A 144,179-nucleotide genomic window follows, 5' to 3' on the forward strand; every position below is an offset into this window, starting at 1 on the left:
CTTTTAATAACAGGTTTATCCAAAGCAAAGCAAACTTTATTTATGCAGCACATTTCATTCCAGGTGGAAGCACAATGTGCTGCAGGACGCGGGAGCAACAACGGAAGCTGCAGCCACAGCTGATGGTGTTCAGATAAAAGTCTAGACATAAGTAATTAAAACAGACACATAAATCATGCACGTGAATCGAAACTTTAAAGAAAGACGAATAGCAATTAAAAGTAATCAAGATCAAGATGTTTTTCCAAGATCAGCAACAACCCAGTTAGAATTTCTACGACAAGTGAATTAAAAGCAAAAGAATAAAATAAAAAAAGGACAGGCATAGGGTAAAACCAGTTTAAAAAGAATAAAATAAAAAAAGGACAGGCATAGGGTAAAACCAGTTTAAAAAGAATAAAATAAAAACTAATGATTAAGATATCTGGGTGCCTGAAAAACAAGCATTTGTTTTTTAATCAATAGTAAAATTTAGTGGAAGCCAGTGTGGTGACCTCAGTGTTATATGGTAATATTTCCTTTGTCTCGTTAAAACTCTTGCAGATGTGTACTGAAATAGATTTATATTTGTTCATGTTTTTTATTTCAACCTTTTACTCTTCTTCTTCTTGCAGTAAAAATGCAGTTCTCCAGATCTGTTAGTCATTTTTTAGGAGGTGTCCTTACCTGTCCACCAGATGGCCTCGTGCTTTTTTCACCACACTTCCTCACTTCCTGCTCACCTGTTCTCACTTTCCTCATCAGTCACTCACTCCAAACACCAGACCAGTTACCATTGAATTCTGGATTTCTAACAACCTGAACCCGACTCTGCTCCTGGATCTGGACCTGGATCTGTATCTGACTGCCGGTAAGCTCATTCCCCTTCTGCCTGCACATCCAATTAAATCCTGACACGTATACCAGCCATTCAAATGCCGTTTTGTGCAACGTGCTTCTGCAAAGACAAAGCTCTTCTGCAGTTAACCATGGCTTCATGAGCTGGGCTTGTGCTACGAATCTCCAGAGGTCTTTCTCTCTCCTTCAGCAACTGACCACTGCCGTGCAAGATGGGGTTAGTAGGGTCACACCTCCCATCTGCTCGCTGGCCACCGGTGGAGGACGGCGTTGGCCCCGGTCAGCTCCTCGGTGTGCCGGTGTGCACCTGTGTGAATGTGAAGCAAGACTGCACAAAAAGAGCACTCAGTAGAAAAAATACATGACTGCTTTTAAGGTGTTTCAACATTTATGGTCAATAAATCAAACATAAAGTAGGTTTTAATCGATAATAATAAACACCAGTTGGAAAATTGACTTTTTCCAGGCACCTTAATAATGGGTTTGTTCCTTCTCGACAGTCCAGTCCTGTACTCATTAATTGTAACCACCTGCAATATAGTGGTCCTCATTAATGAGATGATGTGTACACGGCGTTGGCTCAAGGCCGCTCGTAAAGAGCTGGAACAGATCACACCAAGCCGACGGTTCAGTGGCGTCTGGCGGAAAAGACACAGACACAACGGGTGTCACAAACATTCAACCGTTCAAGTGACGAGCACGTGGAGAGCGAATACTAGCTTTATTCTGTGTGATGATGATTTTATCACAAAGCAGCGAATTGATCTCCGCCGCTCCGTTAACGTCTCTGTGCGTGTTGGCAACATGAATGCGCGGGTTGTTCCTGTCAGTTACGACGTGTCTGGCTCGTTCACTGGCCAAGTATGCCATGTCCCGTCCATGTGACAAACAGCACTGTTGTGATGTGAAACCCCCGGCTTCCTTTGGAGCTTTAATTAACTCCAATTAGCAGTGAATTTACCTTCATGTTTCTTTCAAAAGGCCGTGCAGTCTATAGTGAACGTGGTTCTGCAGTATTAAATCGTTTTTAAAAGGCATCTTTTAGTGTTTTTGGACAAGCAGCTGTCGGAGTCACTGATTGACTCAAAAGACATCAGTTATTCTTCTTCGGAGAACTGTTTGTCACATCTTGGTTAAAATATGAATTATGGGATTCTTGGAAGAAATGATTTCCACATAAATGCCTCTTTTTCTGTGTAATAATCAAAGACTGTGATATCGACGCATCATTCGTTCCCTTCCTATGAATGTTGCTCCGTGGTGGATGAAGCGCAATAAAAGTTTGACTGGGGGTCAAAGGTCAGGTGAACTATTGTTTTGTCCTTTCACCCCGCCTCCCAGCTTTCCCTGCACTTTCTTTTTGTTTTTTTTAATAAACTTTTGAAACTCTTCTGCCTTGGCTTCACTTCTCAGCCCCGGAGGTGGACGCTTAGTAACAACAGCACTCCTGGTTTGAAAATGTCCCTCGACTCTCATTCCCCAAAACATGGATTATTCAAAGGGATAGACAGGCAATGGAAAACACGGTTATTGTGTGTGTGCTGCACGGTGGTGTGGTGGTTAACTAGGGGCCGGGGTTCGAACCCAGGTTCGGTTTGCATGTTCTTCCCTGTGTCTCAGCGTGGGTTCTCTCCGGGTTCTCCGGGTTCTCCCACAGTCCAAAGACTTGCATGTTGGGTTAATTGATGACTCTGATGTGATTGTAAATGGTTGTCCAGGATGGACCCCACCTTCACCCCAATGTCAGCTGGGAATCCAGACCCCCCTCCAGACCCTGAACAGGATTTCTTACAGGCACCAGTAACCAACCAGTAACCAGTTTCCAGTAAACTAAGCAAACCATCTTCTGTCATAACTATTTACTGAATGGATGCATGAGTGGGATCCAACTTGAAATCTACCCGTCAGCCAGAAAGTGCCTGTGTTTATTTCCCAAAATGTCAAGCTATTCTTTAAATGATCAGAATCCAATTTCCCCACAGGGACTGCAAAGGCGCTGCCTGCGTTTCCTCTAAGTCTAATCCAACGTTGATTTAATGAAGCACGGAGGGGAAAAAAGAAAAAAGCGATGATTTCAAAATGTCAAAATGCTCGTCTTACTGTGAAGCCGCCGCATGCGGCAGCTGAACATCCTCCTCCTCTCGCGTTTCTCCCCGTAGTCCTGATGAGCTCCCGTCGTCGTGGAGCGAATTGCCTTATTGCCTTGCCTGAAGTTATTCGACAGGATTAAAGAGTATGGCCTGATTTCATCATTCGGTCTTGAGCGAGAGAATGAAGCCGCTGTTGCTCAGGTAGAGAGGGAAAGGGCAGCTTCATGCATTATGCAGTGGACCGGTTCTGTCTGTGTGGCGTTTAGCTGAAGGTGTTTTCATGGTAAAGGCGATGCTTTGTCGCTGGGTGTCAAGAGTGCATGAAAACAAGGTAACCACGGCGACACCCGTGTGTGTGTGTGTGTGTGTGTTGGATGTGTCACTTCAAGGGTGACGGGATAACAGAATAAGTGTTTTTCACTTGACTCACATCATTCATGTGTACTTATAGAGAGCTGTACGTCTACAGGAGGAGAATACACCGTTTATCTGACTCAGCATCCAATCAGTCACCTTTATAATACAGAGGTCAACGTTTACCCCCTGGCTGATAGTGACACAATGGAGGGACCCCCTATTACATATCATATAAGCTTGTGTTGCTTTATTAAACCGGCCGATAATAATGTGTAGTGAAGCCCATAGTGCCATGTATAAAGGTACTTTGTAATGATGTATGCATACAATGCTAAGCCACTAAATTGACTAATTGACAGATTCATATATTTACAGAAAATTTTAAGTTTATATTGGCATTTCTACAATTTCAACACAAGATTTATATTTGCTTATTACAGGTTGTATTCGTGTTAAGATGTATTTTTGGAAGAACATTTTTTTCGTGGACCTCCTTCTGTAACTCTGCGACCCCCCTAGGGGTCCCGGACCCCCTGTTGAAGATCTCTGTTTTGATTGGCAGACTAATACTGATCAGTTGCAAAGGGACACTGACCTGAGAACATCCTGTCCTGCAGACACGGGGGCAAACATGAAACAGTGCTGCCTGCAAATGACTTGTAAAATGTGGACACAGCTCCGCATCTAAGTCACTTTTTTCGAGGCCCGTCTTTAATTGAATCAATGCGCCGGTATGCCCGAGGCCTCTTATTGAATTAGGGTCAAATGTGAGCAGAAATGCCAGCTGCCGCATTCGCATGTACGCATCATAGGAAGGGACATAACGACTGTCTGATTTATTGTTTTTATAGACATAAGTGTTATTTCTTGTTCCGATGCAGTCAATTTGGGGTCACGAATAAACACTTTGTCTGTGCTGCGCGTTCAACCGAGACACTCTAAAAGAGTCCGTTGATGACAAAACATGAGCGGGGAGAGAAAACATGAAGTAACAAAAAAAAAAAAAAAAAAAAAAAAGGAGACAGTAGCCTTCACTATCTGGTTCCTAGTTAATGGCATCACATGCCTTTTTAGATGTCATATGATTTTTTTTTTGTCAAGATCGGACAAAAACATCTCAAAAAATGAGTCTTTGCTAATGATGATTGCATGCTCTGGTCAAAACCTGGCGTAACGTTTAACACTTACGGGTTGACTGACAGGAGAACAGGGTTCGGGCATGTGATGGTGAACATAATGGGGGGGAAAGGTCGAGCCAGAGTTCAGTTTCTTCAGTGGCATTTGGGGGATTCCCATTGGTGTGTGCAGCCTCATTTACATATCTCCTCTGGCTGTGAATGCCGATGTGGGTTTGCGTTTCTTGTGTAAACCAGAATATTTAGCCCTCCGAATGCACAACATGCACTTTTTTTTAACCGAGCTGGCTTTGTGCTCAGATTTCTCTCAGATTAAACCTGAAAAAGAACTATGATCTCACCCATGGGAAAGGAAAAAACGCGAAATAAAAAAAGAAATCTAATCCTTGTGACTGACGAAAGTCCTCAACAACACCGCGGCTTTGAGGTTGTTTTTCTTCTGCCACGTACAGAAATAACATCCTGCTGAATGTGCCTTCCCACGCAAGCCGTCGTTTTAATGTGCAGCTTCCTCTGATTAGACGGGTCGATCGGATTAAGGGTCACTCCCGGCAGGACAGCCTTGTCAAAACGAACCCTTCATCCTCTACATCCAGTCTTATTTATATGTTTATCGGATTGTGGAGTTATGCAACTCAAGTTAAATTAATTAATGCTTGGTGGAATCAAAAAATTGCCTCTGACAAGCTCTCCCCCGGGACGGGTCTGACCACAGCGGCGGTCCGGCCCGGCTTGTTTTTCACTCTCCCCTGACTGCTGGATGACACAGATCTTGAGGCCGATCTTTAGACAATCATATGATCTCCTTCTGCAGCTCCTTCGGGGGATCCAGTGAAATGAATTCACACTATGTGGTGAATCCAACCCTTTGTAAAGAAACCACACATCTTACTCCAATGTTACGAATACCTCACTTCACGAGAGGCTTGTTTTTTCTTCTTCTGAGAATTAATTTAATCATATCAATTGAATGAATAATATCCATTTTATATGATTTTATATTAATGATAAAATTCTTAAAAATAATTGAAGTAATCCTAACATTATGTTCTGTTACAGATAAGTAAGACCTTAGAAATATTGAAAATATTGACATGTGAGTCTGCTTCATAAGAACCCAGATTTCTGGAGGTTGAGGGTGTTTCTGCTTGCTTCTGTGCTCAGACTTGGCATCAGACGGATGTGATCTTGTTTGTTGTGTTATGCTTTTCAAAAGGGTGAAGGAATGCACAGAGCTCTCACTGTGAGGCGATAATCAATTAACTCAATAATGATTGATGAAAAATCGGTCCGTCTGGGCAATTCTCAGAACGTCTCGACTTTTATGTGAACATATCGGATATTTTTAGACGTCTTTCTGATTACAATACGAGCAACGGGGACATACGTTATTGTGGTCTGGGAAGACATTGCAAAGGAATTTGCCTTTAGTCGCGTCATCTTCATGGTATATGTTCTTTCTTCTGGGAAAACGTTGAGTCAAGCTGAAGAGAAAGCGATGCGTTTTTATTCTGCACAATATGGAAATGAAAAACACGTCTTCTTTGAGTCAACAGTCGTGTAAAGCAGTCAACCTTGCTTGCTGCTATATAACAGCTAAAGGCCTGTCTTGTTATATTTTGCAGGGGGGGTGAGTCTGCAGTCAAATGATCAACAAACCACCGCCGCCTTTTGGGCTGTTATCAGTGACACATCAGATGATTCATTTTCTTTCATTTGTTTTAAGAACCTTATCAGATGTATGAGTCTATGTATTCCCTGATAGGAAAACACTCGTAATGATTCCTAAAGGGGACAGAAATGACTGTACACTAAGTTAACATTTGCACCATCATTATCTATCGTTTATTTGTTATTAATCATCCAGTATCTGGATCCCTGAGGGTCGTGGGGGGTCGCCAGTCAATCACAGGACTGACACATGAAGAGGAGGAGAGGGTTCACGCTCACATCCAGGGGTGTCGATAGAAAAGTGCAGCTAGTGGCACACGTGGCCGACCGTATAACAAGATCAGTTTTTTTTGGGGAAGCCAGACGTCGCAGTCACTCTCCACCAACTGCAAGACCCAAGGCATGATGGGAAACGCCTGACCGTTCCCCGATCAAAGAGCTGATAGACCCTCACTTTTGACAACAAACACAATGTGAAGTAGAAAATGCACATTTTCTGGGTAATTCTAATTTTTAAAGCTGGATTATGGGACAGTAGTCATGTTGTGCGATGATGGTTGAATCTGTAAACAGACATTTTGTGTGGTCGATTTGATGAAAAAGGGATGCAACAAGTTTTGTGATTTCCTTTCTGGAAACTTTCGGACTGGAACCGCAGCAGCAGCAGCCTGCATAAATCATATAAACACTATACATAAATACATAAACGAATGAAGGAATAATTTGTGATTTGCTTTAGTATTTTTGTCATATATGCAGTGATGATTGATGGGTAATATGTATGTTGATTTTGTCCAGTTCGATCGACCAGCATGCACTGGGGCTCCTCGTCTGACGCCACAGTCACATCCACGGACAATGAGTCATCAACTTTACCTCACCTGCACGGCTTTGGACTGCGGTAAGAAACTGAAGCAGCCTGTTTTTGTTTTCTTAAAACATTGAACTGAACTCCGAGAGGTCAAATAATATTTGTGCCCACTCAGCATCCGTCAAACACAAACTCCAGAAAATGTGTTTCCAATTGGCTATATGGCTGTTTCTCGCTAAGGGTTTATGGTTTACGATGTTGCCGATATCTCACATCAGTGATATTGTTAATGTAGTGTTTTAGAATACGTTCATAAACCCCCGTACTTCATGTTGCTCATCCTCCTCTCTCTCGCCCTCTGCCTTTATTTCTTTTGTACATCAAAACGACGAGAGAGTCGATAATTACTACTTGTGTGGTTTTACTACTGAAGTGATTTTCCCATTGACCTTTCATTTGTTCCATTATTTCACAACCGTCACAACCTTGAAAGCTCTCCACTTCTTCTTGAAGAACGCCTCTCTACCTGTTTCCATGCCATAATGCAATTTGTCAGATTTCCTGTCTAATATGGGATACTCTTTTTTTTTGAACGATGCTTCAGTTTCAGCGTCCTGATTGTGGTTGGCGTTCTTCAGCTCCTCATGCTTGATCCCGGTGCAGCGTTTGACCCTGTAGGCCTTTTCCATCGCTGATATTTTGACTCGTCTCAACGGAAAAGCACCAGAGTAATAATAATAACACGAACAAAGGCTCCATTCAAGTGTCTCAGTAAGTCATGACAGTGTGACCGTGAGCACGCACAATACCGGGACCCCGACAACGAATCTGCCGACTGGAATTCAGCCGTCGGTCATTTCAATGATGGCTGGATAAGCTCTGAATGAGTAGAGGGACAGTCTCTATTGTATCACCATGAATATTGTTTCCTTATCAGGCCCTTTAATGTTTGTTTGTTTTAGCCCAAGAAAGTCTTCTTTTAGTCTAAAGTCAGCCACGCTTTCAGTAAGTCATGCTTTGACTTTGCACACAAATTATTCCAGTTTGAAGGCTTTTCTCACTGCAGACACTTCAGCTTGTAGGCTATAGTTCCCTCTTAAAAAGAGAAGTTTACTAAGTGCTTTGACGGACAAAGCAAAAACACATACGAGCACTTAGGCTCGTCACAGCAGGAAAAACACGAGTGTTATTAGCAAAATTAAAAATGAGTGCGTTCCAACACTCAACGAGTCGTAGCTGAAGACATTTGTTTCACCTGTGCTTTTCCTGCTATAATAATTGTTAATTGTTTTATATTGATGTTGTTGTTTCACCCTTGTAAAGTGTCTTTATAAATAAATGTATTATTATTATAAAGGAGTCAAACATAGGTCTATACGCTCCCTTTCAATAATAGCATACATTTGAAATGTTTGCATTAAATGGTCACTTATAGTGCAGGAGTTGTTGTCGCCCTCAGACAACTCGGAGGAGCTTTGAATAGTCTCGACTGGCAAAGTCTCCAAGAAGAAAAGGAAAAGCCAAATCGTTTTCTTTTTTTTTAAAAGCATCCGAAAAGCAATTTGGTTCCAATTTCTTTGGCTTTGTGTTGATTTTCTAACTTGAATCCTGACACGAATCGAGGAGTTCAGTGCGAAGGATGTTCAGATGAGAATGTAAAGAGAGTGAATCAAATTAAATGGAAGGCTGAGTTACATATTTATGGATAATGTGCATTCCTAGAATTATTTCCAGCTGTGACGGTGGAATTGTTTTGACCTCGCTGGTCTGTGTGTTTGAGTCATCAAGTGCAAAATGTGGTCTGATTTAGAAGTAGAACCTCCAGCTTCATACGACTGAGCGAATGAGGGGAAGGCCTTCACGGCTGTTTGCGCTGCGGTAGCTGTTCAAAGGGGGGTAGTTTGGTGCGTTTACTGTACGATAAAACAGTCAGACAAAATCATTTAGACCCCATGAGCATCCAGAAGTGAGATCATAAAGCACACAGGCCACAGGTTTCCAGCGTGCGCTACATCTCGCTTGTATCCGAGAATGGCCGAGGTCATTTGGAAAGTTTTCATGCTTCTCACTAACTTCCCTGTTAAACTGCGAGAGACCGTTTTTCTCTACTTCTTTCCAGATTAGTGGATTCTTTTTCTTTAATTTCCTCCTGTTGACAACGTGGAGCTGCTTCGTCTGTTATTGGGATGGTCGTTGCTGCTCGTGGATCCTTTCATCCTGACTCTGCGATATCGCATCAATACAAGGAGGCCGATTAGGAACAGAACCCAGGGAAGCCTAACTCAGCAGGATTCAATTTTGTTCTTCTCCTCTTCTTTTTAAATAATTGACTGACAACTTTAAAGGAACATCCAAAGCAAACTAATTTGGAACCATTCTTTGTTTACTCGTTTTATTTTTGGTTTATTTGAGTCAAGGGGGATTAATTTGGTTTTCTAAAGATAAGAAAAACCTTGAGATCTTTAGAAATAATAAGTTCTATTATTTGTGTGTACCACCAATCTCATTACCAGCCGAGAGACTTTAGTGAACAAAGAAAACCAAGAGAACCAGTCGCCAAACTGAACTGTAAGATCATCAGACTAAGATGTGTTTGAGAATTAATACTGAACCAGGACCAGCAGCATCCAGTTCCAGTCCAGGGAAACATAATTTGTCTTTGCCTTTCAAAACTGAGCATCCAGAGGTGAAACTATATATCAGGGAAAACAGTTCAGAGAAAAATCAAACACAAGAAATGTGTTAAGAAATCTGATTGAATCATTATTTATTCAAAGCAAATTTTTTATTATTATTATAACCTTTATTTAACCAGTTTGTCCCATTGAGATCCAAGATCTCTTTTGTAAGAGATCCCTGGCAAAGAATGGCAGCACGTAAAGTTTCAACACATCGTCACATTAATCATAGACAAAAACAAAACAAAAAAACTAAACAAATAGAATACAAATAACAATTGAATTTTAAAAATTAGTTAAAAGAATTTACAAGATTATGCTATGGTTGAGATTTAGTTGGGTTTCTGTCCAGAAACAACTTGGTTAGGTTTGAGAAAGCTTCGTTGTCATGGTTACATTAATAGGAAAAGGTTAAAGTTCGGAGATCATGGACAAGATAAAAAAAAAAAAAACTGTCTGTAGCAAATGGGAAAGAAAAAATAGCCTTTTCTGCAAGAACAAAGCCCACATTTACAGCCGGCCACGGCACATTATCCGTAGTGTAAGATGTTTAAATATGCATATGTGTTATTTAACCTTCGCTTGACTCTTTGTGACACCACTCTGTAATGACATCTGTGTCAATACGCCGACTGATGGAGAACTTTGATATACTCTTCCTTAATCACAGCTTCTGAGCGAGCATCTATTCATCATTATGGCTCCCGTCTGGGCTCCTTTTAATGTCCTGGCTGCTGAACAACCGTCGGAGCACCAAGCAGTGACTGATTGTCTCCTCCGTGTGTCTAAAAAAAACTATACCTATCAATGTGTTTGCCAAATTTGCTGGATCCATCACTTGGATTGCAGAGTAGCGCGTGCAACTTTTGGTAACGGATTTTTTTAAATAGCCTTTTCTTGCAACTTCAATCAAAGTACAAAAAGCCCATTTGTCTTCCTGCCACGTCCGTGGTTGTTTCATGTGGAGTGCCCAACCCAGCCTGATTGAACTGCCACATTCTTATTGCTATTCTTTTTTATGTCATTTTGAGTTTTTAATGGCATAATTACTAGATTCTTCAGGCTTCAGGGGAGGGTGCGAATGTGTTTTTTTTCTTCCCTGACAGTCATCAAAGTGTTTTTCACTCGATATCCATGCATTTTATCCAAAGCAGATCTTTTAGTGGTTGTGGAAAGTGCAATCAATCAGTCAGCTTTCCAGAAATAAACAAAAATTAAAAGGGCTTATTTCAAAGAAAGCTGTGAGCTGTATTGATTCCGATTGGCCCCGGTGGGCTCCGTGAATCAGGGCCCCACCGTCTCCGCAGCCAACGCTCTCACCTCGGTGTAGCATCTGGGGGATTCATACTGTGTGTCTGTGGGGTTTTCAGCGCTATCAGTATGCAGCACACATGCCTGCAGGTCTGCAAATAACTCCATGACATGCCCCCACCCTCCACCCAGCCCGCCCCTTTGTTGATCTATACTTTATTGCTATATTTATGAGTAATACACAGGCTCCGACACAGTCGTTCCAATCAACCAGGGGGCTCTGCATTTTATTTCCCCCCACTAGCTATAAAATGCGATGAATAATTTGAATAGGTGCTGATGCAGATGGAGCTGCTGGTCAAGTGAGTTCATCTGATTGGTTTTTAAATACAGCCGTGCCGACCACACGCTAACAGACACTTGAATCTTGTGAACAAGAGGATAACATCTTGTTCATCTGCAACTGCCCAACTGTCAGCTTTGTAAGATACCAACAAAAAAAAAACAAATGTCAAACAAAATGTGATTCAAGATAACATCTCCCCGCCGCCTCCTTCTCTACAGGAGTAGATACTGCATCAGTGCAAATGGTCACAAGCAGATCGACCTGCAGCCAACCTGGAACGTAATCCTCTGTGGACTCCAGTGATTTCACCGTGGAGATACGCTCAAGCGCTAAGCTCATAGAGCAGTGGGAGTCAATAATAGATTTTTTTTTTTCACACCACCGCAGGACGGTTTGTACTTGACAAGTGTCTATCACCGTTCTATTAGACATTTATCCACCTCGAAATGTGACCAAAGACACATTTTAGTCATTGGAGGCATAGCAGATGTAGGAGCGGACGGGAACAAAGGAGCTACTTGTACGACCAATAGAAGAAACAAAAACCAAAAGCACATACTCGCACATAAATGGTAAAGTAAAGAGGGAGAATGTAAGAGAGAGAATATAGAGCTCACAGGTGCTTACGTCATGGAAACTTTGAACATTTACATTTCCATGGCAACTGAACAAACTGAATCTACCGGTGAGGAGGATGGTGTGATGTGGACGACGCCGAGCTCGTGAGACGAGATATGTTTTTCTTGAACGTGAAGATTAATTTCATGCCCCTTACTAAATAAATGAGACGGTTAACCCAATCGTACAGCAAACCCCCTGAGTCATGTTGAACAGAAACGGCACTGTGGTGTTTTCAGAGGCACAGCCAATGCATCCGGTGTGTTCCTAGAGCGCAAACATGATATCATTCTAAAGTCAGTGCCTGTGTTCAATAATTGATATTGTTTGTAATCGAAAGTATGTTTGCCTTCAAACATTAAAGGTTCCTCTTCCTGCTCCTGGCACTGCAGTAAAAGCTCTTTGGCACCGACTCAGCCACTTAATATGCATGTATTTCCACCTACTGGTCAAGTGAAGGCACTGCACGTCCTCCTCCTCGCCCCTCTTTTATTTCCCAGCTTGTGATACAAATCTAAATTACTGCTTCAAAATGGAGATTTGGGCAGATAGTGGACATGCATGTAGAATTTTTAGCATATTTATATAATAGATTGCAGCCAGTGGAGCATATCATGGCAGCCCCTGGGGTTTATAGCTGTTATCAAAACAGGCTGAGACAGGCCTGCGTTGATTTGTAACTCTGTTCTCCGGTGTCTCTGCATGTAATTTGTCCGGTGCGTCCCTTTTTATGAAACCCGCTGCAAATTCCCTTTTGGATGAGACGACGACGCAGCTTTGCGAGGCCATTCTTCTGGTGCATTTCACATTTAGCCTGTCATCCTCCTCTGATGTTCAGCTATTGGGAATAGAGTCGGTGGTGCCTCCCCCTCTTGTGGTTTGATGCAATATTACATTGGTTTAACTGTGCCAGGTCATTAGAGCTTTTGATATCCGTATTGAGGCTGAAGCTGAGCCCGAGCTATGCATCCCAATCTGCAATTCATGAGAAAAATGTAAGTGCATCGATAGCAGCGAGAGTTTTAGCCCAGCGAAATATCATAGACACTCATTTCCGTGAGTATCTGTGGAGTTATTTGACTGTCTGTGATCACAAAGACAATGTTTGAGGGGAGAGAGAAAGAAATCAATGTCAGGATTGAAGTGGTTGCCTTGTTTCCTTTGGAGTGCAGTGTATTGCTGATTGAGCGTTCAGACCCATTCAGAACCAAGATTGCCTCTTCTCTTTGTAGGCAGCTCGGATTGACTCTCAGTCTCATGATGCTGGTAAAAATAGCTTTATTCTCAACAGGCTGGATTTAATTTAGCAGGGCCCGTGTCTTTGCAGTGATACAGCTGATGGGAAAAAGTGTATTCATAACAAAGGATGGAACCAATCACAGTTTTGTATTGTAGCAGCAACTAAAGATATATATATTTTCCATTGTTTGCATTTGTGTGCATGTGGAGAAATTGCCTCTACCTTCGCCCGTCATTGTGCACATGTTTCTGCTTTGACAGCGAAGACGAGTGTTCAGAGTGGCAAATGTCTCTCCATGCGTTTCAAATGTTCCTCTTTCCGAGGGAGGCTCCTGGGCTTGGCTTGCAAAGCATGGGTGACTGTGTGAGTCGTGGCATGCAAAGCTCTTCAGGAAGGCTTCGAACAAAGACAGGATTTCAACCAATAGCGAGTCCTCCCAGTTACTTACCAGATATAGAAAAGGCTACGATATAGGACAGACACCATGCGCAAGGGAACATCGGTCCCTCGGGGTGGCGGTTAAAAAGAAGACAGCCCCGGGAAAGTAAGTCTTCTCTGGCAATGAAACGGTGCAGCAAGGAAGCCTGGATTCATTCTTCTTCACCCTCGGGGCACTTCACCCTAAAGGGCACTGAAATCATGCCTATCTTTCTCTTTCTTCCCTTCCCAGTGTGTGTTTACGTCATTGTGCATGCCACACTCGTGTGTGTTTGTGTGTGTGTGTGTGTGTGTGTGTATAGGGTGAGTGTGCCTGGGCATCATTGGAGCTATGTGGAATGGAATTCATCAAAGTCAGTGGAGCATTGTAATGAAAGCTTTGTGAGGGAATTTCAACCATGACTATAGCCAGTGTCCATGCAAAGTGGTTAGTTTTTGCTCACTTTTTAATGAAAATTCTCTGCAGCTATTTTGGTTCACGGGGTCTCAATATAACTTTAACCTTTGCCGTTTGCACTGTCAGCTGAATTGGCCGGCGCCATCCATCGGGGGCGGATTGAGAGAATTACAATCATCATCCCAAAAAAAAGTTGTTTAGCGTGCTCAGAATTTGACCGGGCATCTATCCGTCCCGGAGACGGATACTCCACATTCAATTTGTGTTTGTTCCATCCAGTTTCCATTTGGAAGCTGATTGGCGCTTCCCCCCCCCCCCCCCATCCACCATGATCACCAAATCATTTTTACCTTGTTATCAAAGAGGCAGATAATGGGAGAGAGAATAAATGCTCATCTAAACTTTGTTAGAGCAGAACATTGCCTATCAAATGCTTGAGTTGTTTGTTAGGAAACAAGAACGGAAAATGAAGGAAAAAAACCTCCATGTAATGCTTCTTCATGTGATTGCTTTTTTTGATTTCCTACCTGTTTTTTCTTTCTTTCTTCGTTGTCCAAATGGCCTCACACACCTAAGGCCAGTCATTTATTTACAATAACCCAGCACATTACTGTAAATGGCATGCCTGAGACGAGCTATGATGTCCCCTGCTCCTTCGCCCAGCCAACACAGCCCATTGCCCATGCATTTACAACCTCCAGGTAAAGCACATGATATACAATTGGCATTAACTCACTACCACTGTAAATGGGCCACGTTAAACACATTCGTGATTGCACCGCTACGGCCTTGCATGGGGGGACATGATGGATGATTCACCATTAGAATTATTTATTGATGGTAGATTTGCTCTAAAAAGAAATTTGATTCTGCAGGTTTGACAGTGTTGGAAGGCAGACATCAGCTAAAAAACACAGTATGCGTCAGTGCAGCACCATTATTTTTATTTATTTTTTATTTTTTGCCATATCTCGTATGTGGAATTACATTTTCAGATGTGAAAAGTTTCAGCAGTCAATAGTTATTTTCAGATTTGTTACTGAAATCCTCACCGTCACAGGTAGAGTGTGATATAACGGTGGTTTCATCAGGTGTGCAGGTGAGCATGTGGAGACAGAATAGCTTTAACTTATGCATGCAGAGGAATCCTTTAATATATTCCTACATTCCTGCCGGGCTCCTGACATGTTTCACAACACACAAGAGTTGGATTACATGTAGTTCCACGTATTTAAAAAGAAGTACTCCACATCATGACTTTTTATCCTCCATCTCAAACAGCACGTTACTGCAGTCCATTATCAGGACTACGAGCACCATGAGCTAACGAGCGCCAACAATGCTGCCGTTGCTTTCTCCCACTCGTACCTCTGGCAATGTTATCTGTGGGCCTACTTGAACTCTGCTGCTCAACATTCCTGACCACTCTGCTATTGACAACTTTGCATTTCAGCGCCGTGTGGGGAGGAAGGTCAGAGGAAGAACATACTGTAAGCCTATCAATGAGCAAACCAGTGTCAAAGATGCTTCTTCAGCGCCTTGTGCTCATCTGGTTTATGATGGATTTATGTTTATGATGGATTTGGTCCAGTTTTTTTTTTCTTTTTTTGCAACGAAAGTTCAAAGTGTAAAATGCAAAAGAAGAAGCTGAAATCCTCACAATATAAATGTTACACGCTTAGACACAGCACATCGCACACCCACCTTTTAGTTGCAATACCATGTTACACTCTTCGAGTATATTTACAGTATGTTTTGAGGCGTATTACAAGCCTGAATGCTTATTCTCACTGTTTACTCAATCATTACTACATGCATTTTTAATCATGCCTTGTTTCCAACACTGGCCAAGTTAATAGCACTGCAACATAATTAATATATGATGAGTTTTGTGGTTACACGCGCAGGATTTTTGCCTTGCACTTTACCTTCAGTCACACTGAAAGCCTTTATTAAATGGTAATCAACAGAAACACACAACTGGAAAACAGAAAAGGCAAAAATCAATTCCAATCACAATGAACCTGACCGAATGCTAACTATGACGTACTGAGTCTCTAACAGTCACTGTGTAAAACGGAGGCTGACAACATTAGAGGGGAAATAATCTCATTCTAATGCAAGCGAGTTAAGCTTTACCTGATGACATTGATTGATAGCAATGACCCTGTATGGCAGTGTATATGATTCAACAAGATCTGATAAACCGGCTTGATCCTAATAATATATCATCTGTCATCTATATATATATATATATATATATATATAGCTGCACCTAAATGTCACCTCACAGCAAAGATAGAGATGGACAGATATGGGGAGAATATGCAAACTCTACACAGAAACGATCAGTTCTCAAATCCAAACCTCCCGTAGCCTTTCCTGCTGTGAGCTACTAGAAGAACCGAGAGGCTGTATGGGAAATCTTGCATGTGTCAAAATAAGTAAGAAGAAATTCCATTTTGTCATAACTGAGGCTCATACGAGAGAGGCAGCGCAAGGAATAGAAGCTATTCTGTTGAACGTTAAGATAAAGTTGAGTCATCAGCATAGCAGTGTAAAAGAAATAATAAGGAGAATGAACTTATTACTCAAAGTAATCAGGTTTATTGTTTAAGTTATCCTTTTTTATGCTTCAAATCTTCCTTCACTGCTTCTTTATTTGAAAAATATTTAAATGTTTTTACCGTTATCAGCTGAGCAAAGCTCGGATAACAACGCACACAGAGGGAGAGCAACCATTTCTGCTCAGGTAGACATTACTCCATATCTTTACGTAACTAATCGTTGTTTTTCATGCTCTGAAGGTTGAATATCGCTCCTTTAAGGCTTTTAAATGTCTCAGTCATGCATTAATATGGATAGGATGGATACCTTCCTTTTACAGTATTGGCCATACAGAGTTGCCCTTTACTTTTAGAGATCAACGATTAAAAATAATTGTAAAGCAAGTGCTGGAAACTTTCCAGGACTTGATGGTAGGTTTGTACATTTTTAATGAGCAATTCATCTTAATGTCTCCACCTTCTGTTTATTATAAATGACCGAGCGGTGGCTGTATTAAAAAAATTAATTAATACGGTACATAAGGTGTTCACAAGATTTTGGTTTTATGTTTTGTTTAAAAGTTTAGAGAGCGTGGAAGGACAAAAATGCAGAAATAATGAAATAACCCTGAAATCTGTCAAGAGTATTAACCGTCCTACTTTTTTTCATTAAGAGATTAGGAAGTGGCTCATCTTTCTGTGCCGAATGGCATCTGCTGACGAGTGAAGGGCACTTATTATGAGAAATGTGTTGACTCAATCTACCAGCTCATAAGACACACACACACACACACACACACACACACACAGCGTTGTCATTGAAGCTGCTCATCTTTTGTAAAACAATAAAGTGAGAAGATGTCAGTGTTCGGACGTGGGCTGCCATAGGATGCGACCCGCTAATGAAATGGTTAATGCACTTTAAATTGAATCCATTTATTCTGCATTAATGTGGACTTTTTTTTAGCCAGAAGGGATCAGAACATCCATGACAGCTAAACACTTACCACATCTTGACTTTATTATATTGTAATGGCTAACCTATTAACAAACAATTGCTACTTGCACATTAAGTAGACTGGTGTAAAAAAAAAAAAGGAGATAAACTGCTGACATTTTGCTCACCATGGCTCCCCAATCGCTACTCTGGATCCCAGTGCTTTCTTTCTCATCATGTCAGTTGCATAAGTGCAGAATCCATTGGGATGCATGGATCGGGTAGCCAGTGTCTTATTAGTAGTCATTTGTGACATCTATATTTACTCTCCTTTTTAAATCTGTTCTGGGCTTCATCAACTCCTCAGTAAGATATCTATATTTTTTAGCAGCTACGTGCTCCGTGTTCTCCACCAGCTTGTTGCTAATCTTTCCTGTGTGTCACGAGAACAGCTCTTACTCAACCTGTGTGGGCCGTAAAACCAAAACAAAGAGCAAAAACAGTCTAAAAGGGGATTTAGAGCTGCATATTAATCCTCTACGGGTTTTTTTTTTGGCACCACGATGAACACTTTTCATATTACGCATATATTTTGATGAATATCAGACAGATTGATGTTTTCGTGTTTACAAAAACAACAAAAGATCTTCATTCCACAACACTTAAAATAGCACGTATGAAAAAGAGCCCCAATTTGCTTTTTTTTTTTTTTTTTTTTTTTTTTACAGCTCAGTGCCTCGGTAACTTTGATATTAATGATTTGCAATTATGTTTTTCAAATGCAACTGGATGCAAGGCAGCATTTGAAGAATTTGTCCTCGCAGTGAGCGTAGATAGCTTTCTAATCAATTCTCCGTTGGCAGAGACGAGCGTTAACGTGGCAGTGGAGGCAGACCTAGACATCTGTTGGGATGCATTTTTCATAAGGAAGCCCTCCTTGTGGGCATACTCTCTCCAATAGTGTATGAAACATTTACCACAATCAGTGAAATGAAGCCGAGCAATCAGCAAGAAATGAGACGGAGGTGCACGACCGTGGTCTTGCATGTGAGAAAAGGGGCCAACCGAAGCTCTTTGCATATACGCACACATGCAATAGGGGAGCCGCCGCTGCAACACCCAGGCCGGCTGCACACTCCTTCCATATTCCTTCACTTTGATCACTTCCTCTCCTTAACTTGGGCCATCCCTCACTTTGCGTTTTCTCTTTTATTCTGCCCCTCCACACCCATTTCTCTCTCTCCCTCTCTAACAATACAGCTCAGTCATTCTCCTCATTGCACTTGTTATTCTCATCTTTTCATGCTTCATGATTCATGGTTTAATTATACTTAAGAGAAGACACATTTTTGGATAAGTTGCATTATATCCGTCACAGACTGCTTGTGTTTTTCCCTCAGCCCCGTCTCCTGTCACCAGATAACCTTGCTATGTTAAATGGAGCAACAATGGTTTTCTCCCCGGATGAAATTGCAATGTGACAGCGTCTTTTATTATCACTTTGTCTCGTCTTTGTCCGTCTTCAAAGACATGTCAGCGCTGCAGCCCGACTGTAGTTTAACCCTGGGATTAGTTTTACGCTGCCATGTAGTTGATGTGCAGCGACACAGCGGATGTCGGCTCCGTCACACTAGATGGAAACTGACAGGGTGTGATCACATTTTTCTGGACATTAATCCTTGTCTTTTCGGGTTTCGGGTTGTTTGTCCGCGTCCACGTGTTTATTAGAGGACTTTTCAATGAAAGGTCATGGAAATGAAATGTCATTTTGCAACACCCCTAATTATGAGACACACGATTACAGTTTATCACTGTTAGGAATTTGACATTTATTGTGTTCAAATGCTCAACCGAGTACAATATTAGAGGTTTGGCATTGCTACAAATTGCTTTTAATTTTCTCAAACATTTTTTTTTTAAATAATAAAATACTGGTTTTCTTTTGCTGTGTTTTGAACAGTTGAAAAGTGTATATATTTGTTTGTTTATATACTGTTTTTATTGGTATTAAATTGCAAGTTGTGAACACAAAACTGACACATGATTAGCGTTTAAGTCATAGTGAACTTGCCAAAATAAAAAACAGTTGCTTTAGTATTTATTTGGAGTCATGTTCCCGGTAAGTAAGTCCAATGTTCACTCTCTTTCAGCCCTGGTTTTGGTCTCAACTCCTGAGGGAAATATCTAGCTTGTGAGCTGCTAAGTGCTCCACCGTGTTCGCCATAGCTGCTACTTGTGTCTGTCTGCGGTTGGATGATGAGCAGGTAGCATACGGTGGATTTTTTTGGAGCTTTTTTCTCTGAAAAGCTCTGCTGCGGCTGAAAATGACGATGTGCGAGCGATGCGAGTGACCCAGCAGCACAGTGATGCTGCGGGCTGAACAGCTAAACAATAATCTGAAACTATAAAGCTCTGTAAGGCCGAGGGGAGCTGCAGATTCAGGTGATATTTCCCTTTAGGTTCATTACAACGAGCGCTCCCTTTCACATTATCACATTGTGATGACTAAAAATATCAATTATAGCCACTTTAAAGTGTCACAGTAAATTACTGCACCTGCGACTCCATATGTGTGCAAAAGGCAGTAGAGCTAAATGAATTAGTCACAAAAAGTGTATCTGCATCTTTCATAATGGATTCAAATAAGATGTATGATCATTATTTAATAATATGAGTAATCATTCATCAATTTTTTTTTGGCAAAGAAAATGTAATCAGTGGTTCCAGCTTCTCACATGTGAATATTTGCCATTTTCTTTGTCTTTTCTGAAAGTAAATCTTTGTTCAAAACCGTAAAAATTATCCCTCATTACTCCAACTGGCTCCTCTCAGACCCCAGAGGTACTTTCTGCCAGATCTCACAGGTGCTTTATTAGATCACACCACTTTTTCATGACTTTGTCAATCAATTTGTTTCTAATTACTTCATATAATTGTTTTCACTTTCCATTTCAATTACTGATTTTCCAAAGTACCCATTATTGGGGGTCCTGTGAGACCCAATTGCAGCCTACGCAGTTATAATAAAAAAAAAAGAATAGACTAGATGGGTGAAATGTTTTCCATGGGTCCTATTTTAAAGTCTAACACACTATAGCAGCACCCTGTCAGTCATTTTGAAGCAGACAGACACAGATTTCTTCATGCTCGCTGTCTATTTTCGTTTTCCATAAAATGCAAATGAACCATAACTCTCCGAAAATAACAATGATCTGTCTTCCCCTTCAGGTGACATTCATTAAATAACTAATAGTGTTTTGAGAAGAAATAAATTAACATTTTGCTCTGATGTTATTTCTTTTATTTTTGGATGTCCAGGGATCCCATGTCCGTCCTAGTCCTTGTATGTTAAATATGTTGGCAGGATGAGGATTAAGACTTCTTAGGCTCTGGGAATTTATGATTGGCTTTTATTTATTTTTTATTTTCCTTAATTTTCCTGCATGGACCAAATGCTTAATAAAAAATATATAGATCAAATTATAATGAAAATGTTAGTTACAGAACTTGTGTGTATAATAGAAGTATCAAAATCCAAATCAGTATATGGTTGGAAAGGCAATTTGGTGTTCAAATTCAGTGAATTTAAAAAATCCATCCATTGATTTTTTTTTGTTTTGTTTTGTTTTTTTGGCTGCAACAAAATTTATCTCCTCTTATGAAATATCACGAAACTTTGATAATAGACGGATTGGGATTCCCCGTTATTGGCAACATTGACGTGTCAAAATAGGAATCCATAAACCTCCCTTGACAGTGCATTAAAGTGGACACATCCCCATGATTGATTAGACATCCAGCTGACAGATCCCCCGCGATTGTTTACTGTGGTGGACCCTGGCAACGACTGGGCGTTTATTGCTGTCTGGTCCAGCAGTATTTCAACATTGCATCTCACTCCACGGAGCCATCAGCCAGCAGCATCCCAGCAGCAAAATAAGCCCTTTACTGGTCTGTTCCCAAACCTGCAGCACAGATCCGCTGCGTGTGCTGTCGCCTTCTTCAAACTGATGTTCCCACTCGCAGGTATATTGCCTTTACAGAGAGAATACGGAATGTCACTCTGGATAATTTATGGGTAATTAAGCATTGCACTTTGACGATCAGCGTCTCCGCTGAACCCCCTTAAGGTTTGTAAGTACTCTTGGAGGGATGCTGTATACCGTGTTGGTATTGGTAGGCACGTAAAACATTCAACGGATAATCATTTCAGCTGTAGCTTGTGTATTTTTTATTTCGTACAAGATTTTTGCATATGAGTGGCTCAGCTTTTCTTGAATCTTGTATTCATTATTCAAAACACAGCTATTCTTTTTGCAAGAAATGCTTCTTGAATTTTAAAGCCTTGAAGGGAGGGAGGGAGGGAGGGGGGGGGTCTTTTCCTGCTAAAAAACTTCACCTCATTATCCATTCAAATCAGAGCGACACGTCAGGTGAGAGTGACTGGCAACAGCTCAAGATGGAAACCACAAATAAAGGATGTGCTGGTGACATCCTCCCCACCAGGAGTCCTTGCATCGGATAGAATCGATGTCAGGCCGACGGAGCATCACTTTCCTCCGCCGCAGCTCTGTGTGATGTGTGAGAATTGTATGCTAGCAATGACCCGTGTTTTGCACTGTATCAAAAACCAGGCTGGGATGAGTACACATGGAGCAACATTACTTCCCCCTCCTTTTCCCGCTCTTTCTTTGCCCGGAGAAAATGTTAAGGTGATTGCATTTGTGATGTTTGAAGGAAAAATGTTATTCCGCAATACAGTGGAGTGAGTTAGTTTATAAGCAGGCCAGTTAACAAACAAACGTCTGTGGGCTTCAGTTCGGCTTGAGCTGGAGAAAAGAGGAACGACTGCGTTTCAACATGACACAATCAGCTGAAGGGAGAGTGGGAGGATGTTCTCGTTGAAATACTACACGTTCATTAAAAAGTGACCCAGCCTCAGAGCGTGGTATTTGGTTTGATACATTTCTTTTTAAGAAAATATGCCATGAATGGAGCTGTGGACGAGCTGGTATTCTCTATAGTCACATCTCTTCATCTCCTGGATCCAAACAGGTCCTGATGATGCCCTGGCTCTCTGCATCGTTAACATTGAGAGGTCATTTCCCCTACTTGGAAGTCGTGTCTATGGTTCAATTTCCAATTTGCCACCAGACTGCCTGGGTCATCCCCACTATTTATCTGGGAAAGACTACGTAACAGTGAACAGCTAACTCCTCTGGAAATTAGCTGACGACTTCTTTTATTGTTTCATGTGGAGCACAGACAGCACAATGTACCATCTGTTTTCAGGACGACTCATATCAGACTATTTTCAGTGGATAGAATACATGCAATACTGACAATGTCAAACATATCATAAGGATTAACTTAAGTAGAAATAATGCTGTAAAATGTAAAATAGTAAGCAACCGAACACTGACACTTCTTCACAGATCTAAAACTTCTATATTTTTTTCTTTAGGCTGCTTTTTAGCGTTCTAATTAGGATCCTAGAGCTGCAGAGATACTTTGGCATAATTTGAAAACTCAAAGAAGTCTTATTTTCTGTCAGCTCGAACCCTTCTATGCATTTTTATTTTTATTCCATTTCCAGTGTTTCACTTAAAATATGTCCTGGGTGAAACCTGTACAGGCAGTTACTTCTAGCTCTGAAAAGTGAAGCCAAAGCAGAAGTGCCTTTAACATGCATTCTTATGGCATTCTGGCATTATTTCAAATAGCCACCAGGGGGCGACTCCTCTAGTTGCAAAAAGTCTGACTGTACAAAAGCCTATGAGAAAATGACACTACTTCTCACTTGATTTATTATTTTAAAACAGCAGTCATATATATACTGCCTGAGTATAGGGGACTCATGTTTTTTTTATATATTTAAATTGATGAATAAAAGCTGAATACATACATTTACATATGCAGACCAAAATGTACTTTACTACCAAAAGTCCCAGATTATACTTTGCTTTTAAAGCCCATGTCTTCGCCTATTTTACAAATGAAGAAACCTTACGATAATGCGTCTGATGTTGTATGTCTTCGGCTCTTCAGTGCAAGTAATATTGTGACCTTGTGCATGTTTCGTGCTTACAGCAACAAAGAGTGCCCTGCACGCTGTATATCTGGTACAGCTGGTTGTAAAGCTTTTGATGGTGTCTGGACCTGTAACTCATTACGGCTTTGAAATGCATTATGTTTCATTTTGTGGCTTCTTCCATTTTATTCACCTTCCTTTGAGCTTGAATCCCATTTGGCAGGCGAGAAATTAGGGCAGTAGCTCCCCGGAGAACTTTGGAATAAAGCAAGGTTTCTGGGAATGGTGCGTGCTCTGTGAGTGACGAGTGTGTTTTCAGTTGGTGGTCTGCTGGTAATTGCGTTTGAGTCAGTAATTGCTGAGCATGTAAAAATTATTATAATGATGTATATTGTCTCCTCACTTGTGAACCATATCTGGAAACATGCCAACGCGAAAGCAACCATAAGGGAGAGCAAATAATACATACATTGTTTATATTGTTTCCTGTTTTCTAGAAAAGTCAACATCACCTCCTCAGGTAGAACTCTTGCTTTGAAGATCACCCTCAGACTCCATAAAAAGCTGGACATAGTCACCTCAAGATCTATGTTTTATCAGTAAAAATGAACAATCTGGGTAATTATTCACAAGCTCGTCCAGAAGCATGTCATTCAGTTACTTCATGCCTCTTCTAAAGCCGAGGAGAGAAACTAGATCACATACTATTCCTTCTTACTTCTACTCCATCCTTCAGCTGCCCTCAGAAAATACATACTGCAGTATGCATTCAGTCGTGACATAGACTTCCACACGACGTTTCACATTGAACTTTGATTGTGGGTCAGGTTAGCCGGTAAAAGTACGCTGGCAAGTAGGCATTTTTGACATACTAATATTGTAGTATGGGTATTGGACCGCGCAGGAACAGAGGTTAACAGTCAGACATACCACAGTCTAAACCTGCAGGTAGAACTCCCACTGCAGACAATGAGTAAGCAGCGGTCAGGATGTCATGTGAACTGTTGTACGAGGAAACGTTGCAGCGGTTGAGTCATAAGAGCTGTGACCTTCTCCAGCGTCCAATCAGGCGGCGAGGCTGCCTTCTGAAACAGTCCCGACGTTGTAACTGTAAATATGTCTGATGTGTCCTCCCATGGGACTGTTTGTTAAATCACTGTGATAATGTATGTTTCTTTTCACCTCTGCAAGAAAGTCACGGCGAGTGACTGCTGCGGGGATAATCATTAGTGTGGCTAGCCTGTTGACTTTCCTTCGCCCACCCCTGGGTATTGCCGCGGAACAGTGACGCCTACATTGCACCACTCTCAATCTCCCAACGCGGAGGTATAGGTCTTTCTCCGGGAAGGGAGAGCCTGCAGATGACATCATGCAGCTCCATGGACAGCTGTCAGGATGAGTCAGGTGAATGCGGGCAGACTGAAAGTCGCTGTGTTCGTTATGTCAGGGAACAAAATTCCTCCTTCGGTGAGGGAGCTTCCCATTCAGTCAACGTCAAAGTAGGAGCAGCTAGTCTGACAGGAGGCTATAATGTACAGTAACTTCCACATCCGCAAAACAATAGATAACACAATTACGAAAGGAGCTTACCTGTGGCAGCAATCATGAGTGTTTCTCTTATCAGCATGGAGCAGTGCCAGGACTGCCATTTGATAAGACATTTTGTTCCCTGAATAGAAATGCAGAACTAATCCATAGTATTACTAGGCAGAAAGCTCAGGGGAATAAAAACACATTTCATTAAATAAAATATTTTGGAACATATATGATGACAAATGCAAAAAGTGTATATATATAGCATAAACATACCATATTTTCTACTTTTTTGATGCACCGTAGTGCCAAATACTACAGAATTGCACGAGCTCAATTATACATTCAGTGTGTGACAAACATGTGCACTTCCATATAATGAGAAGGAATTATTTATAGCATGCTGTTCTATTATCATTTTCTCGGGCCCAACAGGTACAAAAAGATGGAAGTTCAAGGACACACGAACTTGTCCTCCCAGCAAGCTGTTACTTGGGCAAACATTCATCATTCAAGCACACAATCGCACCACATCCAATCCCTCTTCACTACAGAGTATTAATTGGATAAACAAATCTCCGCTACATTATGTAAGTGATAGATCCTCCTAAGCTGACCGAAAATTAATATCGCACACCAGGTAGTTCAGTGATGTAGCTCGCTTTGCAGGAATTTAATATGCCTATTAAATGCATGACCCTTTAGTTTCGGCATGGTCAAAACTCTGGAGACAACAATTACTTGGCAAATTATTATTGCAACAAAAAATATTCAGGAGTGCATGCCTTTCCATAAGATAATCATATTCCGAAGCCTTCATTAAGGGCTTTGAGAGTACATTTGTGAGCTCATTTTTCTCAGGACTGTAATTCATGCTGCACTGGTGGAGCTTCTTAATTAACACCTACTCCAGCCAACAAATAGAAGTGTGTTAGTTGTACTTGCCTGCAGAACAAAACACCATTGTTGTTTGTATCGTCCTTTGTGCCACCTCTTCAACGACTGTCACCTTTTTTTGTATTTTTCTCTACATATATAATTGGAAGGAACTATCTGTTTGCATTGCTGTGCGATATTTTATTATTTTCGTTTGTAAGTAGACTTAAGTTAAGCCAATAATTTTGACTGATCGCACACACCAATGGAAAAAGTGCTAAGAGGATGCGGGCCGAAAAAAATAATTACCAACTTACCATCTGTCTCTGACTCTTTCCACATACATTGTACAATCATGAGGAAAAATCTATTAGGATGCGACTACTGTTTAAAGACACAGTGTCTCCTGTGTGTGTGCGTGTGCGTGTGCGTGTGTGTGTGTGCGTGTAAGGTCTAAAAGTGTGGGCGGGAGGGGCGGCACCTGGACTCTTTAGATAATCTATTTCTGGCTTTCACACTTCATTATGCCCACACCAAAAATACTCAGCCCTTGAATATGTTTATCAAATGTCTCAGTGTTATCAGTCACAGCTGCAACAAACTATAAAAGTGACAACTGCGTACTGATCACGGCTTATAGAGTTTTTGACCTTGAAATTGTGAAATGTGTGGCATCTGCGAGTCATCTCCAGCTTCCTGAAATATATGTCATATCTGAAATGTCAGTGCTGCTGTCGTTGGATGTTTGTTGTATATTAATAAAATATGAGAAACTGAAGCCAGCAGCAGCTCATTGTGTGTGTGTGTGTGTGTGTGTGTGTGTGTGTGTGTGTGTGTGTGTGTGTGTGTGTGTGTGTGTGTGTGTGTGTGTGTGTGTGTGTGTGTGTGTGTGTGTGTCCATGTGCGTGGGTGTGTGTACTTGATGCTGCATCAGCTGACTTTGGAGAACTGTCTTTCTCTGGGGTCCTATGTTGAATTTATTAATGCAACATTTGATCCCAATGACTTAAAAAACAAACACATAATGTTAGATAAGACATGGGATGAATACATTAGCGTATCATTTTGAGAAGCTGCTATAACCAAACTAAAAGGAAAGAAAGAGAGACTTTAAACCGCTAAATAGATTGTTTTGAAATCAACGTGTGACACTTTGACGTTGATAGACAGATGGTTGAAGTAAGTTTTGCTTTTAATCCTGTGATCTCAGACTTTAAAGGGAAAAAAACAGGCAAATAAGGTAACTCCCACGATGATGAATCTACCGTTTACAAATATCTGGAAGAAAAATATAGGGAACTATACAGTCATGTGTAATTTGAAAAGATTTAATATTAGACAAAAGCTGAGATTTCCCCCAAGTGGATAGAAGTGCCTTAATAATGAAATTCTTAACCTACTTATAAAAAAAAATTTAGGTAAACAAATGCTGTGTTATGAGGGATAAAGCACATTACATATGATCCTAGTCCAAGGCTGCAATAATGGGATTTATTTGTATTCATTTGGGTTGTGAGTTTTGACACGGCACAACTACACAATATTAGAAAATTGAAGAGAATAAATTTAAAACTTGAAAATTACTTACAGATATGCTTTTTAATATATGTGTTGCCTTGTTTAGATGACTTGAGATGAGTTCTGGGTCAAAAGCGGAGATCAAAAGTGAAGGCAAAAAAATTAAAACATCTAGCTGCCTCACTATCCCGCAGGATTTCCCCACTCCTTTTTAGTTCCTTCTTCAGACTAAATGTAGGTGAAACTGGGGGCCCGCAGCTCGGCCCGGTCGCACACGGGATTTATGGAAGCCATAATTAATCCATATATGGTCATAGACAGTTAGCGCCACGCCCAGAACACCTCCTCTCTTTGCGGGCTTGCTGTGTCCTGTGGTTGCCCTGCCCCGCTGCCAGGAAGTTCAGGAACTCGGTCACCGCCCCAGCACCCCCCACCGCCCCCTCCCTCCGCTTCATCCATTGTTGGGCAATAATCTGCGACATCGAATACGATCTTGACCGAAACTTTCCAGGTAAAGTCACTGCTGAGTATCGTTCGTGTCGCTTTCGTATTTATTCCCCCCTTTTTTCCCGAGAGGAAGTACCTTGTGGGTTTGGGAGCACAACTACACCGAGTCAGCGAAGGGGAGGGAAAGAGTAAAAACTTTTGAGGCAAGGAACTCCGTAATTCCCATTCCTCCATTTTGAACTTTTAAACTACAGTTTCGTAGCGGATTCTTCTCGGTAAGTTTACAGCGTCGTCTCACGTCTACCTCAATACGTGGAATAGTTCGCCGGAAAGCGAAATAACGCGACCGTTTTAAGTTTTTCGCCGTTTAAAGTTGGCTAATGGAGCTGCCGTTAATGTTTGTTTGTGTCGGCTAGCATTAGCATTAGCAAGGTGCAGTGTTTGGCACACTGTACGTTAGCAGGTAACGTTAACGTGAAGCTAAATTGGCTCAAGCCTCGACAACGAGCCTTTTAATAAACACGCCTGTTTGAATTCGGTTAGTTTGGTCAACATCGACTTTAAAGTCTACATATCCGCAGCAGTTATAGTGTCAAGTAGGTTGACGACACTTTAGTTGGGCGAAACCAACGTTAATGTAGGTAAAGTTAGCTAACATCACAACAGGTGAAACTTAAGCTGCTTAACGTGAGTGTTAGCGCCTAAGCTAAGCGCTCGACCCACCCTGTTTTTCACCCACTAGTAATTAGGCTTCTGTTAAACGTGTTGTTGTTTAGAGCTTTTCTTTTTTTATTATAAAATACACAATCTTGTTGTTGTCTCTTCGTCCAACTGGTTTGACGCTTATTCACTGAGATACTTTACGTTGTTTCATGCAAATCACGTACAAGTAAACCAGATAGCGTTGGTTTCATTCGCCTAGATTTTGAGATAACTGTCTCTGAGACTTCGCCTGCCACACCCATACAGAGAAGGTGAACAGAATTAGACCTGAGCTGCCCTCAGTTACTCAGAATAATTCAAAACAAGATTTAAATGCGGCCATTTCTTCAGTAGAAGCACTTTTCGACATTACCCACACACCTCCAGCAAATAACATAGATACCACCAGGGAACATATGTTTAGGTGATTTGTGTGAAGTAAACTTTTTGAATTTTAGTGGATGAGAACTCTTGTAAAACCTCGATAAGAAATTGTAGATTACAGCCTCTGTTAGTAGTAGGGAAGGACTTTAATATGTTTTGTCCACAGTAATAAAACAAGTTACAAGTCTGCCAGACATTCTGCATCCATCCATATTGGCTGACTTTTGTGGATTAAGAGTTAAAAGGGACCCTAGATAACAAGCATACCCCATCGCAATGCAAACGGTTGTTTGTAGGCAAAATTAAAAGCATACCCACTGGATAAATAGCTGTTCAATACTCATATTATTAACATTAGGGTTTCATCATTCAAATGTTCTCCTGGTGTTTTTAATATTTTAGTTTCTTTGTCGACTGTACCACATTCTTCTCATTATACAGCTGACCAACTTTTTAGTTGACGCCCCTCGGCGCAGAGGGCTTGCTGATTATCCCTGCCCCTCCATGTTAGATAGCTAATCAATGGTGGTGCAGTCGCTGCCTGAAAAGAGAAATCGAAATTGGGCCACAGCGTTACTGTTCTCTGCCTTTGGCAGTCATCCTGTGAGGGATGAAACATTGCTGTCTCAAAGAAGGACCTTCATAGTTCAACCTAACTTTAAACTAGTCTGAAAATCATAAAGGAACCTTCATCTAGTGCGCAAACATCTCCCTTTTTTCTCCTTTCAAAATAAAAGCCGACCCTCTATACCATGCAGCCACTTTCATCTCGGGTAGATGTAGGTATTCAGTGTTTTGGGAGACAAAATATTCACGTTTGGTGCAGTGGAAATATTGTTTCATCATTGCATCTGAAGAATGAAATTGACTCATCTGTTTCAACCTATTTTCTGACTTTTTTTTTTATCGCCAGAATTCCAGACACCATGACAAACATCAACACAGCTAACATCAACACAGCTAACATCAACTTTAAATGGGACCCAAAGAGTCTAGAGATTCGTACTCTGGCAGTGGAGAGGCTGCTGGAGCCCCTGGTCACACAGGTAATGTAAACACTACGTGAATTTTTATTTTGAATAATAGGACAGGCTCAGATAGCTCAGAGGGGGAATGGCTGCAGGGTAATGGTTACAAAAAAATGCTTTAAAAGACGACCACTTAAATGTGATGCATAAAGATTAGTTGATATTAATTGCATAAAACAGAGCTATATTTCTCACGGCTATATTCTTTCGTACAATCGCAGTAAAATGTTATATACTGTTATTTTTCCATCCTTGACACAGGTCACCACTTTGGTAAACTCCAGCAACAAAGGCCCATCTAACAAGAAGAAAGGTCGCTCCAAGAAGGCTCATGTTTTGGCAGCATCTGTGGAGAATGCTACCCAAAACTTCCTGGATAAAGGAGAGAAGATTGCAAAGGAGAGTCAGTTCCTTAAGGATGAGCTTACTGCTGCTGTGGAAGATGTCCGCAAGCAAGGTATATTGAAATGCATATTGCAACAGCGTGTGGTTTCCAGCTTGTACAGAGTGCTTTTTAAGATAGGAGGGTTGATAAATAAATCATAAGCTATGTACATATCATCTGCCCCAGTGGAAGACCTTGAAATAAGAATATGCTTTGAGCCTGATAGATTTCTTTTTGCCATGAGGTACTCTGGGAGCCCATTAATAGAGACTTTTCATTTAAGCATGTCATTACCTTGCCTTCTCCCAGGATCCAATTTAACCATGTTTCCCCCAGGACTGTGTGTTCTTGTAGCCCAGGTTAAGGTTGCTCAGGAGGCATTTGTACTGAAACATCACAAAACTCACTCTTTTCAGTCATGACTATTGTGTGATGTTTTTGTCTTTTGTGTTCTTCTATGGTGAAAAGTGAGATATGGATAATTGAACACTTACGTTTAAACGATTAGAGAGAGAGAAAAAAGCCCCCCTACCACTGCAGTCATTTTCATAAACACACACACACACACACTTGGCAGTGCACCAACTTGTTGCTCTTACTAACAATATGAGCTCTCTGTTTGATGAATGTTAGGTTGAAAACGGTTTGTCAACTGAGCCCCGCCTTCCTCTACCAGGGAGGAGAGGAAGGACTGATGCTCACTGATATTTGTGTTTTTTATTCATTCTAAACGGCACTCACTATTGTTATATTATTTATTATTAATATTTAATAATATATTTGTTTTCTCTATTTTTTTTCAACCACATTGTCCAGTCCTGCCCTTTTATTACTTGGTCCTACAATATAATTCCAGTATAGTCATCCTAGTATTGTATAAACCTGCCTTTTATGTGAGTGGTGTCTCACCTTTGATAGACCATCGTCAGCAGCGGGAGCATGGAAGCTTGATTTACTTGTGTAAGCTCATTCACACTAGTGGTAAAAATGGTTCTTCCCTTGATCTTTGTGTCAGCCTGTGAGACGTATTAGTATAAAGCCTCTGCATCTACAGTTGTTTGTACCGTCACAAACCGGGTTACACGACCATGAGAAAAGAGGGAGATGCACACAACCAAGCCAATTAACAATCAGTCCTTCATCGTGTCCTCTGTCCTTCCTCCCTCCTTCCCCCACTGATGTGTCTCACTGCCTGCAGGTATCGCTGGTAGAGGGACGAGGGGCTGCATTGTCTCAACCAGCGACACATTTTACATGCATTTTAAGATGCATGGTAAAGCTAAACTAAAAATTTGAGTAGAGATGGAAGGATTTTATTTTAGCTTGTTTATAACCTTTCACGTTTAGCTGAGCTAGCACACTGTACTTGTGTAAAACAGCACAGGTGGATCAGAGAATGCCAATAAGTCGAAATATCCCTTTCCTACATGTTTAGGCTTTAACAGTTAATGATTGGCTTTTTTTATCGCTTTATTGCAGTTAGAGCAACCAGCGTAGTTGTTGTAGTTATCTTCACTTTACTTGGTTCCCTTCACTGTCTCCACTACAACTTGGCTGCTGCTGTTTGCTGACTTCACTCCATGTTTGTGTGCGTGCAGCTTTAGGAGCTCAGCCCTGACAGCAGAGGAGATGCACGCTGCAGCCTATTACATTACATCTAAAAGTAAAAAAAACTGATCTTTGGAGCATATTAATACTCTGGTCTTTAATTATTTGCCCATTTACTCCTGGGTTTGAAACCCATCCCTAACCTTTCTTTTTTATATCTAATGTAGATTATTGACGCAGCGTTGTGGGAATTTGTGTGGCATTCTGTGAAGGTTATCTGTCGTGTTGTCAAATGGAGTACCGGTTAGTTGTGTGACAGAATGGAAAAACTTGTACATTTCGAGACCAGTATCTACCATCAAATTCCCAGCCCAATTAAATTACAATTTGGCTTGCGACGGCAGATTCCATCATCTAACAACAACACTTTCAAGTCTCATTCATTCCTCTCGGCTCCAGATATCTGACTGTCTTTTGACACACTAGCAGAGCATGGAGACCAGGGAGCTATGACTTGCGGGTGCTGTTATCACCTTGTGAAGCGACATCTGTGTCACTGTGTCTTTTCTCCCCAGATGCCCAGCGAGTTAGATGTCCCCCTGCTCGAGCTCCGCTCTGAGTAGATGGGAGGTAGATGACATGTCACTCGGTGGCCTGTGCAGTGCTCAGTGCCCAGGAATGTTACTGTAGTTGTGGTAAGCTGTCACTGGGCTGGAATTCACTGACTGTTGTTAGCTGGTGCCTAGGCCTGGCTGTCAGCTATGCCATGCTGCTCAGTGGAGCGTGCCTGGACTGATAATACGGCTATTGAGTAGAGTAACCCCCCCCCCCCGGATTCAGAAAGCATTTTCCACCCAGCTGTGGCTAACCAGCTGTTTTAAATGGGAGGGAAACAAATCTGACATGATTATTAAGACTGACGTGCATACAGTGCATGTTGAAGTGGCTAGTGGATAAAGTTTTTATTTAATTTTTTCTGAAATTATTTAAATTAGGCGGATGTTTATCTGCGATTTATTTTATACTCCACATGCATCACCAAAACCAGTAGACCGTTCTTACCCTCTTTTCAAGACTTTTTCTTTACACTGCCGCTCTGTATGCTCTTGTCCTTGTCCACTGTATCTTGCCCTTCCCTCCCCGTCTGTGTCTTTGTTGTTCTGTTTGGTGGGCTTATTGTGTGATATACATTTTAATCATTTCATCATGCACTTGGTTGGCCGCAGGTGAACGTTAGATGGATGGAAGTTTATTAAAGGAGCACTGATCTCTATCTGCCCCCTGAAAATGGCCTTATTGATTTTGTTCACAGGGGGGAATAACAGCCCGAAGGTGCGGACTGTGTTTGAGGTCCGTGTTGTTGATCATTTGCACAAACTGCTTTAGCTCCCCGTCCGGGTAAAATGATCAGAATCTGTGAGACTCTGTTCTACAGGTTTGATAGTGCAACTTTTATCTCTTCAAATCATTGCTTTGCTGAATTTGGAAATAAATTGTGAAATGCTTGTTTGAAAATACAATTTATTTAGTCGAATAGTGATGGCTGATTAGTTGATTAATTGGCAATTTTTTAGAATCTGTCAGCTGTGTTTTTAAGTTTGTCTGTCTGATGGACTAGACATGCTTCAGTGTGTCTGAATGAAGCTGTCGATGCTGGCTCTGTAACAAAGCGTCTTTTTAAGCTTCAGGTCTATTATCTTTAAACTTGTTCAGGTCACTATCTTGATTTTGTACTTCGCTGTGAACAGTGTCAAAACTCTCCTGAGCATTTTGCGCAGCAGTATTGTGACTCAACAGATCTACTGTGGAAGCTTCTATCTCTGTTTGCTTATTTGTTCTTTTTAGTAGTTCAAGTGTCTTCAAAATACTTGACCAATGATGACCAAAATAGAAATTTGAAGCAAGCGTACCTAATGTACTGTAGAGGAAATTGTTGTACCGTGGCATTAATGGGGAATCAGACTGGCGCTAGAAAAGCAATCAAATGCTTTTAAAACATCAATGAGGACTGCGTTTTACGAGATAGCAATAGAAAAGTCCAAGAGTTGGTTGTTTGAGTAACAATGTGATGTTTACTGAGTTTCTGTCATCTGTAGGTGATTGGATGGGCAACACTGCAACTGCATTTGTTTTTCTCTTCTTGGTAGCAGTGCTTGCCACAGATCTAAACCCTGATTGTTGAGTAAGTGACTATCGAGGTTCAGTAAGTAATTGTTAAAGTGCATATATTGAACTGAAGGTGCTAGTGGGCATGCATGATGCTGGCGTTAGCAACGGTTGGGGGGCTGTGTGTATTAGCACTACAAGCAACATTAATCAGGGTTTCTTACAGGTTGTCAGTTTACCTACACTCAGGAGGGGGGATGCTGATGGCTTGTTATTGATGTTTCAATTACTAAGCCTAGTAGCAGTCCAGTCTAGTCTGTAACACCGCAACATTAGCTAATACATACTGATCAGAGAGGTTGCATTTTTGACATTTTTGTCTCCCTTTTGTAACTACTGTTTCTCATTGACACGAAGGGGCACATATTTAATGTGTCAAACAATAAATCGTTATTAATGAAGGCTTTATTACCCATAACCATCTTTATGTAATGTCATGTCCTGTAATGAGTGGAGGAAAAAAGTTCAAATTACAACTTTATTCTTCACCTGCAATCATTTTTATAGATTGCATTTTTATATTCACTATTTGATACACAAAATAAGTAATGACAGACTACTTAATCTTGTAATATATCAGATATTCTAGCCTGGGGGTGGATGACTAGCTTGGCTTGATCATGATATTCTCATGAAGGCCAAGAGCAAATGCATAAACTTGGTAATTGTCATTATCTAAAGACAGACCAGTTTTCAAACCCCAATTTCCACAGCAAATGGTTACAATCAGTTAGATTTTTACCACGGCATGAATGCATGTCGCATGCTTGAATCTATCCAAGACAGGAGATAGATTCGAACACAGATAAACAGGAGCACATTTGCCTTAGATGCTGCAAATTATGTCTGCTCAAGTCAAAAAATGTTCCTACCCGAGTGAAAATATGTAGTTATTCTGAGTTGCATGACTCAATGAATGTTAAGGAGACGTGGGGGCAGCAAAGAAATGCCTCGAGAAAAATAAGAGAAACTGGAGTTCCCGATACATTTGGAAATCAATCTGTCTGAGCTGTCACACATATAGTTGCATTATGTTCTCACAGCAAATATCAGCTTGGGGGACTCATCCATTGACTGCATGCAGCCAGATCACATGGAAAACAATCCAGAGGTCAAAGCCAAAAAGTCACTTAACATTGCATCTAAATAAAGCTTCCTTGTTATCTTGCTAGAGTACACTGACACTTGAATGAAATGATGATTGACCAAAAAAAAAAACCACGGCACTCTGCTCTCCTCTTCATAGGCAGTTTATAATATTTCGTTGATATTGTGACAATTCGATTGATTGGGAAATAAATGATTGTATTTACATTTAAATGGCTGCTTTGATTAGAAGAATATGTTGGAATTGGTAGTCATAAATATGTATTGTAAGCTGGCATTTGATCAGTGCATTGCAGGTTTTGAACACATAAACCATATCTATTGATTGATCAATGACCCCAGTCTGTATGTTAGCTATGATTGGCTAATATATGCCTGTTAGGCTGTCGATTTTGTTCGACTGTGTTGACTTTTCATTGCACCTCTATTGAGACTGACCCGCTGAATTTAGTTTGAAGTAGTGTTTTTCCAGCTGTACCTATTCATACAAAAGTGGACAAGATAAATACTGGTCTTATTTCACTTTGGATCTCCAATACAGACATGGGTGTTGTAAGTTTGAATTTGGCTGTGCCTCCGCTGAAGTAAACTATTTACGGATTTACTGTCTTGTTCATAATGTGAGCTTACAAAGTCTATTTGTGTGCTCAGTCAACTGTGCAGGCCCAACCAATGTAGGACAAAGCATGGCGCTGGACAAACCAGACAGTGAGCCCTTTGTTGTGGCTTTGACCTCCTTTTTTTTCTTTTTTTCTTTTTTTTAAAGAGTGTGTGCAAGCAGGAATTATTACTAAACATGGAAGAGGTGTGTGTGTCTGTGTGAGTCTTTGTTGCTCTGTGTGACATGTACTCTAAATAGGCAGGGGAAATGCGTCGGACTCATTCTCCTCTCACTTCTCTTCTCTCAAATGAAGACTTTTACGTAATTAACTTGTAGCCTTAAATCACTTGTCACAAGGGCTATGACTTCTCTCAGACTTCTGCTATCAGCTCCTACTAATACTAGAACTACTTAGATGGTTTTATACATGAAGAATGATTTAATGATTAGTAAAGGAAGACGGTTCATTGCATTGGAAAAAAATATTCAATTTAAGATTGAAATATAGCTTTTGTGTGCCATTTTCTCATATCACAACCTGTTGGGTAGGCACATGCTTAAATAATGAAATATTAACAGCTTCATAGTAAGATATTTATTCTTTCATTGCAACAGATGTGAATACTATTTCCTTTTCACTGACATCCAGGGGTGAAATACAAGCACTTTGACAGAGCAGTTTTCAACAGTTGCTGGTTCAAATGTCTTGCTTTTGAACCAGTTTTCGTTTGAAGTTTCATTTTAAACTTTGAAGTTACAGCAGATGTTTTGTTTGTCACTCTTTCTCAGGTGAATCGATGCGACAGGCTTCTGGAGAATTTGCAGAAGACCCTTGCTCATCTGTGAAGAGGGGCAATATGGTTCGAGCTGCCAGAGCCCTCCTGTCGGCAGTCACGCATCTGTTGGTGCTGGCAGACATGTCTGATGTGTACAAACTTCTCCTGCAGCTTAAACTGGTGAGATGATTACATACTTCTTGATATTATACATTACTAACAGGCTCAGTTATAATTTCATAAAATATATATATACCCGAGTCATACTGTATCTGGCCTGCAACAGCATCAATTGATAACTTATTTCAGCAATGAAATTGCAAGGTAATGCGTATACTCCAACCTGATATTATTGAAGACCACATTAAGGCATTTATTTCATTAAATAATTTACGAGTTTGATTAATTCTTTTTTTTTAATCATGATTAAATAACTAAAATTCAGAATTTCTCTTCAGTGAATCTATTTAATTTTGGATGCCATTCCAAATTGATTTTTTACCCTCTTGCAACATAAGATGACTGGCAAATTATAATCACGGCTTGATTGGTTGGCTCTATTTAATTGCCATTTTGAAAATTGCTCTTTGAAATATAGTTGTTTTCAGCCCTAGCTCCCACCTGGACATTATAAAACGGTTCAAACATTTTCCTAACGAGTTATATTTCATGAGTTAGGCCTATAGCTTGATATTTTCCAAATTGATCATGCAATCTGTTTAAAACTTGCAGTGTAACTGTGTTTCCTGTGTATTGTCTAACTATTTCCCCGTGCCCGGTTTAGGTGGAGGAAAATCTTGTGAAAGTGCGTAATGCAGGAACAGAGCAAGACCTTGGGATCCAATATAAGGCCTTGAAACCAGAGGTGGACAAGCTGAACATCATGGCTGCCAAAAGACAGCAGGTAATTTACAGTTATCAAAGAGAAGAGGTGAAATTGTGGGAGAAGAGGAGCCTGATGGATTTAATTGGGTTGGGAGGTTTTAGGTACCTGAATGGGTATTAATGGTCTTGTCAGTCGTAACAAAATGTGCCCTCCAGCCCACCTAGCAAAGGGTAAGTTTAAAAAAAAAAATAGACAGGCAGGGAATAGGCAAGAAGAAGAGTGCCTCATGCTTTAGCCGGACGATTAGATGCAGTAAGCATGAACAATCTTCTTATTACCAATTGCAGTGAAGTGGGCCAGGAGTGCAAGAAAAGAGCACAAAGGCTTGACTCTAAATGTGTCATAAACCCATTTCCTTGTGATGAGAAATGGCACGTCGTCTTTCTTTTCCACTACGGTAGAAATGATGGCCAACAGTAAAGTGCGTTTCATGATGCATTTTCTAGATGAAACAACTCGATATGGTGCAGATCCACGAGTTGTGCACACGCTTGTTAATTACTGGAAATAAACAACACTGCATGGTATTTAAATATACGTATACTTTTCAACATTATTTCTCAGGATTATCAAGAAACTAATGGCAAAGGATGTTATATTTTTTAGTAATATTTTTTAACATATCCTTAATGCTGGCCTGTGGTAATACTACAAGTTTTATGCAATGCTGCCACCAACAAAGGGAACTTCTAATTATATTATACTGGTAATTTTGGCATTTCTCCATGTTAACAATGAAAACATTAAAATAGGAACCTTGATTGGAAGTGAAAACTACTGAATTGCTACAGTTAAGTTGCAAAAAAGTTGAAGCAGCTTCATGCTTCAAGAGCACTTAAACAGTATCTCTAAATGCAAAATCCACCCCAAGAGTAGGCAATTCTTGTTCACCATATCAACCCACTTTTTAAATGGAAATCTTGCCAAAATGATCACTGATTATCTCTTGAGGAAATTGCTTTTACTTGTAATTGCACTCTTTTAATGGATAGCAAAATATGTTTAACCAAAGTGAATGCAGGAAGTAATGGGGCTTAAAGACTTCTTTTTCTCAAGTAATAGTGGAAAAAAACCCTGGGAGTATTCCATTTGGAGGGGGGGGGGCGTTTTTCATTTTGTGTATGCAAGCTGTTTTTTTTATGCCATAAATATATGCCAGTGATCACTATCTCCTCTCCTCTCTTCCATGAAGATGTATTTGCAATGTAATGCTGAGGTCTGACTAGCAACGCATTAATTTGCAGAGGCATATTATAATGGCCTGATTATGACTGTGTTGTGTTACTGCAGGGGACAGAAATAAATCTGGGTCATCCAGAACAAACTCTGTCACACTTAGTGTCTCCATAAGGGCATGACAGGCCCATTTTGAATCTAAAGTACATTACCACCCAGCCCCATGTAAGTATTCCAACCTCTGGTTTAACCCTCTATTTCTTTTCTTTTCTACTTTTCGTCACATTGTGTTAGGAGCTAAAGGACGTCCACCACAAGGACCAAATGGCTGCTGCTCGAGGGGTGCTTCAGAGGAACATCCCCATGCTGTACACAGCGTCTCGTGCCTGCCTCCAGCACCCTGACGTGGCAGCCTACAAGGCTAACCGTGACCTGATCTACAAGCAGCTGCAGCATGCCGTCTCCGGCATCTCCAATGCCGCTCAGGCCACTGCCTCTGAGGACTCAGCACTTAGTCACCCAGCAGGGGGTGGAGAGCTCGCCTACGCCCTCAACAATTTTGATGTAAGTCAAATGAATGTCTTACATTTGCCTTATTTCGGAAGTCTAGCTAGACATTTAGGTATCTGCCAGAATAATGAAAACATGAACTTTAGTTATTTATTTTACCCTGTAACAGTATGCCTCAGTTCCAATGGTATGATGAAACTAATTATTGACAGAGATGGATGAGGGCTTGTTCAGAAGGGTTATAGTCGGGTCACGTTTTCAGTTTATAGGACTAACCCAACTGAATCATAAGATGACCAAAACCCTTAAAGGGCTTGCGGTCGAGGTGGAAATTAGGACGAGATACGTGGACAAATTGGGACATGGCTTTGGGGTACATTGAGTATGTTTTTGAGTCACTGTTACTTCATTCCTTGATCTTAACTCTCAAATGAAGGGTATTTGTATAGCTCTAGATTTTTAAAATGACACATGTACTTATAAATATATCTTTTAAATAACTTGTGCAGATCACTTATCTTCTACTGAGCTTTGCTCTACTTTTGCTAGGTTGTTTGTAGAGAATAAAGCTGAAGCATATTCTAGATTAAGTTATTGGGAAAAGAAACTGAAATAGTACCATAATATCTTAATTTGGGGGAAGAGTGAAAAAATGCAACATATGGTCTTAATTGTGACGTTTAGTACAGAGGAATCCTAATCTACTAAAAACACTTTCCATGTTGCTGTCTAGTCCCTCGTATATTCATCCTTAAAACCTTTATATCTCTGAAACTCACACTCTGAAACAACATCAAAATAGCTCCTGGATAAAATATTGAGCTAATCAGGTTAATGCTGCCTGGTGTGATAAATGCAAAGATGATTAACCTGATTTGTTTTTATATTACCACGTCTGACTTCCATCAGACTTGCCAAGTACCTTTTTATTTAAAGGAGATTTGTTTACATTCAGACAGGTTTCAAAAACATCGAACAGATCCACATGACATATTAAATCTTGTTCAATGACGTCTGTAAGAGTGCAGCATTTCATCGTGCCCTCTCTGTCACCAGACACATCACTCATCTCGTGTTGATCAGCGATTTAGTCATTTAGCAAGTAGCAGTGTGTAACTTGATGCGTTAATCCTGCAGTGACATTGTTTATCCACATGATTGATGCTATTTGCATACTCATGTATTACCAGCCCATGGCCATATGACGCACCATTTAATTAATTACTCATGACCTTTTGCATGCATCTTAAGGGTGTTTATTGCAAACCAAGAGATTTCGTTTGGTGAACCATGGGATGCAAATTGGTATTTGTGTGATGTAGACAAGAGGAGAAAACCTTTGTAGTAAATAGATGCTTATAATAATTACTTAATGATACGATCTCAAGCAATTAACCGGATGCCCAGTTTCACACGTGTAATTTACATTTACATGTGTTATTCCTCTGTGCACATTGACGACATGACTTGTGCTAGGATCTATGTTACTGTCATGTTCCAGACAGTGGTGCAAAGCATACTTTTTTATTCCACAAGGAACACGCTTGAGATACATTATCTGGCCAAAATGGCAGCTCAAGATGGGTATGGCATGGTCGCTTGCTTAAGTTACATGCCCATGTGCTTTACTCTGTTTCTGTCAGTAAAAATCCATAGGCCCACCTTTCATATCCATTTTCTATTTGACTCCGTAGCTCTTAGCAAGACTAATGAAAAATGTACTTCAGCCAAGCTTGTTTTAAGTAGTAAATGTGGTATTAGGCATCCTTTTATCAAGTAAGCATTTCATTCCAAAGTAGTCTCAGCAGTGAGTGTATATAAAAGCATGCCATTTTGGCTTGAATTGTATTTGTAATGGAATAGTACCCAGCTGGTTAGAGGGAAAAAAAGATTGTGCACTTTATTGCAATTAGCTTTACTCGCTAGATACTCCTGTTACATTATTTGAAATAGAAATTTGCAGGATTTTGTATTCAGGATTGGGCTTGTGGCCGTCCATTTGGGCTGAGCGGATGTTGGTCATAGAAATTTATGTTACGCATAAACTATAAAAGCATTTCTCTCTGACAGACGGTATGCCAAACAATTCATCTACATAAAACAAGTGTCAACCTTTCAGTCTCTCAGATCTGTTGCCTCAGTGATTATTTTACAAGTAGCAATGCAGAAAGTCACTGCTGAAAAACTCATATGCAGGCTTTTTTCCAGACTAGCTGCTTTCTGATGCCCAATTCCAAGTGTGAGGCAAAATTAGCAAATGAGTCAACCCCCCACCCCCACCCCACCCACAATTCTCTGTCTCTCGCCCTCTCTTTCTGAATCCTTCTCACTGTCTCTCTCGTGTGCCTGTTACCATGGTGATATGCCACGCAAGCAGAGGAGGTCAGATGAGACTGTGTGGAGGGGGCTGAAGGTAGCTGAGGGTGGGTTGCTGAATAAACCACAATTCTAACAGATGAGTTGTTTAATATTTTGGGGCAATCAAAATTGCGTAGACTGTTTTTGTCACATGGGAATTGGCTTTCTTTCTTTAGCTGCGTCATGGTGACCTTAACCACTGCAGTGCCTTTCCAGCATTTCAACTAGTTGCCTCCCTCAACAGCCTTACCCCTGTTAAATCAGACATGTTAGTGTTTTCTCTCATCCTGCAGATATAAAAGAGAGCACAGTGTTTTACTCCAGCGCTCCTGTTCCACTCAAAAGAAAGGTAGCCAAGGCTATAAAGTCAAAATCCTTTCACAAAAACATACATATTCAAAGGCACATCTGTTGCTTGAAAATTGATCCTGTAGTCTACATTGCAGGCATGGTAGAGCTGCTGTCTTCTTGATTCATTTATCACATCCTCGGAAGTCTGTTGCTGTTTTACCATTCCGGGTTGCAGTTATGAAAGTGATAAATAGCCTTTTGAAGCTGCATTCATCTTCAATATTTCAAAAAAACTCCATCAGCAGCATCAGTCTTAAAGACGATATGGGGGCAAAAGATTCTTCACCAATGCTAACTTTTGCAAGTTTTGTTTGGATAAACCATTGGCTTTTTGTCTGTGTAACGGATAGAAAGATGTCAGTACTCTATCCAATATGCACAAGCCAGTCAAATAGTTTTTTCAGTTCAGTATGTACATTTCATTAAAACAGAGTGAACTTTGAAGGTTAAAGTACTTCTCAGACCTGCATTATTCATGCTCTTTTGACTCGAGAATTTCACTTCAAACATGTTTTGTTCCTTTTCAATTGGTTCATCAGGGTGAGTGGAAGGCCATTTGGATAAATAAGACATATCCTTGGTTAAGTGTATAGAATGCAGTTTTCTTTTCCCTTGACATGTTGCTGTATTTCACTGCTAGCATGTTATAGCTATAATATCCCATGATATTCTATGGGAGTAAGGGAATTTGTGTTTCAGGTAATTTTTTTTCTTAATTTTAAGTTAATTTACCCACACTGGACTGGTTCACTTTCTGATCACAGAAATGTAAAAAAAAAAAACGGTATTTCAGCACTACTGGAATTGTTAGCCCATGCACAGTTTAGATATGCAGTATGTAATATTTGGCTTATTTTAAACTAAAATTCTGCCCATATATATGACATATTGCACTTCCATTCGGTTTTCTAGCCACCCTGTCAGTATGTCAAATCAGCCCTTCCCTTGCCTGCCAGATGTCTCTCTTGAGGCATGTAGATGGAGCGATCAGTGATGACTTTTAGCATTTTTTGTTCCCTGTGTAATTTCCCCTCTGACCCTTTCCTTACAGAAACAAATCATTGTGGATCCCCTGGCGTTTAGCGAGGAGCGCTTCCGTCCCTCCCTGGAGGAGCGTCTTGAGAGCATCATCAGTGGTGCTGCCCTCATGGCCGACTCTTCTTGTACACGTGATGACCGCCGGGAGCGCATCGTGGCCGAATGCAATTCTGTGCGCCAGGCTCTTCAAGACCTTCTGTCTGAGTACATGGGCAATGTAAGTGTCTTACCTTTCCATTTCCTACCTGTAGCCCACACCCTTCTCTTACTTTGTATCTCATTCCTCAACACATTCAAAAATATCTTATAGTTTAAAACTTGCCTTTACTACACAGAACAATTTCTGATCTAAGACATACAAAAGTCTCAAAAATGAATGGTCTTAATTCGAGCCTAAATCAACTTAGAAAACACAATTAAGCATTACCTCTGTTAAAACTAATGCATACATATATTTAAGATGAAGTTGACTTGCTTTACAATCTAATTCTTAACAGATTCTCCTCCCCAGTGTTTACTTGTACAGTTATGCTTCCAACCAGTTACTTACCTCACATTTATTTAATGTGTTGAGTTAATGATATTTGTGAACAAAGCCCCTCTCTTTTATATTGGCACCATCCTGCCTATTTTCAAGTGTTGATTAACCAATGAATATCAACTCTGTCACTGTGCCTCAAAATGAATTCAATACAGAAGGCTGCAATCAACAGTGGCTCCTGGTAATCAGGTCTTGGTAGTTTACATTTAAATTGACTCGATGAAATTGAACTTGGGTCATTGTTAGATTGTACAATGCTCAAAAAGTAAAGAGCAAAAATAAAAATAAAGATGTCACTTGTGTGGTTTAGCAGAATATGGAGAGAGAAAAGTGGTTCCACTTGGGTCCATACTGCAGATGCAGGTTGGGATGTTGCTCGAATAAAAACTTTGTTTTTAAAATCAATATTAGTATTAAGATATTTTGTTAATTAAAAAATTACATTGATTTGTTTAGTACAGTGCAAAGTCAATACAAGCTGATAAAAATAAATGTTAACAGACAAAAATACTATACTTTAGGTTGGAGATAAATGATGTTATAGTTGGGCTTTGGGCTCTGCAAACTCCAGAAAAAGGAGATGCCGTTTGTATATACAGGAATTTAGAAGACGGTTTGCCTGGGAGGCTCACCTAAGGCTGGTTGACTTGTAGGCTATGTGATATGTGTGCTTTGTGATTGTGTTTTTATCTGGAGCAAGAGTTTGGTGGTTTTGATGTGGACTACTGGAGTGTTTGATCTAGTTGGAGTTGAAGCTGCAATGTGGTGCTGCTTGCTGTTGCTCCTGCTGTTGTAATTTTACAAAGTCAGTGAATACTGAGCATTGTCATTTCAAGTGTGTTATTTCTAGATACAATCCATGGATTTAAGGCACTTTCCTGAACAATGAGCCACATACATGCATCTCTGCTGGCCAGATCACAAATCTGATTACAATGTGTTATTGTTTTCCTGGGCTGCATGCAAATCAGGTTTTGGCCCTCCTCCAGTCCAGAGGGAGGGGTGATAAACCTGAAGGTGTTAAGTAACTGTGAAGAAGCCAGAAGGAGAACACCTCCTACAATTTAGCCTTTTCTTTACAATAACTGTTTAGCTAGCTCTGGCTAACAACCATCTAAACTTAACAAAAAACACACAAATCAATTATATTTATGAAATTTTACTGCTAGTGCAAAACAATAAACAGGATACAATATTATAAAGACTTAAAGTTATATGAAATGTACAATGCGATATGAAAAAAATCTATATACAAAAATGCGTTTCAATATGTAAGCTATTAAAGTTTCCATCTTTAAAGTGTACAATTGTGCAGGAAATTAGTAAATGGGTGTTTGGGCAATACTTGTGTTACCTTGTGCAAAAAGTGGAAGTAAATTCCTATTATGCTTTACTTAGTTATTTCTTTTTTTTACACATGGAATATCCTTAAAAATGATATTATCCGATTGTTTTAGAGTAAATCATTGACCACCAATATCCCAAAATTCACAAATGATGATGAGTCTGAATCCATCCTTCATTGTTAAATCCACTTAGATAGCAGTAAACATCTGCTGTTTGGTTGTAATTGTGTTTTTAATTGGGAACTTGTGTTTATGTTGAGGCAGACACTTTTCACCAACCCAGATAACAAGAGAACGCTGGATTTCGTTCTATTGTTTCAGTATTAGGCCTTTTGCTTCCCATCAGCACTTTTGCCTATTTATTCGCTGTAGAAAATGTGATTTTTGAATGAAGCCTGTTTGTAATCCGTTACTAGAGATTCCCCAAGAGATCATTTCGGTAGAACATCTTGCTGTGCTGAGGATTTGTTCAGGAAGAAGTGATGAAAATGAAATTATTGTAAATTGTTCCCTTTTCGGTTATTTTCCCATGTGCCCAATTCTTGGTCAGATTTGTCTTTTCTCTGTGTTTGGAAACTGCTGTTTTTAACCACTCCTGAATATCCTCCCTGTAACAGCAGGGTTTCAATGTGATTCAATTTACATATACCTTGTGATTGACCCTCTCTACCGTAGCTACCACACGAACAATGCAGTCAGCTACTAACATTACTTTAACACTTAGATGTAAAGTCCAACTTGAATTATGGGAGCTAACTTTCTGAACAGGTTCACATGGTAACTGCATAATGGTGTTTCTTAAATATGTATGGTTGCTATAACTATGCAGTTTTGAGGAAAAAAAGCTTTGTTTCGGTATGTTTAGGTAGTATTTTGTACCAGGCTGTTACAAGTTACAAACTCCTGTTTTTGTGTGTTTTTCACTGGACAGACAAAATGACAAGCAGTCAGATGTCATCTAAGTTTACCTATCCCTTTCTCTCAATACTGCCCTGTCCATGGCCAGGCATCACAGCCAGGCTTTGCTCACATTGCTCATCCAGAACACTGCCAGTTTATTTTAAGGTTCAGACAGTTCATGAAGCATCTCTGGGCTGCTTCAAAACAAGTTTTCTCCTTGACTGGACTCCTCCATGCCACTCATGTGGCCCTGTATGACTTACGAACTTGGTTCAACAGAGGAGCACATCTCATCACCGCAGTGATGATAAATAAACATGACAGGGGTTTGGCTACTCATTTGGCCAGATGAAGGGAACCAATTAGAAGTATGATATGTCTTTGTCCACCATGTGCATTTAATGGCCTCTTGGTTATAGTCTCTTACAACACTGGCTGACGTGTAGTTAGCATAGTGAGATAGCTGATGTCTCGACCTGGTCCCTTAAACCGATAGCAGACAGTGTGACGGGTAACCTGACTGTATGTGTGATTATGCTTTGCAGACGAATCAATCCTCAAGTTGTCTTGATGAGAATGTGTGTGCTCTTGTTCGACAGGAGAGCTGTAGAGGTGCGATGAAGTAAGCAATTCATGCAGTAAATGGAATGCCCTCCTTGACCAGAGTATACACTGAAGAGTTGTACTTAACACTGATTTGGCTGAATGTGTTTTGATGGCGATTTTGACCGCATATTATTCTGATAATCGTTGATGAGGCGGTGCAAGCCATTAAACAGTATGTTGCCATTACAGCATATGGCTTTACACTCACAGCTGAGGCTGTTGGATGGACTCCCAACTCGTTCTCTTTCTCTCTCCCATCCCTTCTGCTTCTTCAGGCCCTCCAGCTACAAAGTGTGTTTATCCCCCCTTCTCAAATTTTCTTCCTCTTTGAAAAACATTCTGTTGGACATTCGTACCTCACTATCTTTATAGTAAGGCATTTTAAGGATCGGAACTTGGTGCTCATTACTAAAAAATTGAATAATTTCAAAGTGTTATGCATTTTTTAAACCTAGAAATGATAAATAATTTCCAAGTATTGCATGACACAAAAGAGTAATTGGGGTGGGGGAATGCAAGTTTTATTTATTCATTTATTTTTTCAGAAGAGATCCAATTATATTTGTTGCCATTGCAGAAATAAGGCTATGTCAAGATCAGGATTAGATAAGACCACTGTTTTAAACGGAGAAGAAACTCTCACTGTCTCGCACATTCACACAGCTAGAGCTCGTCTTAAAGAAGACTAGCAGAGGACAAATTGATGAATGTCCATGGTTTACATAGAACAGGGACTAGACTAATAAAGCAATCAGTACAGTGGCCTAAAAAAATTTTTCCTACCCTATAGACTGGAACCCGGTGTTTATCAGTTAGTTAGTTCTTTTTAGCTCTAATTTTGTACTTTCCAAGCTGTGTATCATAAAGCACATTGCTTGGAGAAGTGGTGGTGCCCTTGGGTTAAAATGTTTTCAGGGAAAGGAAGGCTGAATTTGAGATTCGGGACACAACAATGTGACTAATGACCTGGGTTTTCAAAAAAGTGATTTTTCTATTCAAATAGTGTTTTTAATATGATATTTTTCCTGTGGATGCATGAACATTTAAACGTATAAATTCCTAACACTAGACCTGGCCACGTGAGGGACCTCAATTGAATCAAAACGTGCGAGGAGCTGCTTCACTGAAGGCACTGCCAAGCCTAAAGGCAGATGTCCAGTTGCATTTTGGATTAAAAAACTATGAAGACATAGACTGGCTGAACAAAAGCAAAGCCATATGTAAGATGTCTAGGATTGTTCTGTACTGTGTTGCCTGCTGTAGTGTTTAACTGCTTTTTGGTCAATTCTTCAAACAATATGTTTGATAATGCAGTAGATTCGAGGATACGAGAATATTTTTCATATCCAAGCAAAATTTGTATTGTAACTGAAATATACCTAATCAAACTGATATCGAACTGTCAATCGACTTGGGATCTTTTGATTCAGGAATCCAGTAGCGATCCCCAGTCTCAGTGGCAAATATCTAAATATATAGAACATATTATGTTGTTTTATTACTTGAACAAGACTCTGTGTTTTCTTTTTTTTCTCCAGTCGTGGAGTGGAATTTGTGTTCAGTGTTGTGATGATCATTTAACGTGACTAAAGCTTGTCTATTCAGCTAGTGAAGGGGCAAAGTCTGTGGGGGTAATGAAGCCTCAGCCCTGCCACATTGTGTGGCTTCAGTTATTCTATATTGTCATGACACTTTGGCATGGCACGTGTAATGTGTAACCGTTTCTGCCACTCTTTATTAATGATGCATCCCTGGTTCCCTGCATCTGTCAGGGTTTCACAGAAGATAATAATCCTATGTTGCCTTCACATATCGAGCTTATGAAATTTAAAATGTATAACTGGAAGTTATACATCAACATTGGACCTGCATGGAAATCATTTGCCTGACCACTGCAGGGGGACTGTCGCATCCCCCCTTCCTTGGCTTTCCCGTCTGTGTATCTCAATATAGTGCTTCTACTCTGAGCTCTTTTGCATTTCTCCTAGCTAAAGCCTCTTTTCCATTTTGTCAATCTTTTGGCAATATTTCTCTTCCCGTTTGTGTCCCTTTCTCTGTCGACAGCTCACTCTTTCCCCAACTCCCGCTGTCTTTCTGCCTTGGGCATCTTCAGCAAATTTTGCTTTAGCCCTATTTCTCTGTGCCTGCATAGTTGGCGATCATTTTATAAGCATTTTGAGTTAATTGGACCATGTACCATCTACCCTGCCTACCTGGACCTCTTATGAACTATGTTGTATTATCTAACGCTGAAAAGCATTGGGTTCAAGTTTAAAAAAACAACAACTGCACACCAAGTTTCCTCTGGCATTTGGTATGTTGTCAATATCAGAGGGTGAGGATTTAGTGTTCACTAATGTATGACAAAGTAGTGGCATGGTCCAGTGTATTTTTACCCATTCTTTAAAAAAAGAAGTGGAAGAAGGTTCAGATGGGCAAAACCAATGTGGGAGCAGTTCAATTTATCTAGTTGTAATCTCATCTAAATGCATAATTAAAACAAATTACACTTCACACAATGTAACAGGGAAAGATTTAGTGTCCCCAAGGCTTTTCGTATATTTACAGGCTCCATAAAACACTGGATTGTCAGTAACAGCCTGTCACTCAACGTTTCCCTGAGCTGGCCCTTGATCTTTTGCTGGTGAGGTCTAGGCTTAATTGACTTTGTTGGCAGGTAGATAAGATGCCCTTAAAAAAAAAAACAAGATAAAGAATGACATGGCCTTATATGTGGACATTTTGTGAGGTTACAACTGAACCCTTACCCTTTTCCCCTTTCACAGTATGGGTGAATGAACTTTTCCTATGGGAAACATACTTGCTGTTCTCATAAGCTTGTCTGTGGCTTTTGGCAATTGATGATTTTATTTGCAAATATGGCAACCTTTTTCTGTACAGGTTAATACATTTCTTCAAATTAGCATTTTATTGTTGGCCTGGCATGTTTTTTCTCTTTTGTTGAACAATTTCAGGCCCACTTTGTTGCCACCAAGTAAAGCTGCAGTACTGATTTCAAGCATGCAGTTTTCCTTCCATCCTAAAAAGCTCTGTTTTGGCCCTTGGGATTACTTAATTCCTTCAGATATCCCTTTTGTGCACGCAGATGTGATGCTGCAGTCTAATTCATATTGCATTCTTGTTTTGAATTGTTCTATTACGCCTAAAACTGAGGGAAAGTTGTTTTGAAGGTTATAAGGAAACCATTTGATTACTATTAAACTTTTCCAGTTTTACTACTGAATTTCAGCTACATATTGCAACTTTATTTCTTGTAAAGATGATTCTCAACAGTACATAAAGAAAACGAACACCTGACAACACAGAAATAAACGAAAACATATTTTTTGATAGAAAAGGCTTCATAATACATAGTAATATCTTTCTAGTAAATCAAGCCTGGAGATCACAACTCTGTTGTGTTGATCTTCCTATTTCAGATACATGTTTTAATTTCAGCGTCTTCCATATCCATGTAACCCTAACCCTATGTTCAGAGGTAAAATTATAATTCCACATTGCAATTGTTCAAAACCTAAGCTATAAAGGTGAAACTTAGATCTGAGCAGGATGTATTTTGATATATTTCTACCAAATATTTTTCAATGGCACAATAAAACTCAATGGCATGGGCATTAAGAATGATAACACTATATTTAGCATTAATGAGCATCTTTAAGCGTGTAAATGGCTCTATGGCTATAGCAATACAGTGAAGTATTCTTAAATTGATTGACTTTAACTTACAGTTACATTACACATAAAAGACGTAAGATTACTTGGGAAACAATATCATAATTTGATAACGTAATATATATTAGCAAATTTCCCATTTGTCTCACCCAGCGAGTTAACTAATGTGAGACCAGTTTAAAAGCTTATAACATACAGTAAAATGTTAAAGCTACAGTAATCTTCATTATATATCCAGGATGAAAACAGATTCAGCAGTGAAAGCAGGCTAAAAAGATTAAAAAATAGAAGCTAAAGCCTACAGATCAGTGTAAATGTGAAGCACCACATCACTGGGCCTTTGAGACAGAAGACCAACGCTGTTCCAGTAAAGCCACTTAGGTCTTAGTTCAATGTTAGAATTATGAAAAAACAAATATATACCTTAAGTATCCACCGTAGCATTGAAGTGCTCACACTAGTTCATTATATGCTAAAGTACTCTGCTAATATTAGCTCCACAGGTTTTCACGTAGAAATGTAACCTTTTAGAAAATTATATCTCCTTCCAACTTCTCCAGGTATCATCATTACACTTGCCCCAGACGCAATGTTTAACCAATGAAAACGAAGAAAGTCTCAAGCTATTACAAGGCTATAGAGCAAAGCCGTGTCGTAGTAATAATGAACCCAAACTCCCACTTGAATAAGTTGTCGCCTGTATTCTTCATGCTTTATTTCTCAGTTCTGTATATAGATTTATTATTGGAAAATAGAGACTGATGAGGGAACTGGTTTGTTGCAATAGTATTCCTCTGATGTGCGTTGAGCTCAAATTTGAACCCCTATTCAAGTTTGGTCAGTCAGTTCCTTAAGTAGTTTGAAAAGTGTCTCATGAGCGTCATAGGTAGGTAGGAGTCTGGGAATGGTACACAAGCTGCTCTTGATCTTTACTAGATGCCATATCAGTGACCCGTCTCACAAAATATGTATTTGAAGAGTAACTTTGCCTAACCAGATGCTGTTGGTGGTGGTTCTCTTCTCCAAATGCATCTATGTACAAATTAAATGTGGAAACAAAGTCATTTTCAGTGAAGAGACTACTTTGATACCAATATTAATATTGTGTGTGTGGGTAACATAAAATGAATGCTGTTGTTACAAATGCTGGGCTTCTATGACATTCCTGGTGGATATCATGCAGTTTCAGTTTGTTAAACTGGTGAAATACATGGACTTGTTTTGATCAAAATGCATAAGAGCTGCTCAGTTGGAAAGCCAAAGTTGCATTTGGGCGACTAGTGTTACACGGTGTACTGATACAAGATAAGTATCATAAAGTGCTCTTGTGAACGTCCTCAGCTTGTCGACAAAGTAGACTCACCAAGCAAATATGGCACTTAAGTACTGTAGCCAAGGGTTATGAATTGCGCCTATAAAGCTAATATAGTAATAACACAGAGTCTCCACTGTCGGAATCAAGACGGCAAACTCTTTATTGGTCCCACCATGTCAACGGCAGCGAAATACAGCCTCCGTTCTTACCTTTCACAATAAAAACCCTAGACATATACCCTGCTTATGAGAGGAAACTTAAATTCACTGAGGCAACTGAAAAACCCAGCTTACAGTGCTGTACATACTCATCTCTGCAAGGGTAACTTGGTAAAAGCAGCAGTGTGACATGTAAATGTGGACACATGAACGTGTTGCTGATGTAAATTAAGGGCCTCCTTTTCCATACCATCCACTGCCTTGCATTGACATCGTCAGTATATGTACATATATATATGTACATTATGTACAGATTTTCTTTTTAATTAATGAAAAAACTAATTGTTATTCTTCCTGATGTTTTAGGTTTTGTCATGGTATTTTTTCTCCATATTGAGGTACTTTAGATGGATACCATATCAAAGACATTATTTTGGTATTGTGTCAGCAGTGTGTGCTGGTAGTTTCTGCATTGTCTGCCTTCAGTACAAAACCGGCTTTTTAAAAAATCCACCTTGTTCTGAAAACCACACAGATAATGAATAATGTTATCTCTTGCTCTGGGTCATTTTTGTTTTTACTGGGTTGCTGAAATGATTTGCTATTCTGTAGCTGTTACTGTACTAGCCCTGGCAATACTTAAATATTGTTTGATTTGTTAAAACCTTTATTCAGTTGAATGAAGAAAAATATAATTGATCAATGTCAAATAATCAATTTTTATAAGATGCTACAGTTAATAATATTCGTTTACGCTATGACATTTTTCCCTATAGCTTATACAAGTCACCAAGGTTTCGTATCATTATCAATTATTCCCAAATATATATATATAAAAGAAAACTCTGTATTTCCACATTGTAATACACCAGAAAAGGACTAAACTGGAGCGTTAGCACTAGTGAACACCCTGTTGACTAGTGGGCACAAAATCCATAATCTTACATGACATTTTATGTCGAGGGTGATATGTCGGTGGCATCACTCAAATAATTGGCTTTTCATTGTATGACAAACGACCATTAACCACCAAGTTGTGTAGATATTAAATTTCAGTTATTTGATTATTTACCAAACAGAAATTCCTGAAAATGCTGAAATTCTGAAATGTGTGGCTTTAACGCTTTTCCTTTCCTTTCTTTATTTTGTTGCAATTTTTAAGACTTTACCTTGTAGAAATTTGGGTTGGGCATTTGTTGCCATTTGTCAACACCTGACAATAAACCAAGTAATTAAAAAAAAGAGAGAGAAATTAACTGATAAATAATTAAAATAATTAATAGTTGCGGCCCTCCATTGAAAGCCTCTTAGACACCATGCTCTAGAAGACTTAACCGTAAAATGCACAGATGTTTCTGCATTACCCATTATTCTTTTTGAATGCCTATATTCAACTGTAGAAACACTGCATCACTTTGCCTTAAAGCAGGGGTTTTCAAGCTTCTTCACATTGTGGATCCCAGAAACATGAGTTTTGCACAACAACATAATTGTTTTTTCCTTCTAATCGACCTGTAGGGTAGATGATCTAATCATCATGTTGACATGCATTGATGGAACGGTTTTGGAATTGAATTCATCCCTCAACCTTTACTGCTCTAAACTCTGCCTAGCAAAAATAATACTATAAAGTAAAGTTGTGTTTCATTTGACAGGTTTTTTTTTCACAATATGCTGATGCACAGCAACATCTTCAATGGCCAGAATTGATTTAGTTAGCCTAAGGATTCAAAAGACTTTTACATTAAACAAAATTGTAATGAAAGACCAAACCCAGTTGTAAGCATCCATCAGTTGGCAAACACTGTAAATTATAACCATTTTATTTAAAAAATATATGTTTTGAGGGGAAAATGTATTTTTTTTTTCAGTTTGGCACATCTTATCCACTATACAGATATGAAATTGTACATATTACAATACAAAAGGAAAATGGGAAGAGAAAAGCATTCATTTTGCACAAAGAGGTTGGGTAAGAGAGGGAATTGGTTCACGTTTTTTTTTCTTCTTTTTTTTATTTTTAGGCAGGGTGGGGACCAGGGCTAGAGGATGACAAGAGGAAACAAAAACAGTTTACAAAGAGCCAGAGTGCAAAGGGATGCATATTTCTACAAATTATGTGGATTTTCAGTCACTTGGTACAGCCGTAGTCTGAAACAGTGAAACGTCAAATGATTGACAGAACTTTATAGGAATTTCACATACATCCTCATTCCTGGTGTTATCAGGTCTCCCCATCATGTTTGCTAAATGACATTAAGAAATATTCAACTCAGTTGACTTTTGAACATGCAAGACGGTTTAGAAGGGCAGTAGTAAAAGCAGTGTGAAGCTGGAGGAAAACAAAATTGGAAAAAAAGTGGAGGTGCTTGACTTTGGAAATCAGTAGGATCAGTGTATGCAATGTTTCTCATTGAATTCAATTGTGAAATATAACAACTTTTGGTTTACACAAACACTCTCTTCAAAGTTGTTGTAGGCATCCTTTGACGATGTGCACAGAGACATTGACACAAGCATTCATTTAGAAGATAGAAGCCAATTTTTTACAGCCTCAGTAAAGGGACAGAGTCACAAATGGCACCTCTGGGGGCGACCAGCCAATGAAATGCATCCTCTTTGCTCAAAGCCAGATATCTCATTTCCAGGTGCTGTGCTATCAAGCATTTTGCTGTCATTATCACGAAGCATAGTTGCAAGTTGAACTCTCGAAAATGAAAATTGTACTTGATCTTGTTATACTGGTCAAACATTTGATAAGTCGGCAGCTTACTTGCAATGGAATTGTTGCTGCTGTGTGATCAGTGTGCATTTCATGCCCGAGGTGCTGTCAGTCAGTATTTATCATCTCATTCTCTACTACCCTTACTTAGCCAATAATGTTGGTTGGTTGGTTGGTTTTAATAAACCCAGACATTACCCCATTGTTGCCCCTTTCCATCGTCCCATCAATTGCTCTCAATCCCTCTCTCTTTCACCCTGCCCCCACCACCAAACTGAATACAAAGAAGTGCGGAGCTGCGGCAGCAGCTTTAGTCTGATGCTAATGCGCATCCTCTCCCCGCTGCATACCAATGTGTCCTGACCCAGGCTTGCTGTTTGCTTATCAGTGGATCTCCATTTGCTTTCAGGCTATTGACCGCAGTTTAACTTGTCACTTTTGACTGCTAACCAAGGAACTGTTATAATATGTATTATTCACTGTAATCCAATTTTTTATACAGTAAATGACAACCCAATATCCCTAACAATAACACCATCTAAAAGTAAAAGGTACAGTGATGTTTTAACGTGGTACGGAGGATGGTTCTATGAGAACTATTTTTGAGTGCCTGAACAAGCTAAATGTTGCTGGATCACTGGTGTGGGTGACAGAATATTAGATTCTTTTTGCTCTGCCTTAATTGCTTCAATCTTGAGCCTGTCAGTCCTGATTAGTGCGTAAGCAGTAAAGAGCCTGGGCTACTGGGGAAAGGTTTCATTTTCTGAATTAAATGCTCTCCTATCTGGCATTTGCACTGGTCATTACCCTTTCACTTTCTACCCTCACTCCTCACACTGGCTTGTCTGTATATTGATCCTAGTGTAATAGCAAATCAGCAAACTGTACTTACTAGGTTAAGCTGTTAGAAATATTATGGTTACAGTGTGTATGGCATTTGGGTGCTAAAGAAACCATGTACAGTTCATTGTACACTTAAAGGTCTAATCATTTTGCTCTTGATGTCCAAGATGAGGAAGACATCTATGTGTTTTTGCTAAGCAGTGAAGCATATTTGAGATTAACCACAGATGAACAGTGCTGAGTGTGTCCCACAGGTTGAGAATTTATTTGTGATGGTTGGCCCTCGTGGGTGGGAGCTCCAACATCCACCAAGCTGCAGAACAGCATTGCATTTACGAGCGTGAATGCCTGATTAAAGGGGTCATTTTTCCAATATATATAATTGAAACTAAATTCGCCGTTCTGGCAGTCTTTTCAATCAGTGCACAAAAGAAATGTTGGAAGAAATCCAAATTTAAGCAAAAGGATCCATTTTTGGCTAAGAACAGCTGTTTTTTTGAGGGGAAGGAATAGTGTGGGGGGTGTCGGGCAAATAAATTCTGTAAATAGGAAACACTGAAAGGCCTTTGATATCATGAAAGATTATAGACTTGCCTAATTGACTCTGATTGGTCTGATTTGGTAAATGTAATAAAATGCATCTATATTGAATTTCAGGGTTCTTCTCTCCTCAAGAGATGGTTTATTTTTGTATGAGTAACATAACAATAATTACATTTATTTTCCAGTTAAAATTCACAAGATTTTGGTCGTAGTGGACGTTAATGTATAGCAGTTATCTTAAACTAATAAAACTGTAAAAGGAAAATTAATTCTTATATTTGATCCAATTATTTTGCCCCAGTGAGTGAGTGATTGGCTTATAGTGCCTGTGGTGCAGTTAGAAACATGATTTCAAAAACGTACTTTTCAAAAGAAATGAGACATAAATCACTTTTCTCCACATAATGTATTCCGTTAGCAGAGGGCCATTTGGCTGAGTATTTTCTGTGCTGCAGAATATAGACAATGTGGAGACAAATCTCACAGTTTACAATTTTCTTGTTTAAAATGATTGCCCCTGCCTGATATGAACAACCTGCATTCATAGAAAAATAAATTTGTGACTATCTCTACATCATCCCTAACCTGTCATGTCCAACCTCTGTCATTGTAGCATTCAACATTTCTCACATATTCTCAAATCTCACTTGTAGAAATTATGCTTTTTACATAAACTGGAAAAAAAAAATAAAAAAGCAAACCCTGTATCATCTGAAATGGTCAAATGGCAAACCATATGCTCTAGGAATAAATAAGAGTTCATACTTCACACTCTTTGTAAGGCAGTTGCTGACATTTGCACTGCCCATAGCCGTTTATGATCACAAGTGCCCCTTCTTCATGGCTGGGCTCGTACTCATTATAGGGTACCTGTGTAGCAAGATCTGCCATAGGCTGCCGCTGCTGGGTCCTCATCTGTCTGCGGTTCTGAATAGCCGAACAGTGGCGTATCCGGCGCAGGGTGGGAGGGCAGCACTTCCGTGAGATATACACAACGAAAATGATGAAAAAGAATGAAAATAGAAGGGCCATAGTTCCAATGATAACCCTATGAGTCATTACAGTGTTGTCCATTGCAGAGAAGTCCTCAGTTACAGCTGCCTCTTCCAATGTAGCGGTAGTTGCTTGAGCAGTGCGTCTTGTTGTTGTTGTGGTTGTTGTGGTAGTGACTGTGGTAAAGCTCCCAAAATCCTCTGCATAGTCCTGCGTGGTGGTTGGCTGCATAATTCCAAACAAGGAGCTTGTTGTCTCTGCAGCAATAGTAGCGTCTGTGGTTGTACTGATGGTCTGAACGACCGGCGCTGAAAAATTCTGGCAAAGCTGGAATCCATAAACCGCGTCAAGTATCTCCTCACCTTGGGCATATTCAGGACTGTGACAGAGAATGGAATGTTCCCACCTTCCCTTAAAGGTGCTTAGCCAAGTGGCCAAGGAGCAAATCCTTTTGGTACATTCCCAAAAGTTGCTAGACAGCCCAATGGTACCAAGAGACTGCCACATATCCATGACTTGGGGATCCAGACTGCTTAGTTTGTTGTTATCCAGCAGCAAAATCTTTAAATTTGGCAGCGTTTGAAACACATCAGCTGTGAGGACACGGATTTCATTTCCCGTGAGGTCCAGCTTCTCCAAAGTGGTCCAGGTCCACTCCATGCCACATGTTAAGTTGCTGATTTTATTCCACTGCAGATAAAGAAACTGGAGGGCAACAAGGCGAGGGAAATGGGCCAAATTGATCTTGGTCAGCTGATTGTGCTCCAAGTGGAGCTCTTTAAGCTTAATGAGCCCAGCAAATCCATTCCGGGCCAAACTCCGTAGACGGTTGCTGCTTAGGCCAAGATACTCCAGGCTGCGGCAGTCCCAGAATGCCCGAACAGGTGTGGTGCGAAGTAAATTGGAGCGAAGGTGGAGTATCTGGAGTTTCCTCAGGCCGTGAAACAGTTCTGGTTCCAATGCAGTCATCTGATTGAAGGACAGGTCCAGTATCTGGAGATTGATGAGGTGGATGAAGGTTGTGTTGGGCAACTTGGTGATACGATTGGAGCTCAGATTGAGGTCCTTCAGCTTGTAGAGCCCTTGAAAGGCATCCTCTTGTACTGTTGTAATCTGGTTGTGGTCTAGATGTAGCCAGGTGAGCTGGCTGAAGCCATAGAATTGATCAGGGCTGAGCTCAGTGATGCTATTGTGACGTAGTGACAACCCCAGGGCCCCCTTGTCCACACCATCTGGGGGTGCCTCAAGCCCCTGGGTGTCGCAGTAGAACTGCAGGTCCTCACAGCGGCATTTTTGAGGACAGGTTGTGCACGATGCAGGAGGCAGCAGGCACACTAGGAGCATGCTGATCACACACAGACACAGAGCCGCTGGTGCAGGTCCCACCAATGGCCACCTTGAATGGAAACCTGGGTGGGTTCAAAGATAACAAAATGAACTGTGGGGCGGGAAAGCTTATCTCCGCAGAGCACTTATTACTAATTCATGGTGACGATTGTGCTTTTTGTATGTGCTCTCGTTCTTTCCCATACGTACCGTGATTTCTTCTTCTCTTTTTTTTTTTTTTTTTTTTTACAAATTTCACAGTGTGCGTAGACGTGATTTCTTTGAGCTTATGTTTGATGGAGATGTAATTTACTTTGGCATTTAATGATCAATCACATACGTGTGCTGGACTTTTTTCCACACCCTTGCCATTTATGTTTAGCCTATTTTGTTCACATTTTCTACGCTGTAATTTGGCTTAAATACAAATTTTCAGCTGATTACAGTCTTTCATCAGTGATTGTAGGTTTTTTTTGTTTTTTTTTAGCAGTTCCAATAAGCTGTTGTCCCTTCGAGTTTTTTCAAATCTTCATCGGAAGAGATCTGCTATACAATACAACTGGTATTTAAAATGTATATATTCCCAAGTCGTGTGTCAGCGAAGAAGAGAAAATGAAGGACAATTGCAGTAAATAGACTATGCTGAAGAGCTGTTAGTCCTTAGCTTCCCTCGCTCTTACTTGTATTCTCTATTCATGTCCAGACCTGCCATATAAAGGGACTAACTTACCCATTCTTTTGTGCACATCGGAGGCTGCATTCAACTGTCCTTTTCCGCAGACTCTTGGAGCAACCAGATGGAAGAAAAATCCAAAGGGAAAAAATCCTTTTGAGTAAGCACAAAAGGAATCAACCTCTTTGGAAATAAAGCAATTCTGAGTCCACCCAATTGAAACAAAATATGAAATTCCATGTCCCAAGATGATGAGTATTCCGGTTATTTTGTTTAGAGTCCTTTTAAAATCCAAGCTCAAAAAAAGGTTGAATCTTGTCCTTCATCCTCCGAATCCTTGAAATGAATATTTATATGTGAATATATATATATATATTTATATATCTTCTTCTTTTTTTTTTAAGTTAATCAGTTGCATCCAGAGCGACTCCGGTGAACAGACCCCCCCTCCTCTCCTTTTTTTCTTCTTCTTTTTTTTACCCTTTTGTTTCCCTTCCACCGCAATGATGTCAGCTCAGATGGTTAATTGAAGATCAAGCGTTCCTCTTTCATGGCTGTGGTCTTCCAACCCTAACTTGTTGATGGCAGCCAGAGATCCTGCTTCCGACGCCGGCTCAGTCTGAGCATAGCCTCTGCAGAGCTGTGAGCGGAGCCCTCGTCTGCTAGCTGAGACGCAGGGAGTGAGAAAAAAAAAGCAGAGCAGGGAGTCAGGGATGTTATTCTGTGCTTTTTGTTGCAGCCACTCACTGCTACAGAGTGGTGGCAGCCTGGCGTCGATCATCACTACTGTTTCTCTCTCTCTTGCTCTCTCTCTCCCTCCCTCCCTCGCTCTCTCTCTCTCTCTCTCTCTCTCTCTCTCTCTCTCTCTCTCTCTCTCCCCACACTCACAAACACACACTCACTCTCTTGCTCAGTCACTTGCTCTCTGCCTCATACGCACTGCTTGTGCACCTCAGTCTTCCTCCACCTCCCTCTTGCTTCCCCACTTCCCTCCCACTGGCTCGTCACCGTTAGAATATTGATATCTTGAACGTGTTGCGGCAGCTTGCTGTTGAAATTAAACACAGCTGTAAATCTCCGCCATGCCTTTGCATTTGTTCCGCATGCGCTATGTACGAATGTATACCAGAGACATACGCAAAATGTACAAAATACACAAAGCTCAGTTTAGTTCCCAACATGTGGCTCTAGACAACATACACATGTGCATGGGTGAGCAAATGTCTGCTGCATTCCCATATCTTTGTGCAGGAGCATGTATGCTATAGCAATGCTGACATAGGATGTCTGGCTTATATTCATAATTTACATATCCTGAGTGCAGTGCTGGCATGTGATGTATGGCCAGATGCTCTGAAGTTAAATTAAGCTGGCTTTTAAAATGGAATGTACACAAACAAATTCTTGCTTGATGATGTGGAACACAAAGTGATAACAAAGAACCCAAAATAGAGTTTAAATGTGTTGTCTTTTTATGCAAATCGATTTTACGTTTAGAGTGCTAAACAGAATGAGATGTGTGTAGTTCAGTGCATGAAAATGCTTACTTTTCTTAATTTAATGTGAGTGGAGATAAGTGTGATGGTAATTTCAGTTAACTAGCCAAAGACCGGATCAGAAACGATATGAAGCTCAGATACTTATGTCTTTAATGTGGGCACTAACACCTTCCATTTTGTATTATATATGAAGTCTTTTAAACCTGATGTCACGTTGCTGCCTCCCCATCCTTGCTTATTACTTTGATTACCTTAATGTACTTGATGTGGATTTTAACTCTCGTTTCAACTGTTAAAAGCACTAAATGAAAGCAAATAATTACATTTCCTCTGTATGCTTTGGTAGTACATGAGAAGAATAGAATTTGAATTAGTTTGAAGTGTGAATAACTTGAAAAGTTAAGGTACTGCATTTATTCTTTCATTTCATTTCATAATTATCATGTCTTAAGAGAAAACATACATCCGGATGCGACTTTCCAGGTCACTTGACCAGCACTCTTCTGTCATTCTTCACATTTATTATAGTAGACTTCATCTCCTGCTGGGAATTTTTCCGAGAATGTGAGTGAGGAAAACATCTCAGATCTCAGGGGGCATGATGGATACTCCCTCCATTTGATGTGTACTAGCTTCCCATTTGGAAGCCTGGAAATTGAAAAATAGAAAAATATTAATAAATTGACTGTTTGCTGAAATATACTAAAATGACATCATAGAACTCTGTGATTATTTGACACTTGGAGCATATTATATTTTCATTGGATTTTCCATAATCCAGTGGACTAGTGATTTTGTCAAAGGGATGTTCCTAAATCTGTCCTAAAGGAGATGGATGGTGACTCACTTGAGTATCATAAAAGATGCCGCAGAGGAACTGCCTCCATAATAAGCACCTGGAGAAGTGCTTTAGAACCCTCTGGTGTGGAAATGAAATATAGGCTAGGCGTGAATAAAATAGGATTGAGGGTAGGAGCAGAGCAGACTAAAGCCCTACTATAGCACTGCATCCAACCAGCACAAAATCAGAGGGGATTAGTGCCGTGGGAGCTCCACAGCCCCGAACCATGTACATAACCCCCCAATGGGCAAAGGGCAGTGGGGGATGGGGCAGGTCAATGCCACCCCCATCCATGGTGTTGTGTCGTAGTTGATTTGAGCATTATAGGGGGGATGAGTCCAACTGGCTCTTTGCCTTTTCTCCGTTGCCCTTTCATGTTCGTCTAATTATGCTCTAATTGTATTATTCTTCAGTATCCGTCTCTCACACGGTCTTCCTCCCTCTTTCTCCACCACTACATCCTTCCTGAAAGTTTGAGGTTTTCCACGTTTCACTTGAGCAGTTTGCAGAATGTGACTGAACATCTCTCTGCTCTCAGTAGGGGCCAGTAGTTAGGGCTTTGACTGCCGCATAATACTTAGCTGTGTGAATACTGCCAGTGGTGTTGCCACGTGTAGTAATTTGTAACCTTTTAATCAACACGCATTTCACTTTGAGTGTGAAAATATGCTCCTGTGGATAAGAGATTAGAATGTATAGATATTTTTAGATATTTTCAGTCTTACTTTACATGATTAGTGCCCACGGCGATCACCCTTTAGACAGCTGCATTTTATTCATGGACAAAGAATAGAGCAATTGACCTGGTGTAAAGTGTAGTGTTAAGGGAGGGACCAATGTTTTTTTTTTTAATGACATTATTGTCAACATTTCCCACACTGGTTAAAGTGTTTTTGGGAAAACTGTTGGGCCTGTTGGGAAATCCACTCTTTCACACAAGCCAATCCCTGCATGTTTCCAGGGTTTCTACAATAGTTACTGATATTGGCCTATTAAGCCCCAAGTGTAAGTGATATTGAGCTGTACAAATAGCTTCTTACATCAGAAAATGATTTTGGCAACAGTGAATTAAAAACTAATGGAAAACACCAAGACAAACCTAGAATAAGAATGACTAATTAAAATAAATGAATCTCAGAGCTCAGCATCTATCTCATTAAGAAACTAGAGCCTGCATCACAGGTTGGCTTTATTGGTTTACTGTAATATATTGTACAGCGTTGTGTAAAATATTCATGTAGAGAGCTGTGGTGGCAGGATGGCGTGGACAGGATTTGGATAGCTCCTTTTGATCCCTGCATGAATAAAAAATCTAATTTAAATGCAGTTTGCTACAGTAGCAATTAAGAAGGTGTGGCGTCCATGAATCATAGCACTGATATAGATGCAAATCGGCTGTATTTTAACTCTAAGCAGCTGTGTCTTTTACTGATGCATGCTTTAAGTGTGTTGGGTTGTAAATTGAAAGTGGTGGCTGCTGTTTGTGTGTTCCATGGTTTACTCACAATGCTGTCAGTTAGGAAATTATTCCTGTGTTTCAACAAAGGGCAATGGGGCACTTTTGACAGCTGGTCTACCAGAATGGTTTACAGGAAATAAAAGGATCACAAATGGATCAGAATGGGTGTCTGTAAAACACTAGCTGCACTACAATGTGAGTCATTTTTGCTCTCACTGTAATGTTTTAATAAACAGATGAATAAATAAATGAATTGTTTTTTTATTTTTGTTTTTGAAATCTCACTTGCAATTTTACTGCAGTTCCTAAATAACAAACAAAATATGGCCACACATTGTAGTTCTTTAAGATACATTTCAGAAAATTCTCTAATTTTAGGCAGAAAACACAAACAGTACCTCAGAAACTGCAGGTGCTGCTGATTAGACTCCTTCCAACTTCCTTAGAAGTCTGAAAAGTTCAGACTAATAGAGAAACCACAACAGAGAGCAAGCAAACTGTAAATGATGAAGCTGCATTACGTTTGCAGAATTGTTCTTTTTGAATCTGATCTTGAGGGTTACAAATGTGTTTGAAAGTGGTTATCACTGCACCATACTCACTACTTCACTAATTCCTCTGTCATGTTAATGTTTCAGGCTGGAAGGAAGGACAGGAGTGATGCTCTGAACACAGCCATCGACAGGATGACAAAGAAGACCAGAGACCTTCGCAGACAGGTTTGTTTTTTTTCTGTCTGGAATTTTTGTGTACTTTTTAAGCATTAAGCTCTTCAGACATTTTTATTAATTTTACTATTCCAAGAAAAAACAAGTCTCAAATATTGAGTCCAAAAATAGAAACCCGAGTCCCGATGTGTGCATACTGTATATATGTGTGTGTATTAGGGATGTTAATCATAGATCGGTTTTAACTGGTTAGGCATTTTCGGTCAATCTAAGGGTTATATGTTGACCAGTTGAGCTGTTCAGACAGAAAGCATTGCGGAGAGCTCCATGGCGCCGAGCATTTGTATAATGAATATGAAAAGATGATGTCAGGGGTGCCGGATAGCTCAGTTGGTAGAGTTGGTGCCCCGTGTACCGTACTCACCGCAGCGTTCCCGGGTTTGAATCCGACCGGCGGCCCTTTCTGTATATCACCCCCCTCTCTCTCTCCCTCCTTTCACTCTGACACGGTCCTCTCTGACTAAAGGCAAAAAAGTATTCAGCTATATGTAGATGTAGGTCGGTCTTTAATTTGGAGGAAAAGTGTACTCATGTTGTTGTCGGGTGAACAAGCTCTACTGAAGATGTGTGCATATGCATGGGGGATATATTATTTTAACTGTGCCTTTTTTTTTAATTATTAATTTCTTACTTGACAGCTGCGTAAAGCTGTCATGGACCATGTCTCTGACTCTTTCCTGGAGACCAATGTTCCCCTCCTGGTCCTGATTGAAGCTGCCAAGAATGGAAACGAGAAAGAAGTCAAGGAATATGCACAGGTGTTCCGTGAGCACGCCAACAAGCTGATCGAGGTAATGTAATGTAATGATTTTGAATGCTTTCAGAGTCTAAACCTGACGTGACCCAAATACAGAACTTTAATGTTTTTCTTTTCCTTCCCATCGGTTATAGATATTTTAGCAAAGCTTATAGTAAACATCATCCAGCTTCTGTGTTCTCTCTCTGTGACTGTCTTCTCAGATTCCCTAGTGATACAACTAAAGGGTTACAACGCCTCAGAAAACAACTATCTGCAATCTTTTTTCCCCTAATAATAACAAGATATAAACACTGAAATGATTTTCCGTAGTTGCCGTCTTTGTCTTTCACTCTGTTTACGGCTCTCTTATACACACTTTCTCACTCAGACAAACACGCACGCATTTTGTAAATAGAAGGTGATGCTGATTCTAATCTGATGCTGTGATGCTGCAGACAAGCAGAACATTGCTGTATGTGGTCACAACAATGGATTACATTTTAAAGCAGAACCAAAGGAATGAAATGACCAAAAATAAAGGATAAGTGATACCTCTGGGAACATGCTGTCCTTACCACAATAGATTGATGTACTACTTACTGGCCAACTCTGCGTGTGTTAGAGTGATATTCACAAAGATAAATATCTAAAAGGGGCCTAATGTGTCTTGCTTCTTACCCCTCTATGTGGTTAGACTCATCTTCACAGAGGTGCTCGTTTCTGGGAATAGCTGGGATTTTCATTTCTCCAGCTCTGTATAGATAGCAATAAGAATACAGCTACAAGGTGCAAGGCAACTTATAGACAAACAAGCTAACAGTAATGGGAGCAAACCTCTGTGGTGGTATTTCCTTCAATGTCTTGAATGTCTGTGTCAGTGCATGATATGCTGACATTTGAAAGTGACTTCTTCCCATGGGCAGATAACCATGAGTGTAGCTGGATGGGTTGGGCAGTGTAAGCATTCACTGGAGAAACTGCTGAAGCAATAGAGGGAAAAGGGGGCCACACTGGGGACTAGACCCTGAAGGCCTGAGTGTCAGAAGTGGCATTAAAGCATGACATTGGTGGACACCCCTAATACTCGGGCACTAAGCAGTTGCTTAGAACACTTGGATGGGATACACAAAGAACCACAGCTTTGATTAATAATTACATATGCATTAAATAGAAATAGCTTTTTTCTATGTTTTTCTATTAACCAATAGGATGTGATGGAGTTCGTCGCACGCTAAACTTGAATACATTTAAATATATTTAAATAGGCAAGTTTTTTGTTGTTGTCTTCTATATATAGAAGAAAGGGGCTTTCAGCTGATCAAGTGGCAAATAGTAAGATATCAGAGGAGCACCACTGAAAGGCATTTGAGTGCTGTGCTGTGTCTTTTAGAATTGGCAGACCTTGAATTATATCTAAATATCATACATAAAAATGTTGTGCTAAGTTGTAACTAAATCCAGGAGAGAAAATATCTTTTTTTCAAGCTGATTAAGAAAAATTAGTCCATTAAAAATAGTCGAATCAAGTCGACAGAACAAACTGTGGGCACATATTATGAAAAAGAAATATCAAACATAATGCTGACCGTTACATTTTTAAGCATTGGACAAGGTTGGCTGGTTCCAGTCTGCTTGGTAGCTCAGTTTAGCTGTATCTACAGTGTTGAAGCTAATGAAACTCCTGTTTATGTCTTATAACAAACTCTTGCTCTGAAGAGTTTAGAAACCTGGAATGAATCTGTTTGTTTTATTAGTGTCCAAATCACACATCTCTGTGCTGCATTAATGCAAATTGTGTTAAGGCATTCTAATCACATTTCAAGGTAATGACAGAAAGGGCACAAATGTAGACGGCTGAATTCATCTGAAGGTACGTGTGGATGCTTAGTGAATTCTAGAGGGGGCTGTGATTACATCCAAAAGCAATGTAGAAACAGGAGCAGATGCGGTGATTCATTCTTGCTGCAGTAAATTGAGTCAAAGATGCATCTGCATGACTTGAGCAAGTGATGACGTCATCAGCAAATTGACAAATGCTATCTTTTTTTTTCTATTTTAATAAAATCCCATTTTAATGGTTCAGTAACAAACTTGTTCACCAACTGCTCAGTGACTAATAGTGTCATACTTGTTTTGTTTGATTGTTTATTTCTTAGGATTTATTTTTGCATTTTATCATTTAAAATGATCTGATAGCTTTTTTTTTTAGCACAAATTAAGTATGCATTCAAGCATTGATTCTTTTTTTCATTAAAAAAAGCTTCCTGGAGGGTAAGCCAACATTGATGCAGACGTCTGAGCAGTAGATAAGTCACAGTAGGACTCTTGGTCTTCACCTCTGAGGTTGTTGACATTTCCCTGCAGATGTATCGTCTAAAGTGGGTATTGACCGGTACTGTAAGTTGCTCTGGAGCACAGCCTCTGCCAAACACTTTACATGTAAATGAATGTAGTTACAATGTCCTGAGCAAGGAGTTACAAAATGTTTGGTTATTTATCACTTAAGGAATGGATATGTCGTAAACGCAGTCTGTCCCGTACTGAGAAAACTCAAGAACAGCAAGAGCCACCAATCACAGGCTCTGTTTGAATGGCATCATGAGTTGTGTCGGTGTAGGCTGCCTTAAGGCAAATGGTCCATTAGTTCACACACTTGTTTGAAAGCAACATGATGACTGACCTACATTCATTTGTAGGCTCCTTCATGCAGCTCCTCTACCCTTGTTTGTCAGAACGTCATGCTTCTGAAGCCCAGTATTTATTTTATTTTATAAAGAATTTTGACTTTCAGTTTCATATACTTGTCTAATCCTGCTGAAATACCAAACAACAAACTGTAGTTGTATGATGACAAATTTAATGACTAAATTAATTAAATCAAGATTACCGGTATTTGATTTATTATGTATTTATTATTTATTGACATGGCCACCAATGTAGCCCTGTACTTTTAGGAGTCTGGCTTAAACATTTCACATTAGGTTTATAGTCAGTTCCCTTTGTTTGCATTATTAGGCTGTGTTCAAATGTAGTCGCTCCTCAAAGGAAACTATGGCAATACATGTTTTTGCTATTTATTGTTCATCATCTGAGAGCAGTGGGCAAAACAGACTGACCTTAGTGTTGTTGTCAGGGTGCTCAGGATGCTGTGGCGATTTTAGCAGAGGAAGAAGTCTAGAAAAATGGCTGAATATAAACAGCATCTGTAATGTCCTCATGCCTCATGTAATGTCGTCTTTAAGGCTCTCAACCAGTCAAAGAGATGGTGGTGACATGAAAAAAGGGTTAGTTTACAAATATCTAGATTAGTTGATGTTTGTTTTGAGTGCACATTGTGTTTTGATTATGAGCTTCGGAGTGAAAAGGCACTATAAGTCGTAGAGATTTGCAACATGACAAGTTGAGATGCAGAGATGCCTCCTTTGAGGTGTGACCAGTGATCCAGTGGAATAGTGTAATCAGTGGTGGAAATTACCATAATGAGGGAAACCTCCTGGATTTTTTTTATTTTTGACACTGTTAGAAGTTTTGTTCTCAATGCATAAGAAGCAGAAGCAGACTTTTGAATACCCAAATGTATTAATGTTAAAATACATTAGGATAAGTGTATTTTTTGTTTTGAAGCATTTGTATTTAGAGCGCTAGTAAAAAAGGAAATACAGCTACAGATGTTTATCTCATCGAATTTAATACAATGATGACATTTCCTTCCAAAACACATTTCCTCTCATGATGATTTAGTATCAACCCTGTTTGGTTATGCTTCCTTAAGCATTCTGTCTGCATTTTCTTAGCATTTCAAAGTCAGTTCATTAAGAAGTATTGTTTTGTATCTGTGATACACTGTGATTTATTGAACCTGCTTTTGTTGCATAATATTGGAACAATGAGATGGTAGATGTAGATGTATTTACGCTTACATAATATTCACATTATACATAGACTCACACACATAGCATTTCTGCAAAGCCAATAGGACTACCCTTCCTATCTAGACAGCATAATTGAATCACTGGTCCTTACTCATTTCAAGTCATTGTCACTGAATGAAATGCCGGGAGTATATTTGTATAACTCTGCAGCCACATAAAGCTGGGAGTTTTTTCATGTGGAAAGAAAGTACGAATAAAAATGAGTGCGTGTAGATAATTGTTTGCACAGACTTTGTAAACTCTGGCACCCCTGCCACTTAAAATGGTATGGTTCCAGCATGGCAAGTGGAATAGCATCACTTGGCTTAAGGGCAGAATGTTTTAGTTTGGCTCTGAAATGGCTGCCTTCCCAGTGGGTATCATGGTGAGAGTAAGAGAAAGCTTATGTGAAAGATCATAAAAGTGAAAATGCAGGTTTCCCCATAAGGTGCCAGTTTATCTTTATGTAACCGTTCTCTCTCAACCTTCCCCTCTGGTTACCGAAATTCTCTCCCTGTGTACATAGTGATGTAGTGTGTTTATATCCGTGTTTCATTGCTTCACTGGCACAGCGGAATAAGTGCTTCTCATCAGCAGAAATGCTTAGGAGGAGGGTGTGGGCATCTACTTGTAAAGTTGAAAAGACTGATGAGGAGAGAGGGTCTCTTACACTCATTCACTCAGTCACTCTTGCAGCCAGTGATGCTTTCCACCACCAGTGCTTCAATGGCATTTTAGATTATTATTTTCAGATATTTGCCCCACATTTCTATCGTTTTATAACCGCATTTTATCTACCAGCTTAAATCCGGAGATTCCAGACCCCAGTAGAATTCATTAGGGCAAAGATGAGAAGTCGGATGCTCACACAGGTTGAAATTAAACTTGTTGCTTACTTATTTTGTAGAGAAAATAATTAAAAATATCGGTATATCATAACTGACGGTTCTGTTGCCTTCAGTTTTATAATATTGTGGTAAGACTACAGCTTTTATTCACAACCTATGTTATATTCTCACTGCTTATGTTGCATGACCCAGATTCTCAGTAATTCATTTGTTGAGGAAAAAAATATAACAGATTGTAGGCTGAAACTGAAAATAAGACCCAGGTTGTTTAAAAAACACTCGTTCCTGCTGTAGTGCAATCAAGAGTTGTTTTTTTTTTGCCTTTTGTAATTGATTATGTTTCAGGATATTTTCTGTCCATTGGATAATCCCACTCTGGCACAGATTCTCACATCCCAGCCATTCTGTTTCAGCATTGTTGCCAGCATATCCGAACCAACTAATGGGAATATTCAAAGTCTCTGACCTAAATTTTGTGAATATGAGTTGATGCATAATGTTCCTCTGAAAGATGTTGGTCACTACAAGAAAGATATACTTGCAAACCATACATGTTGGCAGCCCCAAGGAAAAACTTGCTTAGTTTAGCACTCCAGTTCTCACTCGTTTTTGAACGCGACCTCTCTGATCCAGGAGTGTAATGGCAATCTGGCAGCCTTGTGATTTAGTCACAAAATAACCACATCTTTGAGTCACCAGCTGCACTTGCATTTACATTTGGGGAAATGTCATTATATCATATCGTCATTTCCCAGTTTAATAAATTAATCCTACAGTGGGTTTGTATTCCACAGGGATTGCTTGTATTGCAAAGCCGCTCCACTTTCGATAGATAAATTCATTATGGGTTAGGGATTACTCTCGAAGTTTAATTATGCTTTCTTTGTTTATCTCACAAGTGTCAGTCTTTGTCTGTGGCCAACGATAGATGCCTGTGTTTTCTATTTAGGTGGCCAACCTGGCGTGCTCCATCTCCAACAACGAAGAGGGAGTGAAGCTGGTCCGCATGGCAGCATCTCAACTGGAAACTCTTTGCCCCCAGGTACCTGGCTATTTTGCCCCTCATTTCTGCCCAGCTCATTGAATGTTCTCCACTTGAAGAGGCTTTCACATTTTAACACAAGCTCTAGGACTAATTTACAGACTATAATAACAATTGCAGCTTTTATGTTTTTTTTTTCAATTCATGATTTTAATATAAATACTTCCTTAAAGACCTACTTTTGTACAGTTAACAATTTTATGACCAGATCATTATGACTATTTTGCAATTGCAATGTACAAAACTTGATTGCGTTATCAAGTTAATGTTGAAATAAGAATCCTCATACTGCAAATAATAGACCTAGCTTTCTTGTCTTGAATCAGGGGATATAGATATATAGATACATTTATATCAGTTCTACATTGGTGCTAGAAAGATTCTGGATTCTGTAATTGCACATCCCCATGCCCCATTTCCATTTCTTCCTTCACAACAGTTCCGATACAAATTGTTTCACATTAAAAGTGGAAACCGTGTGATCCAACTCTGGTTCCAACTTCACACATACAATGGTGGATATTGGGGACAAACAAGTAGAGTATAAAAACCTCAATACGTAACAACATAAGTGTTGTTGTCCATGTGTCCACCATTGAGCCCATCTTTTCACATCCCTTACCATTTTACCCGCCAGTTCCTCATCTGTACTCCCGAGCCTCGTCCGCTCCCTCCACGATGCTGCCACTACCCCCTTTTTAATCTCATCTAATGACTCTCATTCATCCTGAGCTTTGTTATCTACAGGTTTTTCCTAAAACAAGTGGCTATTAGTTTTATTTCATTCAATCCTTCAAAACACTCAGTGTCTATAATCACTCCCAGGAATGAGTCGGCTTCATGCTGCAATCCCAACATTGGGATGGGAAAGTGGGGTTCTTCGTGCAATCAACCTATGCTAATGTTGTGGCTGAGGGCTATGCTGTAATGGAGCTTTAATGGCTGTAATTGGGTGATTACAGGTGATTAATGCAGCGTTAGCCCTTGCTGCCAAGCCCAACAGTAAGGTGGCCCAGGACAATATGGATTTGTTCAAGGAGCAGTGGGAGAAGCAGGTCTGCGTCCTCACCGATGCCGTTGATGACATAACATCCATTGATGACTTCCTTTGTGTGTCCGGTGAGTGGTACTCATTTGCATGTCCTATCCATGTAGGGGCAAAGTAGATGCTTCATGCTGCTGGAATCATTGATGGGGTTTTTTTTTTTTATGTGAAAACGGACAGTGCTCTGTTGATTGGTGGACAAGGCTTTGGTCAGTATTAAGATAGATTTGCACGAAGCACTTATCTGTGGTATTAGTCTTTGCTGATGAGAGCCATACATACAGAGGCTGATTGGGCTTTACAGAGGAAAGCATTGAAGCATCAGCAGCGCTACGTCTGAAATTGACATCCTGTCACGTGTGTTAAAGCACACAAATGGTTTGTCGGGCATACCCTTAAAGCGTTCTCGTTAAGCATTAAGCAGAGTGACTTCTCTCACCTCCAGCCAAGGACGGACTGTAATTTACACAGTGGACATTTGCATTTTACAGGCTCCCCATCAATATGCAGTCTGAGAATTTTCCTTCAGCCCTCCCCATCCCATACTTGAGCTTCCCAGTGGCCCTCTTAATTTGAGCACTATGCAAACACAGAATGAAGGCTGACAATTTCTTGACTATGAGCATTTTCTCATTATTACTTGTATAATGATGTTCAATCTTTATTTAAAGCATGCCTTGGTTGGAAAAATAAAATACTATCTTAACTTGCTCGCAAACCTCTGTGCATCCAGGCAGACTCGTGGCATGTTTGGATTAACGTGTTTGAGTAAAATAAAGTATACACCACTAACTGCAGCATTGTTTTGTCCCCAGAGAACCACATCCTGGAGGATGTAAATAAGTGTGTCATGGCACTGCAGGAGAAAGATGTTGATAGTTTGGATCGCACTGCTGGGGCTATTCGAGGCCGTGCTGCCAGAGTTGTCCATGTGGTCACTTCTGAAATGGACAATTACGAACCTGGAATCTACACAGAGAAGGTCTTGGAGGCCACCAAGCTTCTCACTGACACAGGTACTCCAGAAACTGTTACGTTTATTTCTGTCAAAAGACTGCATTTACATACTTACCTACATGATTTTCAGCTGGCATAAGGCAGACATTATTAATTCATTGTTGAGTTTGCATTATGAACTCGGCATGTGTCACATCAGCTGAACCCATCTATCTTTGGATGAGATGTTTTGTGTTACAGCCAAAGCCACGCCCTGATATATCTGCTTTTAAACAGATGTTCTGTCTTACCTGTGAAAGGACAAAGCAAAAAAGCAACAAATAAATTCAGATAGCTCCACAATTGAACTTTAGTGAAGTTGAGGCTTAATTTCAGCCCTTGAATTGGTTATGAAGGTCACATTGTCAGATCCAGTCACAGGCTCTGACTCTACTGACACTTCTGCACAACTGGCACTGTTCAGTTGTCAGATAACCCTGCATATCTAAACCCAAGTTATATCACAGAAGTTATTTCTGTCCATGTCATTATCAGCTAGTATGTGTGATATGTGTTAGCTTCCATCGCTAGCAAGCTAACAAGATGGGAGAACGATTTGTTGGTCGAGCCCATTAAAAACCATGAAATGCAGGCTGTAGCTTAAGTTAGCTTTCTTCTGTGACTGAGCTCTGGAGACGTAGACTGGTGTGAGTCTCTCTGTCAGACTTTCTCAAGTCGGCATTGCAATAAATAGATTGGAATTCAGATTCAAAGTCAACAGAGTTGCTCTTTAATGTAGAATTTCTGCTCTGACATGCACTGTCAACTGTGTGACAGATGTGGCAAGGAGTTTGGATTTCATCAGTCACTTTGTAATTTCATAGGTTTGAATTCTTTCTGACAGAAATATTTTTGTCATTATTTAATTAATTTGAAAATACTGGTTATTGTCTTTAAATGTCTGGCTAAGCCTTGTGCATTTCAAGGATCCTAGTTGCAAAAAGCTATTCCACGATAATAATAAACGTCAATCATTGTCTTAATTGGATAGCTGAATGAGTACAAAATGTTGAACGCAGTAAAAACAAAAAAGAAGAGGCGTCTACAGGCATCTTTTTGAAAAACAATGTGTCCTAGTGTTTTGTGTTTGGATGGGTTATGTAGTAGGATCATGCCACTGAGAGAAAAGTGACTTAATGTTGGTTTCACCCTTAGAATTTTTGCTTTTTAGTTTTGTCTTTTCTTTAAATGTGAAGCATTCTCAAAGACTCATCAGTAAAAGGTTTAACATAATTTCAACACAAAAGCCTGCAGATTACAGGTGGTATGCAAGCACAAAACCAATTGCTCTTTGTATTTCGTGCTCCTGCTGCTTTGTGCCACCACACCTGCATCCTGACTTCCATGACTCTCCCAAGAAGCTGAAACCTAAACACTGACTTTGAAAATAGTATAGTATTAATTCAGATGTGCTCGAGAGCCCACAGGTGCTGTTATTATATAGTCAATGGGGCAGAGTACATGCCTAGTGGGAGAGCTTTGTGAAACCCAACCTTCTATTCTCTGTTATTCCAAATCTTGAGCATTTTGTTCCCTATTTCTCATGCAACCCAAGAAGGCAGCAAGTAAGCAGGCCACGAGTACAAAATTCCCCCTGTCAAAGCTGAATGTAATGACTTATTTATTTATTTATTTTAATTAATCGTTTAGAGGCCACTCTTCACCGGCACACTTTTTTCTTTCTCACCAGAACACGGCATTACTATTATCTTTGAGGGGATCATTTATAATAACCTTCAAAATAATGTCCTCATTAGACTGATTGTGTTAATGGTGTATGTCAAGCAGCTTTTGATGACATTCAATCTCAAGACGAATGCCATAGAAATGGAATAGTAAGGAAACTGAAACACAGCTCTGATAAATTCTCACCTTGGTGCAATTGCTTTCACAAACCAATTGGCTCTGTTTGATTTTGTGTCTGGAGAGTGCAACACGCACCTTTTTGTCCATTTCTTTAATATTCTTGTGGTATATCGCATGCCACATCACCCAGGAATGCATTTGGTGTCTTGTTCTTTCTATGCTGTATTCACGTACTGCTTATGAACCTTTTGTTCTCTTCGTATTATTTTGAGTGAGTCTTCATCAGTTTTGTTTTTCTTTTTCCCTTCTTCCACCCACCCTTCATCTCCGTCATGCCACTCGTCAGTCATGCCACGGTTCACGGAGCAAGTTGAGTCTGCGGTGGAGGCCTTAAGTGCAAACCCCTCACTACCTGTGAATGACAATGAGTTCATTGACGCATCCCGGCTGGTATATGATGGTATTCGTGACATTCGCAAGGCTGTCCTAATGATCAGAGTAAGTCATACTGTTTCTTTCTGCTTCTACAGCACAACACTTGATTTTCACCGTGCCATGAGCTTAAAACAAATACGTCTTCTCCTCTTTCTGTTTTGTATTACAACTTGAGAGTGGGAGTAATGCTTCCAACCGTTTCCTCACTGGAACATAAATAAATGCTGTTCCACCTCAGTCTTTTTTCACATGTATAGAAAGATTTACCTCTGGCAATGTGAACAAGCTGCAACTCATTGAAAACCACACAAGGCATTAATTTCATGTGGTGTGATTTAAAGAAATGATCTAATCCACAACTTTGTGAGAGACCTTGGTTGTTGTAGTGTAGTGATACACCAGCTGATGATTAAAGTGAAGGGGGTTAGTCTAGGGGCTAAGTTAAGTGCATCTGATGAGATTAAACAATGATGTCATTGACAGAACTATAATTGTATTATTAATCACTCATAACTGTGGTCTGGATCAACAAGTACTCAAATTTAATGATACTCCCTACTTTTCCTATATCTACAGCAACAATCTTCCAAGGAAAACGTATGACTTATGCCATTGATGTGTGTTGGACTTTTCATTTCAGATATGCACAATTGCACTTTTGATAACTAGAATGAGCATTCTGGATATCTGCAATAGAATGAATTCTCAGATAACTCCCATTGCACATATCTACAATTAGAATTATGTCTAGAAACAATGCAATTGCAGACATCCACACATGTATTGTGGATATCCAAATAGATAATAATATGCCCAAATGGTGCACTATATTTATGATTGAATTGTACAAGTAGGAACAACAAAAAAATAGAATTTTCCTCCTGGATAAAAAAAAAAGTGCTGTTGTGGACATCAATGGCATAAGTGATGCCTTTTTTTTTGTTTTTGTAGTAAGAGTGATGTTGTGCATATCTAGACAATCCAATAATGTTATTTTGGATTTATTTTATTACCATTCTGACTTGTGAGGACACAATTTTGATAAGGAGAAATGCTATTATGGATATCTCAAATGTAATTAAAGATAGGACTGTAGTGCGATTAAATGTTAAAAACAGCTTGCCATGAGTATATGGCCACTGGCCCGTGCATCAAATGCTGCTTTTAATGGTATGTGAGAATCTGTATATGCGTGCAGTCCTAGAAGCCAATGATGAACTTGTCTCATGCAAGAGCAGACGTAATTGACCGGGCTTGCAATCTAGTGCAACAACAGCCTTCGTTGTCTGTGGGCTAATGGCCTTTGCTTGAGTAGAACTATAACTGAGACAGATGGTAGTTGGGTACCTAATTGACTGACAATGAGCTAACAACAAAACCCACTCCAGTTATAAAAAGAAATGGATATTTCTTTAGGCTTTATAGTGTAACTAGTTTGACGACTCAACACTGCCAAATTCAATTTTGTATATTTTAACAAACTAAATAGATTTCTTTAAACAGCATCTCATCTGTAACAGTACCTAATTATGCATTTACAACGTTGAGATACAATGTGCTGGTTGGTTGTATTATGACATCTTCCATTATTTTCAACACTTTAATCGTGCAAATTGGAATCATTAGTCTTGACGGCACATTTTGTGTTGACAATGGTGCTCCAAAACTGCCTGGGCTCGCATGAATAATGCGGCTGAGACAGACAACAACCAAAGGAGAGAGCGACCATTATACAGTATTTGCATTCTAATAAGCAGTTGATTTAAGATGGAGGTTTTAATTAGCATTCTTGAGTTGGACTGCGAGCCAGAGGACTACATTCACTTCATGCATACCCCATCCTGATTGATTAAGCTGTTAACATTGGGCCTGTGGGACGAGTTGAACAGTACCGGGTGGGTGGGTGTAGGTGTGAAAATGTGTTAAAAATAAGAGGATATATATATTAAATCAAATTAATTCTGCAATCATTAACTGTGAGAAGGAGATGATGATGATACTCGACTCAAACATCATGCATTATATTAAAAATATGATGGTTATCCAAGGAGTTGCCAGGATTTCTTAATCAGATTTTTGAGATAATCATTGAATTTTGTGTTTAGTCAGCGGGAAATGCCTCCATTTCTTAGCTGGGTAGTTAAGGAATTTTTCAACAGCATCTACACAGCGATCTACTTAAGCTTACTCTTAATTGCTTTTGTTTGCAATGAGGTTAAACAAGTGTATCAAAAACAATCATTTCTATCTAGAAGAACCATTTGCTTAGCTGAACTGCCCTTTAGTGGCACATTTTCCCTATAAAATTAGACATTCTACTCTGAGTCCAAAGAAATATGAAATATTGCAAATCAGCCCAGTCAAGCGCTATGAGACAACTTCTCTAGAGGGCATGTGCAGGCACACGCACGGGCTTGCACGCTCCTTCTCAAGCCATCTTTCTTCAAACCCTCACATGGATGCACGTCACAGTGGCCCACGCTTAAATCAGAACAGACAAGTGTGTGGTTGGGGCTACTTAAGATGGATAAGTCTTTAACCCCTGTAAGTGGTGCAGAGGCAGCCTTTGTTGGATGTCCCTTGAATATGTGACAGGCAGGCAGAGCCCTCTCCCCACCTACGCTGACATCAGAGAATATGTCTCAAAGTCAGGGTGCTGCTGACAGCGAGATACAGGGGGCAGCTGTCGTTACCTTATGATTTGTGCAGTGCTTCACGGCCCAAGGTGATTTTGCTGGCTCTGTCTTTAAAAAAAAAAAAAACTCTACTCATAGAGGCTATGAGAAGAATGTCACAAAAAAAAAAATCAATAGGCAATTCTGCTATTGGACTGCCATGTCCACATCTTCACCTTGGTCCATGTCTACTCTTAGCTATCACACTTCCGATATCATGAGGCGATCATATCTGCAATGCAGAGTTGATACAGCTGAAACTGAATATTTCAGCTTTCACCCAGACAGTTTAGGGTCTGTAAATCAAATATTGATTAAAGCATTTTGCCACAGTGTGAAAAATGGTTTTCAAATTCACGTACTGTGCCAACAGTACTGTCTTGACAAAACCCCTTTTTAATTAAACTGCAAACTATTCTGTCACATCTCTACAGTAGTCTCCCATTGGGTGCCCACCACGAGCTATCGTTTTTGAGCCTCCCATATTCACAGGTTATCTGGCGCACAGGCCACAGCAGGTGATATCTCTGCCCCACTGAGCAGCATTGTCTGGATTGAAAGAGATGCCTGTGAGTCACCACAGCTTTGTACCTGAAACTATACCCCCATTCCCTTGAGAACAAGAGCATCTCTACCTTTCATAAAGCAGTGTAGGGTTGTTCAGAGACATTCAGCTATTTTTAAACGTGATGCTTCCAAATCCATTACAGAAGGGAGGTATTATTGAGACAGCTGGATAAGCACAAGTAGCAGCGCAGGCATGATAATGCATCTTTATCTGTCCCGACATCTTCTTTGTGCCCATAACACCACCAAATTCAGTTTCCTGTCAATCAGTATTGTATTTTGACTTAAGAATGACCTGCTGAGATTGAATTTTTTTTTTTTTTTTTAAATGAATATTTATGAAAGAATGCTTGCTTGGAGCTCGTTTTGGATTGAAAGCCCGGGGACGAGGTGAAGGATCAGAGATGAAATAGCAACACTTTTGAAGAACACAACTCATGCCTCACCCGCCTTTCAACAGATAGCAGCGACAGATGGGACTCTGGAGCATTTTGCTCCCAATATGTTTCATACCAGCTTGTACCTTCATTTTCCCTCTCAAAATGCACAGGCAGCACATTACACTTGATTTACAAATTCATTTAGCGTTTACAGTTCCTTGTACCAAGCCAAGGGGAAAAAGACATTTATTTGAGGCTGCCTGGCGACAAGGCATTTCTCGTAGATAGTAAGCAGGTTGGTTATTTGAAATGGCTCCAGAGGCTGTAGTATGCCAATATTATTTTATGTTCTAAATGTACAATTAACAGCTTTTTCTGACCTTTTCTCCTTGTTATTTCTCTCCTCCTCTGCTCCTTTCTCTTTGTCTGTTGATCCATTACAGACTCCAGAGGAGTTGGACGACTCTGACATTGAGCCTGATGATTTGGAGGTTGGCAGCAGGACCAGTGTGCAGACAGAGGATGACCAGCTTATTGCTGGCCAGAGTGCACGGGTAAGATGTTTATCGATTTATTTACAGATATTCCTTCCTCTGAACTTCTAAAATCTTTAGATGTCAATTAGCTCCACCAAACCTGATGGGAACTGTGAGATATATGCGAAGGAAAATGCATACATATATTGAAAAGCACACATATTTATACTTTAAGATTTTCAATTGGATATTTAATTAATATATTTCCCACAGAAAAGAGGGTTACTTGAAGATGGTTAAATATTTACTCAAACACTTGTTACATGCTGCAGTTATGGAGTTGAATATTGCCATCGAGCTTGAGTAAATTCATGCTGCATGTTTGAAAATGCATTAGAGGAAAAATGTAACCACTTGCCGTGTACAATAACATGTATTTCAGAAGACTTCATAATCAAAAGAGCAATTTAATATCTCATTTACAAGGCTGTTGTCGAATGTAATTGTACATATTCTTTTGTAATTATACACTCAGGTTGATATTGTCAGAGCCTCTGTTGTTGTTGTTACAAACACTCCACCTCCATTGTTATTGATAATGGATGCACAGTTGGCTTGGCTCCACTATAACTAGTCTATCCCAAGAGTTTTTCCTCCTACATCTCTTGTTTATAACTGGGGCTAATTTGTTGTGTTGATAATTGTTCTTAGGCGCAATTCAACGACACTAAGTGAGGTCACAACTTTAGAAGATTTCAAGTATACTTCAGCCTCTAGTCCTATAACATACTGTTGATCTGTCCATGATCCTCCAGTCTAAATTAGGACTTCGGTGGGTAAACGCAAATTAATATTTTGTGTATTACATCCTCTAAAATGCCTGTTATGAAAGCCATTTGTTCTTGTTTTTTTTTTTCCTTAATTTTTTTCAAATATGTTGATTGTTCGGGTTAGACTTTTCAAGCACTAGGTAGCCTACCTCAAAAGCCTCTCAGCAGAAATCGAGTCTGCCGTTGTTCATCTTCATAGAAGAAATGAAATGAAGTGTTAAAAAAAATACTGTTTTTTCTCCAAAGATTATCTGCCTGTTTTGCTAGGCAGGGGCTTTTCATCTTTGCACTGGCCTGAACAGCTTTCCTCAACCTTAGCTGACTCAAGAGAGAGCTAGACCTATTTACCAGTAATGGAATGAATGCTCTTGCGATGATATTTCATTTCCTGCCCTTAAGTGTCTGCCCACTTCAGCCCCACGAGCCCCTTCATTGAATGTCTGATTGCCTGTTTGGAAAAGGTCATTTACCTATCAAGCCCAAGAGGATGGATAGACATGGTTGTAAGCCCATTTGCACATGGTATAAAGTAGCACTAAACAAATGTGCTAATATTGATCATCTTCAGCAGCATAGAGTTCAATAAATATGTATTTTTTTCCAGAAGATGTCATATATTTCCCTTGTCCTGGAGTATAGTGATAATTTAAGCAGGTATATAAAATTCAACAATGTATGAACAAAGTTAAACGAGTACCACAGTTGTATAGTGAAACCTAGTAGCACAGTGTTCTCTGCTTTTATCTCACACACCATGCTCTTGCCTGGAAAGGAACTCCATGGAAACCATAGGAGACAATGTAAAACAAAATACCCTGGAGACAGAAATGGCTTCTGTAAGCGTATGTCGAGGTCCAGAGTACTAACCCTGTACGCTTTCCATAATTCCTCCTTCAGGCTATCATGGCCCAGTTGCCCCAGGAGCAGAGGGCGAAGATTGCCGAACAGGTGGCTAGCTTCCAGGAAGAGAAGAGCAAGCTGGATGCTGAGGTTTCCAAGTGGGATGACAGCGGCAACGACATCATTGTGTTGGCTAAGCAGATGTGCATGATCATGATGGAGATGACAGACTTCACCAGGTGAGTTTGGACTAACTGCTTGGCTCACACCCAAAGCCATTTTTCTTCCCCAGCAAATAATGGCCCATTTTGTAATTGTAGACATTTTTCCGGTAATGAATGAAATCTGAGTAATTGGGTTGTATTATGGTTGCACATTTAAAATTTGTAGCCTCTGTCACAGGGTTGACACATACGTCATCTTACCAGCCTCATGTTCATTTTCATTTCAATAGTTGTGCAATTCAAGCAAAATACCTAAAGCCCTAATGCATGTTTATGTTAAGCCAAATACAATCACCCAAGCCAACATTTGTTTCCCAACGTTTCCCCATATCTGCACAATACTATGCAGCCACTTTAACACTACTGTTCATGCATCAATGCTCTTCATTTTCCTTAAGCGGCACTGTAGTTAGGATTTTCTTCTCGATTATTTTTCCTTCCTCCCCCAATCTTAATATGCATAAGCAGTGCATCAAATCTCCCTCTCTCTGGTACACGAATAAAGCCGGGTATGCACTGTAAATCTTACATGGACTGTCTCACTCAGCACAGCTACTATAAGCTGGCCAAATGCACACTCTTCATCTTGTTTTTTGGGACAACAATATGGGAAAAAATCATTGTTTATCTGAAATATTTGGTTACCGTGTTTGCTAAAAACAATTTTGTTTCATATTTCAGTTTTATTGATCTCTGCACATGTGAGATCTCTATAATTTAACCAACGAATGAGAGAGAGGAACCTTAATTTGAATTTATTCAACATCACAGAGACATCCGTGATTGAAATGATGGCGCCAGCACCAAAATATAAACAGAAGACTGGAACAGATTTCTCCCTACCGAATGAATGAATCAATACTCTTACCCTGACAGCATATCGATAATATTCACATTACAAACATAACAGGAAGGATGTGCATTTTGTATATATTTTTTTAATTGTGAACATACAGTACATTGCTGTCCATGAGGTTGTTTTTCGTCGCTGTGTGTGGTCACATCGACTCTTTCTGATTGAGGTTGGACAGCATTTCTATCACTGCGTGATCGTCTAGCTCACACAGGGTGAGTGCGTTTTGTGTTTTGGTGTGTGTGTAGGATGTGAAAAGACATTTGGACGAGCTGACAGTAGTTGTATGACTGTGCCTTTTTAAAATTTCAAGTGACTTACTCAGAGAACATCGGTGCCTAACTCTGAGTCACATCCGTAATGGCGATAAAACGCTGCCTCTCTATCTTCATCTACTGAATGGGTCTAATATCCCGTCTCCTCGGCCAAAGAAGTACAATACTGGAAAGCTGTGGTGGAGTTTTAAATAGTAATTCAGCAAGTAATCTGGCTGAGGTCACGAAGAAACCTGCAATTTGTATTTCCTGCTTATTCATCCATAGGAATAAGGAAACAAATAATTGCTGCCTTTTGCATTACATCCACTGTAGAGACACGCATGTAAATGCAATGCAAATCATCCCGCTTTCATCTCGGAGTGCCATCCATGTTTCTTTATTAGATGCCGTTGGCTGAACGTATATATTTTAATGTGCTGTTAATTGCAGTGGCATCTTTGCATCAACATAAAGGCTGCTTTGTTTCTAATGAGGAAAATAGCCCCTTGAAGGTTTTTTAATACTGCATTTAGTGGAAAACATTTTCTCCACGTGTACCATTACAAGCCTATTAATGATGTATTACTTTTTATGAAGTGAATTTATTCATTTTGTATGAATCCAAATGTAGTTTCAAGCTAGAATATCAGGCAAAAGAAAAAGTATTTTTCAGAATACAACATAGATGTGAGACGTCTGTGTGAAACTGTTAAGTACTAAATGCAAGACTACTCAGAAAGGTATTGAGGTGTTGCTGAACATCAGGTGCATGAATGGGTGAATGTCAGTCAACACTGTAAAGCGCTTTGGATAAAAGCGCTATATAAATGAGGACCATTTAGGTGTCCATTTTGCTAAAATGTAGCTGCTCACCTGTCATCCTGAAAGCCAAAGTCATTCATTGGCCAGTTAGGCTAAAGAGACTGGTAACATGTGGACTATTCACAGCCGTTTATGTTTGAGCGGTACAAGAAGAGAAATGTTTTCTTTTGGATGCTTGACAAGGCATTTTTATAGGCAGTGGCTGGATTTTAAACCGTAAAAAAGCCTTTTATCTCCAGCATTTTTCATCTAGGGCTTAATAACAAACCGCCAAACAACCCTAAATCATCTTGAAACAAAACAGATGTTCTTCATTTGGAATTCCGTTTGCGTAGTTGGATATCATCAGCAGCTGACGTTCTAACTTAAATGTGTATTGGAAATGCACCATGGCTAACTTGTGCCACTGTCGCGTGTCCCAAGCTTATGTTGATTGTTCACGTGGTTCTCCTGATTTGATGTGTGTGTGTATAATTGGATTTGCATTTTAGAAAGTAAGACGGCAATTCCAGTGGCAGATGCCAGTTACTTTGCTCTGAGGGAATTTAGAAGCAGGCTTGAAAGCAAACAAATGTGTTTTGAAAGCGTTTTCAATCAAAATTGATTAGTCATCTGATCGGCTCCTCGGATCAGCCTTTTATAGAGAAAACCAATCAAAGTATTTAGAATGAATATCAGTGGATACTAATCGTCTTATATTAGTAAACTGCACCCATAACCTGATCGAAGTGGTGCAATAAACTTCGGCAAGGAATGTGCGTTTTGTTGTTTGCTTAACAATGATCTCTTGGTTACCTCTTAATGGGTTTTGGGTCATAAAAAGCCAATTAACCCAAACTGACATCCCTACCTTGGTTGCCAAGTTTTGAATTTGGATAGTGTTAAGCTTTATTGTCTTCGTGAGGATCAATATGGCCAGATTCGCTGTCCGTAAGTACATTATATTCTCTCAGTAAGTGCCATTAGAAAAATAGTTTATAAAAAAAGCTTTGTGCACATGTTTGTTAACGTATGGGCTTTGTGAGACTTTGCAGTCTGTATATGCCAGAGTGATTGTCTGACAAACCAAACATGGATGATTGTCGTAATGGAAATATATCTTCACATTATACCCGACTCGCACATGCAGCAGTAGCGCATGGAAGGTCAGTCGCTGGCTAATTCAGCCAGGCCCAAATTATTGCCCCCTTAACCTTGGAGCTGGCACAAAGCCCTGCCAAGGTTAAAGCTGTGCAAGGTAATTGTTCTGGACGTTTCTTCTGACATATCTGCCGAGAGCTATTCCTGCATTGCTTATGGCTGTTTTGCGTCTCATGAATAAGGCATGTGTGGCTTGGACACATGCAACATATTTGGTAGCCACCTGTCTTGGAGCATTCTGCGCTGTGGAGAACTGGGTCCGATGTGGCTTAAACCCATCTGGATGCCTGGCGCTGTTACCAGATCTTAAGTCCCAAGTTTCTTTTCTGTGTACAAATTCACTACAACAATCTTAGAAGGGGGTCCACTTTCTAGGAGTTCCCTTCCTTATCTTCATGGCCTCTTTGTGTTTTACCCTAACTTTACTTACTTGGCTACCGAGGCAGAGCTAGAGAAGGAATTAAGCAGCTGGCCCTTTATTTGTCACGGCATAACGAAGGCATATTTTTAGGAAGGAAAACGATGCTTAGGAGAAATCAGTGGTTGCTGTATTTATGCACGGTGATGTAAGGTTTTTTATTGAGGCAAACTACAGCATAACACTAGCAACACTCTATTAAACACACTCCATGTAGGGTTTCTCCCCCCCCCCCCCCAAGAACCCATCACAACGCCTCCAGCTCTGTCTCTAGGGGTTGACATGTCCCCAGAGAACATCCAGTCTGTGCTCTGATGCGTGGCCCCTTCCACAAGGACCCTGACTTGCTTTACAGCAGAGCAGCAGAGGCAGAGCAAGAGAGGGGAAGTGTCGGTGATGGGATGGGGAGGGAAGAGCAAGCGAGAGAACAGAACACAAAATTCCATCTGTTCTGAGTTGGATGGCTCATTTTTTAGCCTGGAGAGAGCAGCTTTGAATCCAATTTGTGCCCCGTGCCAACTGTGTCCCAGAGTCCCTCGTGGGGGCAGAAAACAAACGCAAAGGACTAACGAGCTTTACAGTGGGTCAGGTCAGGGCTGGAATGACCTGTACTTGGGACAGGGTTAATTTGGCTCTGGAAGGGTCAACGGTGGATTCTTAACTTAAGGACAATAACCAAAGTACTCTCATCCCTCCACTTTCAATTATCTCCTTATTTTTTTCTTTGGCTCTCCTTTGTCCCATTCTGGGATGGAATGACTATACAAATGACAAGCTGTTGTGGTTTGTAGCTTTTTTAAATTTTTTTTTAGGGCAAACCAACATTTCTCTGCCAACAGACACGAAACCAGTCGGATTTGAGTCTTATCCTTCTAATAAACCCTTTAAAGCGGCTTGAATAAAAAGGCTAAACAGTACATTGCTTAGCTTCTGTGCCAGTCTGATTTTCTAAACTGGGAATGTGCTGACCGCCATCTCCTGTTGGTAATACACTTGACTATGGATACAACCCCACTTTAAAAAATCCAAACCATGCCTTTCAGTTATTTCCCAAATTAGTAACCTAAGTCATTGCTTTTTGTTGAGTGGGCATTTCTATTTTAAAAACCTGGGGAAAAGATGGAGTTGACCTTCAAGTTCCTCTGTATAATTTGTTTCTTATTTATAATATAAGGTAGATTGAATATATAAAAAAAGCATATGCCACTGGTGACCGCTATAATAGGATGGCCTCCTCAATCCTGAATATGATAGTGCTGCCAGTTTCTTAAAAGCATACCAACATATTTTATGTTCATGTGCAAAAAAAAAAGGACAGGAATAAAAATTGGTTAACCACCTGATTTTGTAAGCGGGGTGATTATGCTTGAAAAGAGTGCGATAGCACAGCACCATGGTCCCAGACTTTAAGGACAGCCCTGAGAGTGAAGCCTGCCCCTCTGCATTTAATGGTTTTTAAAACGTGCTCAGCTCTGACTGAACAATACAGCGCCAGACTGTTGTTTTATGTTTGTGGAATCGTCTGTGCACCAGCATACACATGCATTTGTGACTTTTCGCTGAACTATTCCCACGAGTCATGCTTGTCTATACATACTTGCCTCTGACAAAAAAGAAAACAAACAGCTGCTTCATGACTCAGATAATGCTCCTGCATATTGAATTAAATCAGAAATGGTGACTGATCTTTCCACATTGTCTCCCCAGAGGGAAAGGGCCACTGAAGAATACGTCTGATGTCATCAGTGCTGCCAAGAAAATTGCAGAGGCAGGATCACGAATGGACAAGCTGGGCCGCACCATCGCTGACAATGTAAGTTGTTAATGAACCTCCATCCCAAAGGGTTTTGATGTAGACTACACCTTTTGTGCTAGCGGCCCTAATATATAATTAGAGTTGTGTCACATCGACACTGTCGGGGCACAGTACATTTACAATAAGGGCAGTAACACATGATGTTGTAAAATCACATGTTTCATGCAGGGGGAACTGCTTGAAAGATGTTGTTAAATGAGAAGCTACAAATGAAGTAATTTAAACCCTGCTCCAGTATCATATTAACTTCGCTTCCCTGTTTTTTTATGGGTTATTTTTTTTTCAAGTCTCAACGAATTAGGCCTATGTTTAATTGCTGTATTGGAAGACAAAGGCACATGCGTCCGTAATCCTTCCAGCACAAGTACCGGTTATGTATCAACAAAGGTTGCATTTCATCTTGTGATGGTCACTAATTTACCTAGGATGTTACATTTACTATCTGCCATCTCCTGATTAGATAAACAAAGTTGATATCATGTTTATATTTTAACAATTTTAAAAGATTATGCACAACTCTGCTCCCGTGTTGCTGAGGGAACGGACTTTGCTATGTGCTGTTGTACTCATGCAGAGATTGAAAAATTAAAGCATTCATACTGATTGCATCTTTACACCCCTTCCCTTTTGTTTTTAAATGTTGCCCATAAGAGTGCTGTGTGTAAGCCAGATTCAAAGATTAGGAAGCACACTTTTATCATGGAATATTCTGTGTCCTTAATACTTTAAGAGCTGTATACAAAGAAAGTGGCAAACTAACATTCAGCCCATGTTATTGCACGTTTTGCACAAATAGCATTTATTTGTTTCAGGTTTTCCCACTTCTCATTTGCACATTTAGGAGCAAATCCAAGTAAAAGGCTTGCACAGCAGAGCCCTTCAGATGTTAACAACTGCTATGATTTGTATTATTCATGAGACACCCCTTACCAGTCTTTGCCAATTTCTTTCAGGATCAAACATTCCCTCCCTCTCCCGCGTTCTTCCATCTCCCACTCCCCAATTCCCGATTCCATCATCTCTCCACATCTATCCCTTACCCCAGAGACCAAGCTCCTTGACATTGGGAAACACACATTCTATTATCCATGGCTTCATATTTCACTTAAATACTTGCACTGTACACCTCCTCAGGGAGACACTGTACATGATTTATCCCCCAACTTATTCATTTGGCATCTCTTAGGCAGAGACGTATTGCCTCTATGTCTGCAATGTGTATACATTTTGTTGTTAAATCATGGACGAGTTTAGTTGTGATCTTTGCAACAAGACATGGTTGTCAGATTGAGGTCTTATCCCGTAAAGACATTGGTTGCTGTGGTTTAGATGTAGCAGCTGTGGTTTCCTTCCATTTCTATCCGAGAACACACAGTCGCTCAGAAAGGCACACACTGGCTTTAGATGTTTGCTGTAAGATTTCAATTTCGATAACACTGGAGGCTTTGTCAGTCTCTTTTGCTCTGGTTTCGTTGACACCCTTACTGATAATGTTGGCAAAACGTTGAAACAGCATTGAGCTTAACTTTGTCAAGTAATACATTAATTCAGGTTGCATTTTTCAGGGCTAGCTACAGCACATGGATTTTAATGCTATGCATTGGTCATTAACAAATCTGTTTGAATCTGTTTAGCACAATAAATATTTGTCTCTAAACAGCCCAGGTTTGCCTACACAAGGTAGTGGTTTATAATTGATTCATGGATTATGCAGTTTGATTTAATTTATAGTTGGGGTAGTAATTCTGAAGTATATTCCATGTCTAGGGATATTGAGGAAAAACATGTCCTAATAAATAAAATGAGGAAAAATAAATACATAAAATTGTTTTAAAGATGTATAAAGACGTATTATGTATATAAAGTCCCTCGCAGTCTGACATAATGAGCTGCTGCCCTCCAAGAGCCCTGCACGTCTGATATTTTATTTAAGGTGACGTCAGATCTTTAATATTAAATGCCCATGTCTATCACAAAGTAAAAGTCTTATCTGTTCTGACCTAATTGCATCTGAATGATCTGAATGGGGAATAAGCCGTTCTGGAAAGTGACTTTTTAATGCCTCACTGCCGCTTTTGAAGATGCTTATTCACTTTAATGAAAACAGTGTTATCCCCCAAAGAAAACAGATGGGCAACTGTGCAGGTGTGTGAGTGTTTGTGCGCGCGTGTGTGTGTGTGTGTTTATGCCTACATATGAACACGTCTGTTGACTGGCTCACATCTCCACGAGCTCATGTGTGCGGACGTGTTAGAATTGTGTGACGCTTTTCGTCTCCTTTCCTCAAGTATTTGTAGGTAACCCGTTTCCTTATCTTGTCCTCTGTGTATTCTATGTTTGTCAGTGTGTACACTATTAGGGGGTTTTGGGGATTGAAGCACTCAAAGTATGAATAAATGAAGAGGGTTGGCTGGTGGAACACAAGTGTTTGCCAAGAGTGAGGACCCCTCCAGCCTCTGAACCCATCCAGCTGTCCCTCCTTAGCCTTTCTCTCTCAGCAAAGACCAAAACACAAGTACACCAGGCGACACTTGCCCATAAAACATCAGCCAGGGCTCCCAGGGATGGACATTGAGGTGGGGAGGAGAATGATGGAGAGATGGAAGTAGAAGGAAGGAGGGAGTTTATTTGTGTGGAGAGAGGAACATCCCTCCTGAGACATGAATCCATTAAGAGTGCTTCGCCTTTTAATTAGCAGTATAATTGCCAGGTGGCAGTTTTTTTTTTCTTTTTTCTTTATTTACGCAGGCAGTTTATATTTCTGTCCATATCTCTAACAAAGCAGGAGATGCCACAGGCACACGAACAGCAAAGGCATGGCATGTTGGGATGGTCTTCATACCAAGATGCATACGTACTTACAGAGAGTCAGAGGAGCTGAGGCAATGCTGGGACTGCTCATTAACCTAGGCATATTAATCACTTGTGCTCTGTGCCTCTGGCCTGGAGGGCCTATGAGGGTTTACTCCACATATAAAACACATCAGCAGATGGTCCCAGACTGATAGCACGGCATCTCACCACTTCCTTCGCGAGGCTGAGTGTCATGCCGTGTTTTCCTCGCATGTATATTGTTTTCGGCCGAGATGTTTAGGTGGACATGTTCTCGTTTGGTGTTTTTGAAAACACTTAAATATGTGTAATAGAGCCTTATTAAAGTTTAAAGAAATGAGTGTAGTGCAGAGATCAGCTGCAGGATTTAGGTCAGTGCCGTACAAAGGTCTGCACTGCAGTTTATTAAGAATTTATGACCCGCCTCTGCAGGGCACCTTATGAGAATTCATCTGAGCAGGCTGGTAAACAAATAATACTATGTAATTGAGATTTATAATGCAAATGTGTTAGCCACTATGTAGCCTATAAATTTCTGCTGCTTGCCTGCTCACCACATAAACACTTGCATGTACACATACCAACACATGCACATAAAATAAGGCTTGCATATTTAGAGAATGGGCATGTGCTTGCTGTGTGTGTGTGTGTGTGTGTGTGTGTGTATGTATGTGTGTGTGTATGTATGTGTGTGTGTGTGTTGTGCAAGCTTTATTCTCATGATGTATACTGACATACATAGTGTACTTTTCCCATTTGCATTCAATCAGTGGAGATTTATGGTGATCCATGGGCTCTGTTGCCGGTCACAGTCTAATCCCGGCTCTGGCCCTAGACGCTTTACAGCAGACAGGGTTGTAAATTACCGACTGCAGTGGAGAAGCAAAATCGCCAAGAGAGCCCACAAATTCTCAGCTCAGCAGTTCAAGGGTCAGCCCTCAGCCAACTGCAGTTCAGCCCAACCATGTGAGGCCCACCTTATTTGCTGGTTGAGAAAATGTATCACCTCCCAATTGATTGTTTTGAAAGGCATTTAGCCGTTATAATTCAATATTTGAATGCATTGCTTGTGGATCCTGAAGGCACAATAAAAGGAGTTTGACCTGTAAAGTGCCACATTTAGCAGCCAGGGAGCTCTAAAGGGTTGATCATCATTTGGAGGAACATAGAAAGAACAGCCCAAGGATCGTATTGTGATGGTTTTATGACTATGAATTGGCAAGTCAAGGTCAAAAGCACAGAAGGGTCTGGCCAATTCTGAACGTCAAAAATGAATGTATGAATGTTTTAACATCCCCGATAGTACTTATATACCTATTCTGTAGCAGCCATCTTACGGTAACAGTTTTGCTTACAAGTACTACAGTGAAATGTCTGACTGGCAGGTGCAGCAGGAACATTAAGAATTGATGAGGGCCATTTAATTGGTCCCTGTGGTTGCCTCTAAAGTTGGTCTTTTTGGCTTGCGCCCAGCTTGATTTTTCTTCTGTCATACCCAGAGACTCTCTGTCTGCTTCAGTGTCACATTAACATTCCCGAGTGCCAGCGTGATTGAATCGGCCCCACGCAAATATTGAGCATCTTTATAGCAGACATGGTGAGGAGAGGAGATCTGGTTATCATCATTCTGTTTGAAATGGATTTTGATTGGTGTTGGTAGACCATGGCAGATTTATATTTAGCCATCAACAGTAACATAATCTGCACCAGACTGACAAAATCTAATGTACAGCACATTAACTGGAAAGCTCATTAGACTAGACGGAGTGTGCACAGAAAACACCTGCAAACTCAACTTCGTCAGATGTCTGCTCTACTCAAGGATTTATCCAGCAGTAAAACTCTTACATTTCAGCATTTCCTGAAATTCCCTTTCCTCAATATCATCTATCTTCACTTATACTTGGTCATTTTTTATCATTGTATTCACTGCCATTGTTTTGAAGTTTTGAATTATGTGTAATATATTCAAATGCTTCAGTGTATTCACCTTGAAGCGTCTGAAGACTACAGCTAGGAATCGATCATTTCCTGTCCCTGCATGGCCACAGCTTCCACTTGAGTGGCCTTAACTAACAGAAAGGTCTCTCCCGTGCTTTGTTTCATGTATCTCCTTAAAATTTCCCATGGATCTCAGTCATCTTATTTTACCCAATGGCAACACACTGTAACATGTATCTCTGCATACCCTGTGGTAGTTTGGATGTGTAAAAGCAGATACAGGTTCCCGGTGGCTTCTTGTTTTGAAGGTCCTTTCTAAAGTAAAATTAATTATCCACAACCTTCTACTGCACACAAATGTCAGGTTTAAAAAAAAACCTCCCCTTGGTAGAAGATTTGTATGTTAGCACAGCGAAGCCATGTGAAAACGGTTAAGATATAGGGTGATTTATAGGATTCACGTTTAGTTATGTCGTTTGGGAAATAAAAACCTACTTTTTTTAGCTGTTATGCTGTACTGTTTCTGGCTCTCTTTTAACCAGCCAGGCTAGAGGCTAAAGCAACAGGCAGAGTCCTTTCTGTGAGAACACTAGGCAAAAACACTCAAAATCCCCTCACTGGGATCTAAGGACAATGGGAAATATCCATTTTCTCTTCTTCATTTCACGGCAGGACGCAACATCAGAAAATACCTCTATATTCACCGTGCTGTGGGTGCCCCCCCCCCCCCCCCAACCCCACCAAAATGCTGGTTTGTCAGTAAATATTGGAAATTGGCATTTCCTCTGGGTGATGCGTCCTGAAAGGTCAGTGCTGGGCAGCGGCGGGAGCAGCACAGTGGCTCTGCCTCTGTCTATAATGGAATTCAGCGGAACTGTATGGCATTTCCAATGATGGGACCTGACCTTCCTGATCATCATTTATATCATGGACATTACCCAACACGTAGCCTAGTGAAACCCTTTTGCTCAACATCCTGCTCTGTCATTGTTACTGCCTTTTCTTATATTGTAGGCTTTGTGTTGTCAAGGGACAAAGATTCATGCTTTGGTCTCCTCTGTTGTTCTGAACCTTCTTCAGAGCAACAGCTTGAATGCCAAGCAATACTAAATAGAGTAAGAGCTACCCACACACTGATGAAGTTAAACCTGCATGAATATGGAACTTAAGAGATCCAATTAGCACATTTGAATAATGGCCTGCTACCCTTTTGACCCAAGTTTGATGTTTCACTTTTTTTTTTCTGAGAGGGCTTTTAAAGTCGGCAGTGAAGAAGCGAGGGCAACTCCACAAGAACCATTGACATTTCTACCCGCACTGCTGGCTCCTTTCTGAACGATGGTGACTCACCTTTTCTATTAGTTTGCCTTGAAAAGACACCCCGAGTCTAGTGATGAAGTCTCTAGTGTCCCCGCTCTCTACTTTGCCATCTCTCAATATGAGCTGACAAAGCAAGGTTAACTGTGCCAGGCCACGACTGGCCACACAGTATGTGGGGCGAACCACGACGCTATGTCATCATCGGGCCTGAGAAACATTTTTTACGACGGCACTCGGGGAAGATGGGAAAAAAGAAATTACAATGATGGGCTCTAATGGTTGAAGTTTCTATTAGAAAATAGCATAACTCCGTGGGCACAAGAGTGATGATCTTTTTGTTTTTCACAGCAGAGAAAATTTTGTTTCGTGAAATGGTAATGAATTGTTTAAATATTGAGGCTGCTGGGTTATGGTGATTGCACAACCTGCAGAGACATTTACATATAAGTTGAGCAAATACAGCTACCTCATATGCCCCATTTATTTGCACTATTAATTATTCATACCATTGAGTGTAAAAGCAGAGAGAGAAAAGCTCTCTTTGTGAGATGTGAGTTACGTTCGGATACATCTGCTTTGTGGAAACGCGCCGTGCAGGTAGCCGGCGAAGTACTTAAACTCCTGAAACGATCGGCTTGTGAACACCGCCTCGAGTTAATCACAGAGCCGTGCTTCCATTTACATTACCAAAACAATCCAAGGTGTTCTTGTCTCTTCCCTGTGCAACTTCTGCATTCACATGTCACACTCAGAGAAGCCTTGTCGGGTTTCCTGAGTGCCGAGTGAAGCCAGCAGCTGAGCTGAGTATGAGCACAAGTGATGCTTTCACAGTGCCCTGCTCTCAGCCGTCTGAATACTTCCCCAAGCCCTCATTAGCATGGCTGCTGCATTCAGCCTCATCCCAGGTCTTTGCTATTGCATGTGTGTCTGTGCACGCACACACACACACACACAGACACACACACACACACACACACTATTACTTACTTAAATCCCCCCCCTCCCCCTCCACAACTACAGTTGAATCCTCCTGTCTGCGTCCCGTTTCCCCAGTTGGATTTCTCCCCCTTATTTACTCCTCCATACTGTTACCCCTCTGGCTCACTCTTCATTCTAGTCTTTTCTCCAACTACTTATTTTTTTTTTCTGGTTCTTTCCTCTCCTTTTTTTAACCTTCCTCCCTCTCCCATTTTCTCTAGTCTCTCAGCCATGTATGATGATCATCCCCTCCAGCTGTCTTTCCCCACATCTCCTCTTGCATACCTTTCTTTAATAGAATGTCAACTCTTACATTTCCCTCCTCTCTACTGTGCCCATCTTTCTATTAATCAGGAGTAGATAATGGTGACGGAGAAGTCCTATTTTATTAATATTGTCAGAGGACAGCTTAAGAGCTTTCAATAAAGAGAGACATAATTGTAATTGTTTTAGTTGTTCCTTTGACCTTTTAATTAGTGTTTATGTGTGTAAAGGGTGGGTTTCTTTGAGCATGGTGAAAGAATGCTGCTTGTGTCTTTCTGTGTGTGTGCTTATTTTACTGTAGCCACCCATCACTCTGATGTATGATGTATATGTATGAGCACAGCTGGCCCGGCGGTGTGTTAATGCATGGTTGTATGTCTGCGAGTGAGAGCACCGCATTCAGAGAAGTGCTCTTTGCTGGGATGCAGGGATTCTGATGCGCTCAACAGGATTAGACGCGTCAAGTCCCTAGTCCGTTTGAAGTGTGAAAAAAAAAAAAAATCTTGATCCCAAAGATGTTCTTCTTCCTCCCTTTTGCATAGAGAAACGAAACAGGGGATTTTCCTCACCCTATGTGGATTTAGTGTGCTTTAATAGTGCTAATGGCCATTATTGAGAGATACCCATTTTGTCATTTGCTCATTTATAGCCAGACAAAATGCCTCTTCGGTTTGTCTAGACGCATGCAAACACTCGTCAGCACTGACCTCACTAACTCCTTCCCGCGCAGATTCCATCAATTAAAAGATTGGCTGCTATTACCTCCCTTTCACCTTTTCCCTGCACTCAGAATTAACAGCTGCCAAAGGACTCCTCCTTCAGACTGCCAAGCACCTGCATATAGTGGTGTTTCAGCCAGTTTTTCCTCTTGGCTCGCTCACACACGCACAGTCACCCCAGTGCCTTTCACAGGTAAAGCTAGTTTAGCAGGGGTTGTGCAAAGCTGCCACTCTCTGATTCTCTGTAGCAGCCCATCAGGATCATCACTGACATACCGTTAGTGTGTCAGGTCACTCTGCTGAGATCTACAAGCGGATGTAAAGCATCGCAGCCCCATCGGGGTGTTTACGTCTCTCACTTGATGAGCATCTAACGACTACTGTGGCCTGATTACTCTGCTGGCAGGGGGCTTGTTTAGCAAACTAGGAAAGAGATTGGAAATTATGTTTCAAGGAAGAACCCAAGTCTAATTATGATGAGATGAAATCATTCAAAAAGATTTACAATGCTAAATGGTATGCATTTGTGGAGCTCTTCGTATACTCTTACTTTCAAGTTGGTATAATCATTTTTGGGGGGGATTTCTTGCAGGTGATGGATTTGTTTTTAATTCTCCAATGTATTCCACTTTGTTGAATTTTGTCGATATCGTAATGCCTTGTTGAGAACAAGAAAAAGAGGCCTTTTTTTTTTTACTTTATTATGGATCCGTGGCCTCGGTTTCGCCACACATTTTAAGCTTCCTCTCATCCATTGTGTTATTCCTCTGAGAATTAATTGTATTTATTGAAGCCTGTTTGAGTGCCTCTTCAGCCCAGCACTTTATTCACACCTTTGCACTTAACGTCATGGTTTAAGTTGTTGGGACAGAAGGTTGTCACGGTTGTTTCTCACAAGAACACAGATTACTGACAGGAGGTGTGATGATGACTGTGTTACAATTAGAAAAAAAAAAAAAAATCTTATCTAAGAACATGGCTGCTGTTTACGATTTAGATCAAGTAATTTTTGTTTTCTAAAAAGACTTCACACAGGATTATCACCACCACCTAAAAGTAATTGATTGACAGCAGTGTTTACCTCCTATTAGAATTTGCATTCTGTGTGACTTGATCATGCTTAACCGTGTGAAGATGAGTTATCAATCTACCAGGTTGTGGGCGTGAGTTTGTCATTTCAGCTCTGAGCACAGCCCTAATGTGGGTGTCTATCTTACCTGTCACACTGCTGCTAACTCATCTTGATAAAGTGTGAGATCATGGCGTCTGTAGAATCTCATAAATATTCAGATTGACTTGTACCAGCAAGTCACAAAAATTGATTCATGGTACAACGTGCAAGCAGGTAGCATCACAACAACAAACCCGTTTTTCTGTGCTTGTCTACCATTTGATGCGATCTGTTGACACGTTGTCCCTCTCCTTCGCAGTGCCCCGACTCCACCTGCAAGCAGGATCTGCTGGCCTACCTGCAGCGTATTGCCTTGTATTGCCACCAGCTGAACATCTGCAGCAAAGTCAAGGCCGAGGTGCAGAACCTGGGAGGAGAGCTGGTTGTCTCCGGGGTAAGTTCACCATCGATTTAACCGTGGACACCTTCACTGCGCCAAAGTTACTAACCCACGGTAACTAGAGTGGCAGAGCAGATGAAATGGTCGTGACTGACTGCAAGAAGACAGAAAACAAACCATTAAGGTTTAAAAGCATTTAAAAAAAAAAAAGAGTAAACATGTAAAGCAAGGTCTTTTTCCGGAGCCTTAAGGATACACAGTGTGTTTTGGCGAGAAGCGGTGAATGTAAACAGAAATGCATTTGTTTACAAAGAAAATTCTTGCTAGAAAGATAATTAAATCAATAGAATGCATCGGCTACCTTCTAAAGATTTATTATCTGGCGTTGCCCACGTAAATTTAAAATAGTAGGACTTAATGGGATAGGCTGTTGGTTGTGATTAGTTAATGATTCATTCTCTACACCGTAATCGGCAGCTCGCATTTTATGTTGAATAAACAGATAACAGCAATAACGGTTTTCTCTCTGCTGGAAAGGGCTAATGTTGCCCAAATGTTTCCTAACCCTTTTACTACTCTAGATAAGACAGAACAAGGCCAGTGTTTACACAACCTTCAAGCATTAATTAACCACCTACTTGCCGGTCAAATTAATTACAATAGGTTGTCTTTGTGGGCAGGAAATGATGAATTCCTCCTTCCTTTCCGTAGGCTGAATGAGCTCGCGTTTCCAACACTTCAGTCAAGTGTCACCAGTGTGTCTGAAGCTATTAAATTGTGGAGATTAAATTAGTGTGACCTTTTTCCATATTCTCAAATTCCTCACTCCTGTTTGTATGCCAGACAAAGTCTGAAAGGTTGTTAAATCTTTTGTACAATCACTCGAGTCTGGGATATTTCCCCCGGAAAACATGCAGTACAGGACAGGAAGACATTAAAAAGAAGCACACGTTTTACTTTCACGTCACACAAACTGGAAAGGTTAACGGTTTCTCTGGTGTTCTCTCCCCGTCTCTTCCATGTGCTCAGTTGGACAGCGCCATGTCCCTCATTCAGGCTGCTAAGAACCTGATGAACACGGTGGTGTCCACCGTCAAGGCTTCCTACGTTGCGTCTACTAAGTACCAGAAGAGCAGAAATATGGAGGCCCTTAACATGCCAGCCATCTCCTGGAGGATGAAAGCCCCCGAGAAGAAGCCTCTGGTGAAGAGAGAGAAGCAGGATGACGGCCAAACCAACAAGGTGAAGAGATCCTCCCAGAAGAAGCATATCAACCCCGTGCAGGCTCTGAGCGAGTTCAAAGCCATGGATAGCATCTAATCTCGCCTGGTTCAGGAGAACAAGAAATATTGACCAATGAGTTTATGTATAGGTAAAGAAAAGGTTTTATCATATTTGTTCCATCTTTGCATAGACGACCTTCTGTTTGACCCATTATTTTTTTTTTCCTATACTGCCTCATTTCTATTCCATAAATTCAGGTTTGCTCTTGTCTGTAGCATTAACTGTCTCTTCTCTGGGAAATGCAGTTAGAGGGAAATCAACTGGACAAATGCATTTTCTTTTTTCTTTCCTGCTTATGGGAGGAAGGAGAGCAGATTTCATAGATATTATTATAAGAACTGATTCCAAGAGGCTTTGGATTATTTTGTATTCTAACCAGTTTTATAATGATGCTTCGGGGTCGCTAGTGTTTTCCACTGCAGTGTTTGATTATAATAACTTCTGTACTGCAAATATCAACTATGCAACATCTGTCTGCCTTATTTTCACTTGAGCAATAACTAGTTCATTTGGATGCGCTGGGCTAACTGGTAAGATTTTAAATGTGTTTTGTTTTCCCCCCTTTTGGAAGCAAAGTCAACAAATGTCCTCGAGTACCTGCCTTTTCTAACTTTATACACGTTGTTATGCCACTATAAATCGTTCAGATAAAACTGACCTAAACACTATTTTCATTGCTGAATTTGTACTGATAAACGTTTGGACTGATCACCATCATTTCTTTATAATTTAAGTATCTCAAGTTGTATTTTCTGACTTTTTTTTCATGTTCACATCATGCAGCAAACTAAGGTGGTTCTTCCCAGCCTTCTGTTTTGTTGCATAACTGATAGATAGACACTAGAAGTTCAGTCAAACTTTGTAAATAAGCCCGGACTCCTCAGAGTCTGGGAGGACCCAGGACAATAAGTAGACCCCGTGTTGTTATTTCCCAAAGCCGACAAGCTTCATTAACTGTCAATGAGACCAAACACCTTCGCAATCTAAGAATGTTTCCATATTGAGGGATCAATATGTTTTCTCTCCACAACGCTGGAGGTAGGCGGAGGAAAGGAGGGGATATCACTGACTTTAAACTCTGCTTATTGTTAATATTCCTTGAACGCTTGAACACTAATCAAAATTTTATGTGAGGCACAAAAACTTTATAGAAAAACTAGAAACAATTTGCCTGGAGTTGGAGCTTTAATATTAAACAGGAGAGAGTTTATTTTTCTTTAACTTGGGGTAACAACCTTGTGGTGTTTTCCAATCATACATAGTATTCTGCTGCAGAGTGGTGTCCAGCGAGGCTCAGAGTCCACTACTCTGGTCTGCGGGCCGAATCTTTGTTTTGCTCGTTTGACATCTGTGAACTATAGCAGGATGGGTATGTATGATTTACTGACAGGTGGATTTCCTTTTTTGTTTTTTTGTTTTGTACTGTAGAACCAAGCAGTTTTGGCAGTTTTTGTCTTTCACTGCTTTTGATTTTGAATTTTTAATCTTGAGTGATATCAAACAACTTTGCTGTGGATTTGTTTTTGTTATTGAGAGCTGACTTATTAGTGCACACATTTATTGTATTCATGTGCCTGCTTTATATCTTAATAAACAATTAAAATGTAATGGCTGTTTTCTTTATCCTCAGACTGAAGTTGTTTTTCTCCCCCTCCCTTGAACCTTACTTGCCTCCCATGCTTTGTTTTGCCATAATATCAGATTTGTGTTGTAACGAGGAAAGGATAATCCCTAAAGAATCGGTTTAGCCCTGAAAGGTAAAATGACTTTTGGCAGACCCCCAAACATGCTGCTCTGCATAATTAAGGCACTATATTATGAATACGTACCTCCCATAAAGTCTGCATTACTGACTTGAGGCCTTTACGCAGTGTGCTATTGTAACTTGTGTAATTGGGTTGTGCTGCTGTTGTGGGTTATTTTCTCTTAAAAAGAAATAAGTGCAGCTTTTAACATGAAACGAGTTCTCCAGTCTTGTGGTGTCTCTAACAATAGCCTGTGAAGAGAAATGCAGTGGGAAGCCGGAGAACGTGCACAATGTGAAGCTAAATGTATCTGAAGCAAGAAAGTATCTGGAAGTGAATATCTATGCTTTCCAAAATGTTGAAGTAATTGCACATCAGAGTGTGACACAAAGTCCACTTGTTCGTTTTCTTGCACATGCAAGTCCATGTTTGGGGTGATTATTCTTGTTTATTAATCTCCTTAACTCATCCACAACCATTACGGATTTTGATTTATGTTTCCCAGAATAACTTTGAACATCCCATAAACAATTGATGTGAAGATGGAGAGCACAGCAGTGGCAAGAGAGTTAGAGGATTTCTGTAAACTTGGCCTGACGACTTTGGCGATTAAAAGGGTTCCTTTGCTTTAGGTTGTATTTCACACATCCCTTTATAACACCAGATACATTGGCACCAATGAATATGGATGAGTGTTACTGAACCAGAGCTGGAAATGAACACAAATAGCATTCTCTGGTGTGAACTGAGATGTTTAGAAAATGAATGGTAACCTGAAAATCAGAACTGGAATCATACTTGGGGGGAAATATGGCACCTTTTCCAACATGGTTTGGAATTGTGCAATAATGAAGTTCTTTTGGGGACAACTGGATGTGTTGTGGCACCAAATAAATAAATAAAAACAAGCAATGAATTGAAAGGATGCAGGAGGACCCAACAAACATCATTGCTCCGTAAATATCCGGCTCTCTGAAAGGACAAAGAACAACATTTGTGTGGTGACAGGTGAAAACCCAACATTTTGTGGTTATTTATTTGGTCCAGAATTGTGGACCAGACTGTCATAAGTGCGATGGACCCTTTTCATGCTGCACATTCTGCACTGATATAAATCATTACAACAACAATAAGTGTCCCAGTTAGCCATATCAGTGAGCCTGCACAACACCAGCGAACTGGATACAGCATCGGAGCTCCTCAATGTCAAAACAAACAAACACAACCCTTACAGACACCTCCTTCCCAATGCAAGTTTGTGGGAAACTTTTTTTGGGGGTCCATCTCCATCACATGACACACCTGGAAACTGCAATTCCACCATTTGACCACTATGTAAACATTTGCTTGAGAGCCTGGACCCTCTTCCCCTTGCAGGCTTGCACAAATCCCAGCTCAACTAAATGGAATGCGGCCATCATCAACGCTTCCACCTGTGCGCTTTCCTGAGACGACAATCCAATATGGCTGCCGTGAGGCGTCTCTGCAAGCGAGAGGGCGCGAAAATCGAGTTAGCTGGATAACTAATGTACTTAGTTGAATTAGTAGTTTAAAGTTTATGTTAATTTTCTTTTTTTAGTGACCCAAGAGTTTAACACCTCAAGAAAAAACCCCAAAGGGTTTCCTACCTGTCGTGGACCCGTCCGACGCATGCGCAGACCGTGGGACACCTTGAGTGCATTTCTGACATTTTATTTGAAACTCGTACAAAAACAGCAAGTCATGCTTTACACACGGAGAGAGCAGCTATAGTTGCATAAGCGGGGGTCCAAGCCGACCTTCTCGAGAGAAACACTATCTGCAGAGCTCAACAGACTGGAGGCAGATAATCCGGAGACGGCTCCTCCACACCTCCGCTCTGCCCTCAGCTGTTCCACTGGTAAGTGAAACTTGACTTATTTTTTTTTACCACTGGTATGTGCTATTGTTGTGCTTGTGGATTTTTTATTTTTTGTAATTTGCACATGCGTGTCGTGCCTTTTGTTGCTGTGTTGCTGTTGATGGATGTGCTGGAAGTTGCTGGTGTTTATGCATTTCTGATTTGATGCGTGGAACAAAAAAACAAACCCCTCCTGATGGCTTTGAGGGAGTTCCTCCTTGTTCAGCAGCCTTGAGGCCCGCGCGCCTATAAATCTTGTTGCTCGTGCAGTTGTGTGGCACGAAGTGGGACGCGCGTGGAAGTGGTATTTGATTGAGAGCTCTGTGCTTTTAAATATGAGGTTGGGAGTCTTTAAAGTTTACTGGTAGACGAGATGGACGTTTGAACACAGGACTTGTAATCCACGTGTTGAGGGTCTGAACTCGACTTTGGGAGGTGGATCTTAGGTTCCCACAATGACCACACTCATTATTATGAATATAATTTTAAAGTAGGCCCTTGCTGACTATTTAGTCATAGTCTGACTATGATAGTCTCCAGGGTGCTTTGAATTGATCTGCCTGAAAGAAGCAGTGAAGTCTGGACCTGTTAAGGCCTCATATTAGTCATAATAATGGCAGTAATGAATCCTGTGTGTCGAAAGTGTTGTGTGTGCAGAAATTTAACAACAAGTAGCCCGTCCGTCAAAAGTTTTCACTTGACCAAACTTCACGGGAATGGTAGGCACTTAAAGTTTTGTACAACAGAGCAAAGGTATTCCCAGAAACGTGATTGGTTCGTTTCTTGTGTTGTTTTGCCCCGTCTCTGCCTCCCTAGTGTTCGACCCCAGCAGCTCACAGTTGGATATTTTCATGACTTCACATTTCAGTGCAAATACTTTTTCCTCATTACTGTTTGCACACACTTTGCAAAACTGTCCTTGTTTTATGGAGTCCCTCCAGGCCCATAGGAAGCCATTTTTTAAAAATACATTTTTTCTTAGCCCCTACAGCTGTCCGGTGTTCCCTCTCTTTGTGCAAAATTGTGCATTACATCCCAGCTGAAGTCCGACCCTCCGCGGTCCTAACACAGGAGCTGTCATGTTTACAACGTCAGCTCTTATGAGATTACATACAGTAGGTTATTTCACATGTAAACATATTTTGCATATGGCTACCTTCACTCCCAGATGAACCTGTTTCTACTTTCACACGTTTAACGCTGTGGAGTGACGGAGAGTGAACTCCCTGCTTGAGGTGGAGCTGTCCACTCTGCCGTGGTGCTGATTACTATCTGGGCATGTTTGCTGTCAGATTTCAGAGCAGCCTGCCGAGCTATCTCTGACCTGACCGTACTGTCGTCTCCCGTGGAGACGACATCACATCGACTCTGGTCAACAAACGGCTCGTTAATAATGCTCTCATGTTGGGCTTGTTGTGACGGCGGAGAACGGTGGGACAAGCAACCGGTAACTCATTGAATTCATCTTTTGAAAGGCATTTATTGAAGTCTCCTATAGCATGACACATCTTCATTCACCCCCTGATTCTTCCATGACGACCATTTATGAAAATCCATGCCCCATATAGGCAAGACTTCCACTAACACACGCGGCGTTTTAAGCCGTCTGAGGCTTGTCAGACTCGTAAGCGTAAAGGTTTGTGTCTCGACTCTGAGAGATCCTGTGGATGATTTAGCGTTTCATTGCTCTCACCTTACGTCTAAGCCAGAACCCACCGCAGTCGTCCCCAGACAAATACGTCTCTGTAAATGGAGCTGGACCCCAGAGACCAGTTGAGTCTTGATGGATGATGATGGGGAAGGTTCTCCTCTGCTGTGAAAACGGGAGAACAATCGTTCCGAGGCCCGGTAGAGTAAAACGATCCAGTGTGGCGGCTGTATGATACATATGGATGTAGATGTGATGTAAACATCACTGACCAGCCCCTCACGTCCCCCCCCCACACACACACACAGCTAGTTTATTCCTATTTGTGTTTTTGCTGCGTCACTCAAACTACTATCATCGCATGACATGTTTGAAATAAGTTTTTATCAATCACAGTGGTTGAGTATGACAGTTTAATCGATAGAATACGTTTCCACAGAGATTTCCATTAATTTTAAAATTAGAGGACCCTGGCCGGGGGGAGGCAGGGAGGGAGGAGGGGTGGGTGGGCGTATGGCTGCCGAGCGTTACACAAACACAGGAATGTATGCTTCTGAAGTATTATTAGAATGAAGTAAAGACGAGAGAACCAGCTATAAACACAAGCTGCCGGTCTACTGGCAAATCTGTCGGATAGATGGAGTATAAATGATAAATATGACTGGTTGAAAGGACCAGTGAACCCCACCATACAGACGCCACTGTCTAGTCAAGCCAAATATGGTAGTCCTTGCTGAAATGCCATTAGTTCACACAGGATCCAAGAGTCTGGTGAGTGAGTCGGGCAGGAACCCCGGGGAGAGTTGAGTTTGAATGCCCTCTACGGTGCCCACAAACGCATCGGCACAGCTTTGTTGCTTCCTTTGTAGTGGAATCATTTGACGGGTGAACGTTTCAGAGGTGATATCGAAACAAAGACGTGTGTTTATTCAGTGGAGCTACTTAACAGTCACGGCACAGACAATGAAATGTCTGTTTAACCAACACAACTGGGAAGAGCAGCAACTTAGAAGCAAATGAAATGTGCTTAATCCGAATCTTCAGTCCGTTCCCTTGACCTTATGAGTTTAACCTTTCCAAGGCATCATTAATAATGACACCTTAATAAAAAAAAAAATGTTTTTAAAAAATTGCCTGCGACCGTCTGGAGGCAAAAAGGTTCCAGAAGTCCCCTAAAGCCACAGCTTCAGGCGGAGAGCTGGGAATTTGGGAGAACATTAATTACCTGAGGGCAAGCAGGAGCAATGGTAAGCGTTGTAAGGTACTGCGTTGTATATCGGCCTGCCGGTGTCAGGTTTATAGTGGCACAGTAACCCACTTATCATGTTTAATGGAAGTATTGTCCTTCGGGGGATTTCATTTTGCCATTCTTCGCAGAAGTGTAATTAGTGATGCGGCGTGGGGCTTTCAATCTCCTCGCCGTTCATCTCATAAAGTTCCCAGCTCCTCCCCCGTCGGCCGGTCAGAGATTTTTATTGTGACTGCTGAGTCTTACGGCCGGCCGTTTTTATGGGCACGAGTCTGCCAATGGCGAGCCACGTTAGCTAAAGGCGATGAGGACTTCTGGATTACATGTCAGCACAGCTATGCTGGTAAACCAGTGAGTGAATGCTACAGTAAAGGAATTAAATTCACATTTATTTGTGAGGATGGGGAAGGTTAAACATCGTTTTCAAATACATTTGTGGAGGATAAACCCATTCTAGCCGTAAAATCCTTTGCTTTTTACACATTTCTCCCTATAACTAACCCTCACACACACACATGTTGTCATGTTACATGAAATCTACACCCTAAAATCACCTCTTTCTAATGCGAGTGCAGGCTCAGAGCTCCCTGCCGTTTGTTAGCCTGAAAACATTCTAGAGTCGGATGATATTTAATCCAGCGAAATGGTGCCAGTATTGAAAAGAGCACTATCTTTTCATTTAAAGTCACTTTTTATAATCAGCTCCCAAGGAACAAAAAAAAAAAAGTCAGTTAAAAAAGTAATAGGATCAGCAGCGGCACAGACATAGGTAATTCTGTTAAAAACTCCTTTCACAACGCCAGCTTGTAGGGGGGGAAAAAAGCAGCGAAGGCTGCTGTCATTGTATCGCAAATAAATGGCCGTGGTGAACATGTGTGTGGGCTGTCCGAGACGATTTGTGTGATGTAATTAGATGTAAAATGCTTTTTTGCTGGCTCTTTAATTGACTTTTGGCCGGAGTGATTTGTGGCTATCAGGTTTTCCCCCGTGGCACCGTGTTGTCTTCAGTCAAGGCCAGTGGATTATTTGCAAACACCTAAATCCAGCTTCTTGAGCTGGACTTGTTTCGATCAGCCGTCCATCTCTCTGTCTCTCACAGCGGAGCTGATTTCTATACCCTTAAGGAAGTTTTTTAAAGGTATATCCTCATTCCCGGTGTTCCTTTTCCCCCAATGATCCCAGAAATACACCCCGACAGCTCTTTAAACCGACAGATATTCAACATTCAGTGGGAACACCTTTTGCATAAGGTAATCCGGTATCATACGGCGTTGCTGACTACCAATCATCTCATATGTATTCCGGGTACCCGGCACTGTATTTTAATGGCTGACATCTCAGGGCTGCAATTCAAGTGTGATTTATATCTCCTCAAGTCATCAGTTACAATCAGATCCAGGGATCTGACTTTGTGCTCGCTGAACAAGCACAGCTAATACAAAGGGGAAGGCAAAATAAAATGAGCTGTGTCACATTCCCCGAATTTATTTTCCCTCATGTGCGGAAAATTTGAATCAAAGGTGCCGCAGGAGGGGTGGAGAAGGTTAGACAGACGGAGTAAAAGAGGGGTGACGGGGGCTCCGCATTGGTAGGCGAGTCTGTGTCTCATCCTTAAACCAATTTCCTTCCTCAATACTCTGGGGAGTGGTCTGATTTGCACCGTTTCCTTTCTCTGAGTAAGTGTTTATCCTGCTTTTACAATTAGATCCCGCTCCCAGCTGCAGCATTAATCAAATACCCAGACATATTCTCCGCATTTGGAGATGGAGGGGAATGTGTCCTGGACGTCTTCCGCTTCGCTAACGGGCCGTGAAGCGGCACAATTATTTGTTTAGTAAGCGCCTCACGCATACTGTACACGGATTTGACTGGTCAGGAGGATCGCAGGGGAGTCTGACTGGGAGCCACAGTCGAGGAGATTTATTTCGAGATATATGGTGCTGAGGGAAATGCTTCTGACCTGTGATAGAAGTAAGATTGTTCTTATTTGTGTGTAATAGATACGCCCTGACCCATATATACATTACTTCTGTGAAAAGGAAGGCATAGGAATAGTTTTTTTGAGAGGCAAAGAGCCTAACAGGACACAATAGAGTGACTGAGCAGAGGAGGCTGGACCTCACGATTCACGGTTGCAGTGTTGTGTGGGTGGGTGTGCGTTCCTTCTCTCTTCATAGCACAATGTCAATAGAAATCCACTACAATCACTTAATGTACTCCCCTGCCCTCCACTCTACATATGGGCTTTAAATGCTTTAATCGAAGACCCGCTCATTTTTATTGGTGTTCTTTATAGGTGAGGTTACTGATGATTTTCAAATGCACTCCGTGATTTGTGGCTAATTAGGGCGAGAGTCGGACCACGAAAAAATGTGTGTCTGTTTGGGGAGGGGGGGGGGAGTGAATCTCCTCTCTAGACGGGAGCGGCGCCTCGAGTGCAGATGAGAAGGCGAGCGTGTTGTGCAGTTATTACTATGCAAAGATGGGAGAGCGTGCGTTGTGGCGTCTCTCACAACGCGATGATTTACCAATCGAAACGGCTGCCTCCGTCGCCATGGTTACCCACGGAAAAGTTGTGACATTCAGCCAGGGAACATGAGAGACAACCAATTTATTAGGGTAGAATTATTTCTGATGGAGCCAGAATTAGGAGTGATGGAGTGGGATAGTGGAGATATAAATCCCAAATTGCTCTGTTGCCGCCGGCCGTGATGCCGTGTGCTGCCGGTGTCACATGTTAATTATCATAAGCAAGACCTGCAACAGCAGCAGCTCCGGCAGCAACGGCACCCCCAGTTTATTATTCACTCATTAATCCCCGCTCACTTCTCAACTTTATCTGCAGAGAAACCTGTCCCTCTGCTCTGGAACTGTTTGTTCTGTATTTTTTCTTTCCCTCCACTAAGAGTGTTTTCTCTGCCAACTCTTTAAGGCAAGCCACTATATATATATATTTTTTGCTGCGTTGGCCTAAATGATCTGCATCCAAATGGAAGTGGCTAATGTAGCCCTCAGGTGGGGAGTATTTTTTTTTTTCTCCACTTTTTGTGTATTTCAATATTTAATGAGCTAAACGCCAATGCTTCCAGAAGTCTCTCCTACAAACCGTGTCATGCAAATGAGTTCCGGTGGACAGGAATTAAGGGGAAGATGATGTTCCTCCACCGCAAATTGGATTATGGCAAGAACACAAATTGGACAAGTTGTTTCCATCGCGTGGAAACTTTCTCAGGTTATTAACATTATTCAGCAGAATCCTACGTGGCTCAGACGTCCACAGGTTAAATAAGTAAATACAAATATTCAGCCTGAGGCATTCTGAAATACATTTCCCACTTACGGTCGAGAAGCTGAACCACTTCTCTTCCAGTGTCGAATACGACACGAGACCAAGCGCTCCTCACTTGTTGCACGTAGAATTACTCGGCAACATTTTGGAGAACCAGAAAAACACAAGACGCCTCCGCTACCATGACTCGGCGTCTCTTTTTGAAGGTCATAGACGAACGCATCCTAAACACCAGCGCTGCTCTTATTCTGCCGTCATGCATGTTGTAATGCTCGCGGGCCAGCGGTGACGCCGAGGCGGGCAGCAACGCCGCTCGACCACGCTCCCTGAAATAACTCTCCCATTGTAATGAGCTTGCTGTGGCGGCTGACTTAATTAAAAGTGATGTTAAATAATTTCTCGGCGGTGATTGCGCCGTGAACCCTGCTCAGCCTCGCAGTGCGACCTGGTACTCTTCTCCACGCCTGATTTCAGTCATCATGCACACTTGAGAAGCTGTATTCATCGGAAAAAAGGGAGTATTTATCTCGCCTCAGAAAACTACCATGACATTATATTTGAAGTACGCCCCCCAAAGTGGGGTCTGGGGACCCCTGGGGGTCTAACACTCATAGCCAGGGGGGGGCTGTCAAATAATTTGCTATAAATTATAATAATAATAATAAAACAAGCATATTGTGCCCGTTACTCCTAGCCACGTTTATTTTTGGACCAATAGAAACATTCATACCTCCAGCGGCGTTTGAAACGTTCTTAATCTGTGTTACGATTATGAGGGATTTTCTCGCCTGTAATCGGTCCTTGGCCCTAAAAAGGTCTGAGAACTCCGGCTCTACAGGGCGAGTGAATCAGGGTGATTGTCCGTCTGTATATCTGATGAAGTGGGAGACGGAACAATAGAAAAATGAGCCTCTGCTTTGAGAGAATGCCTCAGGAGTGTCTGCTTTCTCGCCTTGATTGCTCCGTGTTCCTCGAAGGCTGTGTAATATGGACGACAGTTCAATATCAAAGTGGAGGGAGGGAGCGCTATTAAATTCGTCTGAGGGTTGAGTGAACTTGTCATGGCGTCACACTCACACACACACACACACACACACACACACACACACACACACGGTCCTATCCTGTTTTTCCTGGAGATTGATTCCATTGCAGAGAAATAGGCTCAGGATGAAGTCATATACCACAACGTGATTCAGCCTCATTAGAACCACTTCACACAGCTTTATGGACGATGCTGCAGACATGTCTTCAATTTAAAAGCAAGCAATGGGATTTTATTTATTTATATATATTTTTTTAAAGCATGATATGACAGACATGGTGCTTTCAAGTCACGCAAGAGGAGCTGTATATTTCTGCAGGGCTCTCCTCGTAGCAGCGTAGTGTCCTTTTGGAAATCTGGATTGTTTTTTATTTAAGGAAAGAAACGATACTTTCACACAAATGTTGTAATTACAACGTCAAAATGAATGAACGACGAGAGAAGGGGGGGAAAAAATGAGGGCTAAGTTGTCCCAAGAGATTCATTAAAAATGAACCGATACCTCCTAATATGTAGATTCTTCATTTAAAATGTAATTATTGTCGGAAGTGTGTCATTTTAATATTCTTTATCTTGTCATATCCTGGGTAAGCCAGTTCTCAAACAGCCCCCGGCCCCCATCAACCAGCAGAACAGCAGAGTGCTGACAATGCAGCCGCCGTCACACTGCTTTTATAATGGCATACATCAAGCCTTAAACGCTTCGGAGAAACACTCAAACATCTGCGTGCGGGTAATTTTTGTTGCCCTATAGATTCTGCCCAGACAGACAGCGTGCAAAGTAATAGATGTGCAGCAGAATGAAGAACACACACACTGTTTTCCAGCGGCAGCAGTGATTTTTTTTTATTTTTTATTTTTTTTGGTCGTGAATCGGCTGCATCTGCAGCGGCCTTCTGCTATTCGGCTCTTGCCCCCGGGCGGTGCAGCTAAGTCAAAGTGCTCCAGTATGTAGAATGCTTTTCAAAAGGGTTTGAATGTAAATACTTCATAGCGTGCTGAGTGGCCCTATGAATATGTGATAAGGATACGGGCACCGATTTGAATTAAACGTTACACGGAGCAACCGTTTGCATAAACGGCGACTTTGTTTTGGAATTAAAGTCACGCCCCCGTGACGCTGCGCGTGAATAACGGCAAACCTCATTGAATGCGTTTTACTTTCCCGCCACCTGGTTTTCATCTATTTTAAATTGGGTTTTTAGTGATGTGTCATAGTGTTGTTGAGTAAAATGGAATGTTTTGTCGCAGCGGCCACCTGAGCTGCGCTGGTGTTCGGGTGTGACAGCTGCACCGGCAGCCGTCGCCGCACATCGTGACTGATGTTGTGCTGAATCCCCATGAAATCTCTGCTTAATTGACCCAAAATAACTCCAGTTCAGCGGCCCGTCTTTGCCTCCCTGCGTGGTCAGGCAAGTCCAAATATGTATCCCGAAAAGCTGGAGTCGTATCCATTTTTAAATGGGCACACATTCATAGTCCAGATCTTTATTTTGTTTCTTTTCATCGCCCCCGTTCTATTCCCGGCAACAAGAAGAAGAAGAAAAAAAGAAGAAGCCTTGAAAATGGAGGGGGGACAGTTATACAGTACAACCCAAAAGCTTATTAGTTTGTTCCTCAATAAGCGTCCGTCTGTGAAGTGAAATGGCTGAGTTCCTTTCGAGTGCTGTCGGTTGACATGACAACTGTGCCCTGGAATAAGACTTACATTTGTTCAGTCAATAATTGGACCTGAGCTTCTTGTTAAAATGTCTCACAATGTTGAAGGCTGGTTCTTACATCTCTGCGGCCGATTCAAATTTCACTCGGTGTTTAATCTGTGCTTGTGTTTTTGTTTTGTTTGTGTTATGGCCTCCTCTTTCTTATAGAAATGAACCAGCATCCAACATGGAAGCACTCAGACGACACCAGTTGAGTTTGTCCTCCTGCACTCGATCACTGAGTATATCATAAAGCTCCATCATGAAGCATCATATCCATAGTTTTTGCTTTCTTCCGACTGCGGATGATGCGAACACGCGAGCGCCAATTAATGCTTGGAGTTAAATCACGAGCAGCCCGGACTTACGATGCACTGCTGGCCAATTAGCTTCTCCAGCAGGGTGTGATCTGAGGCGATGCACCACAGCGCCTCTGGCACTTCTCGCTCGCTCTCCCGCGTTCTGTTCAGAGACTTCTGTGAAGTCCATCGCCTCACCCCATGTGACCCACAGCCGTCTGAATCCCTCCTCTTTCCGTAGCCCTTCCAGTTGCAGACTGACAGTGAGGCATCGGTAGCTGCTGGCAGAATTAGATGGATAAATACAAAGAGATCCGTAACACCAGGACCCAGAGTCCGTGTCTCACTTATCGATCGGAGTCACGCGCCGGTAGATCTCCAATTTGCCTCTGCTAAAGTACATCATGCTTTTTTCTCATGGACGACCCCCGAGGATTTTAAAGATTCGAACGGGGGGAAAAAAAAACCACCTAAAAACTTCAGAGCTTATGTTGTTTACATGACAGGAACAGAGAGGAAAGGTGCCACTGTCAAATCTCATCTCCCGCAAAGTCTCCCATGAAATGTTGTTTATATCCTTTCAGCGCTCATTCAAATGTATCCCCCTTGTGCTGAGCTCATCCAGAAAGACTATTGTAGGCAGGGAATCGTGTGACAATGTCAAGCTGCTTGTATTGAAGCTTTTTCCAGCCGTGTTTAAACTGGATCATCTCAGAGCAGCGAGTGATGGATGTTTGGAGGTGCTTTTTTCCCCCTACTGTGCGGTTATTACACCGCCCTGACGTGGAAAAATCCTCGGGGACATAAATCCTCCCATACCATTAAGTGAAATGTAACGTAAGGAGGATGTAGCTTTAGGAATTAAAGGTCTGCTCTCATACACATGGCATTGTGACGGTGTAATTCTCATCCTGTAAGCGTGGAGCAGAACGGCAAGAGGGGAGCGGATGTGAGGGAACCTTGAGCATGCAGAATGAGTCATCTGTTAACGTTACCTGCCACTGTGTGGAATCCACTCATCCTCCTTTCTTTTTTTTTTTTTATATATATAAATGAATTGCACACTGAACCATACAAAAATCACAAAACCGAAAAGTGCATCTTTCAACTGTTTGTGTTGCTGTTGCATCACACGGTTCTTTAATCTCTGCTAAATATATCAACGCTGTGAACAGATCACTGCATCCTCACAGCTCAAAGCACAAACCTCTGCATCTTATCTGGAGGGTGTGCTCCCCCCCTTTTTTTTTTTTTTTTCTCAAAACAGATTTAAGGACTTCGGACTCCTCATCTGCATTTATATAAGCAACCATAAAAGCTGGGTTCTGGTCTTGTTGCTTCCCCTTTTCCTTGGAAAAAAAAAAAAAACCAGGAATAGAATTGAGACGCTGGCATCGGCTACTTACTTGACGGAGGCAGCAGCTGCATAAACAATGCTTTATTTCACATCCTCTTAATGTTTATTCACTGGCTCCTCTTCGTACACTGATAGTGCTGAGTCACACCCTCGTGTGCACGCTCTCTAATTATTCTGTGCCATAGCAACCGTAACTTAGCAATTGCTAAACCTCTTCCATTTCGAAGGGTTGAGAAAATGTCATGATTTTTTTTCTCTATTTATCCTTTCAACTCGGGGAAAAGTATGAAGTAAAACCAGCATTATTAATTCTATCATGCCATCTCTCCATGAACCCTCACTTACAAAAAAAACCCCTCTTTTGTGATGTGCTGATTCCAGGTCTTCAGAGACGAAGTGAAGCCATTTAAATTGACTTTGACTGACTCGTTAATGACCCGGTAATTTCATGTAAAATGCCGAAAGTACATTTGTTTCATTAAGGTGCGGGCTATTAAAACGTAGTAGGAGACTTCTATCTGATGTCCTTCCTGCACAGCCATGTCTGGAGGAGAGCCACTATCCATTCTGGGCTCTCTGACAACCAGTGACACTCTCTCCCAGCTGATGAGTCGTATACCACGTTGACATGCAAAAACTGTGAATCGCACAGGATATTCGAGGCTCATTCATACCGAAACGACGGCAATAAGTGAGTAGCAAGATGTTTTGGATTCTAAATGTTCTGAATATCACTGCTGCACGACTGACTGCCTTTTTTTTTATAGCAGCCACAAACTAAAGCTCAATAAGTAGCAGAAAAGCTCCGTCAGTAGCACTGAAGTGTTGGGCTCACACGGATAACACCAACCCAGCTGCCATGGTGTGTAATTGATGGCCTGTTGCTTCCTTTGCAAAGACCTGAGGAGCAAAGTGTTTTTTTGACTCTCACAATGCAGATTATATTAAACTGCTAATGTCTAATGTAGAATATTTGCCATTGTAACCCGTGGTCATTGTTTTAAATAGGAATCCAAGGAGCGTCATGTGACTGGAGTTAAAGGAGCAGTAATACAGCAGCAAAACCCCATACTTGCTATGTAGAGATAGTGGAGCTGAGTCAAACCTGGACAGGGAATGAAGTCGCTGTCCCTCTGTTTGTGTTGTTATTTGTGAATTCCTATGAGCGTGCCCCGCAGGTTAGCTCATAGCTGCCGCTCTGCACTGCCAGAGATGCAACGCCATCGACGCGGAAAGGGAAATTATAGAGTGGAAGAAAATGGATAAATATTTCCATGAGCACAAATGCAACGAGGAATCAGATTATCAAACAAATGGACAACAGTCTGGGCTGAATTCATGTTGATACTGTTCAGTTTCCCCTGGTTTCAAATCCAAATGTCAAGATCTTCACACCCACCGCATTAAGTAGTTTGCGAGTGGTTTTGACTACACTGGTGACCGATAATGAAATGCACCACAAGAGACCGATTTTTCAGGCGAACGGCATTTATTTTTTGTGCACAAAATAATGGCGATGTCAACACCTGCTTAGGAAAACACCCTTCAGAATTCAACAAATGCTCGCGGCTTAGAGTATCACCCTTTCTGTCTCGAGACCTTCCTCTCGACGAAGAACCCCTGAAAATGTCTCGTCTTTTCCTTCACTGTCTTATCTTGTTTGTTCCTGCCCAGTCTCAAAGCTCGACTGTGCCGGATGCATTCCACACACAAGCGCGCACACACACACACACACACACACACACACACACACACAGACAAAGGCGCAGACCCTGAGTCAGTCACATAACGCCAAGCTCACACACTTTTTCCTCTCCTGCCCTCGCCCAAGGGTTTGGGTTGATTCATGCCCTTTGTCAGAGTTTGAGTGAGTCTCAAAGAAATAATGGTGTGACTTCTCCGGGAGTGTGGTGCCTTCCTTTAATTGGTGTCTTTTCTTGCATGTACATCACATTCAGCCTTGTTCACTTGAAATCACACATCAAAGGCTCTAAAAACTTCTCTCCTGCCGTGTCGACTCCAAGTTCCTTCCACCGAGGGTCCTGATAGGAGCTGCACACCAAATTATGTGAGGACAGGGAGGAAGGAGAAAACAACACATTAAGGGGGGGTGCAGACGTTGCATCTACAGTACACAGCATTAATTCCTTTTAATATTATCTCTAAAACACATGAGATTAAACGGGCAGAGGCAGAAATCCATGTTTAACGGTGCTTTGACACATTGGCAGCCAGGTTCAGAGCCTCTCTGTAAACAAAACTGCGATGTCAGTTATTATTCCGATGTGACTTGACACATGCCCTTTTAATATTTATACAACAAGATTTCCCTGTTCTACTTGACGCAGGTGTTGTTTGCTGCGAGGTGCTGTGTGCCTCGACCCCAGGAAAGCGTTTACTAGAACTGTTACAAACCGTTCTTTACGTCATCTTTTCTCCTCCGACAGGATTACATAAGAAAACCACACTCGACACGAGTCGATTCTGATTGGTCAAGTGTTGCCTACTGTTGTTGAATATTTTTTTTTTTGAACACAAAGGTTGTTTTCTTTTTTTTGCCCACTGATCGCCCGATGTTTAAGCTTTTATCCATCTTTATAAATACAGTAAGAACACAATCCAGAGGACGAGGCGCTGTCCGTGGTCCTGAAACGTCGTGGAGACCAATCAAGAGACAGCAGTGGCTGATTTTTATCCTTTTTTTTGGTTTTTAAATAGAACTTTTGGTCCTTATTCCACTCTCAGCCATTGAAACAAACCACAGACGGAAGGAAACAGCAGGGACGTGAAGGGAGAGGCAGAGGATGGTTCATGAATAAAAAAAATATCCAGTGCTCTGTTAGAGCTATGTCTAGCATTCTGATGAATAAATGTAGTCTTTTGACTTTGAAACAGTAGCCTTATGTCATTGTTGTTGTTTAGCATTTCTGAGGCTCAATGGGTCCTCGTATTTGGAAAGCGCCACGTTGTCTCCATGGCGATTTATCGTCGCACACTAAGATTGATTGACACACGAGCTATCATTTTTATTAACAGCGCTATTAAAGTCCCAGCGAAACAGAACTTGGAGTGTCTTAAGCATCCGTATTGTGAAGTATTCCCCTGTGAAAGTGAATATTTGAGCTGTGTAAAGTTACCAGAGGGATTTAAATCCTATCCTTCACATTTGATTGGACCACTCAGTAGTCACAGACTTGATTGATGTATGGATGTCGTGATGCTATTAGTTGGTCGTAGCTTAGAAAAGCTCTCTTCAGAAAAGAGAATTGGATATAAAAGGAAGGCGGTTTGTTCATGTTTTGTTAAATGGGAGGGTAATATGAATACTTTTTTGTTCTATTTCATCTTGATTCTAAAAGACTGATATTAATGCTGTATAGCATGATTTAATAGCAGTTGAATCAGGCTCCTTATATTGAATAGTTGACTATTTGGGGGTCACATTCGGTATATTGTTAGACTACAATGAATTATTCCACTCAAAGCTAATTTTAACCAGCCCACACATCTGGCATGGCCAATTAGTTAGTCATAGGGAAAAAAAAGGATGTCATGTGATCACGCTAAACTGTGAAATGACTTCAAAAGACGGGCGATGTTTTGAAGAAGACAAGTAATCTCTGAAAAATAATTGAATAGATAATTATAATTAAATGTAATTCCATCCCCAGCTGCTGCACACGCTCTCTTGAAGGATTGGGAACATATGTCTCGTACACAGCGGTTGACTTTAAAGCCGAGAGGGTTTCCCCTGTCAGCGGCAAAAAAAATTAATGGTCATGTTTTTATCCACTCAGGTGTGAAATTGCTGCTGTATTCTGAAGATCAGCGGCGACTTAATGCACTCTCCGAGGTCCCACTTCCTGTCCCCCCTTTTGCATCGCCCTGGCCGGCGTCGACGCCACCACCTCACGTTGGTGTTAGCGACTCGCCACTGTGGTGATAACACACAGATTTGTGAGCATGCTCGGGTGCAGGGATGTGCTAAAATGTGGAAAAACTGCACTGATGAATCTGACCAATCCTCAGTGGCTCATTTACCCCCCCCTCCATGTTCAGAATGACAGAAGTGGCCCTTTTAATAGCCGGTTGTTTTAGGGGAAACGGGGCAAGCAGCCATTAAAATAGCACCTGCTCGTTCTGCGGTGCTCACATCTCATTCCGCCGTGCACTCGATGCTCCAGGTTGGAGTCGTCGGGCAGCCGGTCTCATCTGTGCATTGATCGCTCTGTTTTGGATCCTCTTTCATCTATAAATAATGCAGTCATCTGCAGAGTGTTCTCTCTCTGAAACCCCCCCCCCCCGTTGCCAGCACCAGAGAGGCAATCAGCCCTACCAGGCACGTCACGCCTGTCTATGATAATTGTTTTATGGATGCCACTCTCGCTTTCTCTCTCTCCTCTGTTTAGCTGTCTCTCGCTCTCTCTCTGTGGTGGATGATTGCAGGTAGACCTACTGTTTCTCCCCCCCCCCTGCATCTGAAATCCCCTCACACTGACCCCATGACATTCCTTCATAAGATCACTAACGCGGCATCAAAGGGCGCGAGCACAAAGGCCACTGCTGAACTCCACTAGAGGGGTAAATAAAAACAAGAGTTGACTTTCTCGCCTTGTACTCGCCCGCCCGACTAACACTCTCTCTCTCATTATCAATGCTTGGGTGCGTGTCTTACCCAGTGTACTGTAAATGCTTTCAATAGCAATCTGGGAGGGCTGAGAGTGTGGTGATTTCCATTCTGTTGCACATTTCTCTTTGCTGGTCTCCAGAGAGAGTCGGGGGTGTGTGTGGGGGGGGGGGGGGGGGTTGCCAGGGCTCCCCTGAGGTTGGACACCAAGCCCCAGGCAGTGTGACAGATTAAGTCCAAGTTGGAAATTCTTTCTTTCTTTATTTCGTGTTCATCCAGATCTAATCCATACTGTTGTTTGCGTGCCGCGGGGCGGGACGGCCGATTGCTTTTTGTCAACTCGCAGCGCGTTGTAAATAACTGTAAATACGACACGCCGTCACTTATGATGTTCACATGCGATGTGGCCGAGTTCTCTTTGGGAAGTCGGCGTTACGTAATGGTGAAGTGCCGTTTGTTTGTTTGTTTTTCTTTCCTGCTCTTACGACTTCACATTAGAGTATGCAAATGATGCGTGAGTAGCAGAGCCGTGGTGAGTCTTTCCCAAAGCACCTGGCAAATGTGGAATACCACTGTTTTATTTCTTCATTAACACTTGTATCCCAGTTTAATCGGGTTCTTAGACTTCACAAGCCAAAGTACTCTGAATATTTAGACTCACGATTCTCCAAATTCACTACTATATTTGACTTCATGGTTTTTTTTTGGAGATTTTTTTGGAGTTGGAATCGAAAAAATGTGACTCCCCAGGTCCCATTATGTGGCTTTGTTGTTAGGATGAGGCGCTGGATTATTTTTTATTGAAATGTGATATCTTCAGACAGAAAAAGTAGAATGATGACTGAAGTAGGCCTGTTCGATTAATCGATTTTAAATCGTAATCGCAATTATGTAGTTGTTATGGTCTCCTTGCAGGTCTTCCGAAAAAAACTGTCAGGCAGCTACAGCTTGTTCAGAACGCTGCTGCTAGAGTTCTTACAAAGACCAAAAAATGTGAGCACATTACACCAATTCTTAAATCCTTACATTGGCTCCCTGTATGTCAGAGGATTGATTTCAAAATCTTCCTGCTCACATATAAATCACTACATGGTCTAGGACCGAAGTATATCACTGATATGCTCCCACTACATAAGCCTTCTAGACCACTAAGATCTTCTGAGACCAATCTGTTAGTGATTCCCAGAGTAAACAACAATCACGGGAGAGCATCGTTTAGTCACTATGCAACAAATGGCTGGAATAAACTTCCTGAAGATGTAAGACTTGCCCCAACTCTGACCACTTTTAAAACTAGACTGAAAACTTTAATGTTCACCATAGCTTTCTGCTAAATCTTTTAATGTCTGCACTGTTTTTAATTATTGCAAATATGTTTTTATTCTATTTTCTTTCTGTAATGCATTTTTAAAATTATTATTATTTTCTTTTAATTCTTCTATTTTTTTTTCCTTTTTTTTTTTTTCTTCTCACTTTGTTTTATGATGTGAAGCACTTTGAGTCTGCCTTGTGTATGAAATGTGCTATACAAATAAAGTTGCCTTGCCTTGCCTTGCCTTATGTAGTAGTACGATGTTAAAAACGTGAAAATCGTAAAATCGATTTTTCAGAAAGTTAAAGTTCTGTTCTTTATTCATTAATTTTTGTTTAATGGACACACCTTAAGATATTGTTGTTTACAAGAAGATAACATGGAGCAAAGCCAGATGGCAAAAGTTCATTAATTGTTCTTTATATTAATCCCTTGAGGGATTTTTTGTTTAATAAGAGCAAGGTTTGCACTCAAATCCCAATGGGGAAATTATTTGTAAAATGTTCAATAAAAAACAGCATATTTGAAATAATTTCTTTGCCTTTTGTCATTTCACAAAATAATCGTAATCGAAAATCGGATTTTGAGAGAAGAAATCTGGATTTTGGGCAAAATCAAACAACCCTAGACTGAAGCAACTGGAAGAATAGCTTGAAATAGAGATTGATCGTTACTTTTTTAGCTCACTGCCAACTTTACATATCATTGCCTGGAAACAAATTCAAATATGTTCCCACAAACACGAGGTTCCAGTGACCGGCCTGAACATCTCGACATCTCTCCTGACATCCGTCCTGCCGGTGCCACCGTGTCTTCGCTCTGGAGTGCATCTCTGCTGCATCCGACTACTGATAAATGATGCCGCGGAGGTTTTTTGAAGACACGCTTGGCTAAATGGCTGCCGGTAAACAAGACTCTGTGGAACCAAATCGTCCTCGCAATCATCCTCCTGCTGTCACAGCTCTTGAAGGCAGGTAGGAATCAGTGTAGCGTTTGCTCCTCACAAAGCTGAATAGGAAAACTAGCGAGAAGAGACGACTGTAAATGCTCGGCCTGCCCTCTTAACAACCATGTGAAATGCAATACCTGCTGTTGGAACGCGTCGTCCTTTTCTTTGTTGTTTTACTGAAGTGCATAAGATGTGATGCATTATATGCATCTTAGTTTTGACATCTATGTGCATGGTCCATTTTCTTCCCGGCTGGTTTTTATGCGCCACTGACTCATCGGTCTCTACTTTGTAACGTTAAACTTTATAGACGCCACAAAGGCTTGTTGATGCTCGGTGCCTAAACCTTCAATTTAGTTTCTAGAATGGTTTAATCAAAGGGTCAGCTCACCTTGCCGGTATCCAGCCTGGCAGATAGCTTGAGAGTTCTACTCAATTTAAAATAGTTGCAGTTATATATAGATCTATATGATGGGAATGGCCGTCAGTAGCTGCTTGTTTGTCAACGTTTTCACATACAGACAGTCTGAGGTACATGATGGCTTTAAAGAAGTCATGAAGGATATTTGTGGGGGTCATTAATCTTCTCGGCCTGTAAGAGAGGGGAAGATTGAAAGAAAATCAGAAAAGGCTGAATTTTGAAATTACATTTGCATTGTTGCATCTCTAGTTCAGTCATATATATATAATGGTCAGTTATTACTATCATTATGTAAGGAGCTGTAATGGCAGTGGTCATAAACAGCCTGACACGTTGCCGGTGCAACAGAGATATCAAAGGGAAACAAGAAAAGACAGAGGGAAGGATGTAATGGCTGCTGGGTAAATTGTGCTTAATAGTGTAAAAACCTTTAAAATTAATTGAGCAACCGAATGTTACTCCATCCTCCTCATGCGTGCTCGCAGCTATGAGGAGTCCTAATGGAAATGGCTTCGTCCTTGTCTCGGAGCCGCAAGTGTGTGGAGATCATATTTTATCACATTATTCTTTTTTTTTTTCATTATTATTAGAGACCCGTGATATTAATGTTGCAAAATACACGGTGAGTTATGGTAAACAATAAACAGCACGCCGAGGTATGCAACTGTGACCACGTTAAACACCAACAATCGGCAGCTATTAACCAGATGTGGCTTTCCATTAAGAGCAGATCATTTACATGATCGGACTATAGCACCATTCATCATCAACAGGCGGGAGGTCCTGGCCCTTCTTACACCATAAACTGTTTAAGCAATGCACAGACATGCATGCAACCTTTTTGTCCAGCTCAAGTCATTTAAATACAAATTGCATGAGGAAATTCAACCTTAACGTATATTGAAAGGAAATGAGAAGAAAACTTGGGGGGTCAGCTTTCAGGAGCAGGAGTCAGAAAAAGGCTTCAGTGCAACGTTTTCAATTATCTCCCATCTCAGTGTGCCGGACAGTAGGTGTGGGCCAATATGAGAGCCAGGCCACTGTATCTATGTGGTCTGAGATTGTTAGCTGACCCAGTATTCAGCCAGGGTTTCATGCTTCACAGAGCCTCGCTGCAATCTACTCCACTGTAGCACCCGAGAAATAAGGGTGGCCGGGTGGTGGGCTATAGTGGGCCTTGATACACTTCGTCTTTGCCCGCGGGGCTGTCTTTCTCCAGCAATCAAAAAGCCGGGCCCCAGCAGCCACCGTCCCTCACAGAAGAGCTCCGATTCTCTGCTCAGCCATTGGGGGGGTTTATAGGCTATTCCCTGGGAAGCAACAATTATTCCATTGCAATGAATGCATGCACAACCGTGGCGCGGCGTATCACGTGACCTTCTTCCAGATTATGAACACATCTAGTGCCGACGGCGAGCACTTCAATCTCTCTGGAAAATGAAGGTATGCAGTGCCTTTCTAATGTCTGAGGAGGGGAAAAGCCACAAATGGCCTGAAATGACACTTTAAAAAAAAAAAAATCCCTGATCTGATGAAGCATCTTACAGTCACACGCTCATAAAGATGATGTGATACTTAGGATGATGAGTCCGACGTCTGCAGTGACTCGGACCAGATCTGCATGCTGTCCCCCAGAGGCTCCGGGTGCATCCTCTTCCATCCCGACTCAACGAGTGGGCATCGTGGATCCAGCCCGAGATAAATCATATTGGTTTAAATTGAGCAATGATCTAATTTTTGGAGGTGCTGAGGGACAAGAGAGGAAGGATGGAGGAGGGGGGGGAAGACACTGATCCTTTGGTACAAAATGCAATTTTCTGACTCCTCCTGTCACATCTGCTTGCTTTGACCATTTAGCGCCGACACTGCTGCCTCGGGGGTCCTCGGCATGGAGACGTGACCGGCCCCCCCGGTTTGCCACGGCAGCATGCAAGACACTCACTCACATATACAATTAGTTCAGAAGATCATGGAGGGGGGAGACAATATTCAGTGTGTTTCTAAGCCGAGCATTTTAATGACTGGCCGCGTATCCCTGAAAATATTGTCTTTCTCAGTGTAAAGTGTTTACAGAACTTCAGCAACTTGAATCCACAACCAGGGAGGGAGCTTTTTTTCCTCGTTGCCACAGTGAAGAGGAGAGCCTTGAATAAACACACGACAGGCTAGATTATTACACCAACTAGAAGTAATGGTTTGGGAGCAGCATGAGTGACCATTACTGTCTGTTTTAAAAGCCCAAAGACCCAAACAAACAGCAGGCCGTGTCACTTCCTACATGCTCGTTAACGTTTGAATCTCCATCGAGAGCACCGCAGGTGACTCGTTGTCACCTCCACTGTTGCTGTGATGAAACCAGCGGTGTATTTACGCTAGTAACGCACCGTGACCGACTCGCCTCCTGACCGCCACCGTGACTAAATCAAACGGACGTCTGTATTTGGCCGGTTGAGAGTCGGAGGATCGTCACTGTGAAAGGACAAACGGTGGTAATGTGGTGTTTATGGGATCTAGTTTATTTTCTTTCGTCCCAACATAAATGTGTAGAGCTCCCCCGGCTGTTTCGGGAAGGTAACGCTGAGTCATCCAACGTTATTTGGCCGTGTTTAGAGGAAACACCTATTTTTTTATTTCCCTTGCCCAAAAAAATACTGATTCTCCAGTATGGATTAATGGTTTCAATCACATCGTCTTTTTCAAATTGAGGTCCAGTGTTTTTCTGATCAGGCATCTAACGTCTTTTTTATCTCGTTACATTTGTTTGTATTGAAATGAAGATGATTGGGCACATATTGAAATATTAATCGGACAAATATTGGATATTTAGGATAAATTCATTGTTGTATTAATCATGGCTTTGACGATAATCTTGAGAATAAGTGACAATCAGCAGTTGGCGCCGCTGCATCGATAGATCGCAAGAGGAAGTAATGCAATATATTCCTATATCGATATTTTGTTAAAAGCGATTAGGTTCCGAAAAAAGTAATAGTGCAGAAACATCTTGTCCTTTTTTGTGTTTATATGCCGAGCAGCATTGTCTCTGTTGTGTCCTCCTCTGCCGTAAATGTCTTATTTTGCTTCTACTTAATACCTGCAATGAACAGGAAGTGCCGCTCCTCATGGCCGTCGCCGATTAACGTGATAAAGATGATTAGAGCGGCGGTCTAAACCTGCGGCGGGGTGATATCCAGTAATGCCTCGGTCTGCCTGAGCTCCAGGCTCGCTGTCACGGAGTTCGTCCACAGGATTCACTGGCAGGCGTCTCGCGGGTTTCCATTTAATAGTGACTGTGACATTCTAACCTCTGAGAAATGTTCCAGATTAACGCCGACGGAGTTCAGCACGGAGGAGAAATAATCTGCTTCATCCAATATGTGCACCATGAGCTCTGTGGAGGTGTCCGTGGCCTTGACGACAACATTACATGCTCACCAGTGGAGGTGTGTGACCCCCACCATTGTCACCACCACCACCACTTCCTCCCACACACACACACACACACATTACGCCATGCAAAGGCTTATCCTCCCAAGAGTTATCTTTACTGAAGCCTTCAGAGAATCTAATCAGGAGAGCTCTGCGTGGAAACCTGAGTGCAGTTTATTGTGCCGCGCTGTCCTTCTAGATAGCACTCACACACTCTCCTCGACACACGGGGCAACATGCCGCACATTTAGTCCTCGGATGACGCCCCGTCAAATGGACAACACAAGCCGCGTGCTGCAGAGATAACAGGAACTTCTTTCTGTAATGGTGTCGTTGCTCTCTCCGGCTGTAAATGGGCTGCAGTCTGATTGCTGCCTCGCGGAGCGGAGATTGTCCAGTGGATCAGTATTTGTACAGCAGCAGGAGGAGCCTCACATCCCCCCGGGGGTGCAGGCACAGCCATGCCTACAGATTGGAGCCCTCTGGGAGGCAGAGAGGCTGGGAACCCTCTTGGGGAGCGAGGGTGGGGGTGTACATGGGGGTCACATACGCATATTTTCCCGAAGAACGACGATCGGGTTTCCTATTCGTTTCTCTGCCTCGGTCCTCACTACATCGAGGCTGAGACGAGATGTCTGCATGCTAAACGAGCCGCTCCTTGATGACTGTGACATTTGAGCTACTAATTATTATGTTCTCTCATGCACTGTTCCTCCGCTGACTCTAAATCACTGTTTGAACATCTCAGGTGAGGAGCCGCCCGCTCAGATTACGAGGGAGAATAAAAAACGTGAATCAGAATGCAGCCTAGTAATCCTGAACATGTAATTAACTGCCTATTGTAGCACCAGACATGTAATTTAGAGACTTGAATATGTAAAAGTGTTACCTTTTTTATTATTTAGATGACATTTTTGTACCTGAAATGAAGTTTTCTTTCTCTTAGCTTGACGGTGCTCGACCCCACAGCCAAATAAAACTTGTCAGACGATCCCGGTACCCACAGAAACTCCGTTAACTCTCACTTTGAGCCTCTCATCCCCGCCTGCCATGCAGCTAACGAGAACGGGAGGTGAGAAGTGTACACAATAAATGACCTCTGTGCTGCAGAGACCTCTTTCACCTTACGGAAGCATCTGCGGTCATGTCAGAGGAGCAGCTAACGGGTCTACACCCTCCAGCTGTAAAAAAAAAGAAAGAAAGAAGGGTTCTATCATAGCTCTAATCTTGGTTCATTTGGAGGCCACTGCATCTGAAACTCATTCTATTAGAAAAGAGTGCAATCAGATCAAGATGTCTCCGGCCTGACGGCGAGTCGGGCGGAAACTTCGAAGCGACATCTTCACTCGCTGACATCCATCTGTTCAAATGGGCCGTTGTAACATGTTCCCCTCCACCCTGTTATCCTTATCATTATCCCCTTTGAGTGTGTGTGTGTGTGTGTGTGTGTGTGTGTGTGTGTGTGTGTGTGTGTGTGTGTGTGTGTGTGTGTGTGTGTGTGTGTGTGTGTGTGTGTGTGTGTGTGTGTGTGTGTGTGTGTGTGTGTGTGTGTGTGTACCTGTGTGACCTGGCTCTGCTGTCTGACCATGGGAAATCACAGAAGTGCACCCTGACATGCTCTCTCCCCACTTGGACTTTTTCAAATGTAAGAGGATTTTTTTTTTTATCTCGCCATCTTCAAAGGATGCTAATTTGAAATTCAAATTTCACAGACATGTTCTATTCAAAATAACTACAGAAAGAATGTTGTATTTCAATATCTTACCCGGTAACATCTGACTGCTCATTAAGCCAAGTGAGAGAGGGCAAATTCTCGACAGCCGCTCTCCCCCCAGCATTTTCATGAGCTATCACCTATACGGGAGAATTCCCTTTGGGTCCTATAGAGCGTACCCTTTGTGGCCCTTATGGTTAGCAGGGATTCTTCAGGACTGGGCCGATGTGCCACAATCAATACACTGAGACATTGTGCTTCCTTCCTGTGAATGGGCTCATGTATTTTCCTCTTCAGTGACGGTGCTTGTAAAAACTGAGCTTATTCAGGATTTCTCATACAAGAGATACCGTATCTTTTCTAAAGTCACAAATACTTTACAAATATTAGTAGTTGTACATGCCATAACTTGGTAAACAATAAGTATACATTTTAAATCACAGACTGAGGGAAGTAGAAAGTGTCCTGTAGTTTAAATTAGAGTATGCTTAAATGAACATTGGGAAGGATCTGAAAGATGATTGACTGCAGCCCTTTGATGGATTCCTGCTGCGTGCAGGATTTATCCCAGAGGTGCTTCACCTCCTTGATGTATGTCAGGACTGTAGGTGTAAGCTGCTTGGCCAACGCTCAGAAGTGGAGGAAGACATTTTCCTTCTAAGTCCCATCTCCATTCCACTCCCTGCCTCTGTGACCAGCTAATAAAATCCAGGCTTGGTCGCTGCCAGATTTGGGCTGAATATCGTCCTTCTCCTGTCGGGACCATCACGTCATCCTGGTCCTTAAATAAGCACAGTCATGACCTTTTATAACCCTAGTTCTAGGTGCTAAGGATGCGTGGGTATGAGAGTTTATCACAGATTGGGTGGGAAAAAAACTCAAAAAGTTGACTGTGGTGAATTTCCATTAGCAGGATAAAGTTGTTTATCTCACTTTAATGATGGAGAAGTGAAAATGACAGCCTCATTAAAAACATAAATGAATACAGAAAGTATAATTTAATTAAAAAAACAGACTCTCACATGTTTCATATTTTCAGGCGTATTTATGGGTTAGGGTTAGATGATAATAAACAAGATGATTTATTTAAAATGGTTTGATTATTTGTGTTTTTTTTTCACTAAAAGTGGATCACTCACAAAAGCTTTCTCTCTGTGATGCAATTAAAATACATTTCTGCAACGAACGTTTCTTTTTTTGTAAGCTTAAGTGATTCAAGTAAGATTAAGGGGCATTTTTAAAGAGTTTGAAGAATATTTTGCATACTTATCGGGATAATAATGTGAATAGCAATGATTTTGATCAGGATAATCTAGTAGGAAGGTATCGGTGCCTTAGATGACGGTCAGCAAGCTTTGTATCTTGATGGCTCACCTTGTCATACAGAGAGACCTGTGATCAAACGGAGGGTTTAATTCAGGTTATAGCATCGAGGCCGGCAAAGCTGAATAAATATTAGCAAATGATTCTTACCAGTTCTGTCATCTAAGGGCCGATGAAAGCGATTTTAGAAGCTTTTTTTTTAATGTTGGTTATTCGCACGTCTCACGGAACGGAGACGCTTCCGTTTTATTAAATGTATCAATCCACACCGACTTCAAGTGGAGAGAAGGCTGTTTAAATCTCGTGTGTGTGTGTGTGTGTGTGTGTGTGTGTGTGTGTGTGTGTGTGTGTGTGTGTGTGTGTGTGTGTGTGTGTGTGTGTGTGTGTGTGTGTGTGTGTGTGTGTGTGTGTGTGTGTGTGTGTGTGTGTGTGTGTGTGTGTGTGTGTGTGTTGAACTAACCGTATCCGTCTTAACTGAACTAGACTCTCCCGGTCTGTCTGTGAGCTTGACCAGACAGATTCCCCTCACTCATTACGGTGGGCTGTGAAATAAAATCAATGAATCAATATTGTACCTACAAACAGTAATTTCTTGTCATGGAGCTGACAGGAAAACTATTTTGGTCCAGTAAACGCGTGCTGTCAGTTCGGCTGGTGAAGGCGGGTTAGCGAGCCGAGCTGACAGGCGGGCTGAGACGTTTACGGAAGACTGACTCACCACAGGATCGTATGATAGCAGATATGGGATTGTAGCCTGATTTCAAACGCTGAACTACTAATAGATCCTGATGGTTGATTCTGTTTTGCAACCAATCGTATAAATCTGTGTTGAAGGCCATATCATAGCATATCAGTACGTTATTTCCCCTGATTTGTAGCCTTTAACTGTTATATTTGTATCCGACTGTGTAATTATGCCTGAGTTCAGCTGATTTAACACTTATGACGTGAAAGCCAAACCTTTCGTAGCGGTCTGCGGTCTCTCAGAGGTCTACGATAGAACCTCAGAGAGATCAAATCAAACTATGTGTATAAACCTGAGACTGTTTATGATACAAACAACAAGGTCGCTGCTAGGGGTGAGTATTGGCAAGAACCTAACGATACGATATGTATCACGATACTTTGGTCACGATACGATACGTATCACGATATTGCGATATAAATAAAGATGAAAACAGAAGTACCTGTATATGTACATCAGATGATATTGATCAGAGGAAAAATTGAGTCAAAACTATTTCATTCAAAACAGCCTCTCCATTTTATTAATTCCCATGAAATTCACTGGAATAAATATTGAAAATACAATGAAAAAGGATAAAGTACTGCATTCACAACGCATCTTTTTTTTTTTTTTTAAATCGATCTTTGGAGTTGAAAAATCGATATTGTATTGGGCGGCAAAGTATCGCAATACATTGCCGTATGGATGTTTTTACCCACCCCTAGTCGCTGCCGTCTTTATGCCGATATAACATTATTTTATGTGTTGATGAAGCAGCTACAGTGTTAGCATAGCCTACGTCCAATCAACATGAACTCCATTCAGAAAACAGTTGCTTGCTTATCGTCTTGCCGATAGACTGAACAAACTATGACTTCAGCATCACATTTATCCGTTTTATTGCAATTAAATCACAACAAATGTTTTTGTTATACCGCTGTAGTAAACCAGCAGATGTGTCTTGCTATACACCATGCATACAGCCTAATAAAATACACAGAGCACCTCTGGGTGATGATGTGAGCTCAGACAGGACGCTGTGATTGATGTAACATTGTCGACGTGGAGGTAAGCCCCGTCTCCACTTGGGCGCCTAACTCGGGTGATGACACCTTAAGTGTGCATTGGTTGAACGCTTATCCTCACAGCTGGCGTCTTACTTCTAGTGAGGCCCAGTAAGACGATTGTTGACCTAACTGAAGAACTTTCCTTTTAAACTGGCGCCTCCATTTCCAGACGTCTGAAGGCAACAGGTGTCGTTCCATCTGCAGTCTCTAAATGGAGGGATGTTGCACGCCGTCATGTGACAATAACACCCAGCAGCTTGTAACATTTATCTGCAAACCAGCATGAGACGGATCATCCCATGCTTATGTGCACATCAAATTTGTTTTTTTGAGTAATTATTCTACATGGTTTCGACTGCAAATCAACAGGCGTGTTGTCACCTGGAGCCCCACATCTTTAATTTCAGCATACATGTGGCCATTGGAGACACTGTTTGTGCTCATTTCTTTTATTGTTATAGCTCCCACAGTTCCAATTTATTTGTGGATCATTACCTGGGTGATGTTTATTTTGCAATATAAAGATTAAGCAGGCAACTATTTTGTTTCCAAATTATGGGTGAAATGGTAAAATCGAATTAAATCAAAGTTTGAAAACGATTTCAGTAACAAACGACCAAAAGGCTTGAACACATTAAACCCTACTTTCATGGTATTTATTGCAAGGTTTATTGCTCATCGTGATGACAAATTAAACGGCACACTGTTGCACACAGAACACATGGTGACAATGGGATCAGCAACTCGTCCACAAAAGTCATCATCTGCTATCCGTATCTGCAGCGCTGCGACTCCCACACAGCGTGGTCGGCGCCTCATCGGCGGGGAGAGAACGCCGCCGTTCACAGAGATGAAAGTAACGATTGTCACGGCCGCGAGCACACCCGCCTCTAACGTATGATAATTTATTCTTTCTGAACGCACCCTTGTGCCCAAGCGTTGCCACAGGTGTGCCGAAGGAGCCGGGCCACAGAATTACCAACAGTGTGTTTGGAATGCTGCTGACCCACTTGACAGGACACACTTGACTGCGGTCCGGCCGCACCGCTGGGTGCAAAGCACACCGAGTCCTCGGTGGCGTCTTGTGCACCCAGAGGTGATAAAAACAAACCTGCAGTGAGACGGGCCTGACACCAGAGCGGAGCCTGACGACAGACAGGCATCACATGTTGGGAAAAACACCACAGAGCAAGTGGTAATCAATCCATGCGTGTTAAAGTCTGCATATTTTTTCTTTTTTCCCCGAGTCAGCAGCAGCTGTTGTTGCAGCTTTAAATTCCTCATATATCATACTGCTCACATTGTTTATCCCGCTGTAATATTATGTATATGCAGGTTTCAGATTTAACTAGAGTCACTTCTAAAACATCGGTGCTGGATCACTAATAGGGTGCTTTTCAATAGGCTCACGTCTCCTTACATTTACATTTACATTTCGGGCATTTAGCGGACGCTTTTATCCAAGGCGACTTGCAATAAGTACATTTGTTGGAAGAAAGTCCACCAGATGCAAAGTGCAGTCTCCTTGATTCCTTTCCTCGCCTCCTCTCCGAGAGGAGATGAGAGTGGAGGAGGCGACGCGGGGAGGGAGTAGTCTAGGCAACAGGCGTTTTAATGAAACGAGACGTCCTCGCCTCCTTGTCATATTAAACCTGTAGGTCAGTTAAATGAAGTGAGGGTCAGCTGCTTTTGTTACAGCGCCGTATTTTATGATCTCCGTCGGTGTTCATGCCAACTTATGTATTCAATTTGAATTAGATTCATAACGTGGCATAATGTGACGGGAATGTTCAGAAGTCATGCACCGCACGCAGGCTGAGAGCGGGAGTGAGTGACAGGGAGATAGATGGGGATCATTCAGCCGCCGCCCCCCCAAATCAATTATTTCCTCCAATTTAGACATCTGCACCTGCACGGACCCGTCCCCCCCCCCCCCTCCTCCACATTGCTTTTAAAATGATGTATTGTAGGCTGCTCATGTAGGCCTATGATTGTTCTTTCCCCATTTACTTTAATGATGAGAGAATCTGCTTCCAGTTGCCTAATTACAGCGATTTCCATGCATGCAGCGATGTCACTGCAGCAGCGATCGCTGGACATTCAAGAAGCAAAACTTATGAGTTATGAAACTGTATGCTAGTTATAAAGTTGACAGAACTAAACTTTCAGTTTTTCTGAAATAATCAAAGAAGTTATGCTGCTGTTCTTCATGCGTTAATGCGCACCGAATCTCAGCAGCAGACAGCAGCTCAGCTGTGTTCACATTTTAGAGGACGTTCTGTGTTCTTACTGGTAATGTGTAATCATTCAGCATTCTTGGACAACATGTCACAATCATGGTTGAATTGGATGTTTAAGATGTTGAGGTGAAATGTCATTAAGATGCGGCGGGAACAGAGCCTCAATAGGTGCCACACAAAAGGTGAAGGGCTGAAAGATTAAAGCCCCAGTCGGCAACATCTTTTTTTGATCATATTCACTGAAGCCGACACTACGCTCCGATAGAACAACATAAAACATCCGGTTTTAGAAAAAAAAGCGTGCCTCTACGTGCACGTAGAGCCTGTTGTTTGTTTTGCAAAAAATCGACAGAGCCCGGATCATCCTGTCCAATCAGCACGCAGGTCTGTGTTCGTTCACACACAGAGCCCCTCCCCCCTCGGGTCGTACCACTATCACAGGGGGGAGGCGGAGGGAAGTAGCAACAAGCTTCCAATTCCTCGTTAAAAACCGAAACGAGGAGGTCCAAAACAACCAAGGAAAAGAAAACACCGGTGGAAAAGAAGGAACAAAAGAAAGATGGCGACGGTGCCTGTGATAAAACCAGAGTCAACATGGGACCCGCGTTTCAAAGGTGGCGTGATCTAAGGGATTTCAAAGGGCACAAAGTCGAGGGGGAGGAGCTCGGTGGTCGTGGGGGAGGAGCCTGAGAGTTGTAAACATTCAAAATCTGACAGAGTGCCCTCGATCCGCCAGACTTGCCGACTGGGACTTTAATCATCTTAAATAATTACAATTCATAAAAACAAAAGGAGCAGCTGCATCTGTGGAGGCCCTCATTTGAGATTTCCACAGGTGCTGAAAAAACCTCAGGATTCATAGGTGATTCCTCCTCGTCTCCTCCAGGTGTATTTAAGGCATTAGAAGATGCTGGTCCAGTGAGGAGAAAGGATGAGATGAAGCAGAAGTAAACGTATTGGAAAGCACTCATGGCAGGAAGCGATTATTTGCTATGTAAAGACATGGTGAAGTAACCAGTTGAGGTAATTTAGCACCATTTAGCTGTCACATCCATGCGTCTAGGGCAGCAGCTCCCCTCTAAAGTCCCCAAACCAGTGAAGTGAGATTGGACACCACAGCGTTTAATGGTGCATTATTATTCCTTCTCAACAGGATGTTTGTTCGTGGCTGTAAAGCTCATGGGGTCCATGTGAACGGCAAAGTAGAGCAGACTGTTTTTCTGTAGTCGTTTGACTAGTTCAAAAGAAAATTACAGTTTTTTTTTTTGGTAGTCGTCACGGTGACAACACACATTAGTGGGGCCATATGTAGTCACAGTGCCGGATGACTCAGCTGCTGAAATGAGACGCAGCCGATGTCTGTGTCAAAGGGACAGCCGGCACGGCGAGACGCCACGCACGTACGCACACGTTAGACGCCGACGCAGTCGTGCTGCGCCTCCCACCGGCATCAGCCCGTCCTCGATTCACAACCTGCCGCACCTCAGTGTGTGTGGAAGTAGTCCCGCTTTGTTCTTCGTAATGCTATCCATAATAAAATAAAAATGGGAAGAATGGGAATTTCTGTCCTTCTATTCTATTTCATTATGTGGCTTTTAATTCCTTTCTAACTGACGCACACTTTGCACCCATTTTTCAATGAGCCACACGTCAAGAACTCAACAATCAAATTAATTTTTTTTTATTTTTTTTATAGGGTACTATCAGAAATCAAACCATGATCACTCATCTGGAAGAGTCTAATCATCCTGCTAGTGACTCACCAGGGAGATGCCTATAGTAGCCCACTATGGTTTCCCATATAACATATAGATTACACATTAACATGTCTGCGTTATCCCTTTACCTTTTAATGTAGTCAGTCATAGACATCTAAATGTGATGTGCATGGTCACCTCATGCATACATAATCCTATAAGGGAACATATTATGCTCTATGAAACCGGGTCATTTGTTCTCCAGACTGACTAGGATGCGATCGTCGATTTGAGGAAACGTTGCTACCCAGTCGGCACCGGAAACACTAGTCCGTTAAAGGTATCGTTTTATTAATGTGCACGTTTGTATTAAATATCCATGCATGCCGTCTCGACTCCTGCAGCTCTCCGCTGTGAAGTGAGTTCCTGACTCACTTCCACCCCGATGCGTTCCTCCGATGAATCGATGAATCAAACCTCCGTGCTAAGATACTGATGGTGCAAGCAAAGCAAAACTCTGTTTCGTCAAATATTACACCACATCTGGGAGTGGGCAGCATTGATTTAAGCTGCATTTAACATGCATTTTGTTATTAAAATACTGTGAGATCAAATAACTCTTCTTTCGGACAAGGTTGACTATAAATTATGTTTTCTTTAGGTTAATGGACTAGTCTACGTTTGAACTTCCATTTAAATAAATGACTGATTAGGAAATATCCATGAAACCTTGCATATTTAATGTTTCCACAAACTTGCCATCGACACTAATTCCTGGTACTATGAACCTTTTATACCTTTTGTTGGATTGAATTATATTTAATTGTTTGGTTGTCTTGGTTCCCTATCTACTACACACAAGCATCTAAATAGGCCTTTTTTTTCTCCACATGTCACAGTAGAAATTACACAGGTGTAAATGGCTGTATTTATAAATGTTGGCTGAATTCCATTCAGCTGCTCCGGTTTCTGAACATCTGGTTCACTGTCACACTTTCATGTCTGACTGTGACTCTTTAACCATATTCATGTTATTAGTTACACCTGTGCTTTTCATGCTGTGACGAGTCGGAATCTGTAAAGGTCCATGTTTTAAGGTTAACAAGCCAATGAAATAAACAGAAACATTTTGTTTGTTTTTGCTTCTTTTTTTTAATTCAAAGCTCCAGTCACTCTGCTCCAGCAATTTCATGGCAAATATACAATTACTGTCAAACTAACAGCAGCTTGGTTATTAAAGGAGACGGATCAGAAGTGAAACTTGTTCAGGGCACCAAATCTTGGGTTTTCATGAAAAAAAAAAAAATGTTTTTGATTTATTTTCCATTCCTCTCAAAATGGGAATGTGTATAACAGAAACTCTTCTCAGCGCGCACACACACACACACACACACATACATACAGGCAACATGTTGACCTTTATGAGCTTAAGGAGGTGAGCCAGAGGTCCTCGTCATTCCTCCAGCAAGACACAAAGCCGTGACCTTGGGGAGCAGATAAAGAGGCGCTGTGCTGGCCCCTTCCAAGGTCAACACAACGGAGCCGGCTCTCACACCACCACACTTAGTAGGCCAACAACAGCAGAGAGCAAGTCCACCATAAATCACCGGGCTGCTCACGTCAACTACTGGTCCGAGTTCAGCCCTCGCTCCGAGACTCGTCCTCCCATTTCAACGTTTCAAATATTTACAGGAAGTTTTTCACTGTTGGAAGAATCAACACATTCTCACATCGTGGCTCAAGAAGGGAAACACCAACTCCTGTTTCTACTCCAGTAGGCACGATAAGACGAGGCAGCATTGCCGCAATTTTAATTTCACTTCCTCTTTTTTGTGACTTTTTACTCTCACATATACCTAACTGTGTTAATTGGAGCACCAATGTGTGTACTCCATGTGTCTGTGTATGTGTTTTATTACATCAAATGGCTCCAAAAAGCTCCATTTTCACATGTGGTGAAAACTCATCGATCAAACTGTTCCTCAGTTGATGAAGTTGTAGACTTTAATAAGAAACCAAAGTTTTCTCAGCAGATCCAGTTAGTCCTGCGGATAGAAGGAAGTCAATTAAACAGAAAATCATCATAAAGAGTTGAGAAATAAATCGCTGCAAAGAAGAGAGTCAAAGCAGGAAACATGCTGGTTTAACATGTAACATCATAAAAGATTAGATATTGATTTACATTATGTAATATGCTGCCGGGACAATAATCCTATTATCTCTCTCAAAGACGATTGCAGAAAAACGAAGAAAAGCCTTTTCTTCCACAATCAATAGTCTCCTAAACGCATCCGTTTGCTTTGAGCCTAAATAATCGAGCGAATGTGGGCGATTTCTAAACGGGAGGAAAGTTCTCTGCTAATGTGGATGTAAGAAGTCAGTGGTATGTCTCCGTCCAATGCACCTCCACCTAGAATATTATTTATTATGACGATGGAAGATTCAATAAGTGTTGCAATTAGCAGGATGAATTCATCAACTTGTGATCTTGACCCTTAAAGTGTAAGTTTGGCGGAAATTGAAAATAAAGCTATTTTCTGAATGAAAATACATCAACTAAGCCGTGGAGGAAGTAATTTTCGCTCATCACGCAGTTCAGAGCTAGCACGGGTGGGAGCTAGAGTCCAACATCGCAAACAGTGGGTTAGCATGGGGCCTACAGCCACACGCTTTCAAAATCACATTTTTAAACCACTAACATTGCTCAAAACAGCGCCAAACCTCGTCAGCAGCTCGCTCTGGGTGTCTACACATAAAACGAAGCACCAACAACTCAGTTCATGAACCCGAAGTTTATAACAGAAGATAGTTAAGAACACTCACCAATTCTACCCCTGCCAGCTCCTCGCGAAGGATAGTCCGTAAGTGTCGATTACCGAACGCAGCTCTCGTGTTCCCGTGTGAGATCTCGCGTGACATGTATGTGCTTCAGATAAGGCTGCTGTCTTGAACTGATTGGAAGTGTATACAAACTATCCCGACGTTTTTACCCACCGTTATTAACTTATATTTGGCCAAACTGCCACTAATTTAAAAGTATACTCGTTTTATTCTGGGCGAAATCTTCAGTTTCACTTTCACTTTTGCATTGCGTTCGGTAATCGACACTTACGGACTATCCTTCGCGAGGAGCTGGCAGGGGTAGAATTGGTGAGTGTTCTTAACTGTCTTCTGTTATAAACTTCGGGTTCATGAACTGAGTTGTTGATGCTTCGTTTTATGTGTAGACACCCAGAGCAAGCTGCTGACGAGGTTTGGCGCTGTTTTGAGCAATGTTAGTGGTTTAAAAATGCGATTTTGAAAGCGTGTGGCTGTTGGCCCCATGCTAACCCACTGTTTGCGATTTTGGACTCTAGCTCCCGCCCGTGCTAGCTCTGAACTGCGTGATGAGCGAAAATTACTTCCTCCACGGCCTAGTTGATGTATTTTCATTCAGAAAATAGCTTTATTTTCCAGACTGTCCTCCTCGAGAAAACGACCACATAGGTCATGTGTCAAGCACCGAATTACAACCATATGTTACGTTTCAAAATAGCGCGCCCTCTAGCGGTCAAGTAAATATCGACACTCCGGTGTCTCAGACGATCGCCCACCCCACACGTCGACCTAAACCTACCCCGATTCCACGACATCTTCTAACACATATAGGTGTAGGTGCAAAATACAGATATTACCCTTTAAGAAATAGTAGCATTTGCAGGCTAGGCATCGGGCAACGATCATTATCTTGCCCAAAATAATTGCCAAGAAGCTGATTCACGCAACACATTTATGAAAGAGTCTTTCTAACTATTTGACTTTTGTTATTAAGTGTCATCCGGTTAATTAACCCTTTGGTAATTCATCCAGAGATCTGTGTTTTTTGGGCTATTTTATCTCGTTCTGGGGGTGCGAGTCCTTTTTTTAACAACTTTGTGGGCAGATGTGCCGTATCTTCCAACCTGTCAACGTTGCCCACATGTGTGATGAGCTAACAAGCTCAGTTTCTACAGTAACACCTGTTGCCTGTTGCTGTTCCTCACCACCTCAACACCCACACTGCTCCCTGCTTACTTCACATGGCTCTAACTCCAGTTTGAACCCAGCACAGACCGCCTTGAGATATTTTCTATCTTTTTCGACAGTCAGCCTGCAGATTTGTGCCCTTGACCTGTAGGGATTGGGGTTGTGGTGCTGGATTTGTTCCCGTTTATAGAAAGCATTTCAAATGTAACCTAATGGCACGTAATGATTTTTCTTCCTTTTTGAAGTGCTCATGTTTAAAGTTGATTGCCCACTCCTGGCCCTATTTTCTGTAATTTATCGCTCTTCTAAACCAGGAGCTTCAGCTTCCTGAATTTCTCTCCAGTCTTGTTTTAAATTATGACAAAATTGTTCTTTGTGGTGATTTTTAACGTCGAGGAGTCCTCCAATGCCCTTCCTACTGACTTTCAAATAAATGTCTCTAATTCTTTTAACTTTGAACAACATGTGACGATCAATCTTGGAGCAGAGGCAGGACTCTGATGGACCAACGGAACGCTGTGTTTGGACACATTTTTCAAATGTCACTTGATACAACAAATCTCAAGGGCATGGAAAACTTTGCTCTTCGACAGTTTTAACTTTTTTTTCACACCGTCAATGTTTTACAGAGGTGTCAAAAGTACAGACATACTCGAGTAGAAGATCATATACCATTGGGGTTGTTCTACTGTGACACTAAAGTCTGGTTTTCATCAGTATCCCAGTACTGGGACCCTCATCATTGTCACATGATGTTGTTTTTGATTCCAGGCTAAAAACTAAAAGGGACGGAAGGACTGAAAAAAGCTGTCCGAGAAAATAAAGAATCTCTTTATAAAGACTTTTATTGGCAAACACATCCTGATTTTATTAAAGCTGCCTGTTTACTTCATGGGTTTTTAATTTCTTATTTTAATCTCACCCTTTCCCCCCATTCACTCTGCTTCTTACATTATCTCTATGAAACACTTTGTTTTTGATAAGTGGTTTTTAAATGAAATCTATTAATATAAGCCCCGCCTCTAACCCATCACGCTGTCAAAGCGACCACAGAGCCTTCATTGACTTGTAAAAGGAAAAGGCACTTTCAGACAGAAAGGATTCTTCTGGGATGTCAAAGTGATTCAGCTGTGGAAAAAAAAAAGGTTAAACGTGGAGAGGAGCGAACGCCTCCAGTTCCATAATGTCAACGTGAACCAGCAGGTTGTTACTTTTGTAACATAAAAATGCATACATTCACTGAGTTGTTCTTTATGAGTAAAATAATAAATGGTACACCAGTAAGTAAACACATCCTTTAATTTAATGGATGGTCCAAACCACAAACATTGATCTATAACCGAGGGACTCTGAACTGCCCACCAGAGTGGATGGCTTCCTACTTTTGTGGTGTATCATTATTGATGCATCATGTTTTTTAAATTCAGACGGTGGTCAGATCCGTCCACAAAGTCATCACTGATGGGAGCTTTCTTTCTGGCACGGCACATTTATTTTGATCCATGCCTGGCTGGCTGGGTGGGAGTCGGGTTGTGGCCGCTCTGTGCTCACATGACGACATGCGTGGAGATAAAACGGGCATAAACGGCATATCTGTGTTCTCTGCTGTTAAACAGCCTAGAATGAACGGAGGTGATGGTGAGACAGTGATGTCAGGACAGTGAGGTACAATCCTTAACATGTTCATCCATCAAACCTTTATTTTTTATACAAGTAAGGATAATGCTTTCACAAGCAACTGGTAAATGAACCTTTTTGTCTAATCCCTCCTGTGAATAGTCATTGTGGGGGAAAAACACGATTAATTTTTAATGCACAAATTGGTCAAAACAGGAATTAAGTTTTGGTTTGCGCTGAATTCATCTTTTTTATTGAGTTAATTCCCTACAAAAGCATTCCAGTGTCTTTGTTTTTATCCTCATGCCGGTCCAAGCCCCTAAAATCTGCTATTTGATGCATGCATAGTGTCGGAATAGCTATATTGATCATGACATTTGAATTTAACAACATTTAATTGTACAGATGGGTTGGGAATATGAGACCTTGGCACTCTAGATTGTTGGTAGTTGAATAGGAGTCGGAAGTAGACTTTGCTTTTTACGTGAGCATTCATATCTATAACGTATTTTCCGTCTGGTTAGAAAAAAAAGGAATCCAATGCATAATTAAATTTTATTCCCCGATTTTTACTGTGGACTTCTTGGCACTGGCTTGTCTGCTTCACATTTCCCAGAGCTGCCTGTTGTGATACTGAATCGAATTAGCTTTGGATTGCAGTGATCACCAGACTCATTAAAATGTGTTCATATTGTAATCAATTGTTCCGTACCTCAGTGAAAAAGGCGGCTGCAAAGTCGTAGTTATGTGCAGCCAATATTCCATCTCTCTGAAGTTTGGAGCTCTTCTTATTGGGGGGACGCTTCTCCTCGAGGCCCTGGCATATAATTTACTTTTAATTGTTACTTGTTGAGTACTTAATAGTACATTGTTTTATGTAGCTCATGCTATTTTACCATTGTAATTTAATGGCCGGCCCATTGGAAGTCCTCTGTGCATTTGAGATATCATATAAAATAAAAAAAAACTCTCCATAGACGTATATGCTTATTGCAAATAATAAATCTAAAGCGGACATGTAATTCAATAAATCTGGATTACATTAAGAGAAATGCATCTCACAGATTCAATTTAGGACTTATGAGGCTTGAATTATGAATTAAAATGACTGTCGGCCTTCTGCCATGAGAGCACGAGGACTAAAACCCAGAGAAGCATTTTATCAAGAACCTTCTGACAGTTAATAAAAGTCCCTCCCTTTTTGCTATAAATAAACGCCGGCTAAAATAACTATTAGGGGGAGACGAGCATTGTGGCGAGATGATGGTTTGCTTTTAACGACTTTAAAAGCCAATAGGGGTCAGCGTCATGGGGTCTGCATGTTCATCCTGCAAAGCAAATTGCAGAACAGTTGCAGCTGTTCTTTGGCGATTAGCTCGACGCGTCATGTGGCGAGAACGCGGTGCTACCGGGCTAACGGCTGAGTCAAAGTGGAGGGCCGGACCCTGCTAATGGGATTTTCACTGGGAACCATTTTCTCTTTTTTTTTTTCTTCACTTTGACTTCCTTGCAACTGTCTCGGTGAGAGGAGTGCGAGGCGAAGCGTCCTGCCTTAAAAAGTCTCAACAGAGAGTGATTTGCATTGTATTATTCAAATTGCAGTTAAGTGCATAATACACTCTAATTACACGCTACAGTACTGAGTGTGTTTTGAATTCATGCATTTCATTTGTCAGGCCGACGAACACAGAATGACTCACACAGAATGAGTAACGGGCTTTTGTGCAGAAAAAAGTTGTTGGCGCTCCCGTTTTTACAGGGAATGAGGAGAAAAATGCACATTTTGTATTTGCAAGAAAATGTTTGAACACTGGGTACTGTGTACTTCAGTTTCTGTGTGTGTGTGTGTGTGTGTGTGTGTGTGTGTGTGTGTGTGTGTGTGTGTGTGTGTGTGTGTGTGTGTGTGTGTGTGTGTGTGTGTGTGTGTGTGTGTGTGTGTGTGTGGGTTTTACACCGGGAGAGAGCCTGGTCAAGTAGCATTTGCAAATTAATTCTCTGCTCTTACCCCTGTTGGGCATTGTTTGTCTATAGGGGGATCAGGGAAGCTGCTCGATTTCCAATGATCCACTTTTCATTGAACTGCTGCTTTAATTGCCATGATATGTTAATCCCCATTCATTTGCTATGCCAATCAAGTTCAAGTAAGCGGCAAGTGTGATATTTTAGGCCTCCTTTTGTATCGATACGAGGCTGAAAAACGGCTACAATTAAAGCTTCAGTGAGTAAAAGGTTTACCGTCACATTTCACATGACTGTAATACCTGGATTTGGTTTGATGTTGCTCAAAATTAATGAGTCCATCAGTGTTTAGTGTGAGTTTTAGACCGGAGACGTTAAGTGTGTAGTTTCACTAAAATACAGTCCTGGAGAAACAGAGTTTTTCCATTCGGTTTTTGGAACCACAGCTTCTATAATAGCATCTGGATGGATTTTACAAGCCTTAAAACATTCTTGTAGCAACAATCGATTCATCCTCTGCTGCAGGAGTCACCAGGCAAACGGCAGAATTTAGCCATTCAGGTCACACCGCAAGCTTCCAGTGTACACGCTTGCATGTATGTTTTTTTTTAAAACTCACTATTTATTCAACACATTCATACATACAGTTTATACAACCAATAACAAGTCAGAGGTGTAGCAGCAGATGCATCTGGTCCAGTTCCTACTCCCTTCTGATCAAATATCTATGTAATTTTAATATATCATTATATTTAGCAAGGGTAATTTCTTGTTTCCTTCTTCTCAACAGCACATAACACACTTGCATGTATGTTTTTGCATGTTTTTTCCTTTTCCTCTGCTTTGAGTGAATGAGACGTTTTTTCATGCATCACTGATGATCTGGACACACCTTTGGCTAGGTGAGGTGATGTCATCTCTCTAAAGGAAGGCAATTAAAATGTTTCTGAATTTTAAATAATGACAGTAGTTGAGTATTAACATTGTGTTGGTCAGAAAGTGATCTATAACTCGGGAAATCTTAATGTCCACAAGAGTTGATGTCTTTGTGTTGTGTTATTCATCACATTTTTATTGACGCATCATGTTTTTAAATACAGTCGGGGTTCAAATCTGTCTGGCCCACACAGTCATCACTGGTGGGTGCTTCTTCCTGTGCGGAGCGCTTGCTTTTATCTGTGCCTGGCTGGGTGGGAGTCGGGTTATGGCTGCTCTGTGCTCACATGACGACATGCGTCGAGATAAAACGGGCATGCACGGGTGTTACAAGAGGGGAAAGTGAAGCGGCGTCCTCTCCGGCGTTATCTGTGCTTGCTGCTGTTAACCAGCCTACTGCACTGAGCAGAGGTGATGGTATGAAACAGTGATGTCACCTCCATATCAACACCGACAACGTTTCATCCATCGTGGCTGAAATAATCACTGTTGCTGCTTCGTGCATGTTGTGAAGTCCCAGAAACAGCTGTATTCACTGAATGGTTTACTACAGCGGTATGAACCCCAAATAAACTATTTTATTGGGATTTATTTGCAATAAATGGATAAAAATGATGCTGAAATAACAACATAATGATGACAAAAGTCTGAAGTCTTGGTTTGTTAGGTCTGTCTACAAGATGACACGCCCATATCGTTTAAAATGCTTGTTTTCTGAATGGAGTTTGGATCGATCCGCGGCAGGCTACGCTAACACTCTAGCTGCTCCATCAACACTTTGTTTTATTACATTGTCTAAACATGAATACGGCAGCGACCTTGATTGCAGTGACAGTCTGTGGTTCCATCACTCACTCATAGGAAATCATGATTGACATGAATTACATGGCTAGACTGGAGAGCACGGTGATGGCGTTTTTAATTAAACTCCACCCCTTATTAGCACAATTTAAACTGGGCAGTTACCATGTTGCGATGTGGTGTTTAGATCATCTCGTTTAAATGCAAACTCACAACTTTGCTCTCATCTACACTCGTGTGTTGTTGAGATACCTTCAGCTCATCTGCATGACTTGCAGAGTAACTATATTTGCATTTAAAAATGATTCCACCGTGTAAACTTCTTGCTGCTGCACAGAATGACGAGCATCAAGAAGTTATAGAGCGAGGCCGCCTCCTTCACTGCCAAGGAAATGAGTCATTTGGAAGGAATGGCTTCCTGGAACTCTCCTTACATCCACAACAAGTGCAAAGGGGGGATGAGTGGCAAGTAACCAGGATGTTACAGTGCTGTTTTCACAGCTCGACGGGAATCATCACCTATTCGACGGGAAGCACACGCAAACATGGACTCCAACTGTGCATCGAGAAACAAAGATATCACCACACACACCCACGGGGCCTCAAAGTGCACACGCACACCTACACAGGCGCTCACTTAACTGTTAATTATCACGGATGCTCCATTCATCTATTATTTAGCACACTCTGGGCGTCGCTAATGGTATTTTTGGAGAGGAAGCTTTATCTACTGTAAGAAGGTAGATGTCTAGTTGGGAAGTCTGTGAAATAATTTATTGTGGCCCCCACAGGCAGTTTAAATGCTGTCTGTATTTAAATCAACTGCAATGTCTGAGCGAGTTTAGGGATTTTTTTTTGTCTGACCCTAATTTTTATCCATTTTTTTCTTTTTTTTCCCTTTTTTTTTAGTGGCCCTTTCAGTACGATCGGACAAATATTTCGGACAGATGTTACCATAACAAGCGCATGCCTTAATCTGTAGACTCTACCGTGTTACACCTTCATTTCATCAGTACTTTTGTCATTTTTTTTAGTTTTTGAAACTGGGTTATTCTGAATCCTGAGTTATGTAAATGTCTCAACATTCAGACAGAACATCTTACCATTTGGATTCATATTGTATGACTGATTGATTGACAGAAATTCATATTACAGCAGATGTCTGCAGAGCCCGAGGCCGTTGGCCGGCGTTTCAGGGGAAAAAGACGACATCCGCGTGGATATATTGTAAAGACAATCGCATCCAGTGGCTTAAAACCAAATAAAACACCTCGATGTTCCGGCGCCGTGACGATGGTTTGACATTCACCTCTCGGTTTTCAAACAAATGCTTTCAATTTGGGACAATCCAAGCATCACCGAAGTGAGCCATTGTGCCGGGTGGAGTCGGGATGGAAAAGGGAGACGGTGAAAGGCTTTGGCGGTGAAATCAGCAGTGTTGCTTGTCAGCTTCTCCGTAATAGAAAATGTATTTAAAATGGGGTCTACTGGATCTCATTTTACGAATCATTAATAATAAATTGGTGCCATCAATCCTAATGATGACGGGTGCCCTATTATCAGGCCAGCGTTTGGGAAATTTCTGTTGGCTAGGAGCAATTAATTCCCCCCCCAATACATAAAACATCTGTTTGCTTTCTTGGAGAACAGTGTTGTTTAAAAGAAAGGACCTAGGGGTCTGTAGCCTCGCTGCTTGGATGGATGACCTATTTAACCTCTGTTTGCCGTTGCCGCTGACTACTGATGGCAAGAGACGGGAGAGCAGGGAATGCTAAGCTCCAGGCACCGACCGCATACAGTATATGGGAAGGGAGGGGGGGGAGAAAGGCTAAACCTACAATAGCTGAGTTAAAGATCCATGACTGTACACGCTCCAGCCATATGACCGCACTAATAGAAGAGATTATTTGGAGTACTGGGGGGCATTATGGTTAGACGATCATGGATATGTCCTTGAACAACATCCATCACTCATATCCCCCCCCCTTCGCTTCATGCCATGTTTATGAGCATGCCTTGATATGCAGCCATTATGAGGATTTACTTTCTCGTGCGCAGCATGCAGGTAGGTCACTGCACACAAGCACGCAGGACATATAAAACGGGGTGCCATTTATTAACTGTAAACCATTTCCAACCACAGCAGATTCTCAGGTCTCATGACAAAAACGCTGGCTGGCGTCCAACATTTGGAAATGTTAGAAACAGGTGCACGTCTGGACTTTTATCCAGCAGCTATAGTTCATAGGAGTCATTACCGGCCTCTGTGGGACTAATGATGTATCGCCAAGCTCCAAGTCTGAAAGAGAGAGCCACTGAAGGAGTGTTGGTTTAATTACAGTAAAGTAGTGGCCCCTGTCCGGAGCCAAAACAGCTCGGGCGTGTTGAATGCTTGTTTTACACTGCGTTTAGACAGAAGAACACAAATGATGTGAGCTGGAACCGTGATATCTATTTGTTCTCGCGATCAATAGCGGACTTGTGCGTTTTTCAATAACCCATCGCTTCAAAGTCCCAGTGAGACTCGGCCCTCGCAGCAGCTCGGCAGTCTGCAAAACGCACAGCGGGGTCTCCGAAAGCTACATGTGCACTGGTTGTAAAGTTGCCAGCAGGAGCCATCGACCCCTCCCCCCCTCACAAAGGCAATAACTGGAGCCGTGAGCCATTTCTATTTACAACATGTGCTCGTGTATTATTGTTGAAAATACCACATTTAAGAAGAATGGGGCTGACCCTGTAACCGAGGTGAGCGATGCTCCGTCAGCAACATTCCAGTGACTATTTCCTCCTAAGCTGACTCCAAAGTTACCCAGCGTACCGAATCATTGCCTGCTTTTACTACTGCTGCTGCTGCCGGGGAACATATTTCTGTTTTGGTACTTGAAATAAAAGCTGATGAAAGTTTCTCACAACAAGTCAAAATCATGATCACATGGCAGCAGAATGGGAGGGTAAAGGATGGATTCAATCAACATTTTCAATACGTGGCCACTTCTTTGGTGTTTCTGTTTCAGACAGAAATATTATTACTTTTTAATTTAATTTCTGTTTAATGTGTCCTTTTAGGGCCAGCAGTTTTTCCTCAGCTGATACATTTATGCAATAATATTTTTGCAGCATACTGTGATGATTTCAGCTGTTTGAACAATAAAACGTCCCCCCTCGTCTCATTTGTTAAAATGCTGCGACCCACGGGAAAAGAGAGACAGGAAGCTTGGAATTCATATTGTTGTTCTCAGCATGAAGCCAGATGAAGGATTGTGTGGAGGCCCTGAAGGGGTTGGACGTGATAGTGCAGCACGAGAGACCTGCCTGACATTATTTACATCGTTGTTCGTCCAGCGTTCTCATGTTTCCTCCTTTTAATAATAAGAAAAGCGCTTCTGAATCCGTAGCTTCCAGAGGCAGGAGTGTGAGGGACGCAGCAGATTTCATACAAACCACGTCGGGCCTTGATTTTGAACATATCGGACCTGGCATCAATATGTTCGGTCTAGTAAATATCCTTATCGTTTAGTTTTTAATATAACTGCAGCAGCTACGACAGCTGGGTCGTTCTATTTCTGGAGAACGTACCATTATGGGCAGGTGTGCGCTGGTCTGGAGTGTGATCAATTAAGTATGAAATGATTGGGTTAGAAAAATAATTGGACATGGAAAGGTTTTTTATTTTTAAGGACCAACTTTTCAGCCCTTGACATTTTATCCGGTGATTATTATGGTTGCCAGGAAGCAGGATCCATGCAGGGCTAGCTGATTGCATGGCATTATTAGTAATGTGTCACTCTTAAAAAAAAAAAAAAAAAAAAAAAGTTTTAATCTGTTTGTTTATATATAAAACTCTACTGACTTGGATTCCCTTACAACCACGAGTTTGACATTTTTGACCGATCATCACAAGACGATATAAAATCAATTATATGGACGATACAATATTTGCAGATACCACAAGGTCTGGCATGATATGCCCTTTTAACAAAATCAGTTGTATTTATATCAAGTCACAAAAGCAGCCAAAACATAATTTAACCATTTTATCAATCTTCCAGCCTCAGGTTCTTCCTGGGTATTTTATTTTGTAACAGCATTGTTGGCATAAGGCCACTACTAATTTTCAGAAATTTGATGAAATGACACGGAATGACCCTTTATCTTTTTCTTGACTGCTTGCCATTTGCCTGGCGCTAGCTAGCTGCTAACACTACCCGCTCGTCTAGCAGCCTTTTGTTCCGGAAGGAGTTGCATGTAGACAAAAACAGTGTCAAAGACGTGCCATGGTAATTTCAAAATAAAAGCACGCAGGTTGTATTGCTGTCTTGCCTTTACATGGATGACATTGGAGCGTTGATCATTAAATTTGATAGATCGAGCTAGCTGGATGGATCGTTACACCCCTGGTAAACAGCCTTTGTGAACGACAGAAGTTCAGTGTGAAACCAACATGTTGACAACATCAAAGAAAGTAATCCAATTAGACACTCTTTCTGCCATCTACCACCACAGTCACTTCTCAGGTTTAACACTTTTAAAGTTCCTTTAAATATTTATCAATAAGTTTTTCATGTCACTTCAAAGTCACTTTTCAAAATCCACATGAACGCCCTCTTCACATCAGCATGAAATAGATCCACAGCACAAAAGGAAATAGGTCACATTCAAAGCTGGTTGCTGACGAGCATTACAGCCTTTAAAAGGTTATTTAAAGGCCGTCACTTTCTGCAAACTTCTCGGACATTAGCAAAGTTAGCCGATCTGTTTTAACCGAATCGTCTGTTTTAACCGAATCGTCAACACTTCTACCTAGCCGTAGACTTTTTATTCCACTGTTATTGGAATTATTAGACTATTGTGTTGCCCGGTTGATCTGACTGGTGCAAACGTGTGTCATCGTACAATCAATATGAGGCCCTTTAATATTGATTCATATTTTAATGTCCCTTTCAGCTCCGGTTTGACTCGGTTCCAGAAAACCTGAGGTGCAGATTAATTTTGAAACGTTTTCTCAGAAAAAAAAAAAGCTAATTACCTCTATTCATCTGTAACCCATGGTAAATTAATGATTTCTGCCACGCAGTAACTTCTTGAGCGTTGATATTGTGCCGGTTGGGATGCATACTGAGCAGCGACGTCGTTACTTGAACTGAATGCTTAAACTCTAGTTGGCAACGTTACTTCCGCGTCCACAGAGGAACACTCTCAGTCAGACACAAGGCGG

At 41.2% G+C, this 144,179-nt stretch overlaps 2 protein-coding genes across 3 annotated transcripts; one reads left to right on the top strand and one right to left on the bottom strand.

Annotated features, from left to right (window-relative positions):
* The first annotated feature begins 27,690 nt into the window (after positions 1-27,690).
* ctnna1 (catenin (cadherin-associated protein), alpha 1) lies at positions 27,691-97,537 on the top strand. 2 transcript variants are annotated; one of them, XM_084009066.1, is made up of 18 exons: positions 27,691-27,822; positions 29,758-29,890; positions 30,134-30,329; positions 36,469-36,635; positions 37,240-37,359; positions 38,812-39,081; positions 42,788-42,991; positions 62,871-62,951; positions 63,599-63,751; positions 69,408-69,500; positions 70,463-70,619; positions 71,361-71,561; positions 73,694-73,845; positions 77,848-77,958; positions 79,608-79,789; positions 84,972-85,077; positions 94,565-94,699; positions 95,675-97,537. In XM_084009066.1, exons 2-18 carry the CDS (start codon positions 29,771-29,773, stop codon positions 95,963-95,965), a joined length of 2,739 nt encoding a protein of 912 aa, XP_083865192.1. In that variant the 5' UTR covers positions 27,691-27,822; positions 29,758-29,770; the 3' UTR covers positions 95,966-97,537. The 2 variants fall into 2 exon arrangements, with proteins under 2 accessions (XP_083865192.1, XP_083865193.1); XM_084009067.1 differs by lacking the exon at positions 27,691-27,822 and adding an exon at positions 27,885-28,033.
* On the bottom strand, positions 53,128-58,622 carry lrrtm2 (leucine rich repeat transmembrane neuronal 2). The gene is made up of 2 exons (XM_084009068.1): positions 58,491-58,622; positions 53,128-57,843 (listed from the first exon to the last, which is right to left on the bottom strand). The coding sequence occupies exons 1-2, from the start codon at positions 58,492-58,494 to the stop codon at positions 56,201-56,203; spliced, it is 1,647 nt and encodes a 548-aa protein (XP_083865194.1). The 5' UTR covers positions 58,495-58,622; the 3' UTR covers positions 53,128-56,200.
* Positions 97,538-144,179: the final 46,642 nt, after the last annotated feature.

The sequence above is a fragment of the Eutrigla gurnardus genome (assembly GCF_963514095.1).
Source record: "Eutrigla gurnardus genome assembly, chromosome: 5".
In the NCBI taxonomy this organism is placed as follows: Eukaryota; Metazoa; Chordata; class Actinopteri; order Perciformes; family Triglidae; genus Eutrigla; species Eutrigla gurnardus.

Excerpts from the sequence above, each read along its gene's own strand:
- ctnna1 (XM_084009066.1), top strand. The coding sequence starts at position 29,771 with ATGACAAACATCAACACAGCTAACATCAACACAGCTAACATCAACTTT. Across the intron at positions 36,636-37,239 it reads TTCTCCTGCAGCTTAAACTG|GTGGAGGAAAATCTTGTGAA; the intron begins GTGAGATGATTA and ends TGCCCGGTTTAG. Across the intron at positions 94,700-95,674 it reads GAGAGCTGGTTGTCTCCGGG|TTGGACAGCGCCATGTCCCT; the intron begins GTAAGTTCACCA and ends CCATGTGCTCAG.